At 36.0% G+C, this 144179-nt stretch overlaps 10 protein-coding genes and 4 non-coding genes across 17 annotated transcripts; 8 read left to right on the top strand and 6 right to left on the bottom strand.

Moving 5' to 3' along the window:
* Positions 1-50335: 50335 nt before the first annotated feature.
* On the top strand, positions 50336-53538 carry LOC110628110 (14-3-3-like protein GF14 kappa). 2 transcript variants are annotated; one of them, XM_021774610.2, is made up of 4 exons: positions 50336-50901; positions 51041-51163; positions 52861-52977; positions 53323-53538. In XM_021774610.2, the coding sequence occupies exons 1-4, from the start codon at positions 50404-50406 to the stop codon at positions 53335-53337; spliced, it is 753 nt and encodes a 250-aa protein (XP_021630302.1). In that variant the 5' UTR covers positions 50336-50403; the 3' UTR covers positions 53338-53538. The 2 variants fall into 2 exon arrangements, with proteins under 2 accessions (XP_021630302.1, XP_021630301.1); XM_021774609.2 differs by having other exon boundaries at positions 53317-53538.
* Positions 53539-54767: 1229 nt separating this feature from the next.
* Positions 54768-58102, top strand: LOC110628111 (protein CURVATURE THYLAKOID 1D, chloroplastic). Its single transcript, XM_021774611.2, has 5 exons — positions 54768-54994; positions 55319-55527; positions 57521-57619; positions 57724-57795; positions 57882-58102. Exons 1-5 carry the CDS (start codon positions 54853-54855, stop codon positions 57951-57953), a joined length of 594 nt encoding a protein of 197 aa, XP_021630303.1. The 5' UTR covers positions 54768-54852; the 3' UTR covers positions 57954-58102.
* On the top strand, positions 56063-56156 carry LOC122721444. Its single transcript, XR_006348123.1, has one exon. It is a non-coding gene; the product is annotated as a small nucleolar RNA snoR128 (small nucleolar RNA).
* LOC122721446 lies at positions 56631-56713 on the top strand. The gene has a single exon (XR_006348125.1). It is a non-coding gene; the product is annotated as a small nucleolar RNA snoR128 (small nucleolar RNA).
* LOC122721445 lies at positions 56918-57002 on the top strand. The gene has a single exon (XR_006348124.1). It is a non-coding gene; the product is annotated as a small nucleolar RNA snoR128 (small nucleolar RNA).
* Positions 58103-61149: 3047 nt separating the features above from the next.
* On the top strand, positions 61150-73392 carry LOC110628928. Its single transcript, XM_021775766.2, has 23 exons — positions 61150-61307; positions 61796-61880; positions 61962-62510; positions 63824-64074; positions 64155-64226; positions 64339-64476; positions 65011-65135; positions 65235-65540; positions 66515-66602; positions 66686-66791; positions 66873-66986; positions 68226-68389; positions 68498-68618; positions 69404-69628; positions 69706-69893; positions 70109-70276; positions 70385-70490; positions 71834-71971; positions 72072-72233; positions 72322-72522; positions 72634-72828; positions 72922-72993; positions 73103-73392. The coding sequence occupies exons 2-23, from the start codon at positions 61827-61829 to the stop codon at positions 73253-73255; spliced, it is 3696 nt and encodes a 1231-aa protein (XP_021631458.1). The 5' UTR covers positions 61150-61307; positions 61796-61826; the 3' UTR covers positions 73256-73392.
* A 998-nt stretch (positions 73393-74390) lies between these two features.
* LOC110628692 (mitochondrial uncoupling protein 5) lies at positions 74391-75790 on the bottom strand. Its single transcript, XM_021775486.2, has one exon. It carries the CDS (start codon positions 75464-75466, stop codon positions 74489-74491), a length of 978 nt encoding a protein of 325 aa, XP_021631178.1. The 5' UTR covers positions 75467-75790; the 3' UTR covers positions 74391-74488.
* A 3278-nt stretch (positions 75791-79068) lies between these two features.
* TRNAS-GCU lies at positions 79069-79150 on the bottom strand. Its single transcript has one exon. It is a non-coding gene; the product is annotated as a tRNA-Ser (tRNA).
* Positions 79151-79286: 136 nt separating this feature from the next.
* On the top strand, positions 79287-86264 carry LOC110628304 (ubiquitin carboxyl-terminal hydrolase 17). Of its 2 annotated transcripts, XM_021774911.2 has the most exons (12): positions 79287-79908; positions 82371-82375; positions 82456-83076; positions 83196-83281; positions 83586-83671; positions 83775-83937; positions 84048-84162; positions 84275-84432; positions 84794-84878; positions 84993-85205; positions 85318-85379; positions 85456-86264. In XM_021774911.2, exons 1-12 carry the CDS (start codon positions 79731-79733, stop codon positions 85913-85915), a joined length of 2232 nt encoding a protein of 743 aa, XP_021630603.1. In that variant the 5' UTR covers positions 79287-79730; the 3' UTR covers positions 85916-86264. The 2 variants fall into 2 exon arrangements, with proteins under 2 accessions (XP_021630603.1, XP_021630602.1); XM_021774910.2 differs by having other exon boundaries at positions 79288-79908; positions 82371-83076.
* Positions 86265-87814: 1550 nt separating this feature from the next.
* Positions 87815-90152, top strand: LOC110628540 (IMPACT family member in pol 5'region). Of its 2 annotated transcripts, none has more exons than XM_043949062.1 (6): positions 87815-88117; positions 88202-88243; positions 88374-88489; positions 88594-88699; positions 88810-88863; positions 90028-90152. In XM_043949062.1, exons 1-6 carry the CDS (start codon positions 87869-87871, stop codon positions 90100-90102), a joined length of 642 nt encoding a protein of 213 aa, XP_043804997.1. In that variant the 5' UTR covers positions 87815-87868; the 3' UTR covers positions 90103-90152. The 2 variants fall into 2 exon arrangements, with proteins under 2 accessions (XP_043804997.1, XP_021630951.1); XM_021775259.2 differs by lacking the exon at positions 90028-90152 and adding an exon at positions 89461-89841 and having other exon boundaries at positions 87817-88117.
* Positions 90153-90313: 161 nt separating this feature from the next.
* Positions 90314-91504, bottom strand: LOC110628539 (probable long-chain-alcohol O-fatty-acyltransferase 5). Its single transcript, XM_021775257.2, has one exon. The coding sequence runs from the start codon at positions 91373-91375 to the stop codon at positions 90314-90316; it is 1062 nt and encodes a 353-aa protein (XP_021630949.1). The 5' UTR covers positions 91376-91504.
* A 1194-nt stretch (positions 91505-92698) lies between these two features.
* Positions 92699-93726, bottom strand: LOC110628812 (transcription factor bHLH131). Its single transcript, XM_021775622.2, has 3 exons — positions 93644-93726; positions 93325-93570; positions 92699-93213 (listed from the first exon to the last, which is right to left on the bottom strand). The coding sequence occupies exons 1-3, from the start codon at positions 93659-93661 to the stop codon at positions 92815-92817; spliced, it is 663 nt and encodes a 220-aa protein (XP_021631314.1). The 5' UTR covers positions 93662-93726; the 3' UTR covers positions 92699-92814.
* Positions 93727-93920: 194 nt separating this feature from the next.
* On the bottom strand, positions 93921-96128 carry LOC110628811. The gene has a single exon (XM_021775620.2). The coding sequence runs from the start codon at positions 95970-95972 to the stop codon at positions 95088-95090; it is 885 nt and encodes a 294-aa protein (XP_021631312.1). The 5' UTR covers positions 95973-96128; the 3' UTR covers positions 93921-95087.
* Positions 96129-100088: 3960 nt separating this feature from the next.
* LOC110627419 (kinesin-like protein KIN-14A) lies at positions 100089-119325 on the bottom strand. The gene is made up of 23 exons (XM_021773719.2): positions 118933-119325; positions 114583-114706; positions 114153-114239; positions 113837-114007; positions 113551-113657; positions 112139-112270; positions 111802-111980; positions 111044-111205; positions 110645-110736; positions 109616-109767; positions 108399-108572; positions 107950-108096; positions 107333-107521; positions 106954-107025; positions 105897-105952; positions 105599-105818; positions 104817-105008; positions 104492-104683; positions 103775-104125; positions 103200-103298; positions 101834-101974; positions 101596-101754; positions 100089-100820 (listed from the first exon to the last, which is right to left on the bottom strand). The coding sequence occupies exons 1-23, from the start codon at positions 119143-119145 to the stop codon at positions 100365-100367; spliced, it is 3867 nt and encodes a 1288-aa protein (XP_021629411.1). The 5' UTR covers positions 119146-119325; the 3' UTR covers positions 100089-100364.
* Between the last annotated feature and the right edge of the window lie 24854 nt (positions 119326-144179).

Below are 144179 nucleotides of genomic sequence, written 5' to 3'. Positions count from 1 at the left end.
ACACAGCACACATAAGCATCACATCACATCATGTGGTCCATGACAAACACATGAACTCACAACACATAGCATAGCATCATAACGTATAGCATGCATCATATCATATGGTCCACGTGATGAACACATGACCCCTCAAGCAACATATATCATGGATGAACCTGTCACCTACAGCCTACAACATAGCAGAACATGCCATGACCAACTGTGCCAAGGGACACTCTTGGTCGCTCAGCTCATCTCATATCAGTACATATCATGCCATCTCGCAGCTAAGGGACTAACAACATCCATAATACAACATAAATGCACATGCATCACACATGGCATTACACATCATCATACAAGACAGGACTCCTCATCCTATCCTAGTGGACATGATCTTACTCTTAATCTCTCTTAATGTGCTTGCCCTCCTACCATCTAGCACAACCTCTTTCCGATGTCTGAGCATCTTCGCATCAAAACACCGTACTCGCGAGGAACCTATGCTCTGATACCAACTGTAACAGCCCGGAAACCGGTACCCCTCTTGTAACGGCCCCAACTGCTCGGCACTAGGATCCAGATCGGCTTAAGGCCGCCGGGACCCATAGTAAGCCTCTATACATCCTGAACTTTAGGTATAATCCCGTGCATGATCAAACTTTTCATAAAACTTAAAGCTTTCCATATCCCAGGCTTACCCTGAGTATGGCCTAAAACTGAAAACTGTTCTTATAACTTTACCAAGCTTAACTTTGTGCATGCTCCTGCTCATACCTTATCCCCACTCTGGAGTCCATAAAGGCTGCTCCAATGGAGAATCATTAAGCTTGGCCAACATGAAAACGTTTCGTAAAACCATGCCTGCTTTGGGTCAAGGGATTGGAAACCCTTTCTTCCCTCACGGGCCATTCAAAACTCATAACATTAAAACATTTTCTAAGATCATGCAAAACAAAAAGGGATTAACCAACACTAGGCAAAGCACAATTCTATACATCTCATGCTACAACACATGGCATATCTATACTTTTCTTACTTGGCTCTATCTCTTTAATAAGCTCATTACTCTTTCTATTCATTCATACCCCTTACATCCATAAGGACCATACATCAACTCCATCTATCATGTCCATATATCATCATGTCCATAACTAAACTATACAAGCATACAAGCATTCATAGCATTACATAACATATCATCTCTTTAGCAACTTTCTTACATAACTATCACTATCTCCATGAACATATACATACAAGCATCTCTTATACATAAACAAAACAAGCTAAGCTATGCTATTACAACCAAACATGGCAACCCATGCTTGAACCTCTTCTATCCCATAGCTTACTCTGACTGGACTCTGGCTTGCCATACTCTGGCCCTGCAAAACTGGGTTAAGGGAATGGGGGTGAGCTACAAGAGCCCAGTGAGTAGAAACAGAGAAAAACATTTGATTTAGTTCCTCCATTTTTAGGTATATTATTATTTATTTTATTATAAAGACATTTTATTCTTCTTATTCATGCATTCATGAAATGCGTCATAACACAGAGAAATCACATCATCTTGTCCGTCTCGGGGCTCATGCAATAACTATTCCCCACGGACCCTGGTTTCTGAGAGTCTGTCTATTTGCATGCATCTTTCCTCTCAGAGGATGGACATGACATCAAAAATACCCTCTGTCGGTGCCCGGCTCCCCCATAGGAGCTCACAAAGGCCTGAAACATACATGGCATGGTGTTTGGTCCACAGAGAGCTCACAAGGACTTTCCTACATGTACTTGTCCGGCTCCCAAAGGACTAAACAAGACTCGTGACAGATATGGGCTATTGAAGTCGCCTCGGTCCACCCTACCTCAGCATCAACATCAAATAATGCAATGCATCACCTTCGTGAAACTAGTGCAAACATCCTATTACATATAAACATGATGCATGCATATGCTTTAGGCATTGAATTCTTTAAAATAAAAGATGCATTAAACATTGGATTTTCTTAAAGTAAAAGATTGAGTTAGTTCTACTCACCTGAAGCCTCTGCTCAACAAACTCAGGGTCAACTAGCACTGAAGCTAGACACCTCTCCTCAGGTCCACTCCTACACAGATGGACTCACATGAGGTACTAAACACATGCTAACAACTCATAAGCAACTCCCCAAAAACCCCTCTAAACATCACTGAAACATGCATAGAAAACAGCCATGAAAAGGCTGGACAGGCACTTTCGGCGGCACCTTCGGCGGCCGAAAGTCTCCTCCAGAGACGAAACTCGGGTAGGTTCGGCGGCACCTTCGGCGGCCGAACCCTCTCTCCAGAGACGAAAGTTAGGCACTTTCGGCGGCCGAACATTTCCTTCGGCGGCCGAAAGTCTGCTTTCAAGCCACAACTCAACTTTCGGGGGCAAGGTTAGGCGGCCAAACCATGCATCCAAAGGCACGTTCGGCGGCCGAAACCACCTTCGGCGGCCGAACCTGAGTTCATCAGAACTCAGCCTTCGTGCACACCAGCCTCCTAAACCTCACAAAACAACCCCAAACCTCACATACTCTCTCCCAAGCATGCATACACACTCCCACAAGCAAAGAGAGCAAAGAAACTAACTTAAACTCCTCAACACATCATCACATAACATACATTGGGCATAAAACCCACATAAACCTTAAACATGCATATCTACCCATTCTAACATAAAACCTTCATAAAACTTACTTAAAACTTCATGAAAACTCAAGGGAAACCAAGATCTACACTTACCTCTTGAAGATCGAGGGTTGGTGCTGTAACGACCCGGAAATCCGACCCGTTACCGGCGCTAGGATCCAGATCGGCTTAAGGCCGCCGGGACCCGTAGCAAGCCAAACATACATCCTGTAACCTGTAATATCCCATACATGATCAACAACATACATAAAACTGTAAACTTTTTCTTTCTTTTTCCAAGCTTAACCTGAACATGTGCACATCTAATATCATAACCACCACTGGAGTCCTCATCAAATGCTCCAATGGGGTATTTCATCATTCGATAAGCTTGGACTATCAAATACTTCATAAAAACATTTCTATAGATCATGTGTCAAGGGGATAACCATAAACATAGGGTCAAGCACATACTAGTCCTCAATCATCCTCATCATTACATAACTATACATTACTCTTTCATTACATTAACATAGTCATAAATACTCATTACATTATATTCATGTCCACTACTATCTATTACATCATACATGACTTTACTTCACTCTAGCCGACTTCCCGATCTATCCTGTACCTGCAACTCTGGGGATAAAGGGAGTGGGATGAGCTACTAGAGCCCAGTGAGCAGAATCATAAAACATCAATTTAAATCATGCTTTCATGTATGCGCCATAACACAAACATTTCACATCAAGGATGAACTTGTCACCATTTAGCCCCTATCTTTCTTACTTACACCTGCCGGGGGCGTAGAGCCGTAGCAGGCACACCCGGACTACCATAATCAATCATAGTGCCAGGGGCGTAGAGCCGTAGCAGGCACACCTGGACTCACATAGGCTATCATAACGTGAAAGGGCTAATGGATCATTCAACATTCATCCACATCAACAACAAGGTATGCAATGCAACATATTCGTGAATTCTAATGCAATCAACCTGATATATCTCATGGCATTCATGATGCGTGAATCATGCTAAAACATTTCATTAATTTGCTTTAAAACTTAAAGTTTGTTCCACTCACCTCTGGCTAGCTCTGAAGAGACTCTGAAGCAGCTGGCTCACTGCTGGGGGTCTCGGTTCCTCAGGTCCGAACCTACAAAGGTGGACTCAAATGAGGGACCAAACATACATGAACATGACTCTATAATACTCCCCAAAAACCCCCTAAAACATCCTGAAAACATCACATGAAAACATGCAAGAAATGGCTGAACAGGGCACTTTCGGCGGCAGGTTCGGCGGCCGAAAGTCCCTGTGCAGCCGAAAGTCATGCAGGTTCGGCGGCACTTTCGGCGGCCGAACCTCCCAGACAGAGACGAACCTTGAGTTTCGGGGGCAGGCTTCGGCAGCCGAAACTGCCTCCACAAGGGGGTTCGGCGGCCGAAAGTCACTTCGGCGGCCGAACCTGAGTTTCTGCCGAAGGGCAGAAACTCGGCTCCCTTGTGTCCACAGCCTCCAAAATGCCTCAAAACATGCATAAACTTGTTTCTAAACATGCATACACATCATACAACACACCTAGGGGTCTCAAACTATGATATACCCCAACTACAACACTTCAAACACACAAACATCAACATACATTGTTCATCAAAGCATCAAAACCCATAAACTCATCAATAAGCTTAAACATGCATTCTACCCCATCAACTTGCATAAAACTTTCATAAAGCATAAGAGAAGCATAGATCGAAGCTTACCTCTTGAAGAAACGAGAGGAAAGGCGATCCTAGCTTGGAGATGGAGAGATTGAGCTCTTTGAACCTCCAAGTACCCAAAACTTGCTCTTAGCTCACAGATCTTCAAAAAGGAAGTTAAAACTCGTGAAAACCATGAAAGATCTAGGGAAAACATTCAAGATTGAGGGAGGAGCGGCGGAGACTCACCTTGGCCGACAATGGGAGAGAAAAAGCTCACCCGTGCGGACCAAAGGGACCCTTTTATATGTGGCTGGCCAGGCCACGTTCGGGGGCCGAATGTGCCTCCGTATCCATGCAATGTTCGGCGGCCGAACATAAGGTTCGGCGGCCGAACCTGCACTTCCCTCACTCATGCTTTCGGGGGCCTAACGTGCCTCCTAATCACATGCATGTTCGGCGGCCGAATGTCAAGTTCGGCGGCCGAACCTGGGTTTTCCTTCAAGCTACATTCATGCACAAACTCATTTAAAATCATACTTAAAACCATGAAATACATGAAATCATTTCATAAAATTATAGTTTTACCCTTCTAGAGGCTTCCGACATCCGAGGTCCCACCGGACGGTAGGGATTCCGATACCGGAGTCTAGCCGGGTATTACATTCTCCCCCCCTTAAGAACATTCGTCCCCGAATGTTCCTCAACTAACATACAAAGCATGGCATCAATCATAACATACAATATATCATACATGCAACACATAGCATAACTGACACTCACCTCAAAACAGATGGGGGTATTGCTGGAGCATAGACTCCCGTGTCTCCCAGGTGCATTCTTCAATATTGTGGTGGTTCCAAAGGACTTTCACCATCGGGATTTCCTTGTTCCTCAGCTTTCTGATCTGAGTGTCTAGGATCCGCACTGGCTGCTCTACATAGGTGAGATCCTCTTGGATCTCTACATCAGGCTCACTAAGAACCTTTCCAGGATCCGACACGTACTTCCGTAACAGAGAAACATGGAAAACCGGATGGATTCTCTCCATCGAAGTAGGCAAGTCTAGCTTGTACGACACATTACCGACCCTCTGAAGCACCTCAAAAGGACCGATGTACCGTGGAGCTAACTTACCCTTCTTCCCGAACCGAACCACTCCTTTCATAGGAGACACCTTGAGCAAAACCAAATCCCCCTCCTGAAACTCTAGCTGTCTTCTACGGATATCTGCATAACTCTTTTGCCGACTAGCAGCAGTCTTGATCCTTTCTCTGATTATGGGTACTACCCTGCTGGTAAGCTCTACTAACTCCGGACCCGCAAGAGTCCTCTCTCCTACTTCCTCCCAGCAGATAGGTGATCTGCACTTCCTCCCATACAAAGTGTAATACCCGGCTAGACTCCGGTATCGGAATTCCTACCGTCCGGTGGAATTTGGGTGTCGGATACCTCTAGAAGGGTAAAAGCATGTTTTTATAAAATGTTTTCATGTATTTTAATGTTTTAAGTATGATTTTAAATAAATTTTTGCATGAAAATTCTTTAAGGAAAAACTCAGGTTCGGCCGCCGAAACTCACTTTCGGCCGCCGAACATGCATGGACTTTGGGAGGCACGTTAGGCCCCCGAAAGTCTAAGTGAGGGAAGTGCAGGTTCGGCCGCCGAACCTTATGTTCGGCCGCCGAACATTGCATGGATGCGGAGGCACATTCGGCCCCCGAACGTGGCCTGGCCAGCCACTATAAAAGGGTCCCCTTGGTCCGCACGGGCGAGCTTTTTCTCTCCCATTGTCGGCCAAGGTGAGTCTCCACCGTTCCTCCCTCGATCTTGAGTGTTTCCTCTAGATCTTTCATGGTTTTAACAAGTTTATAACTTTGTTTTGAAGATTTGTGAGCTTTGAGCAAGTTTTGAGTGCTTGGAGGTTCAAAGAGCTTAATCTCTCCATCTCCAAGCTAGGATCGCTTTCCTCTCGTTTCTTCAAGAGGTAAGGGTCGATCTTGAACCCTTTTTATGTTTTAAACAAGTTTTAAGTAAGATCTATGGGTAGAAATGCATGTTAGGACATATGTTGAGTTTATGGGGTTTTGATGATGTTTGAGCAATGTAGCTTGTTTGTGGGTGAATGAAGTGTTGTAGATGGGGTATATGCATGTTTGAGACCCCTAGGAACTTGTATGCGTGTTTTGGTTGAGAAATATGCATGATCTATGGTTTTGGGAGGCAGGAGGTTCATTTGAACCAAGTTTCTGCCGTTTGGCAGAAACCAGGTTCGGCAGCCGAAGGGAGTTTCGGCCGCCGAACCCCTCTTGTGAAGGCAGCTTTCGGCTGCCGAAGGTGCCCCCGAAAAGAGACTTTCGTCTCTGTCTGGCACTTTCGGCCGCCGAAGGTGCCGCCGAACCTAGCTGAGTTTCGTCTCTGTCCAGGACTTTCGGCCGCCGAAAGTGCCGCCGAAGGTGCCCTGTTCAGCCGTTTCATGCATATTTTCTGTGATGTTTTCATGATGTTTTAGGGGGTTTTTGGGGGATATATTAGAGTTGTGTTTATATATGTTTGGTCCCTCATTGGAGTCCACCTGTGTAGGTTCGGACCCGAGGAACCGAGGACCCCAGCAGTGAGTGAGCTGCTTCAGTGTCTGGACAGAGCTAGCCAGAGGTGAGTGGAAACAAGCTTAATGTTTTAAATCAAATAACTGAATGGTTTGGGCATGCTTCACGCATCATGATGATATGTAATAGGCTGATTGCATTAGTACACGAATATGTCGCATTGCATTTTATTTTGTGGTTGTGGGTGAATGCTGTATGATCCAATTAGTCCACGAGACTTTATGTATGTTATGACAGGAAGACCAGGACCCCATGCTACGGCCTGGCACGAGACTTTATGTATGTATGACAGGAAGACCAGGACCCCATGCTACGGCCTGGCACGAGACTTTATATATGATATGACAGGAAGACCAGGACCCCATGCTACGGCCTGGCACGAGGCTTTATATATGATATGACAGGAAGACCAGGACCCCATGCTACGGCCTGGCACGAGACTTTATGTATGTTATGACAGGAAGACCAGGACCCCATGCTACGGCCTGGCACGAGACTATGTTGGGACTAATTGGTGACAGGTTCACCCTTGATGTGGATTGTCTGTGATATGATGCATTTCATGAAAGCATGAACTTTAATATAATGTTTTCAGTTTCTGCTCACTGGGCTTTTAGCTCACCCCTCTCCCCTAACCCCAGGTTTGCAGGTACGGGATTGATAGAGAAGAAAAGAAGAGAAAAGTCATATGTATGTAATAGCTAGAGTTTGTGGACATGACAAATGATAAGAATGTAATTATGTTATTGAGGATAGAGTTGTGCTTGACCATAGTATATGTTAATCCCTTGGTATGTACATGATCTTATTTTATGATGTATATGTGAACCAACTCAACACAGGATAAATATTGCCCATTGAGGCTTTGATGAAATCCCACAGAGGGATTAATGTTTATGTATATGATGAATATAGTGCATGCACAGGTTGAGTTTGGTAAATGAAGAAAAGAAAAGTTTTTAATTCTTATGTATGTTTGTTGATCATGTATGGGATTAAACAGATAAACAGGATGTATGTTAGGCTTGCTACGGGTCCCGGCGGCCTTACGCCGATCTGGATCCTAGCGCCGGTAACGGTCCGGATTTCCGGGGCGTTACAGAGTGGTATCAGAGCCCTAGGTTCATATGGTCGGACCTAGAGTGTCGGGCTCATAGATGTTATAGAAGGTCAAGCACAATAGGCAAAAATCATGTCCACTAGGATAGGATGTAGAGTCCTGTCTTGCTATGATTGTATGATATGCCATGATGATATGCTATGTGTGTAATGTAGCTGTGAGGTTCATGCTTGCCGACATGAACCATTTAATGCTAATGTTTATGTGATGTTTACTGTTTCTCAGAAAACAGGATGAGAGGAACCCGTCGATCTGCACGATTGACTGGAATACCACCTCAGGACGAGGGCATTGATGCCCGTCCTTCAACATTGCCTAGGGCAATGTCGAGTAGGTCCAACAGGGACCGAGCAGTGAGAGACCCTAGAAGGTCTTTAGATCTGGGAAGAAGCAGATCAGTCAGAGGAACAGTGCAGGGAGGTATGTCAGAGGATATGGGGGATCAGATGGATGTTGATCAAAGGAGGGATGGCAGTTTGGGCGTCAGTATGTCAGAAGAGGGTATGGGAGAATCCCAAGGAGGCACTCAGGCCTCGGGATTTGTTCAGCCACCTCACTATCCGCCCTACAACCAAAATCCCGGGTATTCGATGGGAGGTACATCGGATTACCCTAGTTTTAACCCTTACCCCACACAGATGCCATACCCACCATACTACCCACCATATCCACAGTACCCAGTGTACCCACCTCCACCATACTATCCAAATCCAGCAAACCCTACCTCAGGGGATGCTGTACCTCCACCACCACCAGCACCTACATGCCCAGATACCCAGATACCTCAGCCTAGCTCATCTGGGAGAAGTAAGGCTAAAATGACAGATTACATGAAGTTGGGTGCTCCCCAGTTTGAGTCAGGTGATGACCCGTTTGTGTATTTGGAGAAGGTCAAGATGATCACAGAGGAGATCGGAGCTGATGATAGTAGAGCCATTCAGATGGCTGGTTTCACCTTGAAATGCAAAAAGGCCCGTGAGTGGTTCAAAAACTATGTGAAGCCGAGGGTGGATAGCCTATCGTGGGAGGAGTTCGCTAATGAATTTGCAGGATGGGCTTTCCCTGATAGTTCAAGGGAATTGAAGATGATAGAATTCGAGCAGTTGAGGCAAACCGATGACATGAGTGTAGACGAGTATACTGACAGGTTTATGGAGTTGCTGCCTTTTGCTGGGCAAGACCTTAGCACAGACCAGAAGAAGTCGAGGAGGTATATCATGAAGCTCCATCCTAGGTATTCCTCCTTGGTACAGTCAGCAGATAGAGAGAGTTTTCACGCCATAGTAGACATGGCTAGGAGAATGGAGGCTAGTGCCATCGTTCAGGGGACAGTCAAACAGACAGTGGCACAAGCTTCTGGTTCTAAAACTCCGGGAGGGGGAAGGTTAGATCCCTCTACCTTGAGTGCAGCAGCTTCAGGCAGTAAGAGATGGGGTAAGCCCAAGGGTAAGAAGAATAAGTTCTGGAACAAGGTCAAGTCTAGTCTGGGGTTTGGCAGTGGTTCTAGTTCTGGGGCAGATAATGCAGCTTGTGCGAAGTGTGGTAGGCCACACAGGGGTTTATGCCGGTATGGGACGACGACCTGCTACAGATGTGGGCAAGAGGGGCATATGTCATGGCAATGTCCTAAAGCAGTTCCTATGGCACAGACACAGCAGACAGCTTCAGGAAGTGTGGCACAGCCAGTAGCTCCAGCTGCTACACAGGCCAGTGGCAGAGGCAGAGGGAGAGGGTCAGCTTCTTCCTCAGCAGGATTCAGAGGTGAAGGTCCATCAGCTCCAGCCAGGATCTTCACCATGACACAGCAGGAGGCTAACACATCCAACACCGTGGTGTCAGGTAATCTCATCATTGGGTGTTCTGATGTGTATGCATTAATGGACCCGGGTGCATCTCACTCTTTTATTGCACCGAGAGCCGTTCAGAGGTTAGGATTGATGGTCTCTGGGTTAGAGTGTCCCCTATGGGTTAGTGGACCCAAGTGTGACCCGTCAGTTGCAGAGTCAGTCTGCCAGTGTAGTCCAGTTTTTATAGAGGGAAGATGCTTGTCCGCCGACCTTGTGGTTCTAGATTTGACAGACTTTGACGTCATTCTAGGGATGGATTGGCTATCTACCCATGGTGCTACCTTGGACTGCAGGGACAAAGTAGTTAAGTTCAGATGTCAGGATGGGTCAGAGGTCGTCTTCAGAGGAGACAAGAGGGGTACACCTAGAGGTCTAATTTCAGCTCTTCAGGCTCGTAGGTTGCTTAGGAGGGGATGTCAGGGGTTTCTAGCTCATGTGAGGGAGTTGGATAGTCATGTTAGAGAGCCCGCCTCAGTGCCTGTGGTGAGTGAGTTCTTAGATGTTTTCCCAGACGAGCTGCCAGGGTTACCACCTGCTAGGGAGATAGAGTTCGAAATTGAGTTAATGCCTGGAACTAGGCCTATCTCTATCCCTCCCTACAGGATGGCACCAGCTGAGATGAAAGAGTTGAAGGAACAGTTGCAAGAACTGGTGGACAAGGGTTTCATCCGACCGAGTACCTCACCTTGGGGTGCTCCAGTACTCTTTGTGAAGAAAAAGGATGGATCCCTTAGGCTTTGTATCGACTACAGGCAGTTGAACAAAGTCACCATCAAGAATAAGTACCCATTGCCAAGGATCGACGATCTATTCGACCAGCTAGCAGGAGCGGGTTGTTTCTCCAAAATAGATCTGAGATCCGGGTACCATCAGTTGAGAATCAGAGAGGAGGACGTGCCAAAGACGGCCTTCAGGACCAGATATGGGCACTATGAGTTCCTTGTAATGCCGTTTGGGTTAACCAACGCCCCTGCAGCATTCATGGACCTCATGAACAGAATATTCAGACCATACCTGGATCACTTCGTTATTGTCTTCATAGATGATATCCTAGTGTATTCCAGGAATGCAGAGGAGCATGCCCATCATCTGAGGATAGTTTTGCAGACCTTGAGGGAACATGGCTTGTATGCCAAGTTCTCCAAGTGTGAGTTCTGGTTAAGGAGCATATCATTCTTGGGGCATATAGTGTCAGAGAATGGAATAGAGGTAGACCCCAAGAAAGTAGAGGCTGTAACTAACTGGCCCAGACCCACCTCAGTGACAGAGATCAGAAGTTTCTTGGGTTTGGCTGGTTATTACAGGAGGTTCGTACAGGACTTCTCCAAAATTGCAGCTCCTTTAACCAGATTGACCAGAAAGAATCAGAGGTTCGAGTGGACCGATCGATGTGAAGAAAGCTTTGAGGAGCTCAAGAAAAGGTTGACTTCAGCACCAGTGTTAGCTCTGCCAACCAGCAATGAGGACTTCACAGTATTCTGTGATGCATCCAGAGTAGGCTTGGGTTGTGTGTTGATGCAGAATGGTAGGGTGATCGCTTATGCTTCTAGACAGCTAAAGAGGCATGAGATGAATTACCCCACACACGATCTGGAGATGGCAGCGGTTATCTTTGCCCTCAAGATGTGGAGGCATTACCTCTATGGGGTAAAATGTGAGATCTTCACAGATCATAAGAGCCTGCAGCACATCTTGAGTCAGAGAGATTTGAACTTGAGGCAGAGGAGATGGGTAGAACTGTTCAGTGACTATGATTGTGAGATACAGTACCATCCGGGTAAGGCTAATGTAGTAGCTGATGCCTTAAGCCGGAAATCACTTGGCAGTCTATCCCACATCACGGCAGAGAGGAGACCGGTGGTGAAGGAATTTTATAAGCTCATTGAGGAGGGTCTACAGATGGAGTTGTCTGGTACAGGTGCTTTGATTGCACAGATGAAAGTAACCCCCGTGTTTCTGGAGCAGGTGGCTCAGAAACAGCACGAGGACCCAGAGTTAGTGAAGATTGCCAGGACTGTTCAGTCAGGCAAAGATAGTGAGTTCAGATTCGATGATAAGGGGATCCTCCGCTATGGGAACAGACTATGTGTACCAGATGACATCGGGCTTAAAGGAGACATTATGAGAGAGGCTCATAATGCAAGATACAGTGTTCACCCTGGAGCCACCAAGATGTACCAAGATCTGAAGAGGGTGTATTGGTGGCCAGCTATGAAGAGGGAAGTGGCACAATTCGTGTCAGCCTGCGAAATATGTCAGAGGGTGAAGCTGGAACATCAGAAGCCGGCTGGAATGCTTAACCCGCTACCTATTCCAGAATGGAAATGGGAGAACATAGCTATGGACTTTGTAGTGGGGTTACCGGCAACATCCAACAGACTAGACTCCATATGGGTGATTGTGGACAGACTCACCAAATCTGCTCACTTCATTCCAGTTAGGAGCAACTACTCTGTGGATAAGTTAGCGCAGGTTTATGTGGATGAAGTCGTCAGACTACATGGGGTCCCGGTATCTATAGTGTCAGATAGAGGGCCCCAGTTCACCTCCAGGTTTTGGCGGAGTCTGCAGAGTGCTATGGGTACCAGGTTAGATTTCAGTACTGCCTTCCACCCCCATACTGATGGACAGTCAGAGAGGACAATCCAGACCATAGAAGATATGCTCAGAATGTGTGTGCTAGATTTTGGCGGTTCTTGGAAGCAACATCTACCTTTGGTGGAGTTTGCCTACAATAACAGCTATCATGCTAGCATAGGGATGGCTCCCTATGAAGCTTTATATGGGAGGATGTGCAGGTCACCCGTTTGTTGGGAAGAGGTAGGAGAGAGGTCCTTAGCAGGGCCTGAGCTTGTTGAGATCACCAGCAGGGTGGTGCCCATTATCAGAGAAAGGATAAAGACTGCCACCAGCAGGCAGAAAAGTTATGCAGACATCCGCAGGAAACAGGTAGAGTTTCAGGAGGGGGATCTAGTATTGCTCAAGGTGTCTCCGATGAAAGGGGTGGTTCGATTTGGTAAAAAGGGTAAGCTAGCTCCGCGGTACATTGGACCCTTTGAAGTCCTGCAAAGGATTGGGAATGTATCATACAAGCTGGACTTGCCTGCTTCTATGGAAAGAATCCATCCGGTTTTCCATGTTTCCATGTTGAGGAAGTTCGTGTCAGATCCGGGCAAGGTTCTTAGCGAGCCTGATGTGGAGATCCAAGAGGATCTCACGTATGTTGAACAGCCAGTGCGGATTCTTGACACTCAGATCAGAAAGTTGAGGAACAAGGAAATCCCGATGGTGAAAGTCCTTTGGAACCACCACAATTTGGAAGAATGCACTTGGGAGACCCGGGAGTCCATGCTCCAGCAGTATCCCCACCTCTTCTAAGGTTAGTTGAGATGTGTTCCATGTGCTATATGTGTGTATGTTATGTTTGTTTCGCTATGCATGTACTAGTTGAGGAACATTCGGGGACGAATGTTCTTAAGGGGGGGAGAATGTAATACCCGGCTAGACTCCGGTATCGGAATTCCTACCGTCCGGTGGAATTTGGGTGTCGGATACCTCTAGAAGGGTAAAAGCATGTTTTTATAAAATGTTTTCATGTATTTTAATGTTTTAAGTATGATTTTAAATAAATTTTTGCATGAAAATTCTTTAAGGAAAAACTCAGGTTCGGCCGCCGAAACTCACTTTCGGCCGCCGAACATGCATGGACTTTGGGAGGCACGTTAGGCCCCCGAAAGTCTAAGTGAGGGAAGTGCAGGTTCGGCCGCCGAACCTTATGTTCGGCCGCCGAACATTGCATGGATGCGGAGGCACATTCGGCCCCCGAACGTGGCCTGGCCAGCCACTATAAAAGGGTCCCCTTGGTCCGCACGGGCGAGCTTTTTCTCTCCCATTGTCGGCCAAGGTGAGTCTCCACCGTTCCTCCCTCGATCTTGAGTGTTTCCTCTAGATCTTTCATGGTTTTAACAAGTTTATAACTTTGTTTTGAAGATTTGTGAGCTTTGAGCAAGTTTTGAGTGCTTGGAGGTTCAAAGAGCTTAATCTCTCCATCTCCAAGCTAGGATCGCTTTCCTCTCGTTTCTTCAAGAGGTAAGGGTCGATCTTGAACCCTTTTTATGTTTTAAACAAGTTTTAAGTAAGATCTATGGGTAGAAATGCATGTTAGGACATATGTTGAGTTTATGGGGTTTTGATGATGTTTGAGCAATGTAGCTTGTTTGTGGGTGAATGAAGTGTTGTAGATGGGGTATATGCATGTTTGAGACCCCTAGGAACTTGTATGCGTGTTTTGGTTGAGAAATATGCATGATCTATGGTTTTGGGAGGCAGGAGGTTCATTTGAACCAAGTTTCTGCCGTTTGGCAGAAACCAGGTTCGGCAGCCGAAGGGAGTTTCGGCCGCCGAACCCCTCTTGTGAAGGCAGCTTTCGGCTGCCGAAGGTGCCCCCGAAAAGAGACTTTCGTCTCTGTCTGGCACTTTCGGCCGCCGAAGGTGCCGCCGAACCTAGCTGAGTTTCGTCTCTGTCCAGGACTTTCGGCCGCCGAAAGTGCCGCCGAAGGTGCCCTGTTCAGCCGTTTCATGCATATTTTCTGTGATGTTTTCATGATGTTTTAGGGGGTTTTTGGGGGATATATTAGAGTTGTGTTTATATATGTTTGGTCCCTCATTGGAGTCCACCTGTGTAGGTTCGGACCCGAGGAACCGAGGACCCCAGCAGTGAGTGAGCTGCTTCAGTGTCTGGACAGAGCTAGCCAGAGGTGAGTGGAAACAAGCTTAATGTTTTAAATCAAATAACTGAATGGTTTGGGCATGCTTCACGCATCATGATGATATGTAATAGGCTGATTGCATTAGTACACGAATATGTCGCATTGCATTTTATTTTGTGGTTGTGGGTGAATGCTGTATGATCCAATTAGTCCACGAGACTTTATGTATGTTATGACAGGAAGACCAGGACCCCATGCTACGGCCTGGCACGAGACTTTATGTATGTATGACAGGAAGACCAGGACCCCATGCTACGGCCTGGCACGAGACTTTATATATGATATGACAGGAAGACCAGGACCCCATGCTACGGCCTGGCACGAGGCTTTATATATGATATGACAGGAAGACCAGGACCCCATGCTACGGCCTGGCACGAGACTTTATGTATGTTATGACAGGAAGACCAGGACCCCATGCTACGGCCTGGCACGAGACTATGTTGGGACTAATTGGTGACAGGTTCACCCTTGATGTGGATTGTCTGTGATATGATGCATTTCATGAAAGCATGAACTTTAATATAATGTTTTCAGTTTCTGCTCACTGGGCTTTTAGCTCACCCCTCTCCCCTAACCCCAGGTTTGCAGGTACGGGATTGATAGAGAAGAAAAGAAGAGAAAAGTCATATGTATGTAATAGCTAGAGTTTGTGGACATGACAAATGATAAGAATGTAATTATGTTATTGAGGATAGAGTTGTGCTTGACCATAGTATATGTTAATCCCTTGGTATGTACATGATCTTATTTTATGATGTATATGTGAACCAACTCAACACAGGATAAATATTGCCCATTGAGGCTTTGATGAAATCCCACAGAGGGATTAATGTTTATGTATATGATGAATATAGTGCATGCACAGGTTGAGTTTGGTAAATGAAGAAAAGAAAAGTTTTTAATTCTTATGTATGTTTGTTGATCATGTATGGGATTAAACAGATAAACAGGATGTATGTTAGGCTTGCTACGGGTCCCGGCGGCCTTACGCCGATCTGGATCCTAGCGCCGGTAACGGTCCGGATTTCCGGGGCGTTACACAAAGCTTCATATGGAGCCATCCCTATGCTAGCATGATAGCTGTTATTGTAGGCAAACTCCACCAAAGGTAGATGCTGCCTCCAAGAACCGCCAAAATCTAGCACACACATTCTGAGCATATCCTCTATTGTCTGGATGGTCCTCTCTGACTGTCCGTCAGTCTGTGGGTGGAAGGCAGTACTGAAGTCTAATCTGGTACCCATAGCGTTCTGCAGACTCCGCCAAAACCTGGAGGTGAACTGGGGCCCTCTATCTGACACTATAGATACCGGGACCCCATGCAGTCTGACAATCTCATCTACATACACTTGCGCCAACTTATCCACAGAGTAGCCACTCCTGACAGGGATGAAGTGAGCAGATTTGGTGAGTCTGTCCACAATCACCCATATGGAGTCTAATCTGTTGGACGTCGCCGGTAACCCCACTACAAAGTCCATAGCTATGTTCTCCCATTTCCATTCTGGAATCGGTAGTGGATTCAACATTCCAGCCGGCTTCTGATGCTCTAGTTTCACCCTCTGACACACATCGCAGGCTGACACGAACAGTGCCACGTCCTTCTTCATAGCTGGCCACCAATACACTCTCTTCAGATCCTGATACATCTTGGTGGCTCCAGGGTGAACACTATACCTGGTATTATGGGCCTCCCCCATAATATCTCCCTTCAGACCAATGTCATCTGGCACACATAATCTGTTCCCGTAGCGGAGGATCCCCTTATCATCAAATCTGAACTCATTACTCTGGCCTGACTGAACCGTTCTGGCTATCCTGACCAACTCTGGGTCCTCATGCTGTTTCTGAGCTACCTGCTCCAGAAACACGGGTGTCACTCTCATCTGAGCCACTAAGGCACCTGTGCCAGACAACTCCAACTGTAATCCCTCACTCATAAGTCTGTGAAACTCCTTCACCACCGGCCTCCTCTCCGCTGAAATGTGGGATAGACTGCCGAGTGATTTCCGGCTTAAGGCGTCTGCCACAACATTCGCCTTACCCGGATGGTACTGAATCTTGCAATCATAGTCACTCAACAACTCTACCCACCTCCTCTGCCTCATGTTCAGTTCTCTCTGACTCAGGATGTACTGCAGGCTCTTATGATCTGTGAAGATCTCACATTTTACCCCATAGAGGTAGTGCCTCCACATCTTGAGTGCAAAGATTACTGCTGCCATCTCTAGGTCATGTGTGGGGTAATTCAGCTCATGCTTCTTCAGTTGCCTAGAAGCATAGGCGATCACCCTCTCATTTTGCATTAGCACACAACCCAGTCCCACACGGGACGCATCACAATATACTGAGAAGTCATCATCACTTTTTGGCAGAGCTAACACCGGTGCTGAAGTCAACCTCCTCTTAAGCTCCTCAAAGCTTTCCTCGCACTGATCGGTCCATATGAACTTCTGATTCTTCTTTGTCAATTTGGTCATAGGAGCCGCAATCTTTGAGAAGTCCTGAACGAACCTCCTGTAGTAACCTGCTAAACCCAGAAAACTCTTGATCTCGGTCACTGTGGTGGGTCTAGGCCAGTTAGCTACAGCCTCTACCTTCTTGGGGTCTACTTCAATACCCTGTTCTGACACAATGTGCCCCAAGAATGATATGCTCCTAAGCCAAAACTCACACTTGGAGAACTTGGCATACAAGCCATGCTCTCTCAAGGTCTGCAAAACTGTCCTCAGGTGATGGGCATGCTCCTCTGCATTTCTGGAATACACTAAGATATCATCTATGAAGACAATAACGAAGTGATCCAGATACTGACTGAATACTCTATTCATGAGGTCCATGAATGCTGCAGGGGCGTTGGTCAACCCAAACGGCATCACAAGGAACTCATAGTGCCCATACCTGGTCCTGAAAGCTGTCTTTGGTACATCTTCATTCCTTATCCTCAACTGATGGTACCCTGATCTCAGATCTATTTTGGAGAAACAACCTGCTCCTGCTAGCTGGTCGAATAGATCGTCGATCCTCGGCAAAGGGTACTTGTTCTTGGTAGTGACCTTGTTCAACTGTCTATAGTCGATACAAAGTCTGAGGGATCCATCCTTCTTCCTCACAAACAAAACCGGAGCACCCCAAGGTGAAGTACTCGGTCGGATGAAACCCTTATCTACCAGCTCTTGCAACTGTTCCTTCAGTTCTTTCAATTCAGCTGGTGCCATCCTGTAGGGAGGGATAGAGATCGGTCTGGTACCAGGCATTAACTCAATCTCGAACTCTATCTCCCTAGCAGGTGGTAACCCTGGCAGCTCGTCTGGGAAAACATCTAAGAACTCACTCACCACAGGCACTGAGGCGGGCTCTCTGACATGACTATCTAACTCCCTCACATGAGCTAGAAACCCCTGACATCCCCTCCTAAGCAACCTACGAGCCTGAAGAGCTGAGATCAGACCTCTAGGTGTACCCCTCTTGTCTCCTCTGAAGACGACCTCTGACCCATCCTGATCTCTGAATCTGACTACCTTGTCTCTACAGTCCAAGGTAGCACCATGGGTCGATAACCAATCCATCCCTAGAATGACGTCAAAATCTGTCAAGTCTAGAACCACAAGGTCGGCGGAAAGGCATCTTCCCTCTATGAAAACTGGACTACATTGGCAGACTGCCTCTGCCACTGACGGGTCACACTTGGGTCCACTGACCCATAGGGGACACTCTAACCCAGAGACCATCAATCCTACCCTCTCCACGACTCTCGGAGCAACAAAAGAATGAGATGCACCCGGGTCCATTAAGGCATACACATCAGAACAACCAATGATGAGATTACCTGCCATCACGGTGTTGGATGTGTTGGCCTCCTGCTGAGTCATAGTGAAGATCCGTGCCGGAGCTGATGGACCTTCACCTCTGTATCCTGCTGATGAAGAGGCTGACCCTCTCCCTCTGCCTCTGCCACTGGCCTGTGTTGCGGCTGGAGCTACTGGCTGCACCACACTGCCGGAGGCTGTCTGCTGAGACGGCGCTGCAAAGGCTGCTCTAGGACAGTCTCGAGCCAAATGACCCGCCTGTCCACATCTGAAACATGTGTTTGTCCCCGCCAGACATACTCCTTTGTGTGGTCTCCCACATCTCATACATGCTGTAACCTCTGCGCCAGAGCTTGAGCCACTGCCTAAACCCAGACCTGACTTGATCTTGTTCCAGAACTTATTCTTCTTAGATTTTCTGTGGCCTCTGTCCCACTTCTTACTGCTTGCAACTGCTGCACTCAGAGAAGAAGAGTCTAACCTTTCCCCACCTGGGGTCTTGGAACCAGAAGACTGTGCCACTGACTGTTTTACCTTCCCCTGAACGATGGCACAAGCCTCCATTCTCCTAGCCATATCCACTATGGCATGGAAACTCTCCCTCTCTGCTGACTGTATCAAAGAGGAATACCTGGAGTGCAGCCTCATGATATATCTACTTGACTTCTTTTGATCCGTGTCCAAATTCTGCCCAGCATATGGCAACAACTCCAGGAACCTGTCTGTGTACTCCTCCACACTCATTTGATCAGTCTGCCTCAACTGCTCGAATTCTATTATCTTCTGCTCTCTGGAGCTCTCAGGGAAAGCCCATCCTGCAAACTCATTTGCGAACTCCTCCCAGGACATACTGTCCGCTCTCGGGTTCACATAGTTCTTAAACCAACCACGTGCCTTCTTGCACTCCAGTGTGAACCCAGCCATCTGAATGGCTCTACTGTCATCAGCCCCTATCTCATCTGTAATAGTCTTGACCCTGCTCAGATACTCAAATGGGTCATCACCTGTTCTGTACTGAGGAGCACCCAACTTCATGTAATCGGTCATCTTGACCTTGCTCCCTCCAGATGAGGTAGGTTTGGGTACTTGTGTTTCCGGGACAGTAGGTACTGGTGGTGGTGGAGGTGCAACATCCCCTGGGGTAGGGTTTGCTGTACCGGTATAGGGAGGTGGAGGTGGGTACATGGGGTACTGAGAGTATGGTGGGTAGTAAGGTGGGTATGGCATATGTGGAGGATAAGGGCTAAAACTGGGGTTATCCGATGTACCTCCCATCGAATACCCTGGATGGTGTGAATAGGGTGGGTAGTGATGTGGCTGGACATAACTCGAGGCCTGAGCGCCTCCTTCTGATTCTCCCATGCCCTCTTCCGGCATACTCACACCAAGATTGCCATCCCTTCTCTGATCTACCTCCATATCCTCAGACATTCCTCCCTGCACTGTTCCCCTTACTGATCTGCTTCTACCCAGATCTAAAGACCTTCTAGGGTCTCTAGCTACTCTGTCTCTATTGGACCTACTGGACATTGCCCTTGGCAAAGCTGAAGGACGGGCATCAGCGCCCTCGTCCTGAGGTGGCACTCCAGTCAATCGTGCAGATCGACGAGTTCCTCTCATTCTATTTTCTGAAAAACAGCACATAGCATAAACAATTATCAGCATCATATGGTTCATGTGGAAACACATGAACCCTCATCATATACATAGCATCACATCATAGCATTTATGCACATGCATATCATCATGGCATATCATATCATCATATAGACAGGACTCTACATCCTATCCTAGTGGACATGATTTTCCTAGTGTGCTTGACCTTCTAGAACATCTATGAGCCCGACACTCTAGGTCCGACCATATGAACCTAGGGCTCTGATACCACTCTGTAACGACCCGGAAATCCGACCCGTTACCGGCGCTAGGATCCAGATCGGCTTAAGGCCGCCGGGACCCGTAGCAAGCCAAACATACATCCTGTAACCTGTAATATCCCATACATGATCAACAACATACATAAAACTGTAAACTTTTTCTTTCTTTTTCCAAGCTTAACCTGAACATGTGCACATCTAATATCATAACCACCACTGGAGTCCTCATCAAATGCTCCAATGGGGTATTTCATCATTCGATAAGCTTGGACTATCAAATACTTCATAAAAACATTTCTATAGATCATGTGTCAAGGGGATAACCATAAACATAGGGTCAAGCACATACTAGTCCTCAATCATCCTCATCATTACATAACTATACATTACTCTTTCATTACATTAACATAGTCATAAATACTCATTACATTATATTCATGTCCACTACTATCTATTACATCATACATGACTTTACTTCACTCTAGCCGACTTCCCGATCTATCCTGTACCTGCAACTCTGGGGATAAAGGGAGTGGGATGAGCTACTAGAGCCCAGTGAGCAGAATCATAAAACATCAATTTAAATCATGCTTTCATGTATGCGCCATAACACAAACATTTCACATCAAGGATGAACTTGTCACCATTTAGCCCCTATCTTTCTTACTTACACCTGCCGGGGGCGTAGAGCCGTAGCAGGCACACCCGGACTACCATAATCAATCATAGTGCCAGGGGCGTAGAGCCGTAGCAGGCACACCTGGACTCACATAGGCTATCATAACGTGAAAGGGCTAATGGATCATTCAACATTCATCCACATCAACAACAAGGTATGCAATGCAACATATTCGTGAATTCTAATGCAATCAACCTGATATATCTCATGGCATTCATAATGCGTGAATCATGCTAAAACATTTCATTAATTTGCTTTAAAACTTAAAGTTTGTTCCACTCACCTCTGGCTAGCTCTGAAGAGACTCTGAAGCAGCTGGCTCACTGCTGGGGGTCTCGGTTCCTCAGGTCCGAACCTACAAAGGTGGACTCAAATGAGGGACCAAACATACATGAACATGACTCTATAATACTCCCCAAAAACCCCCTAAAACATCCTGAAAACATCACATGAAAACATGCAAGAAATGGCTGAACAGGGCACTTTCGGCGGCAGGTTCGGCGGCCGAAAGTCCCTGTGCAGCCGAAAGTCATGCAGGTTCGGCGGCACTTTCGGCGGCCGAACCTCCCAGACAGAGACGAACCTTGAGTTTCGGGGGCAGGCTTCGGCAGCCGAAACTGCCTCCACAAGGGGGTTCGGCGGCCGAAAGTCACTTCGGCGGCCGAACCTGAGTTTCTGCCGAAGGGAAGAAACTCGGCTCCCTTGTGTCCACAGCCTCCAAAATGCCTCAAAACATGCATAAACTTGTTTCTAAACATGCATACACATCATACAACACACCTAGGGGTCTCAAACTATGATATACCCCAACTACAACACTTCAAACACACAAACATCAACATACATTGTTCATCAAAGCATCAAAACCCATAAACTCATCAATAAGCTTAAACATGCATTCTACCCCATCAACTTGCATAAAACTTTCATAAAGCATAAGAGAAGCATAGATCGAAGCTTACCTCTTGAAGAAACGAGAGGAAAGGCGATCCTAGCTTGGAGATGGAGAGATTGAGCTCTTTGAACCTCCAAGTACCCAAAACTTGCTCTTAGCTCACAGATCTTCAAAAAGGAAGTTAAAACTCGTGAAAACCATGAAAGATCTAGGGAAAACATTCAAGATTGAGGGAGGAGCGGCGGAGACTCACCTTGGCCGACAATGGGAGAGAAAAAGCTCACCCGTGCGGACCAAAGGGACCCTTTTATATGTGGCTGGCCAGGCCACGTTCGGGGGCCGAATGTGCCTCCGTATCCATGCAATGTTCGGCGGCCGAACATAAGGTTCGGCGGCCGAACCTGCACTTCCCTCACTCATGCTTTCGGGGGCCTAACGTGCCTCCTAATCACATGCATGTTCGGCGGCCGAATGTCAAGTTCGGCGGCCGAACCTGGGTTTTCCTTCAAGCTACATTCATGCACAAACTCATTTAAAATCATACTTAAAACCATGAAATACATGAAATCATTTCATAAAATTATAGTTTTACCCTTCTAGAGGCTTCCGACATCCGAGGTCCCACCGGACGGTAGGGATTCCGATACCGGAGTCTAGCCGGGTATTACAGGTGCGATCCCTAACTCGGAGGTGTGGAGAGTCCAAGCTCCAAAAGCTCCAAGCTCCCAAAACTTCTATTTTAGCTTCAAAACTTCAAACCAATGGTAGATCTTATGAAAACTTGAAGGATTTTGAAGAGAAGACACACAAACAACCAAGGGAGGGCAGAAACTCACCTGAGTTCGAGAATGGGGAGAAAACTCGCCCATTTCCGATCTGAGGGCCTTATATAGGTGGCCTGGTCATCAACCTTCGGCAGCCTAACGTGCCCCCTAAACTCATGCATGTTCGGCGGCCGAACCTCACTTTCGGCGGCCGAACCTTGGCTTGCTCCCACAAGACTTTCGGAGGCCAAAGGCGCTCCCGAAGCCTTCACATGTTCGGCGGCCGAACTTCACTTTCGGCGGCCGAACCTGGCAAACGCCTCCTTGGTCTTTTCTCTTCAAAAACTCAACTCTTTTCTATTTAAAACCATAAAACACTTAAAAACATTTTAGAAAACCTTTTCCTTTACCCTTGCTCTACCCCCCAAAGAGGATCCGACACCCGAGATTCCACCGGACGGTAGGAATTCCGATGTCTGAACGAGCGGGGTCTTACATCATTGATGAAGGTCTACAGTTGGAGTTGTCTGGTACAGGTGCCTTGGTTGCTCAGATGAAAGTGACACCCGTGTTTCTGGAGCAGGTGGCTCAGAAACAGCATGAGGACCCAGAGTTAGTGAAGATTGCCAGGACTGTTCAGTCAGGCAAGGACAGTGAGTTCAGATTCGACAATAAGGGGATCCTCCGCTATGGGAGTCGTTTATGTGTACCAGATGACATAGGGCTAAAAGGAGACATTATGAGAGAGGCTCATAATGCAAGATACAGCGTTCACCCCGGAGCCACCAAGATGTATCAAGATCTGAAGAAAGTTTATTGGTGGCCAGCTATGAAGAGAGAAGTGGCACAGTTTGTGTCAGCCTGCGAAGTGTGTCAGAGGGTGAAGCTGGAACATCAGAAGCCGGCTGGAATGCTTAACCCGCTACCCATTCCAGAGTGGAAATGGGAGAATATAGCTATGGACTTCGTAGTGGGGTTACCGGCGACGTCCAACAGATTGGACTCCATATGGGTGATTGTGGACAGACTCACCAAATCTGCTCACTTTATCCCTGTCAGGAGTGGCTACTCTGTGGACAAGTTGGCGCAGGTGTACGTTGATGAGATCGTCAGTTCCTGTTTCTATAGTGTCGGATAGAGGACCCCAGTTTACCTCTAGGTTTTGGCGGAGTCTGCAGGATGCCATGGGTACCAGGTTGGATTTCAGTACTGCCTTCCATCCACAGACAGATGGACAGTCAGAGAGGACCATCCAGACCATAGAAGATATGCTGAGAATGTGTGTGCTGGACTTTGGCGGTTCTTGGAGACAGCATCTACCTTTGGTGGAGTTTGCCTACAATAACAGCCATCATGCTAGCATCGGGATGGCTCCATATGAAGCTTTATATGGGAGGAAGTGCAGGTCACCTGTTTGTTGGGAGGAAGTTGGAGAAAAGGCCTTGGCAGGGCCTGAGCTAGTAGAGATCACCAGCAGGGTGGTACCCTTAATCAGAGAAAGAATCAAGACTGCTGCAAGCAGATAGAAGAGTTATGCAGACATCCGCAGAAGGCAAGTAGAGTTTCAGGAGGGGGATCTGGTATTGCTTAAGGTGTCTCCAATGAAGGGAGTGGTTCGCTTCGGGAAGAAAGGTAAACTAGCCCCACGATACATCGGACCCTTTGAAATCTTGCAGAAGATTGGGAATGTGTCGTATAAGCTAGATTTGCCTGCTTCTATGGCAAGAATCCATCCGGTTTTCCATGTTTCAATGTTGAGGAAATTTGTGTCAGATCCGGGCAAGGTTCTTAGTGAGCCTGATGTGGAGATCCAAGAGGATCTCACCTATGTTGAGCAGCCGGTACAGATTCTGGACACTCAAATCAGGAAGCTGAGAAACAAGGAAATCCCGATGGTGAAAGTCCTTTGGAACCACCACAATATGGAAGAATGCACTTGGGAGACACGGGAGTCTATGCTCCGGCAATATCCTCATCTCTTTTAAGGTTAGTCTCTATGTGTTTTATGTGTATGATGTGATGATTCTATGCATGTGCTAGTTGAGGAACATTCGGGGACGAATGTTCTTAAGGGGGGGAGAATGTAATACCCGGCTAGACTCCGGTATCGGAATTCCTACCGTCCGGTGGAATCTCAGATGTCGGAAGCCTCTAGTAGGGTAGAAACATGTTTTCAAAAAATGTTTTAATGATTTTCATGGTTTTAATTGAAAGAAAATGAGTTTTTTTGCATGAGAATAGCATTGGAGGAAAACTCAGGTTCGGCCGCCGAACATGCATGCATTTCGGGTGTGCCTTAGGCCCCCGAAAGCATAAGTGAGGGAATTCCAGGTTCGGCCGCCGAACCTCAAGTTCGGCCGCCGAACATGGCATGCATGCGGAGGCACATTCGGCCCCCGAACGTGGTCTGGCCAGCCACTATAAAAGGGTCCCTTAGCCGAAAACGGGCGAGCTTTTTCCCCATTTTCGGCCAAGGTGAGTTTCCGCCGCCCCTCACCCATCTTTGACGTCTTTCCTCTAAATCTTTCAAGATTTTCACTTGTTTTAACTTTGGTTTGAAGATTAAAGCTTTTGAGCAAAGTTTTGGAGCTTGGAGGTTCAAGAACCCAATCTCTCCCAACTTCGAGTTTAGGTCGTCTCTCTCTCGATCTTCAAGAGGTAAGGGCCGATCTTAAGCTCATTGCATGTTTTAAGTAAGTTTTAAGTAGATCTATAGGTTAGAATGCATGTTTAGGTTATGGTTATGTTTATGGGTATAAATGTATGTTCATGAACAATGTGAGTTACTTGATGTGTTGTAGATGGGGTTTATGTTGGTTTGAGGCCCCTAGGAACATGTATGCTTGTGTTTGTGTGTTGTAGAATAGGTTTGATGCATGTTTGATAAGTTTGGAGGCGAAATGTGCAAAGGGAGCCAAGTTTCTGCCCTTTGGCAGAAACCAGGTTCGGCAGCCGAAGGATTTTCGGCCGCCGAACATGGCTGGGGAGGCAGCCTTTCGGCTGCCGAAGCTTGCCCCCGAAAGGAGACTTTCGTCTCTGTCTGGCAGTTTCGGCCACCGAAGGTGCCGCCGAACATGCATGAGTTTCGTCTCTGTCTGGGAGTTTCGGCCGCCGAAGGTGCCGCCGAACCTGCCTGACTTTCGGCTCTAGAGGGACTTTCGGCCGCCGAACCTGCCGCCGAAAGTGCCCTGTCCAGGCCTCCTTTGCATGTTTTTGTATGGTTGTTTCATGATGTTTTAGGGGGTTTTGGGGAGTAGTTTAGAGATATGTTCTAGTATGTTTGGTCCCTCATTTGAGTCCACCTGTGTAGGTTCGGACCCGAGGAACCGAGGACCCCAGCAGTGAGTTCAGCTGCTTCGGTGTTGTCAGAGTAAGCCAGAGGTGAGTGGAACTAAACTTAATCTTTTAAATTAAATGTTTTATCATGTTTCATGCATCATGATTATGCAATAGGATGATTGCATTAGTTTCATGAATATGCCGCATTGCATCGATTGTTGTTGATGTGGGTGAATGTTGGATGACCCAATTAGTCCATGACAGGAAGACCAGGACCCCATTCTACGGCCTGGCACAGAGTAAGGAAAGACCAGGACCCCATTCTACGGCCTGGCACGGTTATGGGACTCGAAGACCAGGAGCCCAGAGGAGGCCCTGGGGCAATGGTAAGTAATGTATGTATGACAGGAAGACCAGGACCCCATGCTACGGCCTGACACAGAGTTAGCTTGGACTAATTGGTGACAAGTTCACCCAACCCTTATGTGAACTGTCTGTGTTATGATGCATTTCATTGGAGCATAGTGTTAATATGTTTTATAGTTCTACTCACTGGGCTTTTAGCTTATCCCTCTCCCTTTTACTCCCAGGCTTGCAGGTACAGGATAGAAGAGGAGGTTGGTTAGAGTAAAGATTGTTTATGTAATAGATAGAATGTGGACATGACAAATCATAGAACGATGTAATGTAAAAGTACAGTATAGTTATGTAATAAGATGATGTTTATGGATGCTAGAGATGTGCTTGACCATAGATTGTTGTATCCCTTTCTATACATGATCTTAGAGATTTTTATGATGTTTATGTAAACCAACTCAGCATATGATATGTCACCCATTTGGGGGCACTGATGAGATCCCACAGAGGGATCAATGTTTATGAGTTATATCAATGTTTATGAGTTATGTTATATACAGTGCATGCACAGGTTGAGTATGGTTGATGTATATGGAAAGAAAAGTTTTAATTTTTATGTATGTTGTTGATCATGTATGGGATTATACAGGTTTACAGGTTATATGTCAGGCTTGCTATGGGTCCCGGCGGCTTTAAGCCGAACTGGATCCTAGCGCCGGTAGCGGTCCGATTTTCGGGTCGTTACAACCAAGCTCCTCAATCCATTCCAACCCTCTAAACATGCATAACACAACTCCTCAACACACATATACTCAAGTATATGCACAAAGGGGTCCAAAACTAACTTACAACCCCAACAAAAACAACAAACATAACACATACACATACTTTCATCATCAAAACACCAAAAACATACTTAAAACCCTAAACATGCATTTCTACCCATAACCTCCATAAAACCTCTATAAATCCTCAAAAGAAACTTCAGAATCTTCACTTACCTCTTGATAACAAGAAGCTGAACGATCTGAACTGACAGATATGAACTTCAACTTCTCCAAACTTCACAACTTCTCTTTTTGCCTCTAAACCTTCAAAACCACAAAACAACTCTTTAAATCTTTACAAACTTTGATAAAACCAAGCAAGTGACTCATGGAGACGTGGCCTAACCTCAGGAAGTGAAAGGAAAGTGAAATCTATCCATATCACCGACTGGAGGCGCTGATATAGAGGGCTGACCGACTCACCTTCGGCAGCCAAACCTGCATGCAAAACCATGCAATGTTCGGCGGCCGAACATGAACTTCGGAAGCCGAATCTAGAGCACTTTCGGCGGCCGAACATTACCTTCGGCGGCCGAACCTGGCAATTGTCCCCATAGTCTTGTCCCTTCAACCCTCAATCTTATTTCATTCAAAACGTGTCAAATACTTACAACCATTTTAGAAACCCTTTCTCTTACCCTTCTAGACAACTCTGACATCTATGAATTCCATCTGGACGGTAAGAATTCCGATGCCTGATCTAGCCGGGTATTACAATCTTCCCCCCTTTAAAAACATTCGTCCTCGAATGTTAAAAACAAACAATGAAAACAATCAAGACCTCAACCTATTCTGAAATCCACAGCTTTCGCTGCGCACTCTGATCCTTATCCTATTCTAGTCATCTTTTCTCTACTGATCTCTCTTCTATCTTTCACATTCTAACTCTCAACAGATCATACTCAAATCTAGGATCTACCTAGGAAAACCACAATCAGCTCCCCACTACCTGTTCTACTAAATCAATCCTAACTAGGAATATCTGGTAACCACTTAAACTTACTACAAGAACTCAGGGATTCATCCAACTTTGGAACAGTCCAAGGTAAGGTACTAAGTCGGATACAATCCTTACCTCCCTACCTGTTCGATACTACTCTCGTAAGACTCTCTCTTCCTGCAGGTGCCATCCTGTTAGGGTAGAAGGAAAGAAATGGTTCCGCGTCCAGAATACCACTCCTAGTCCAAACTCTAACTCCCTGACAGATGGTAAACCTGACAGCTCGCCTAGGACATAACTAGGACTTTCTAGTAATGGGTACTGAGGCTGATTCCCTAACCTGACTGCTAAATTTGCTCCCAAGAGCTAGAACCTTCTAACAACCTTTCCTGAAAACACTATGAGCCTGCGGGGCTGACATCAACTTCGAGGCACCTATACTTTGTCCTCTCTAAGGACTAACTTTGATCCATCCTAGCCTCTAAACTCTAAACTCTCCTACCTTGTCTCTGCAGACACAGGTAGTACCATGAGTAGCTAGCCAATCCGCCCTAGATTGACATCACACAGTCAACTCTAGAACCATAAGGTCAGCTGGATTGCATCCACTACTCGCAACACACTCTGAACTGAACCGACAGACTGACTCTGCCGCAGATGGATCGCACTTAGGTCCACTGACCCAAGCAAAACACACTAAGCCCAGAAGTCATCAAATCCACTCTACCAACGGCTCACAATAACAAGGAAAGCGAAGTACTAGGGTTGAAAACAAACAGTATACACATCCGACCACTTCCCAGTGAACGTACCTGATGTCACTGTGTTTGATGTGTTAGCCTCCTATGAACTCAGGGTGAAGATCCAAGCTAAAGCTAACGGAACTTCCCTCGGGAACCTTATGAAGAAAAGGCTACCCCTTTTCTCTGCCTCAACTATTCCTCTTATTCTGTTCTATCTCACTTATTTTTACTTTTTTTGTTTCTTGAGGCTATACTACGAGATGAGAAATCACTCTCACTGTACCTGGAATTATACAACTCAAGGCCACAACATCTCATAGCAACTCTCTCTCTAGCTTTTCTATGAATCTCTATTTCTTACTTTCTTTACTATTCTCACACTAACTAACATCCTCCTAATGTCCACAAAAACATACACATCAGAACATTCAAAAGTGAGCATACCTGGCATCCCTGTGTCTGATGTGTCGGCCTCTTTCCCTTGTCTATTGGCCTGAGCCATTCTACCTGCAAAAGTCCGCTGGGACTGAACCATCCAAGGCATCGTACGACACTCACGAATCACATGCCCCTCCTGACCACACCTATAACATCCTGTTGTTCCTGCAAGACAACCTCCCTTATGCAATCTGCCACACCGCAAACATTTTGGTCTACCTACACTAGAACTCGAACCAACACCACTATCCCAACTAGGTTTTACCCTATACCAGAACTCCTTTTTCTTTGACCCTTTAAGGCCTCTAATTTTGTTTTTACTGGTTCGCCCCCACTGCACTCCTTTCGAGGTAGCTGTACTCCAAGTGGAGGGATCATTTTCTCCTATACCTGACATTTTGGTATTCTTGGTCTGAGCCTCATCTAAAGATTCGTCATCCATAGTTACCTGTAACCCTACATCCCTTCGTTGCACCTCTACTCCTATCTCTCTCCTGTTTCCTGATCCTAGATGCATTCCTCCTCTATTATCATCAAAAGACCCTTCAGACGGATCTGATTCCACAAAGTAACTAGCACCACTCATCTTAGCTCTCCTGAAGAACAACACACAAAGAAACACACATGAGCAAACAACAAGTTCATATGAAAGACACATGAACGTACACAATAGACATGCAAGCATACAGCGCATAACATTACTGTACATGCATCTAGTCATGGCATTTCACATTATCATGCAAAACAAAACTCATTATCCTATCCTTGTGGACATGATTTTACTTATTGTGCTTGCCTTGCTATAACTCTAAACCAACCTCTTTCCGATGTGGGATCTCTCTAATCCTTGAACAAACATGCTCACACACCGTACTTAAGAGGCCCTATGCTCTGATACCAATCTGTAACAGCCCGGAAACCGGTACCCCTCTGTAACGGTCTGAACCATCACTGGCACTAGGATCCAGATCGGCTTAAGGCCGCCGGGACCCGTAGTCAGCCAACTATACTCTCTGTGTACCTGATAAATCCCATACATGATACAAAGATACTCAACAATCCTGTAAAACTCTGTAGGCTTAACTACTGCGACTCAGATATGTCAATCTGAAATGGCCCTCAGGGCCTATAACAGGGACTACTATCTGCTGTGGGTCAAGGGATTGAAACCCTTTTAATATGTAATACATTCCACTGGTATCTCATCGAAGCCATACATTAAGCCTAACTCACACATTTCTCATCAAGAAACGTAAAACATGATTCATGTACAAGGGATTAATCATACATCACAAGTAAAGACACTAGGGAAAGCACAAGTCTAACTATACATTACATTACAACTAATCTTTTAGTTACATCATGTCCACTACGCTATTACAAACATATATTCATGCAGAACTGTACTCTTTACTCTTGTTGACTCTGACTTCCCATAGCTATCTTGAAACCTGCAAAACTGGGGTTAAGGGAGTGGGATGAGCTCTATAGCCCAGTGAGTAGGAACAATAAAACAATTTATAACAGATGCTCTCATGAAATGCATCACATCACAAACAAATCATACCACAGACGAACTGACCCACAAAATCCCTCAGCTCATTGCCCGGCCCTAAAAAGGGCACCACAGGACTTTGTATATGCCCGGCCTGAAAAAAGGCACCACAGGACTTCGTAAATGCTCAAGGGCTAATGAGTCCTACTCAATGTTCGTCCCACCTTCAGATAATAATGCAATGCAACATCGTCGTGTTACTAGTGCAATGCCTAACATCCTATCATAAACATGGCATTTATGATGTATGATACATGCGTAAAAACATTTAAGTTTAAACATTAAGTTAGTTCCACTCACCTCTGCTCCTCCAGCAGAAAACTGAACTGACTCTGCAACACCTAACACAACACCTATCACTGGTGACCTCCTCGATCTCTCGGGTCCAATCCTACATAAATGGACTCGAATAAGGTGTCAAACATACTCTAAACAACTCATAAACAACTCTTAAACATCTTCCCAAAACCCCTCAAAAAGCTCTGAAAACAATCACATAAAGCATGCAAAAGAAAGCTAGACAGAACACTTTCGGCGGCAGGTTCGGCGGCCGAATGTCCTTTCCAGAGCCGCAACTCAAGTACCTTCGGCGGCCGAATCTCTACTTTCGGCTGCCGAACCCTTTCGGGGGCAAGGTTCGGGGGCTGAAAGACACTCCAGAGACGAAAGTCTCTAACCTTCGGCGGCACCTTCGGCGACCGAATCCCCCTTCCAGAGCCGAACCTCAAAACTCTTAGGGGTGAGCTGTGGCAGCCAAAGCCACTTCTCAAGGGGTTCGGCGGCCAAATGCACCTTCGGCTGCCGAACCTGAGTTCATCCAGAACTCAGCTTCGTGCACAACCAAGCTCCTCAATCCATTCCAACCCTCTAAACATGCATAACACAACTCCTCAACACACATATACTCAAGTATATGCACAAAGGGGTCCAAAACTAACTTACAACCCCAACAAAAACAACAAACATAACACATACACATACTTTCATCATCAAAACACTAAAAACATACTTAAAACCCTAAACATGCATTTCTACATAACCTCCATAAAACCTCTATAAATCCTCAAAAGAAACTTCAGAATCTTCACTTACCTCTTGATAACAAGAAGCTGAACGATCTGAACTGACAGATATGAACTTCAACTTCTCCAAACTTCACAACTTCTCTTTTTGCCTCTAAACCTTCAAAACCACAAAACAACTCTTTAAATCTTTACAAACTTTGATAAAACCAAGCAAGTGACTCATGGAGACGTGGCCTAACCTCAGGAAGTGAAAGGAAAGTGAAATCTATCCATATCACCGACTGGAGGCGCTGATATAGAGGGCTGACCGACTCACCTTCGGCAGCCAAACCTGCATGCAAAACCATGCAATGTTCGGCGGCCGAACATGAACTTCGGAAGCCGAATCTAGAGCACTTTCGGCGGCCGAACATTACCTTCGGCGGCCGAACCTGGCAATTGTCCCCATAGTCTTGTCCCTTCAACCCTCAATCTTATTTCATTCAAAACGTGTCAAATACTTACAACCATTTTAGAAACCCTTTCTCTTACCCTTCTAGACAACTCTGACATCTATGAATTCCATCTGGACGGTAAGAATTCCGATGCCTGATCTAGCCGGGTATTACAGTAAATTGGAGCGCTGCTTGGGAGGCAACCCAAGGCGACATGCTTGCCCAAGCTTGTTCGGATACCATGAGGTTTTTCTTTTAATTTTTAATTTTTTTATATTTCTCTGTTATCTTCAACCTCATAGCAGATTATATCTTCTGGGCAAGTCTGAACTTTATAAGAGCATATATGGCCTTTAATGGTTATTTGAGTGGTAAATTATTTGAGTAAGTTTTATAACTGCTCTAAAAAGAGGTAATTTTATTTTTACTATTTTTATTATTTATTGTTTACCTTTATTTTAAAACTCAAAACCCTTATTCACTTTTCCTTTCTTTTCTCTTTTTCCTCGTGCCATCAAAACCCTATATATCTTTCTTCCCTCTCTTGCAGGAACGGTGATGGCGAAGCACCAAAGCACCAATGCTTTGCTAGACGCGACGACAGCCACCGCGACTTCCTTCACATGCTGTCGCCAAGCTTCGTGGTATCCAGCGGTGACTTCATTAATGGAAATGCAGCCCGCTGGAAGAGTGATAGAAATTTTGGTGGTTCCATCGCAAACAGTAGTCGCGATGCCAGCATTGGTTTTTTCTCCGTCGGTCGTAATAAGAAGGGCCACCCGTTCGCAGATGAAGGGCAAAAATTCCATCCATGAAGTGCACACTAATGAAGATGATGAATCGAAGGTCAAGCCTGAAATTTTGAAACAGCTACAGGACCGGAAAGCACAATCTAAGACCACCACATTAGTCTTAAAAGCCTCAACAGAAAGGAGTAGTGAGGACATAGCCTCTAGCCACAATGAGAAAGAGACCACGGGCCAAGCATAGGAGGCAGAGGAGACCACCAGTGAGGAGGTTCAGCATGTTTCTCCTTTGAAAAAAAATACAGAAGAAAAGAATGCCCAAAATAGCTAGTGGCAAGGTTAGGTACTTGTTGGAGGAATATGACTTACACAGTAACTTCGATTTTGAGGGCGATGATAAGGCCAGATATCAAATTTTTCTCCATTCTGATATTTATTCTTGCAAGAGCATAAGTGATGCTGCCTTCACTCAGTTGCAATTACTTGATGAATTTTATGCTTTAATTGATAATATTGGATGGAGAAAATTTATTGCAATAAATCGCCTCTCCTATGTTGAGCTGTGCCGTGAATTTTATGTTACCTTTAAGTTCTCTTTTGATGTACAGAATTTTAATGTAAATATACCTATTGTTCATTTGAGGCTGCAGAATAAACTGGTACATTGTTCAATTACAAGTTTTAATCTACATTTCAGTGTTTATGATAGCATTTATGTTAAAACTACTGAATACTTGGACTCCTTGTGTGATTATCCAGCTGGTTGGGATCCAAATTTGGTATATAAAGAATTAATAGGGAACCCTGCACTTGAGTTTAAGGGGGGAAATCTAAAGAAAATGATATCCAGAGCCCCGCCCTTAGGTACATTCACAGGTTCCTTTGTTATATATTTTCTAAAAAAAAATAAAAACCCCACCAAGGTGACAAAATATGAACTCTTCTTTTTATGGTGCATGTTGAATAAGCATAAAGTTATTTTTGATTTCTGGTTAGCCTTTCATTTTAAGACTATATCTGATACTAGACGTAGTATCTATCTAGGTTCTGTAATTTCTATGCTAGCTGTAGGACTGGATTTACTTGACACAGAGCATACTCTTTTGCATATTGCTGAGCATATTCTTCCTCTTGATATACATGCACTTAACTTTATGGGCTTACTTTGCCTCAATGGGAGGAAAGAAATTGTGTTTTGTCCTCTAGGTCCTATAATTCCACCACAATTGTGCTTATTTCGGATAGAGGACAAGTCAACCCCAACCACCTCAGCAGCACCTCCAGAACCTAATGGTCAAGCCTGCCTAGCCAGAATTGAGGCAAAAATACACCACATTGATGCTAAATTGGATGCTGTCATCTCCCACTTAGGGTTGCCAATACCCTAGCCACCACCAGCCTGAAGTTCTAGAGGCAACTAACTCCTCAGGGCAGTTTCTTTTTACTCATTTAGCTAATTTGTTTATGAGTTTCTCCCGTTGCTTGAAATTTTTTCCACATTAAGGACAATGTGAGGAGTAAGTGTTCGGATGGGGGGAGAAGTGATTGGAATAGAAGTGTTTTTATTGTGTTTTTACTGTGTTGGCTGATATTCATATTTTTCTCCTATGTTTTCTCTTATATTCTGCTGTTCTGCACAAATTTTTCTGCTTGCTGTCAGAGGCTTGCCCAAGCTTGTACTTTTGCTCTGTTTTTTCTATTTCTCAACAGTTTTTCAGTACTTACACTTGCTGATTTATCATTTTTTTTTAATTTCTGATTTTAATTTTTATATTTTTTAGTATTAGGTTTTTAAAAAAATTATTTTTACGATTCCTACTTGCCATCATAAGTTTGATATGTCCTTATCAGAGAATTTAAGTTTTTATGCCATTTGTATGCTAGTCTAAATAGAGTAAACTCATCATTGTTCATTTTGTTAGTTTTGTTTATAAGACTTATTTTAAGAGTTCATAAAGTATGATCCTTATTTTAATAATTGGATAATAAATGTCAAGTGGCCTCCCAAGCTCAACCCTGAGAGAGCCAAAAGGCGAGACAAAACCAAGTATTGCCGCTTTCACGAAGACCACAATCATACAATGGAGGAGTGCTGGCAGCTGAAAGAGGTTAAGAAGGGATGACATACTTTGAAAGTTTGCCAGAAAGAGTAGGAAAAAGAGGAGACCTGAACCCTAGGCAACAACTCATGAAACCACTCCTGACAGTGAACTTGTAGGGGTTATTCATATAATTGTAGAAGGACCCAATGATGGTAAGGGAAAAAATAAACGAGTCGTAAAAGATATCATGAATGTTCAACAGAAGAGTGAGGTCACATGTCTTTCGTGTAAGAGACTTAGTCCTCAAAGGAACAGATGCAATAGGTGTTAATGTTGAGTCTGGTAAGTTGGGCGAGAATTGGAAATGACCATTTAGGGTCTCGAAAGTTATTCATTTAGGGTCTTATAAGCTGTCCAAGTTAGATGACCGAGTCATTCCTCACTCCTAGAATAATTGAGGAAATTTTATCAATAACACTTAACGATGTATTTTTTCATGTATTGTTTTATTCAGTGACAAGGAACGATGGGATTGTCTTCTTCAAAAAGATTAAAGAGCATTCAAAAAAATGCCACAAAGCGGGTTCCGCCAGACCATAATCTGGGTGCCAGTCTTGCTGAATAAGGCATCTTATACTAGGCTACAAGGCGGACTCTGCCAGGCAATAATTCGTGTGTTAGTCCCGTAAACAAGGCATCTTATGCCAGGCCACAAGACGGGTTCTGCCGGGCCACAATCCAGATGTCAATCCTGCTAAATAAGGCATCTTATGCCAGGACGCAAGGCGGGTTCCGCTAGGCTATAATTCGTATGTCAGTCCTACTAAACAAGACATCTTATACCAGGCCAGAAGACGGATTCCGCAGGGACCATAATCGGAGTGTCAGTCCCAATAAATAAGGCATCTTATGCCAAGCCACAAGGTAGGTTCTGTCAGGCTATAATTCGGTTGTTAGTCCCACTAAATAAGTCATCTTATACCAGACCACAAGACGGGTTCCGCCAGGATATAATCTAAGTGTTAGTCCCGCTAAACAAGATATTTTATGCCAAGGCTACAAGGCGGATATCCGCCAGACCACGTGACTGGGTGTTAATCCAGCTTCACAAAAATTTTCTAAGGTATTTTATGCCCAAGCCATAAGGCGAGTGTTAGCCAAGTCATGTAATCGGGTGTTAGTCCCATTTCACAAAAAGTTTAAAAGGCATTTTATGCCCAGGTCACAAGGCGAGTATTTGCTAGGCTATGCGACCGAGCGTTAGTCTCATTTTGCAAAAAGTTTCTAAGGTATTTTATGCCCAGACCACAAGATGGGTATTCGCCAGATCACGTGACCGGGTGTTAGTCCCGCTTCACAAAAAGCTTCTAAGGCATTTTATGCCAAGCCCACAAAGCGAGTATCTGCCAGGCCATATGACCAGGTGTTAGTTACAAAAAGTTTCTAAGACATTTTATGCCCAGGCCATAAGGCAAGTGTTAGCCAAGCACGCGATTAGGCGTTAGTTCCGTTTTGTAAAAAATTTATAAGGTATTTTATGCACGACCACAAGGCGGGTATTGGCCATACCACGTAACCCGGTATTAGTCCAGTTACACAAAGTTTCTAAGGTATTTTATGCCCAGGTCACAAGGCGGGTAACCGCTAGGTGAGTTTTCAGATGATAATCTCCAAAGACAGAAGCAAGTATCTACCAGAAATTACCACGAGATGGGTATCTGTCAGGCCACATGAATAGGTGATTAGTCTTCTTAACAAAGGCAAGTTTTCTACCAAAAGCCGCCACAAGGTGGATAACCGCTAGGCGGGTCTTTGGACGTCAGTTCCAAAAGACAAAGGCAAGTTTTTTGCTGAAAATCGCCACAAGGCGGATAACTTCTAGGCGAGTTTTTAGGCATCAGTACCAAAAGACAAAGGCAAGTTTTGTATCAAAAAGTGCCACAAGGCGGATAACCGCTAGGCGAGTCTTTGGACATTACTTCCCAAAGACAGAAGCAAGTTCCTGCCCAAATCGCTCCAAGGCGGGTATCCGCTAGGCCACATGACCGGGTGTTAGTCCCATCTCGTAAAAATGTTTCTAAGGTATTTTATACCCGACCACAAGGTGGGTATTAACCAAGTCACACAACTGGGTGTTAGTCCCGTTCCATAAAAAGTCTAAAGCATTTCATGCCCAGACCATAAGGTGAATATCTGCTAAGCCACATGTCCTGGTGTCGATCCCATTTTTCTATTTTCACAAGTTATTTTATTTTGTGGCCACTAGTTAGGCCAGTGACCGAGTGATATGTCCGGTTAGCAAGCCTGTTTTAGCCACTTTCTGGCAAAATCAATGGTTATCAAGTTCTCTTTCTGGCAAAATTATTATTTGGCTATGGTCTAACGAACATTATAGCTGAGTACTAAGTATATAAGCACTTAGCGAAAATAATGATAAAGAATATAGAAGGTAAGATTTCTCATTAAAAATAAAAATTACAAAACAAGACAATTATCATTTATGATCAGGGACAGACAGCGCGACGCGAGTGTGGAAAGCCAATCTAGATATGCTATGTGCCTAAGATCGTGAGACAACTGTTACTTTCGAATCAAAAGAATTAAAAACTAGCGAGTGGACCTCTGATGTAACACAATAATCGCCCAAAGTAAGCCATGTGTTGTCACTATAAGATAGGATCACATGGAAAGGGTCTGATAAGCTGATATGCGGTCCCACCCATGAAAAGGAAGACCCGGATAACATGGTACTTGGTTCTTCATCAAGGCTCGCCTCCTGAATAGGTCGATTCTTCACATAAAATCATCATTAGCAAGAACAATCCAACAGATCCCATTACACATACAATTACGGGATCCATAATCAATTAGGAGATGAGATCTCATATCCATTAGTTGGTGATCTCATCGGATTTCCAGAAAATATTATAATTAACTCTATTTTCTTACCGTATAAAAACTAATGATCGTAGAGACTAAAGTACACAATTCTTACACAACTACTGTTAAATTCAAAACATTATATTACATTCGCCCTTTTATTCAGTTTACTAATTTAAACGTCGAAATAGCTGTCGTAAGTGTTAACCACCTCACATTCTTTTTTGTAAATTGACTAATTGTGATATAGGTTCATTTCGGCCGCATCAATATGTCCTTTCGTTTATATATTATGTAATTTAAAAATAATATAAATAGTTTATTAACTAAATTAAGTGATTTATATTCTTTTTATTAAAATAAAAGTAATATATAAAATAGTAAATTATATTTTATAAATTATTCTGATTAAATATTAGTTTAGTATTTAAAAAATGAAAATGAATTTCAAAACAAATATATCTAAATACATCTTTTTGTTAATGATATTTTAAGTGTGTTTATTCTTTTATTGGTGCATATTATATAATTTAAAAATAATTTAAAATGGTTTATTAAATAAATTAAATCATTTATATATATTTTTTATCCTTTATCAAATATAAAACTACATTAATTGTTTTTAAAAGAAACAGCATATTAACCCTCAAAAATAAAATTATAATTGATTAGATATTTTATTATTCAAAAAATTTATAATATAATTTTGAAAATATCAAATATAAATAATATGTACAGCGTGTGAGCAAAATGACTATTTTTTTTGTTTGGATTTTTTATTACTAAAATTGAAAGTTGAAATATTTGTATCCAAATTATTATAATTTTATTTAAAATTTAATATTTGATCAAAGTAAATAAAGTAAAATATCATTTTTTATTTTATTTGTTATTTTTATTTCATAGAAAATCAACATATTGATAGAATAATATATGAAATAAAAATATTATTATAAATTTAAAAATTATTATTACTATTATCATCATGTTTTCAGATTATTACAAAATAAATTTTAAATAATAATAATAAATAAATAATAAAATTTCTAAAAAAATAATTTTATCAGAAAATAAATAAAAATAAAAATTATATTTATTTATGAAAAATAACTTATATTTAGAAAATATTTTAAAAAATATATTTTACATAAAAGATATTTTTCAACAAAATAATTTATTTTTTATTATTTAATTTTAATTTAAAAAATAAAATTTATCAATATATATATATATACTGTTAATAAGAATTAAAATGTATGAAAATTGATTTATTTTTTTAAAAGAAAAAGTTATTTTCTTTAAAATGACTTAATTTTTTTTTTATTAATTAAATTTTTTTAGTGTCTCAAATGCTAATGATCTATAAACTTACTGCATTAATTTGTTGAATTCAATTAAAGGCAATGCCTTTCTTTTTATTAAAAATCAGAACTTCAAAGAAGTCATCATTGATGATTTGTTTTATTTTATTGATTTGTTGTTCAGCTTTGTGTTTATTTGCTTTGTTTTCTCAAGCTATTCGCTTTTCCATGAGAATTAGTATCTCAAGGTCCTACAGCCAGCTTGATTCGATGGCCGCTGATCCTGTAATGGCAATGTTATCGCCGTCGTTTGAGCTCTGCCGGTTAAAATTTCTTGACGGTTTGTTTTTACAGACAATTTAAAAAAAAAAGTAATCATGTCGATCACCCTAACATATATATAGAAATGAAATTGATGATCAACATAGGATCCTTGCTCTTGTCTTGCATTCTAAAACACTCAAACTTGATATCTTATATTTATATATATAAACACACGCATGCTGTATAGCTGTAGTTCCCTTTCCCTTTTTCAAGAACTTAGCCACACAAATTTCTTTGTTTCTTTCTTTTTCTCCTTAAAAAAGAAAATCTGAATCAACATGGGAAGTAGAAAGCTCATAGCAGGTTCATTTGTGGTCCAAAACAAAAGCTAGCTTTTGGGTCTTGTATGGAGTAATAACTTAATTAAGGCTTGTATATCTATAGTGTTTGAGATTCGAGCTCTCGAGACTGATTCCTCCGCTTGTCGCTCCATCTCTTAAATCACTCCCAAATTAACTACAGACCGTATAATATACTCTTTCAAACAGTAACGGATCGTTGTATTTACACTTAAAACATAACGTGACTGATATATTTATGGAATTAAAATATTTACTGTGGTAATATTTATATTTGGTAATATATAAAAATTATAATATTATTTTATTTTAAAAATAATTCCACTTTAGAATATACTAAAAAATATTTTTGTTATCTATTTAAAAAAATACTTGATAAAACAAGAAAGATTTTTTTTTTTAAGAGGGATAGACCTCGAAAAATGGATCTTTACGCTTTTCTCTTCTGGCTCCCTTTTCCACTCTGTTCCTTTGATATTGAGGAGGGGGTTTTGGATCCATCTTCTTCTCCCCTCTCTTTCCTCCTATTCTTTTCTTAGCAACTTTTATAAAATAAGCTCTGATTCTATAATTCCTTAAGATCTAACGTGAATGTGGGAGGGTCTCCATTGAAAACATTCCCGATAAATCTCTAATCATTTTTTCTCTGTTCTGCATACTTCCTTCTCAAAATTGAGTGTTGAAGGACCCATACGAGAGAGTAAGAGGAAAATATCTCATCAATACTTAATAGAAGTAAAATATTCGTTTAACATATTTAAATAAAATAAAATTATGTTGAACTAATTATAATTTAATTAACAGTAAAAATACAATTCTAATTAAATTTTTATTTATCTAGACCGATGCTTAGAACTAATTATAATTTAACCTTACGGCAGTTATTCTGACGTTCAAGTCAGTAAACTAGAGAGAAAGGTAAATGTAATGTAATTGCTTAGAACTCAAGAGTAGTTGTGTAGGAATTGTGTACCTTTATCTCTATAATTATTAACTTTTATACTGTAAAAAGGTGGGATTAATTATAGTATTTTCTGAAAATCCGGCAATGATGTGGCCGACTCGTTGATAAGGGATTTCACCGGCTAATTGGTCAGAGATTTCATGATTACAGGCGTAAAGGGGATCTACTGGATCATAGCCGCTAACGGTAACTTTCTGTGAAGACCCGACCTCTCCAGGGAATGGTGAGTCTTGACAAAGAGTCAAGATTTAAAGCGTCTGGGTCTTTTTTTCTCTTGATGGGATCGAGTATCACCTGATCAAACCCTTGTCACATGATCCTGTCTTCGAGTGCCAGCACATGGCCTTCTTTGGGTTATTATTATATAATATAAGAAGTCCCTCTGCTAGTTTTTGATTCTTTATATTCGAAGGTGACAACTGCTTTTACGATTTGCGGCATATGACTTGTTTGGATTGGCCTTTCATACTCGCTTCGCTTTGCCTGCTCCTACCCATAAATGACAATTGTCTTGTGACTATGAAATAAAATAAAAATAACAAACTGAACTTAACACTCGGTCACGATAATGACTTGAGAATTTTATTAACTAGGATTGACACCCGGTCGTTAGCATTGCGAATACCCTCCTAGTGGCCTAGTCATGGAATATGTCACGATCTAGACTGTAAATCATACCAACTGTCCCAATTGAAATCGTGCGGCCTTAGTCTGTCAAACTAATTCAGCTTTTATCTAGGCTGAGTGTGTGTTGTCCTCGTTTTCTTTTTACTTGCCTTGCCGACCAACCCAACCTAAGATCTTGTCCATCTTCTAGCCAAAATTGATCCGAGCGATATGGTAATGCTTTAGTAAGTTTTCAAGCTTTCTCTTGTCTCAACTAGTCCTGATGAGCTTTCGGCCATTTTTCGGTCCTGGCTAGCTTCTGGTCATTTTCTAGCCCTGACAAGCTTCCGAGTTTTTTCTTGTTCTGGCCAGCCCTGATGATCTTCTGGCCATTTTTTCCTTATGGACTTCATTTGTTTGCTTAGGAGCCCTTTATAAGAGCAGTGATAAACGCCTTGTAGCCTGGACATCAAATGTATTAAACACTTTTTTTGAAGTGGGACTAATACTCGAGTCAGCTTGAAGAATTTTCACCTTATGGCTTGAGCATGAAATACCTTAGAAACTTCTCGTGAAGCGAAACTGACACCTGGTTGGTCAGCCTAGCTCATACTCGCCTTGTTTAGTGGGACTAAAATTCAGAGTATGACTTGACAGATTCTCGCCTCATGACCTGGCATGAGATGCCTTGCTATGCGGGATTGACACTTGGATGGCCTTATGGCTTTTTAGTGGAACTAACACCCGGATGGCCTGGTGGATTCTCGCGTTGTGGCCTGACAACAAAAGCCTTAGGATCTTCTTGTAAAGTGGGACTGACACCTGGTTGGTCAGCCTAGCATATACTCGCCTTATGGCCTAGACATGAAATGCCTTAGAATTTTTTTATGAAACGAGACCGATGCTCGGATTGTGGCATGGCAGAATTCGCCTTATGGCCTAGCGTAAGATGCATTGTGATACGGGACTGACACTTGGATGGCCTGGCGGAACTTGTCTTATGGCTTGGCAATAGTTGCCTTGATTAGTGGAACCAACGCTCGGATGGCCTAGCAAAACTTGTCTTATGACCTGACATAAGTTGCCCTGTTATGTGGGACCAATGCCCAGACGGCCTTATAGCCTTTTAGTGGGATCGACATCCAGATGGCTTGGTAGATTTCTGCTTTGTGGCCGGACATGAGATGCCTTATTATGCGAGATCGACGTCTGGATGGCCTTGTGGCCTTTTTCTATCTCTATGCTTTCCTCCGACATTCCTGATAAAAATAGTTTGAAGAACACATCATAATTTTGTTTGTTATATTCTTGTAAATGCCAAACATCCTTTTAAGAATAATTAAAAGACTCGGTTATCTAACTCGATCAATTTTCAAACTTTGAAATTTGACTCGAGAGTTGAATATCTTGTAATATTATACTTTTATAGGCCCTTATTGCCACATGAATAACCGCTTCAGGTTCCTTGTTAAGGGAGGTTTCGTGAGTTGTTGTCTTGAGTTCAGGTCTCCTCTCATTTCTATTCTTTCAAGCGAACTTTTGAAGTATATCGTCTATTATTAACCTCTCGATTTTGTCTTTCAGTTGCCGGTACTCCTTCGTTGTATGTCCATAGTCTTCATGAAAGTGGCAGTGCCTAGTCCTGTCTCGCCTTCTGGCTTTCTTAGGGTGTAGCTTGGGAGGCCATCTAATCTTTTTATTATTTTTCCTAATCCACATTATAATATGTGTTCGTGAGGCATCCAATGGGTTATAATACTTATACTTACCTCATTCATTCCCTCCTTGAGAGATTGGGTAACTTTTGTAGTCTCCTTCATATCCTAACTTCTCCGGCTTTTGGCTCGTCCTTTTGTCCTCTTCCTTTCCCTCTCGATACCTTTAAGCAACCCGTACCAGCTTCTTGTCGACGTCCTTCGGAGCATCACCCGATGACTCCTTTCCTCGAACTTATCCTCCCTTTGGACCGTGTCTAGATTGCCCCTGTCCGAGTCCTTGAGATATCAATGGAGGCTTCCTCTCTTCTCCTAGGAGCCATGAGTGACACCTCTTCTTGAGCTTTGCATTGCTCGAAAGTAATATGCAACCTTCTAATATACTAGAGCACTTGCTCAATGCTCAGGTTGTTAGGATCTGCTTTGTTGATCATAGAGAGTGTTTTGTCTATTGCCCGAAGTGGAAGAAATTATAGTGTTCTTATTGGTAAAAATTTTAGCAGCAGCTTGTAAAACACCGGTCATATCAAGAGAGAAAAGAGAGATTTCTTTTTAAGAGAAAAAGGGATAAGAGACTGGTTTTAATCCAAATGAACAGAGAGAATTCAATGGATCCTCCCAAAAATGGAAGTAAATGATGCGGCTAGAATGAAACTGTATTGTAATTGGCCAACGAGAAAGAGGACGTGAAGTGGTTGCCACCTAGTCAAAACAAAGCTATTGTGATTGGGCAACTTGCGAAAAAAAGAACGTGAGGTGGTTTACGCCTACGGTAGTCACTCCGACACTCAAATTAGTAAACTGGAGAGAAGGGCGAATGTAATGTAATTGCTTAGAACTCAAGAGTAGTTGTGTAGAAATTGCGTGTTTTTTCACTATATGATCATTAATTTTTATATTATAAGAAGGTGAAGTTAATTATAACATTTTCTAAAAATTCGGCAATGATGCAGTCGGCTCATTGATAAGGGATCTCGCTGACTAATTGGTCTGAGATCTTGTGATTACAGGTGTAAAAGGGATCTGCTGGATTGTAACCATTAACGGTAACTTCCTGTCAAACCTGACCTTTTTAGGGAAGGGCAAGTCTTGATAAAAAGTCGAGACCTGAAGCATCCAGGTCTTCTGTTCTCTTGATAGGACTAAATATCATCTGATTAGACTCATGCCATGTGGTCTTATTTTCAAGTGCCATGGCCTTTTTTTAGGTTATTGTTATATAATATCACTAATTATTATATATATCATTATATTATATAATAAAATAAATATAAAAATATTAATTTATTATACAACATATATAATAATTAAAATAAAATTTAAAACATAATTATTTTCTGTGCATGTAATATAATTTTTATCATATAATCATAAATATAACTAGTTTAATTATTATTTATAATATTTTAAATTTGTATTTTATGTATTGTAATTCTAAATAATATATTAATATAAAAATTTTAATTTAAAAAATATAATTAATAAATTATAAAAGAGTAATATATATAGTTTAAATAAAAATAAAAACCTGTGATCGTGATGGTCTTATCTGGAATTGATAATGCTGAAGCTGGATTTTTCTCGACAATGGGTTTTATTAGTGGTTATGAATTATGTACATATTGTCTCTTATTCGATTTTGGTTAATGGATATCTGGTTGGTCCTTTTGCTCCTTAGAGGACTTCGTCAGGGATCCTTCGTTACTTTATCTCTTCTTGTTTTGCAAAGAAGGTTTGACAGTTCTTTTAACTTAAGAGATACACAATGGTTCGCTCTATAGTATTCATATTTGTGGAGATGCTCCGATAATTTCTCATCTTTTGTATTCATATTTGTAGAGATGCTCCTATAATTTCTCATCTTTTGTGTAGGCAACTTCCTTTGCAGTTTCCCATTTACATCTGTTATAAAGCGGTATGAATTTTTATAAGGTCAGAAGGTCAATAAACACAAGTCAATGATTGTCTTCAGTTCCAATATTTCGAAAGCTTTATAGGAGTATCTATTGCCTATTTTGGGGATGCAGGTTGTGGAATATCATCGGCTATACTTAAGTTTTGCCTACGGTGGTTAGCCGATCTAAGAAGCTAATGTTTTCTCAAGTTAAGGATCGATTATATCGAAGGAGCGTTTTCTATCTACTGCGGGATGTGACTTGTTAATCAAAATGGTTACACAAGCCATCCCTTCCTATGCTATGCAGTGCTTTCGGTTACCAGTATCTTTGTATAATGAGTTTAAATTTATGATTTCACATTTCTTGTAGAGTCAACGATCTTCAGTGAAGAAATTGCATCTTTGCTCTTGGTCTCAACTGTTCCAAAGCTGATGGGGTTTAGGGTTTTAAGACTTTGAACATTTTAGTCGTACATTATTAGCGAAGCAGGGCTGGGGATTGTCGCAAACGCCCACTTCCCTTCTTGCTCGCTTGCTCAAGGCACGTTATTTCCCCCGAGTGAGTTTTATGGATGCTCAGGTGGGTTCCCTTCCTAGCTACTCTAGGCATAGTATCTTGTTTGGTCGTGATTTGCTTTGTAAGGGTGTGAGATGGCAGATAGGAGACGATACTACATTCTGCGTATGGCATGATCCCTGGGTTTGCTGAACCAATGAGTTTTCCAATCATTACGCTGCCAGGACAACTTTCTATAGATGCTTATGTGTCAGATTTAATTGATAGTACTATGGAGACTTGGAAGTGGGAGCTCATTTCTGAAGCGTTTCTGGATGTTGACGTCGTGTGTATCAAGCACATTCCTTTGAGTTTATTTAGTAGGCGAAGATAGGTTGTGAAAGAAACTATATATTCGATGGGTTTTGTCAAGTTCAACACGGATGCTAGTCTATATACTGAAGGAGTGTTTAGCTTAGGGATGATTATTCGGAATGATAAGGGTCTGTTGATGGCGTCAGGCAATCACGTTATGACTGGGTTGGGGGTCTTCCGAGATAGTAGAGGCATTGGCTCTGCGTTTTGGGGTTGAGATGGCTGCGAATATGCATTTCACAAAGATTATAACTGAACCGGATAATCTTGGAGTGGTTGATTACTTCGTCGTTAGTCTATTTCTCTTTCTGAGTCGGGTGTAATTCTCCAAGACTGTTCGGAGCTAGCTAGCAGGTTCCAGGCATGCTTTTGGTCTCATGTTTCTCATGAGGGCAATCAAATTACCCATGCAGTGGCAAAGCTGAACGTAGCTTGGGAAACGCCGTCGATTTGAATTGAGGAAGTATCTGAAGTTGTTCTACCTTTTGTTGCTTGTGATTTTGCTTCTATTGCTGTAAACTTTTCTTGATGAGTTAATATTAGTACTTTTTTTTTTTTTTAAATTCAAACCAGTTTCAAACTAATAAGAAATGGCTACTTCATATATGCTATTTTTAATTTTTTAAAGAGCAATTAATTTAAAAATACTTATTTACATTTTAATCTAATTTTTTAATTTTAATTTAATTATTTCAACTTTTACATTTTAATACAATTTTAATCCATCTATAAATTTTTAAATTTGATAATTTATGTGGCAATTTAATAATTTAGCTGTAAGGTGAGTTATTACTAATATTTTTTAATTAGCTAATTGATTGAAAAATGCTTAACATTTATGTTATTTTGTATTTTAATATAAATATTTAAATTTTAAATAAATTAACTCAATATTTATATTTAAATGTAATTTTAATTAATTTTTAAAATTAAAATTAAAAATAAATAATTTAATTATTAAATATATAATTCACATTTTTAATAATGATAAATTTTATTTTACAGTAATAATGATAAATATTTAATTCAAAATAATAATATATACAAAATAATTAAAAATAATATTTTTATTATAAAATCTTTATAATTATTAACACAAAATAAAATTTATTTATGGATAAAAGTTTTTAATGGCATATTTAACGGTTATATTATTATTGTATTTAAAATTAAATATATTATTTAATTATAATTAAATATAAATTAATATTATTTTTATATATGAAATTATTTATATTTAAAAACTAATAAAATATTATATTTAATATTCTATCTTAATTTTTATATTTTAATTTTTAAAAAATTAATTAAAATTATACTTAAATATAAATGTTAGGTTAAATTTATTTAAAATTTAAATATTTAAATTAAAAAATAGAATAATGTAAATGTTGAATTTTTTTCAGTTATTTAATTATTAATTTATATAAAATAATAATAATATATATGGTATGACAGTTAAATTATCAAATTATTAATAAATTATTAAATTTAAAAATTTTGAAACTATCTAAAATTATATTAAAATATAATTAAATTAAAATTAAAAAAATTAAATTAAAATACAAATATGCTCAAACATTACGCTTATTTTCATGAGTTTTTAATGGATGGAAGTTTCCTGAATTATTAAGTGGGCCGTAGTCTTATAGGGTAGGTCATTAGAATTAGGTATTTAAGGGATGTGGATCCCCATGACTACGAGCCCAGCTTCTTCCTAGCTTTTGATTGGTTTGCACTTTCCATGTATACAATACCCTATCAAAACCATTAATCATTAATAAAATAAAATACGAGTGCATTTAACATATTTCCATAGATTAAAAATCACATAAAATTGTTAAGATAAATATAATAAATACAAAAATTATTTTTTTATAATTATTTAAATATAAAATTTAAATTTAAAATTTCAGTCTCAAATGCGACTAAATGTCATTTGAGCTATAACTAATTATTTAATTTAAGCTTATAATAGTTATATTCAAAATTGTTTTGGCTTTAATTAGTTATAATTGAGAGTTAAAAAAAAAATCTAATTGAGAGAGTTAATTTTATCTATTATTTTTTTTAAATACAAAAATTGTAAAAGCATAAAGGAGCTTAGCGAATGTAAGATACTTCTGATAAATATGATAAGAAATTCGTACATTCGGTTGATTTGATTTTGAATCGAATCGAATGGAATAAATAAAAATTTTAAATTTTAATATTTATAAAAAATAAATTAAATTAATTTTAAATAAAAATTAATTTAAATTAAATTACTTCAATTCTAGACTTATTATTTTTACATTTTATTTTTATATTTTAAACTTTAAATAAAATATAAAAATTTTATTTATACTCTAATTTTCATATATTATTAAAAATAATATTTATTGCTTATTTTCTTGATAAAAATCGAATTGAATTAATTGAAATTTTTAAAATAAAAATTAAATTAAATAAAAAAATTGAATTAAAATTTTAAATTATTTTAATTTAATCAATTTTTTAATTTTATCTATTATTTTTTTTTAAATACAAAAATTGTAAAAGCATAAAGGAGCCGAACGAATGTAAGATACTCCTAAAAAAAATTATAAGAAATTTGTGCAGTAGGGTGATTTGGTTTTGAATCGAATCGAATAAATAAAAATTTTAAATTTTAATATTTATAAAAATTAAATTAAATTAATTTTAAATAAAAATTAATTTAAATTAAATTACTCTAATTCAAATTAATTCAACTTAATTGATTAGATTTTTGAATGCACGTATTATTTTTACATTTTATTTTTATATTTTAAACTTTAATTAAAATATTTTAATTTTATTTATACATTAATTTTCATATATTATTAAAAATAATATCTATTGCTTATTAATCGTTTTTTTTTTTATAAAAATTAAATTGAATCAATTGAAATTTTTAAAATAAAAATTAAATTAAATAAAAAAATTAAATCAAATTTTTAAATTATTTTAATTTAATTAATTTTTTAATTTATACCAATATTGCTCGCCCAATACTAATATCCTTAATAAATTGAAAATAAATTCTAGTGGCGGAGCTGTTAAGGATCGAGTTAAAATAAATAATTAAATATTTTAGCAAGGTATAAATTCAAATTTCAACCTGAGATCATTTTATTTGGTTCAAGTCATTAATTAAATAATATATTTCATAAATTTAAATTAAATAAAAAAATATAAATTAGATTAAAAAAATTAAACATTATCAAGTGGCCAACTAGATTAAAAATTTTAAATTCAAGACTGCACAGTGAATAAAGTTCATTCTCAATTAAAAAGTTCGTTTTTTTTTTCAGAATTTATTACAGATAGAAATTAAATAATCAAATTTGAACTTTAAAATTTTGTTTTAAAAGAATACACTAAAGTATTGGTTTAAAAATTTTCAAATTTAAATTTCAAAAAAAAAATTAGGAATTAAAATATTTCTTCTCTATATTTTTAAAATAATTTTACTATTTAATTTTAAGTTATAAATTTTTTTAATTAATTAATTTATTTTAAAAAATATATTAAAATATTTTTAAAAGATTGAGAAAGGTCAGCGACAATCCCTTAAAAAATAGTTGTTTAACACTCTATATTTTATTAGTTAAAATGTGTAATAATTAATTATTAATTAAAAAAATAAAAAATAATAATTAATATAATAAATATATTTCAACCAATAAAATAAAAAATATTTAACTATCATCTTTTTAAGTAATGTTGCTAGTATTCTTTAAAAAAAATTATTAATTAATATTAAAATTTATAATATTATTAATATAAAATAAGTAATTAATAATTTTTTTATAAAAATGAATTAATAATTAATAAATTTTATATAAAAATTAAATAGTTAAATATTTAATAATTAAAATTTATAGTGAAATTAATTAATAAATTTTTTAAATATTATCAATATTTTAGTATAATTTTTAAAGTGAAAAATTAATTAATAAATTTTATTGTTATATAAAAATTAAATAGTAAATTTAAAAAGAAATTAAATTTTTTTTATTAAATAGAATTTTAAAAAATTTGGCATATTTCCTTATGGGGTTTACGAAACTTCCAGTTTGACTTGATAAGCCCAAGCCGATATTTGGCTCTGATCTGTTTCGTGACAGTGACGTGTTGTCGAATTAATCTGACTGTAATCCACCTCACTCACTTCTCCACCAATCATACTCCATTGTCCTCTTTCTCACGCGCTCAATCCCGTTACAGAAAATTACTCGCGCATTCATTTTATAGTAACGACACCGTTGATCATGCTTCCTCTCCTCAGAGCGAGTACTTGGCTCCTACAGCTTACTCGCGAGTAGCGTAACCTCTCCACCTCTCCCCATTAAGCCAGCCATATCCCTTCTGCTCCTTCCAAATTCTGAAAATTCACAAAAAAAAAAAAAAAAGAAGCACGCTTCTCTCTCTCTCTCTCTCTCTGATTCTTCAATGGCGATTGTGATACCGGACAACCTGACCAGAGAGCAGTGCGTGTACATGGCGAAGCTCGCCGAGCAAGCCGAGCGCTACGAGGAGATGGTGCAATTCATGGAGAAGCTTGTCACGTCTTCAACTCCTGGCTCCGAGCTTACCGTGGAGGAAAGGAATCTGCTATCCGTGGCTTATAAGAACGTCATAGGCTCCCTTCGTGCCGCTTGGAGGATCGTTTCCTCGATCGAGCAGAAGGAGGAGAGCCGCAAGAATGAGGAGCACGTGGCGCTCGTAGAGGCCTATAGGTCGAAGGTTGAGACTGAGTTATCGGCTGTTTGCTCTGGGATTTTAAGGATTCTGGAATCCAATTTGATTCCTTCGGCAGTAGCCTTTGAATCGAAGGTGTTTTACTTTAAGATGAAAGGAGATTATCATAGGTACTTAGCAGAGTTTAAAGTTGGGGATGAGAGGAAAGCTGCTGCTGAGGATACAATGCTCGCTTACAAGGCTGCTCAGGTATTGAATATTGATTATGCCGTGGATTTATGTGAATAGTTTCATTTGGAGTTCCGAAGGGGATAATTTGAAAAATCAATTTTGCTTTTTACCAATAGCTTCTCTCACTTGTTTGGTATCGTTCTTTTTGGGTCTGAAGGATATTGCTCTTGCTGATCTGGCACCAACACACCCTATAAGGTTGGGGTTGGCACTCAACTTCTCAGTGTTTTACTATGAGATTCTCAATTCATCGGAGAAAGCTTGTAGCATGGCGAAACAGGTTCCCTCCAGCCCTATTACTGTTACTAGAATGTAGCTAATATCGTTCCTTGTTCCTTTATATTTAAGGTGGATAATATTTTCCATTAGCCAGGATCCATTTTATTCTTCATTAAAAACCATCTCTGTTTCTTGCTTACTGTAAATAAACACATTAAATGGACTTTTACTATTACTTGTTTATCAATATCTTTTACAAATACGCATCATTTTTTTAATTCCAAAATTTTGTTTCATTTTCTTCAAATTTATGAACCTAAATAGTTTACGCGTGTCCTCCTATTTTTGCTATGTGGTGTGGGATGTAGTCTGCACATGGCATGTTAAATGAGCATGTTCAGTTCACTGTTGAATTCTCGATCCGAATCTTCAATTTCCCAACAAATTGATTTGAATCTTTAGGGTAAATCTTAAATGTACCTGAAACTTACTATTCTTTGATTTGAATTTTACGATTATTAATTTGATTCTACTTTCTAGCTATTCCAGTATATAGCATAAGTCACAAGTGTGCTTGAATTGTGACTAAATTGAAATAGTCTATTATAAAGAATATTTCTAATTATATAGATGATAAATATATTTATCAAAACATGTCATTATTATATATTTTTTACTAATTTTTAGAACATATATTATTTTTCTCGATTCCTAAAATGAAAAGTTCGATTCTGGATTGGAATATTGATTTGACAACTATGGTTCAGTTATTTAAATTTGGTGCGGCAACGCAAATATAAGAGCCACTGGAATGGGGTTGTAGTTCTTGATTTGCATTAATTCACATACTTGGCGACCAAAGAAATTGTTGAATCCATAAAAGTACAAAATTAAGGAGCAATTGGGAAAGACTTTTATTTATACCATGTCTGACTTAGTAAATAAATTTGATAACGGAGATAAGAAAAAGAATATGTTTCAAGTTACTGGAGGTAAATAAGTTGGCAATTGTTTGCATATTTCCTTATCTAATTTTAATAGGTCATTGGTTTTAGATGCTTAACCTTTTTCAGATGTTTTAAATATGGTCTAGAATTTGAGTCTTTCAAATATGGGAGGGAACTTAATAGATTGCTTATGCTTGCCTCTCAGATGTCCGGTTTAGTGATGTGGGTATAGTGTTGTAGGCCCAAAGTTGGCAAGGAGCTCAAATAAGGTTGGAGAAATCTCTAGGATCACAGAATATCATCAATTGGGGGATGACTCTTTGAACTTCCCAAGTCCCTGGAAAGTCTAGCCTTCCAGTTCCCAATCCCATGTCTCTGGTAAGGTGTGTCAAGGACAAATTAATAGCATATAAAAGGATACATTTGTCCTGGTTTCAGTTTCTATATTCAATTTAGCCAGCAGCTAGCTTTTGGTTTTTATGGGAGACCTCTGATCTTTAGCTGTCTACAGAAGCTAAAAGGAGAGCATGGTTGTTGCTGATGTCCAGCAGAATGCAGAACCAGAATAGATGAGAAATGCATGAGCTTGGGAGGGATGTCTATAAATAACCATGCATTATCTGTCCATGTCCACGTGTCTATATGTCAGCTTGTTTGTGTCTAGACTCTAGATTCTAACTGAACAACTTATGTTAGCATGAATCCGTTGTTACTAATGCGTCCTCTTTTTCCTCTTATGTATGCTTTGATTGTGGAACATTATCAATGTGGTGCATATGAAATCTTAAATTTGATTACTTTAAATTTTCAGGCCTTTGAGGAAGCCATTGCTGAGCTGGACACATTGGGTGAGGAGTCCTACAAAGACAGTACTCTCATCATGCAACTACTGAGAGATAACCTTACTCTCTGGACTTCAGATATGCAGGTTAGTGCAACTAAAATAATAGGTATTTAAACATTTTTGTTTTTAGCACAGTAAAGCAGAAGTCTAATCATCAGATGCATCCTTGAAACAAAGAAATACAAAAAGAAATGAATGTAGCGTCACCCAAACATATGAAAGTATCTCATCTTTCTATCATGAATATGAATTCAATGACATGGAATACTAAGCTCTATACACAATTTAGAAAAAGAGACTATACTTATGGTGCGTGCATTCTTGGAGGGAACAGTAGACACTTAAGTCAATTGTGTTCTTGTTCATTTTCCCATCCCTTTTTAATATGGAAATAACTAAAGCAGTACATCTGGATTTATGCAGGAGCAGATAGATGAGGCATGATGGATGGGATTGTTTTGGCTCTTCCAAGGGGGTGGGCTAGAATTCACGACTGTAACTAAGTACGACAAAGCTGTGTAAAATATGATCTGGTTTTAGCTTCCTGACTTTTTTTTCCAAATATTTTATGTAGTTACAACTTTATGGTTGGAAACAACTTTAAGAAATGAATTTCAATTCCCAGTTGAGTGATTGACCAGTGCATCTTGAGTTGCATTTTTGGTAAGTGTGCTTATACAGGTTCTATTTTCTTCAATTTTTTGCTTCTGTTGTCCATGACCTCCTTATGACTCAATTGTTGTCTTGCTCGATATTTCCTACGTGTTTGCTCATTTTACTGAAAAAGGTTGGGCAGATCACATGTTTCCAGGTTGATGCCAATTGCCACTTTCAAAGGATGTAAATCCAATTTCACAGCTACGCATGTCTGTGTATAATACAAGAATACAGCTGCCATGGTTTCATTTGACTGTTGCAATTTCTGTTTTTCTAATAAACTCTCTACAATTAAGCTTTATGCCATACAAACAATTGAATAGTTCTCTAAAGAACAGTATCACGTCCTACCAAAAATATCATATTGCAAATGTTCAACATGTAAGTTTGGATGTGGCTTTTGGAAGTGAGTAACTGAAGAGATCAATCATTTCCACCTTTTACTACAAATGTTGATCTGCAGCAACCCCCCTTCATGACCAGTTGCTGGCTTTTGCTGGTTCTTTGCCCATCCATTTGTAAAGGCTTGGGAGTTCTGAAGTATAAAGGCTACAGTGGTCTTTTTCCTCCTAAAGTTGATGGCAGACGAGCCTGCGGCTTTGCTTTCATTTCTAGTCGATTGTGGCTTGCTATGGCGGTACTAGACAATTAGGCTTCCCCACTGGTAGTGCTTGTGGATATACTCAGACGTGTGTTTTTAAGTATTCTGGAGATGCTAATGGGCGTCTGGAGTCGGGTTTCATAACATGTAAAGTGAGCGACAGTGTTATTCTCCTTATCTTATGTCGAGAATACTAATCTGTTTCTTTTCTCTGTCTAGCAACAATGGCAACAGGAAGCTAGGCTTAGCCTTGGGCTTGATTAGCTTTGTGTTATAACGTTTGTGAAGGTTATTTGGGTCTTAGGCATAGTTCTATTGTTGCTTAATACAAAGTGCTTTGCAGTTCAAGAATAAATTACCTATGGTGGAAAAGTTAGTACGTTGTAACATAATTATAAGGATTTTTTTTTGTTTTTTTATCAGCATATAAGGACCAACTTCTTGATAATAAGGAAAAAAAAATCCATACCATATTTTCTTAAAAAATCTAGAGAGTAAAATTTACCCATGGTAAACAACGGGGTAGCAAGGAAAAACAAAATTAATAAGGGTTAAAAGTGTAAATTGAACCCGAATCCTTGGAAACTGGGAGGGATAGAAAACCCTAGCAACACCTCTATTTTTCTATCGGGCTTGCATTTAAGCCCCAGACACTCCTCAGCTGCATTTGCCTGAAATATCTCTCTCCCCGCCTCCTCAAAATGGAGCTCTGCACTGCTCAATCCCTCTCTAATCTTCCCAAAATTTTCACCTCCCGCCCCATTCTCATACTCTCCAAAACCGCCCTCAATCTCCAGCAAGCGCACATCCCTTCCTCTGGCCGCCGTTGCAGTCCCCACTCCCGTACGAAACAACACCCTAGGTTTCCCTTGTTATTTTCATATTTCGGTCGAAATTTGCTGTATTTAACTACTGTTTTATGCTTTATTCATCACTCTTTTATTATCAGTGCTTTTAGCTTCTTCTTTTTTCCCATAAAAAATTCCCTGCAGTTGCAGACCTTCGTCTAGATTTGTTTACTTTTGTTTGATTTGTATTTTGAATATTTGGATGCAATCTCAGTTTTTTTTTTTCCTTTTTTGTTGGAGGCAATTGCAAAGAAGTAACGAGTTGCTAGGGAGAGAAATTTGATATTTGTGTATTGAGCATTGGCTTTTGCGTTCTCAGGATTTCTCTCAGTTCCAAGATCAATAACACCCGAGGAATCTTCGAGCGGAGCAAGTCTGTATGTCACCGAAGAACGAGACAATGAAGTGACAGTAGAAGTCGATCCTCCAAGTGAAAAGAAAGTGTACAATGAGAGCAGCGAAACTGAAGCGCCCCTGGATGATTCTCCTGTTGATGAGCAACTAAGTGATTTTTGGGCTAACCTGAAGGTTTGTTGGGAATCATAAGCTTTTCATTTTTTGGTACTTGGAGACTTCAGTTCTTTTAATGTTTCCTTTTGCGCTTGAAATTTCTGTCCTAATCTGATTAACGCAATTTTGATAGAAAAATTAAAATACGAATTCCTCAACCTTGAGCATTTTTTACGGTTTGATTGTTATGCGGATTTGGTTATTGGGAGATTAACAGCATCTTAGAGCTATGTATGATCATTATGAAATGTTCATTAAATTCTCCAAGTCTCTGATTTTTTTTCTTTTAGCATAACTTTGACATCCTATAATGTGCTTCTGTTCCCTTATATTTTATATTCTGGGCAGAAGTGTGAGTTGGATCTCATGGCTGAAAATATGGTGCCTTTGAGTTCACTTTATTTGGCATTTCCGTCTTTCATTTGTTTTTTATTCTGTTTGGCATACCCTATTTGATATTGCTATTTTTTATTATCTTGCTTTCATTTTTTTAACACGAATTGAAGTCATTATCTTCCATGAGATAATTATCAGGATGGAATTTAAAAGTTGGTTGCAATGATGATCTTATATTTAGTAGAAAGCATTAATCCAATGCTTGATGAAACTTCGACATTCAAGTCGAAGCTGAGCGGTTACCTGAGCAACATTGTACGTTTAACTATTCAAATGTTTTTATTTTCATTGGCTCTTTTGATATTTGTTTTCTTACAATTATATTTTCTGTTATTCTTTTTAATTATTTTTTGGAACCAGAAATTTGCTTATTAGATTATTTGAATTCTTTTTCTTTTTCCATTTAAGAATTAATCAATAGAGGATGGCAGAACCATCAAAATGGTGTATGGTTTTTGCTATTCATCGTGAAGACATGAACTAGTTTTGGGGCTTTATTTAATCAATAGTAAATAAATGACAATGAAGATGAATGATTATAAGGTTCGCTCGTCAGAATGGCCGACTGGCCTTGTTGATGCATCATTAATCTGAGTCATTTTGACGTTTTCCTTGTCATCCTCTTCCTTTTTTTTCCCTGCTTATCCAATTTTGATCTTTTTTATAATAAGCTATTAACATTTTGATGATTTTTTGAATGTGCATGACTATTTAATGCAAACTGGTTGCTATGATGATATTAACAACTGCTGAAAGTTTATACAGAAATTGCTTGGTGAAATTCATTCCTGAGCGGTTACCTGAGCACCATGTATTCATATGACTACAGTTTTCTGAGTTCACTTTGATGTATTCCTTTTTTTTTATATAAAAAAAAAAAAAATTATTCTTCTATTTTCCCTGTCCTTTTTCTGTATGTTTCTCTTGCTCTTTGTTCCTCTCCCCCCTCCCCTGCATTTTTCTTTTAAAAATGAGTTACTGAGTAGCCACAATACCTTTGAATGCAAAATAGTTGCCATGATGAGTGTACCAGAATCTTGTGAAAGTTGATCTTTAATTGCTTGATGAAATCTCATCCTGAGCGGTTACCTGAGCAACATATGGTTGCTTTGTTTTTTTTTTTTTTTAATTTCTATTTTCATTCTTTCATTTAATTTTTCCCTCCCCTTCATTTTTGTTTATGCACTCTCTAATCCTAGACCTTGCTTGTCTTATTATTTGTGTTGTAGTAAGAATGTCTTCTATGTGTTTCTAGTTTCTGTTATATTGCTGCTTTGAGATGTGAACTGCACTCCAATTCAGATCCCTTAGTGACGTCTTCAAGGGTGTTTGATAAATGGTAATAAGTCATATAAACACACCGCATTGGTAAGATAATAATTATCAGATTGAGCTGTTTCAGACTTGATCAACTCCATTCCTAATAATGTTAAGGGTGTTTGTCTGGGTCTTCATGCATGGAGAAGACTTAAAAATGCATATGACTCAAATTCCTTCTCATTTGGCTCTAATTGCAGTTATTTGCATTGAAAACATTAGTTCTTGTTCCACATGCTCAACTTTTAAGATTGTTGCTGTATATTATATTGATGATGTACTTTTAAAAAATTTGCAGTTTGAAGATACCTATTCTATTCTGTTGTATGGTGGTGGTACCCTGGTTGCCCTGTGGTTAGCATCAGCTGTTGTTAGTGCTATTGATTCTATTCCATTGGTATGTTTATTTCCTCCCCCCGTGACCGAGTATTTGACTATAATTGTGAACAGTCTTCTACAATCATCTTGTTGAAACATGAACCTTTTTCCCTTTGAAATCAGTTTCCTAAGTTGCTGGAAGTTGTGGGTCTTGGTTACAGCATCTGGTTCACTACCCGCTATTTGCTATTTAAGGTGAGTCATCTGCTGCTAATTGGATTTGACAAAACATTGTACTAGAAGGAAATGCTGATTGGTTATTGGTAAATGTGTTTCTGCAGAAAAGTAGGGATGAGTTGGCTGCTAAAGTTGAAGAGCTTAAGCAACAGGTCCTTGGATCCAGTGACAATTGATGTGCAGGATATATAAATTTTTTTGGCACATTTTGCATTTATTCTGCAATTCTAATACTTGAATGTGAGTTAGATAAGCTTTCTTGTCAATATTTAGGTTTCTGGACAATTAATATCTCAATAAATAGAGCGGAACATGTTTTTCATTATTGAAATGCATATAGTTTTAAAATATTATAACATCTGTTCCCTTTTTGACTAGCTAATATAACCTTGTTGTCGCTGCTTCTTCCTTGCCATGATGTGCCGCATGCGGTAGGACGCACGATATTTTCATGGCCTTGGAAATAAAGCAGTGCAAATAGGGATTGAATTTGGATCTGATGGGAAGAAACGAACTTGGACAGCCTAATAAATGTTCCTTTGATTATGGCTGTATCGATTTATTTAGTAGTTTATTTTTGAGGCTTACCCATGTTTCATGCTAAGTTTGCTTTGGTGGTCGACGTCAATGGATTTGCTTTGTCTTTTTGGCTCTCAATTCTCCTAAAGTATTGCGAGAAAAGGGTTTTGCTTGTTTTTTCTTTTTGGATTTGACTGGATTGAAAATTTTAGAAGAAAAGAGGGGAATTCTGACTTTTCTGCAATGACAATTCATAGTGGTGATTCATCGTTAGGCACCATTACTGTTATTAGAATGATGGTCCAATTACTTTTTCTATGTCCAATTGAATTTTCTTTTGGATGATATCAACTGTATCTAATTCTGATTTATAAAATTAAAATGTCCTTAACTATATAAATTTTTAGATATATATATATATATATATATATATATATATATATATATATATATATATATATATATTTTGTTTTTTTAAATACGGATCAGAGAATAGAATTTGAGATTTCTCATGTTTATTCAGATGTATTTTTTGTTAGATTAAGTGTGTGAGTGTTTCATAGTATTATATATATATATATATATATATATATTTTATATTTGTATATGTACATATATAATTAATTCAACGTTAACACCCTGTTTGTGAAAGATTTAGTAAAAAAATTTCCTTCATTATACATGGAATGGGAATGAAAATGGAAAATTTTTATTATTTAAAAAGAAAAGAGAAAAAAAAAAAAAAGGTACGATACTGAGGATGGATTTATAATTTTATCTGATAAGGACTTTAAAAGTAATTGTTCTCTGAAAAAATTATTTATTTTTTATCGAAACTGAAAGAAAATGAACATGAAAGTTAATTTTCATTTTTTTTATTATTCTTCCTTTTCACATAAGGACAAAATATAAATTATTCTCTCGTCTATTTTGCGGAAAATTTTGAAATTTCTCACTTCTCATGATTATTATTTTTTTTAGTACACAGAATTATAAAAATATATGAATAATAAATCTCAATAATTGAGTAACACATTAATTATGTGATCAATTTTAGGAGTCAGAATGTTTTAAAGCTTAAATTTATTTATTATATAATTTATTACTTCTGTAATAAAAATAAAAAATAATTTTAAAAAATATTTTAATTATAATGGACCTCTATTAAATAAACAAAAAAACTCACAAAAATATTTTAGCCAGTACAAATACAATCAAATATATTTTTCCAGAAATATCAATTACATTTAGACTTTCCAGGAGTTCGGTGGGATTGCAATTTTCAACCGTTTTCTGTGTTTTTTTTTTTTAAGAAGAGACAAGGATTTGTTTGGCAGTAGCGAATCAAACCAAGAGTGGAATAATGAGCGACTCCAAAATAGAGAAATTTGTTTAGGAGAAGGAATAGTCTTATTATCTCTTTCTTACTGTCTAAGCATCCGTCAAAAAGCTCTACATTTTTTAATTCCTTATTATTGTTTATTGATTTATTCCAACTTTTAAATTCTGGATACAGCACAGCACCTCACTGGACTGCATGCACCGTCATCCTCTTTAACTTTCATCCATGTGGGCCTCCACATCTTCCTATTTGCCCTTTCATATATACATAAATATATAAAAAAAATTTAATCTTAATTATTAAAATATTAAAAATATTAAAAAATTTAAATTTTATTTTTTAGAGATTGAAGATTGATTTATTTAACTAAAAACCTTCCGCATTTAATTAAATATATTCATTGCTGAACTAAATCTATGTATTATTAGTAAATGCCAAATTGATAATAGTATTGATGTATTATAACATTTCATGACAAAAATCTTTTATTCATAATATTTCTCCATGAATACATTAAAATTTTTAGTCTCTCAAATAATTTACTAACATTTTATTGAATAATTTTTAGTTAATTTTAAAGTAAATAATATCATTCCATTTCAAAAAAGTAAATAATATTAATTGATAAGTTTTATTTAATTAAGTGAAATTAAATATACAAATTTAAAATAGTACACTCACAAAATTAATTTGATGATAAGTATATCTGAATAAATTTAAGAGATTTTAAATTTTAATCTAATTTTCATCTCAATTTTTTTAAAAAAAATCAAAAATAATTTTAATATTATTGAAATTAAAATTCATTTGTGATAAAATTATTTTTGAAATTAAAAAAATTACTGATAAAAAAATTATTAATTAATTTTTTAATTTTAAAAAATATATTAAATTTATTTATTTATTTATTAAGTATTAAAAAATTTAAAACTCTTTTAATATAAATGAATTAATTAATAAATTTTTTAAATATTTAAGAGATTAATTAATAAAATTTTTACGAAATTAAATAATAAAATATTTATTAATTAAAATTTAGTAGAAAATTAATACATATTTTTTAAAAAAATATTAAAAATATTTAATATATTTTTTAAAATTAAAAAATTTTTAATATTATAGAATGAAATAATAATTTTTTTTTTAGTGTAGAGCAGACATTGTATTTGCATGTTCAACCGACCAAACACTGTAGAAAGAAACAGCCATAACATACGACCGTTATAAATGGCGCGTTTCCATTTGCCACGTCAGCTTTACACGTTAAATCACACGTCTTCTGTTTCTCCGTTAGTTCCCTTAAACCCCTCCTTGCGAAGCAGAGGGGATTGGCGAAGATCTCATCCTTCGTCCCTGGTGAGATTTTTTTTTTTTTGGAATTAATTTATATAATTAAGAAATTAATTATTATTTCTTTTTTTAAAAAAATAATTTTTATTTTTAAATAATATATTAAAATTCTAAATTAAAAAAAAAAAAAGAAATGTTATAATAATATAAAAGCAGAGGGAACATAGAATAGTGGAAAAAAGGGAAAGAAAAGGACTTCAATCAGAGACAGAGACTCTCAGTCACAGAGACTCTCAGTCACAGAGCAAAACCCATTAAACTTGCAGTCTCTTCTTCTTCTTCTTCTTCTTCTTCCTCAAGTGATTCTCGTTCTCTTACTGTAAGTAACTATTTTCTAACTCTATTTGACTGCAATTATTAAGTTTCCATTATAGTGTGCGTTCTTTTTGTATATGGTAAGTGATCCATATGATACATTTACGATCTTATTGATATTCTCTTTTGGGTGCCTTCATTTTGATTGAGATTTTCTCCTTTTTATGTATTATTAAAATGGAAGTGAAAGTTAGATCTTTGGAACATTTTTTTTCTTTCTTGTATGGCGATGATCAATTAAAACAAGTCGTAGAATTGTGGTTTTGAGTGTTGGGTATTTGCAATTTTCTCTCTTCACATTGTGGATTTGGTAAGCTTTGGTTTTGTGTTTAAAAGTTTCTAACTTGGCCTTAGTTTGGATGTTAGGAAAGTGAAAGTAAATAGGGAGAAAGTAAATATCTAGAATAAACCAATCAAAAGGAGTGTTTTGTTTTCTTGAACTGTAGTACTTTGAGTCTTTGATTAGATTTTCTGTGTGAATTGTTGCTGTAGGTGAAAGAAGAAAGACAATGCTCACTAATAGATGGGTTCGAGAGGTGAGCCAACATGGAGCCCTTCATTTTCTGCTTTATGTCTGGTGATTGATTTTTACATTTTCCTTCATATTGTATGGATTGCTATATGAGTTAATCTTTTAAGTTTTCAGAATTTGTATCAGGAAGGTGCTGGCAATAGAAAAGATTCCCCCGGTGCAATTTTACATGAGAACCCTTTTGGTAATATGAAAAAGGGTGGACATGGATTTGTATTGCCTTCTCCAGCCAAATTTCGAAGTGGGCATTTGGCGTTTGATGCAATTCATGGGTCACGAAGCAGAACATTGAGTGGGAAAGGCAATGGGTCTGGTTCAGACATGGACATATCTTCGGACTCTGAGGATGAGGATTATGCAAGACGGTACTCACTGGAGTCATCTCCCCAAGATGACAAGATTCGCAATGTTGTGGCTAAGAATTATGACCCCAAAAAAACTCATTCCAATTTAAGTCTGTCTAGGGAGCCAGCTTGGCAGAAACAAGGAAATCCTGCTAAGAGAGTTGAAATTAGTTATGCTGAAGATGAACTTTTGGATTCTGCCACTAGCACTGAAAACTCATTCTTGAAACAAAAGAGCACTAGTGATGCTCGATCCCGTACAACATATGCGGCAGATGGTTTTTCTTCCAGTGTTACTTCAGGGGCAAAATATGATGCAACAGTTAAACAGGTTATCTCTTCATATTGCACCTTTTTCTTGATATAAAACGTTACTAGTTTAGTTATTATGGTGGATGGATTGTGTAACAGAGAAACACGTTTTGTTATGTACCTTATTTTATTTTCACGATGAAGTAAATATTATCATGCATGTGATGTGTGATTTTTGGAACTTTTATTCTGTTGGTTCAGCCTTCTTGAGCACTGTCATGTAAAAATGAAATTAGCTGGAATTAATGCAATCTTGCTCATACATAGTGTGGGATCCCAAGCTTGTGTGTGATTTGGGGTCAAGTCCCTATACATAAATAAGTCAGAGTGATAACTAGTCTTGACTTCATTTAGTCAATACTACAAAGCCGACTCATTTAGTCAATACTACAGAGGCGGCACAATAGAGATGGAATTACTTTTATATTTCACTTTTTTCATTCAGAATTGGTCTTCCAGTAACACACAAGATTTTGCACAAATTCTAAAGTCCTTGCTTTTTAGACGTAAGAATGTCTTATCATTATAGTGTATCTAATATAGAAAAACTGGTAATTTTTAAACCTATTAAACACCTTGCATTTAGTATACAAACTGAGGTGAGTTGGCAACATAGCCTTCAGGTGGTTTCAAATTTGCAACCTTAGAAATTAGCAACCTTTGTGATGTGATGATCTGTAGTTACCTTACATTCCCTTTACGTTGCTGCATTTTATCTTTAGTGGCTTGTAATGCCCATAGTTACCAAGTAATATTTATTAAGTCAGTAAGTAATTAAAAAGAAAACTAATAAATTTAGGTTTAATAATTACAGAATTTAAAAGCTATACTTAAAGCTGTAATCATTACCATTTCTTGGTAAAAGGATATCAGCAAAATTGGTCTATAGGAAACCATCTAATAATATGTAAATCAACCAGAAACATATCTTTGGGAGGCTTAACATGCTGATAGCAGGCAACAAGAAATTACTAATATGTGTGCAATTATTTATTTACCTTTTTTTTTTTACAATTTCCTTCCATCTTTGAATTGAATTTACATGCATCTAACCTAGTCCCTGTGGATTGGCTTGATGGCAACCTATAACTAAATTATCTGTCAAATTTGGTTATTTCTAAAGAAATGCAATGATGATAATATTAGAACATTTTTTGGTATAGACCCCATAAATATTAGCTGGATTGTGAAATAGTATGTTGCTTCTAAATTCATTCTCCAAGTCCTGTAAACATGATTATAAGACCGTATAATCTTCTGCTTTAGCCAGTGTTCTATTGATAATTTGTGTACTGTGCTACCAGCAGTTCTAAGTTGGATAAATGCTTGCAGGACTTCCGTGAACCAGCAATGGACAAAAAGCTTCTTTGTAAAGATATGCCCAGTGCACCTCCTATCAGTTCTACTGTAAACCTTGAAAACATGGTTGAGAAAATTTCATATTTTAGAGCTAATAGTGTACCTGATGTTGCAAATTTGAGTAGTAATGTAGCTACAGATAATCCAAAATCATCAATTTTTATTTATTCTAGCAATATTGCACTGAATGGAACTGAAAATGGGATTCCTGACCCATCTGAAAGGTTTGTTTGGACATTTTGCTTTCACGTATTGAGTTCATGTATCCTGGCAAGAACTTAAAAATATCTCTTCTGCATTACAGGACTGCAGCTGGCAAAGAAGTTAATGTGCCTATAAGCTCTTTACCTGCTCGCCTCCCCACATTTCATGCAAGGTAGTGGATATGCTATTTCTAGTCAGCAAAAGTTTGCCCCTCCCTAATGCAGGGAGTTCATTATTATTATTATTTCAGTTTGTTTTATATATTGATGTGTGATTGGAATCAGTGCACAAGGTCCTTGGTGTGCTGTGATTTCCTATGATGCTTGTGTTCGATTATGTCTTCACTCATGGGCCAAAGGTTGTGCTGAAGATGCTCCCTACTTTTTGAGGGATGAATGTGCTTCATTACGTAATTCATTTGGGTGAGTCTCTTTTTTTTCTCCTATGGTTTTTTTCTCTTTCTATACTGATTTTGTGATTTTAATTTGGTGGTTTTTGCTCTATTGTCGAATTCCTTTTTTTTTTCTTTTTTCTTTTTAACTTTTATGGTTGGCATATGAAGGTTTTGCAAGGTAACTGAAGAAACAAACTAAGAGTTAGAAAATGAGGCTTGAAAATAGTTGAGCTTATATTGGCTATACTCTTTGCTGATGTCACCCTTGAAATATTACATGTAATATTTTCACAGTCTCACTTCTTCACTCCTTAGACAATATTCCTATCATCAAAAGTGGAAGTTATGAATAGTTTTAACAAAGCTGCATAATGTAATTATATATTATTATTGAAATCTGCAAACTGCAGGTGTAGTTAATGGTAAAGAATTGGAAGTATTTTTATCTCATACAAATTTAAGCATAAAGTTATGGAAACTGTTTCATGAGAATTTCTACTTTGCATTTTATTTCAAATCCTGTTTTCTCATTGTCTGTTATTCCTCCTTAATAATATTATAGTTTACAGCAAGTATTGTTGCAATCAGAAGAGGAACTTATGTCAAAACGATCTCCAGAGTTGATAAGTGAGGGAGCTGCAGCTGCTCCAAAATCTAAGAGAACTTTTGGCAAAATGAGAGTGCAAGGTAATATCATGTTTTTCTTATAAATATATTTATTACTTTTTATTTTGTTTACATTTTGAAGGGCTTTGTGTTCTATTTGAACTTTTGCTCTTTGTGCAGTACGTAAAGTGAAAATGGGTTTAGACCCACCTGTTGGCTGCAGCTTTTCATCTCTAAATCCATCTACGATAAAACTTGAACCACTTCGGCGGCAGTTGTCAATTTTAAATTCAACTTTACATACTGGATGGTCAGCTGTGAGGAAAGTTCGTGTGACTCCTCAGATCCCTCCAAATGGTTCTATTTCACAACAAAGTTTGGCATATGTGCGTGCAAGCACTCAGTATATCAAACAGGTCTCTAGGCTTTTGAGACATGGGGTGACTACTTTGCGCAACAGCCCCTCTCCAGATGGAGTGGTGCAAGGTATGCAAGTCTTAGAATTATTTAGACCTTTGTACCAATTTATTGGGCTACTGGTAGTTATATAGTTTTCTTATATATCCTGCTTCATGCGGATTTTGATGAGTCAGTGAATTGTTGAATCCCACATCAGTATTGGTTTGGGAAAAAGGTAATATGCCCCTTATAAGGGCATTAGACATTTCTCCCCTTGAGCTAGCCAAATTTAATACGGTATTAAAGCCTCCCACCGATATTGGGCCTCTCATAAATATTTCATCTCCAATGTAATTGAATCTCACTTTAGTTTAGAACGGGGTAATGTGTCCTTATAAGAGTTTTAGACATTTTCCTTGAGTTAGCTTTTGAGTTAGGTCTGACCCAAATTTAATATGAATAAGGAACAGGCTTGAAACCTCAAAATTATGCATTAAAGGATAATTTAGAACCATGTTTCTGAATTGTCTTGCAGTGCTGATCTAGCGACATCCATAATATTGACGTTTTTAACATCTTTTAACTTTATTCACGTCTTTTATATATGTGTTTGTGTGTATGTATGTGTTCTATATATATATATATATAGGTTCTCCTGCAGAGTACTGATGCACATTTTAGTTATGGCAACTTTTGGTTAAACTATCCAATTGACAAAAGATGGAAATCTGAAATGTTAGCTGCAAATGAGGAGTTGAAATGTGTGATGGTGCAAAAAAATAAAACACTTGGGAATTTAAATAAATAATATTAATTCTAGGTTATTTATTGTGCCTTGGCTGGCAGGCATTTGACATATTTTGATTCTTGGTCACTATTCTCTCTGCCAGTTGTTGAGGCTCATTAAAGAAAAGGAAACAAAGGACCTATGAACTAATTGAACTTACGGTTTATTAATGAGTTGAACATGGCTTGTTGTCATCTTGTTTCTTTCAGACCTGTGGTTCACCCATTTTCATTTTGCTTTATGTAATTGTATTTGATGATTGTGGTGTTATCAGAGACGTATACTTGCATGTTAAGGTTGAAAAGCTCTTCTGAAGAGGATTCAGTTCGTGTCCAACCAGGATCTGGTGAAACTCATATGTTGTATGTCACGTCCTTTTCATATTCAAGTTGTTTATTCTCCTTGTTATTTCTTTGCCCATGAAAATTGTGTTATTGCAATGCAGCTTTCCAGATAATCATAATGATGATTTGATCATTGAAGTTCGAGATTCCAAAGGACAGCATTGTGGCCGTGTTCTTGCCCAAGTGGCTGCTATTGCTGATGACCCTGTAAGACAGCTAGATTATCAGTTTCTAAGTGTTAAAAAGTGAGATAGTGTGCTATAAGTTTTAAATAGTGATTCAATGCAGTGTGACAAGCTTCGTTGGTGGCCTATATACCAAGAGCCGGAGCATGAACTAACTGGCAGAATACAGTTGTACATTAACTATTCAACTACTCCAGATGAAAGTAATCATCCCAAGGTATATGTTCAATTTTGTTCTCTAATAATGATCAGGGTATTTAGCCTACTCTTATTAGTTTCTCTTCCAGTAGAAAGTGCACATGAAGTACTATTAAGAAAAGGTATATTACAATATAGTCCCAAAGATTAGACACAACCAACAACTTAGTTCCTGTATTTTCAAAATAAACAAATTAGTCCCTCGCTTTTTTTTTTCCATTAACAAAATATTCCAATTGACCATTAGTTAACAAATTAGTCCCCGTATTATCAAAATCAAACAAGTTGGTCCTTCAACTTTTTCAAATTTTATATTTAAATAGTTAATATATTTTATATTTTAAATAATTGTATGTATTATATTTATATTTAAAATATAATATATACATATGTCAGTTTAAAATAAATAAATTTTTTATTAAAATGTCTTTTGTGCGTATGTAATAAATTTTTAGGAATAATTGTGCTAAAATAGTATTCACATTTATAATTTATAGACCCATTATATATATGTGATGTGATAAAAACACATTTAGCTTTAGAATGGTCAACATATTATTTTTGTATCTTTCGTTATTTGTAGTTAAATTTTACAAATAAATACTAGATTGGCTATATTAATAAAATTTATACTATGATAATATTTTTATCATATTATGAAATTTATTATGTTTGGTTAAAGTTGAGCAATATGAGTAAATAAAATTTATTATATTATGTTATTTATTAATTTGATTAATTTTATCCATAAACTTTAATTATAAATTGGTAAAAAAGATACAAATTATTTAATCATTGTAATTTATATGTGGTTTATCATACTACACATATTTAATGGAGCTCCTAATTTAAATATGGATACATATAGTTTATCATAATTATTCATAATGATTTAGGAAACAGTGCACAGCGGACATTTTAATAAAAATTATATTTGTTGTATTCTTGAAATAATATGTGTATGTTAAAATATAATATATATAATTGTTTAAATGTAAAATTTGAAAAGTGAGGACTAGATTGTTGATTTCTTTAAAATGTCAACCATTAGGGACTTAATGGCTTCAATTGATAGCAGTAAACAAATAACAGAGGTTGTTTTGTTAACAGGATAAAAAGTGAAGGATTAACTTGTTTGATTTTGAAAAATATTAGGCCTCAGCTGTTGGTTGCGTCAAACTTCAAGGATTGTATTGTAATTTATCCATAAGAAAAGATGATCTATTTTATATCAATAATAATTTCTCCTTGTTTCCAGTGTGGTTGTGTTGCAGAAACTGTGGCATATGACTTTGTCCTGGAAGTTGCAATGAAAGTTCAACATTTCCGGCCAAGAAATTTATTGCTACATGGCCCATGGAAGTGGTTAGTGACTGAATTTGCAACTTACTATGGTGTATCAGATACATACACCAAACTAAGGTATTGGGATGAGGCATAATCTGTTGTTTCATAATGCATAATTTTGCCATAAAATTCCGGGTTTGAAACTCCTAATTTATCATTTGATTTTCTTATTGGTGCTTGGAGATACCTTTCCTATATCATGGATGTGGCTACTCCAACAAAAGACTGTCTTGACTTGGTATATGATCTGCTAGAACCTGTGATCATGAAGGGTAACAGAAAGAATGTTTTGAGCCATCAAGAGGTATGATTTAAGTGTAAGTTAGTTTCATTATCTATTTTCTTCATATACTGCACATTGTATTTGTTTGGTAATATCATCTTTTTATGCATCTGTACAAGGGATGAGAAATTTCTCAGAATGGGAGTTGTTAAAACACAGTAGTCAAGGTGTTTCACTTTCAACCTTTCTTCTTTAGCTATGAAAGGGGAGCAATTAGCTTAAACCTAATCCCCCACCCCAATCCACCCATCCTTGAGTGTCTTTTTTTAAACCAGTGTTTGTAAAACTGGAATGGTTATTGAATCAATCTGCTGGCTGCTTTACCAATCCAACTGATTCAACTATTTTTACTTGGTCAAAATAAGTTTAAAAATCAATTCTTTACTATGTTTTTTTTTTCTTTTTTTTTTTTTTGGGGGGGGGGGTTGGGTGGGGAGAGCCCCAAACCATTGAATGGTCCAGTTTTCAGTTTTGTTGGTCCAATAATCCTTCAACGATCTCAGCTTTGTGTTAGTTGGATAATCTGTTATCCATATATATGTATATACACACACTTAGCTCTATGACTTAGTTTCCATTGTGATTCTGTTTTTCTAATTCAACTGTTCCCTGTTTCGCAAATTTAACATTTGTATATGCTTTATTGTTACTTATGTTTCTTTCAAGTAAGAATGCCTAATTAAAGAATGATATTGTAATATGGAGGGTGGAAGTCGCATCCTTCAATGATCAGCATTTTTGTGGGAGAGAACTGTATTAATTTAGCAAAAGAAAAGAAACTAATGTCAGATTTGCTAATAAACCAGAATCGCATCCTTGGAGAGGTTGAAGATCAAATTCAAGAGATACTTGTTCTGGTTTTTGAAAACTACAAGTCACTGGATGAAAAAGCACCATCTGGTATGATGGATATTTTTGGTGCTGCCACTGGATTGGCAGCTCCTGCATTGGCACCTACTGTGAAACTATACGCTCTCTTACATGATGTATTAAGTTCTGAAGCACAGTTGAAGTTTTGCAGATATTTTCAGGTACTAAAAATTGACTTCATTTACTCTTACTATTTTCTTTGCCCCTTGTACTTCATATAGTGCTAATGACTCTGCAGGCTGCTGCCAAAAAAAGGTCAAGAAGACATATGGCCGAGACAGATGAATTTATAAGCAGCAATGAGGGCACACTGATGGATCCTTTGATGCTTTCAACTTCTTATCAAAAGATGAAACATCTTATTTTAAGTATGAGAAATGAAATATGGACCGACATTCAGATCCACAATCAGCATGTGCTCCCAAGGTAACCTGATATCAACAGACTGTTCTTTACTTGGATGTTGTAGGAAAAACAACAGATTTTTTTTTACATTTTCTTTCACGTGATAGTGAAATCAAGTAATTTAGTCAGCATATAAATCTAACTAAAATTCTGTTGTTACTAAACATGTTTTTCATCACTCATTGTTTACCATCCCAGTAATAACCACTTCTTTTCTTTAAAAAAAAAATCTGCAGTTTCATAGACCTTCCAAATGTGTGCGCATCCATATACAGTGTGGACCTTTCCAGTAGATTGCGCACATTTCTTGTTGCATGTCCTCCTCCTGGGCCCTCACCCCCTGTTGCTGAACTTGTTATTGCAACAGCAGACTTTCAAAAGGACCTTGCCTCTTGGAACATTAGGTATTATATTTATGGAACCATTCGTTTTTCATATAATTACTGTTAATATTTTAAACTTGATAGTGTTTATTGTTCCTTGTAATCCCATTCATCTATTTCCATTTACAGTCTTGTGAAAGGTGGAGTTGATGCAAAAGAGTTGTTCCATTCATATATAACCCTCTGGATTCAAGACAAACGTCTTACCTTGCTTGAGTTGTGCAAACTAGACAAGGTATAAATTTTTCAGCATGACCTTGTTACCATTCTTTATTAAGCCGATTAACAATACTGTTTTTAGATGTTATGCTATATGATATATTTTATGGATTTGTTAGCATTGTAATGATCACTATCATAGTTCTGTTTTTGGTGGACATTGATGCCTGTTGTCTTTTTGCTTTATTACGGGCAGGATCCAAATGGCTGAAAGCATATTTTAACACCTAATCTTTAATGGCACCCTGACTTCTGAAAGCCTCTCACACCTTAACATTTATAATGTAGAGTTAATTGAACCTTGCTATCCTAGTCAAGATCAAAGTTGATGGACAGATTGGATTGTTTGAGGGTGCGATTAGGCCTTTTTGGTAAGGGGCAAAGATTAATTTATGTACTCGGCCTTCTTAAATGTATTAAATTATAAATGTTCAGCATAAGCTTATGATTATTTAATGTTGAGGGTGCCATTAGATTGTTTTATTAAAGGTTAGGGGTTAATATACATTCAACCATAACCAAATGATTGAGTTCCTGCTTACAAATTCAAAATTGTGTGCTTATATAGGTCTTTTGGTGTATCCAGTCTTTGCATGTTAGCAATCTAGCAGATTCTTTTCTTTACATAGACATGATTTTTTTTTTCTTTTTCACCATGGAAATAGTAGGAGTCTTATGCATCTTTGCAGCATCAGAGATTGACCTGCTTTCCTCCTCTATTTTTAAATCCAAGTTAGACGTTATTTACGTCTTTCTAGTAAATATACTTAAAGATGTGCAAAATAATAAATCTAGTGACAATTTGCAACTCTTGATGAATTTAAAATTTTTTCTTTATTTTTCAAAATGTTATCTGCTCTCCCTATTGCAGTTGACTGAAATTTCCAAACAAAATATTAAGTTCACTGGTGATTGATCTTGTAACCTTCATTTGAAGAGAAACTTAAAATGAGATATATAGAAAGATATTTAATGTCCTTCAAATGCACATTGTACCACCGCCATTGATGACTGAGGTAGTCTCAGTGGTGATAACTGTTGCTATGACATGTGGAGAACAATTCTTGACGGGGAATGAAGAACAGAGAAGGAAAAATGAAGAAGAGAATGATTTCTGATCAATGATATACCCTGCATAATGAGAAAGCAATTGTCAAGGGATTTTTTTTTTCTTTTCAATTATGTGGAAGGATTACTAACTTAACATGTCCATAGATTGAGTATGTTTGGTGGACTCATGCATACATAGGTATATGTTCAGTGATATTATATCATGAAGGTTCCATTTTATGAGTTGAATGGATTTCCTTTTCTTTCTTTTTTTAATTGAACATTCTATTGCAAATTGATTTCCTTCAGGTAAAGTGCTCTGGTGTCAAAACACAACATTCAACCAATCCTTTTGTGGACGAGATGTATGAGCGACTGAAGGACACACTCAATGAATATGAAGTAATAATTTCCCGTTGGCCAGAGTATATTGTCATCTTGGAGAAAGTATGTCCCTTTTTTCCTTGATCCAGTAATGTTTTATTAATTTTTTATTATGGCTTATTTATTAATTACTGACTGAATAACATCTGTTCCCATCAAAAAGGCCATTGCAGATGTTGAGAAGGCAATTATTGAATCTTTAGATAAGCAGTATGCTGATTTCTTATCACCATTGAAGGATAGCCTGGCACCAAAGATCTTTGGCCTCAAATATGTTCAGAAGTTTGCTAAACGGACAGGGGAACTTTATATTGTCCCTGATGAGGTAAGCATCTATTCTCAATCACAGGTTGTCTGAGAAGAGTTGTATGTTTGCTATTCTAATCATTAAAAATTCTTTAATTATACTTCAGTTGGGTGTTCTTCTAAATTCCATGAAAAGAATGCTGGATGTGCTGCGGCCCAAGATAGAAAACCAGATGAAGTCATGGAGTTCTTACACTCCTGATGGTGTAGATACAGTCACAGGAGAATGTCTTAGTGAAATTACAGTGTCGCTCAGATCCAAGTTCAGAAGTTACCTTCAAGCAATTTTGGAAAAACTTATAGAGAATGTGGGTATTATACATTAATGTTTGTGTTTTTTTTTTTTTCTGCGCGTTAAATTGTGCCTGAGATAGTGTTCATTCAGTTTTAATAATGTTCTGTTTCATAATTTTATACAGACAAAGATGCAAAGTGCAACCAAACTGAAGATCATAATCCAGGATTCGAAGGAAACTATGGCAGAGTCAGATCTGAGAAATAGAATGCAGCCTTTGAAAGATCTTGTCATAAAGACAATAAATCATCTACATTCTGTTGTTGAACCTCATGTGTTCATAGCCATTTGCCGAGGTTTTTGGGATCGCATGGGACAGGTACTAGGATTATGAATATTTTGATTATTTAAAAAAACAAAAGAGTTCCTCCGCCTTACTGTTTTCATTGTTAACTATCATTATTTCAACCAGGAGATACTGCGGTTTCTGCAAAATAGGGGTGAGAACAATTCCTGGTACAAAGGCTCGCGAATCGCTGTTTCTGTAAGTCATGCTGCAGCTATTGTTCTTACAAAAAATTGCTTCCTATAATCTATGTTTCATTTTAAAGACAGTGAAAAGTTTACCTGTGTTAATGCCATTGAAATTCCAGATCTTGGATGACATATTTGCATCAGAAATGCAGCAATTGCTTGGAAATTCACTGCAAGAAAAAGACTTGGAGCCACCAAGATCTATAATGGAAGCTCGTTCAGTGCTTTGTAAAGATGCTGTAAACCACTCGGACAACAACTATTATTATTAAGATTTTTGTCTTGCTCCCCTGTACATACACCAGATCACATCATTGTTTTGGCTCAACAATTTTGCGCTGAGCAAGGAAAAGTTGAAAAGACATCACCTTCCCACAGCAATACACAATACAGTATTGGATTCTCATCATCTGGTAAATTTTCATTTGCCCCAATGAATGCAAAATTTTTGGAGCTCCATTTCTGAATTACAATTCAGATTATATGTGAAATATCTTTTTTTTTTTTATCGAATCCGAAATTGGACCTGCCATCGTTAATATTAATAATATCTGAATTTATTTTAAACACGATTAAATTTTATTTTTAAATTCAATTTAATTTTATATATTTTAATTAATAATTTGTATAAACACATTTTTATCAATAATTGTCATTTTAAAAATTAATATTTTTAAATTAAATAAAAAATAAAAAATTATAAATATTATTATAAAATATATCTTTTGTTAGATAATTAGTACTCTAACTAATATATTTAAAAATATTATTTTTCTCAACTTATGATTGGTTTGGCTATGATATTTTTGAAAAAAAAATGCATAATTATTAATATGGTAAAGTATAGAATAAGATTCTAAAAGAGATTAGCAATTCATTCATGTACCTAGACAAATCAAATCATCAACATCTCATCTGACAGTCCAAAAATTTGTGCTTACATTTCCATCATATGTACCATCAATAAAATGCTGGTATATATCAATTCAATTCTCTTTCCCACGGCCACAAGAAATCAACTACTTGACACAATAAGCTAGAATTTAAAAGGTTTTGATAATTTTATTTGAATTTAAATTTCAAATGAGTGTGTTCTAATAGTTGACGTGGCATGTCATGTGTATTCAATAAAAATACACGTCATATAATAAAAATAATTAAAAATAGTGTATAATTAATTGGTTCAATTTCAATCAAATCAAACTGAAAAAATACTTATTTTGAGATCACATTACAACTTAATTTCTACTTACAATCAAAGCATCAATGAATTTGAAAAATAATGCAAGCATCAATGAATTTATTTAAATGAATTGTACTATCTTTTCCGATAAAATACTACATGATAATTCAGTTGGGTATCTTAATTCCTTCTCTATAATTTATTTTTTTGGCTGAAAATAACAAATTATTTTTTTTTAAAAAAAAAAACCCAATTTGAGAATTTCCAAAACCCAACCTTCAAAAAACTCGATCCGATATAAAAAGTTCAATTTTCGTCGACATCAGAAATCTTTGAGCAGCTTCCTGACCTGCTCCAATGTCACAAACAGCACGATCGTGAAAGGGCCTTGTCTTGAAATCGTTGGTATAAATCCCTTGTAAAGCGCCATCGGCCCCTCCGCCTTCACCGTCTTTATCGCGCAATCCAACGCCCCTGCATACGGTGGCGCTTCCCCTGCTTCCACCTTCATGTTCATCACCCTTGTCTTTATCACGTCCACTGGGTTCGATGCTACCGCTGCCACAAACCCAGCAGCGAAACTCGCTGTCACGTGGGTTCCAAGCCCATCGCTCATCAATCTTTTTTCCAGGATTGTTTCCTTGAATTGATCGTATGATGCTAGCTGCGATGCTGTCACCAGCATGGCCCGGTTCACCGTCAGCGATGACCCACGCCAAAGGCTTGTAATGCCTTCTTGCTTTGCCATGCGCGTGATTGCATCGACAACGCTCTTGTAGTTCCGGCGCTGAGCTGGTGGAAGACGCCCGTCCGCCTGCATGCGGACCATCGCTACATCTGCTGGATTTCCAACGGCTGCACCGATACCACCTGCTATAAGCCCGGCAACAATCTTGCTGGTTAAAGGCATGGTTTTGGTGTTAGGATCAGTCCATTTCTGTTTCAAGATATCGTAGAGCCCCATCCGGGTAGTGGAGTAGAGGGTCTGCCGGAGGACGGTGGCGGAAACACCTGAAAAAAGCGCAGCCACACCTTCTTGCTGGACGATACGGACACCTACAGTGATGGGACCAACACGAGGTACTGGAGTGGGGAATGGTTGTTGAGGCACATGAAGGGTGGTTCCAGGAGTGGTGGTGTGGAAGGCAAGAGCCGGCCGGAGACTCTGTGCGGCGGCAGGATTTGGTGCGTGTGTTTCCCCTTGGAGTTGCATACGCACCTTAATAAGGTCCAGAGGGTGGGTGGAGCACCCAGCAATAATTGAAGCTATGCCTCCTTCAACAAAACCTTTCAAACCCATTTTTCAAAAGCTTAACAAGAATCAAAACAACAATCTCAGTTGGTTAATAAACTAAAGAATTGGCAAAAATCAGGGCTTTTGTTATCTTTTCCGGGAAAAGAAAGGAAGAAAGAAAAGAAAAGATGAGAGAAAGAAAGATGGGATTGTTTAAAGAGAAAAGGAGGACCAGTTGGAGTTGGGGTTCATCTCACTGGAAACCAGGAGATGGGAATGGAGACCGAAGGCTACAGAGGAGAAGTGAGGAATGTTAGGTCTCTGAGACATATGCTATAGGAAACAAGAAAGAGAAATGAATGATTGTTGGGTTGAAGAAGGAATGCGGAGAAGGGAATTTATAGTAGGCGGTGCGCGTTGAAGGGAAAGGTGGTGGAAAGCAGACTCTTGCGCTTACGCGCAAATCGTGAAAAATTGGGATTTTTTTGCCATTCGCCAATTGCCAACCATTTTCTTATGTTTCTTTTCTTTTAATTTGGTAATTTCTAATATAAGCTTGACATGTGAACGAAGTTAATATCTCCTCCGATTTAACTTTTCAATGGTAAATTGGCGAATTGGAGAAAAAAACTTCCACTTTTCACATGAAAATTTGACATAAAATATTTTTTATAAAAAATTTTCAAAAATATTTTTTATATTTTCTATATATATATATATATATTATATTTTTTAAAACTTGGTCTAGAGAGATAGATGGTTCTTTAGACTTTTGAAGTCCTTTTGTGCTGCGGTGGCTTATGGCTGGCACATGCCAAAACGGGCCAACCCGAAGTCGTCCTTTCTTTCCTAGTCTAATCCTCTTTCCCTGTTGTTGATTTGGATTACAGATCCTAACCGTCTCTTTTAATTTATTTTACTTGTCTCCCATTTATTTGTAGAAAATATTACTTTTCACAATATTTTCTAACGGAATATCTTATTATTTATTGTTTTATTATAATTTAAAAATAAAAATATTAATAAATTTATACACAATTACTTTTTTTACTAGGAAAATTTTTTCTACTTATCAATTTTTTTAAATACTCAAACATAAAAAAATTCAGAAACAAATGGAATTTTAGTATGTTAATATAATTATTTTTTTTATCAAAGACAAAAGATAGAAATTGAAGTGTTAAATCCGTGATCTCCTAAAAGTTAATTATATCCACATATTGTGGAGTAAACATGTGAGTGTATAATTGATAGGTTATTTAATATTATGTAATCAATTTTTAAAGTAAATTCTTAATAAAATATGCACGGATAGAAAATATAAAATTATTGATAATTTGATATTTTGAAAGAGGTGAAATTTTTCATATGAATGAGTGAATTTTAATATGAATATTTTACGTTATCTTCTTTTATTTCCTTTTATTCCCTATTGACGCATAACCATAACTCTATATTATAGTGTTATCTGTCGTTATCATATAAAGGTGTATAAATGGGTGTACCTATCTTTTCATCATCGCCAGTCGGCTATTTAATTTTGTTTCGGTATTTGTACTAATAAGATCGAGGCATAATTGAATCTGCTCTCCTACTCTCCATCACGTTATATAAATTGAGTCCCTCTTTGATGAGTCTGTTCAGCTCGATCGGCCCGATTATAAACTGGATTGCGCGCTAATTGATCAGTTTACATAATGGCCTCTGATGGATTTCAGTTATGACTCTCCTCTAACGACTTGACTACGACTTGAACGTTATCGACTCAGCGGCCATTAATTATAAAAAAGATATATATATATTTTTTAAAAAAATTATAAAATATTTAATTTAGCTTCATTTTATATTTTAATCAAAAATTTATAATTTCAAAAATGATGTCATGACCATTGGGTTAATTTCTTTTTAATTAACTACGATAGAGTTTTATTTTGAGTGCAAGAAATGAAAACGTTTATTGATCCAAAATGAAAAGAAAACGTTGAATATATTATTTGGCTTTTAATTTAAAATTTTATTTATATTTTGATTTTTCATAATTAATATTTCCTGCCTGAATTTTATAGAAATTGCTGACTTTTTTTCTGATTTTTTATTATTTTGATCACTTTAATTATTATATTTAATAGTTAACTAATTATAATTTTTAAATAGAAATATGGGATCGAATTTAAATTTTTTAAGTGAGTAATATAATTTTATTTATTAAATTAAATTAAATAATTATAGTTTTAATAAAGATTCACGTGTTAAATATTATTTATGTAAATGTCAATCAATTTTTATATAAAAATAAAATTAACTAATATATATTTAATTAAAAGAAAAATATAGTCAATAGCAATCAACAATCCAACACGGAAGAGGTTAAAGGGTTGTAAAGGTTTTATTTAATAATATTATAATTAGTGAATAACTATTTAAATAATAATTAATTAAAAATTATAAAAAATATTTTTTTATAAAATATTTCATCAATCGCTTGTTTAAATTAAAAATATTAAATATTATTTTAAAAATAATTATCGTACAGAATTTAAATTTTAAAATTAAAAATTCTTCTAGAAGCTAAAAAAACCGAAATAGTCAAAACGGGAGGGAATAGCCTTCTTGCGTCCTGAATTTTTTTTAATAATTTAGCCTTCTTATTAAAAAATACGAATTATTATAAAAAGAAATTAAATCCATTGATTTAATTTTATAAATTAAAATTATTATTTATGTCTGCTTTAGCATCTTCCTTTTTCTTGTTCAATGTGACCAATGCTTTGCATCATCCACAACCCAAGAATATATTCAATTTTTATCAAATTGACCCAATTCAAATTTCTAAAAGAAAAAAAATTAAATCATTTTTATATTATTCCGTCTTGCATAAATATTAGTAATTTCTCTTTAATATAGCTAAAGAGGAAAATTCATATGAGAATATTCTAAACATTATTGCAAATTTATTATTTATTATTATTATTAGAAGCCCAGATGATCTTCTAGTCAATAATTTCAACGGTCAACACCACCAAATTTTCAGAACTTTTTTCCTCAAATTTTATTACAATTTTTTATATTGTTCACATTACAGTTTTTTTAAAGTAAACGCACAATAAATTTAAATTGATTAACGGTAAATTTAATAAAATAATTATTTTATTAATAAAATAAAATTTTAATTAAATTATTCAGTATTAAAAAAAATTAAATTGTCAATTTTATTAAATTTTATGGAGTATATTGGAAATTATTTTAAAAAATAAACTAAAGTGATGTGATAATTACATATTGAAAGAGGTAATTTAGTAAATTAAAAAATAATGAGTTGATGCGGAATGAGTAAAGGGTCACCATTAATTAGCTTTTTGAGGAAGCCATTGGGCGTAAAGGTTGGTGGAGAAAAAACAGCCAATTCCAATTAAAAGGGGAACCGTCCATTCGTTGGAGCCAAATGCTAGTGTTGACTGACTCCGATTCCCACATTCACTTGCAGTTTCTGCCGTCCACGTGTCATGGAATGTAACGTCGTGCCGCCAATTCCGTTGAGCGACTGAGTCACGGTGGACCGAGTTAAGGTCAATCGTGTGTTGTTTCATGGGCCCACTCACCGCTGGTGGAAAATTCTAAATTGGACCCATAGAGCAAATAAGCACAAATATAAAAAATCAAAAAGATTTCGTCGCCTGAGAGATTCGAACTCTCGCGGGGAAACCCCATGTACTTAGCAGGCACACGCCTTAACCACTCGGCCAAAGCGACTGGATGTAACAGGATTAAAGAAATTAATATATAAATAAAATCAAAATTAAATCCAAATACGAGAATTATTGAAAAAAAATGGAAAGGCATCATGATGATAATAATAATTTAAGAATAATTACTTTTAACCATAATGGGAGGAAGGATGTCTATCATCACATGCCTAGTGCTTCGATTCCAAATTCTCTCACGACGTCCTACACGACAAAAACAACTGTCGTTTACCACCCCCAACCCAAAACTGGAAACTCGCCGAGCCAATCAAACCTTCGTCCTCTCTTTCAGCGTATTCCACACACTCTTCTTCCTCCTGATGCTCCAATCAGCTGCAATCGTTACATAGTGTGAAATTACCCTTTTACCCCGTCATTTGAGACCCACGCCCTACGCCGCCGCCACTACTGCTGCTGCCGTTTGAATTCATGTATAACAAATTCAGAATTCTAGGGTTTCTCTGCTCTGGTCTTATTCTTGGTACTGGATAGTGGATAAATGCTAATCCCTGGAATCATAGGGTTCCAAACCCTTTTCGCTGTCTTTCTGTCGGTTATTTTCTTTTGGATACACCATAAGTGGCGCAATGCGGTGGCCAGGAAGGAGGAGATCAAGAGGCTTGTTGATATTGTATCCAAGGAGTCTACAATGGTTGAGTTTGATGCTATTTATGAATACAAGTCGTTGCCCAGGCTGCATCAATGCGCTGTGTGCTTCTGCCCCACCACTACCCGCTGCTCCCGATGTAAATCTGTCCGCTACTGGTGTGTTCTTTGCAAATTCTCACCCAACGATTTCAATTTCTTCTTCATATATATATTTTTTTCGAATTAAAAAGTTCTGTTGGTTAGTTTTAATGCCCAGCAACTAGAATCGTTAAATAATAAAGTTGAAATGGTAATGGGGATAGGCTTTGTAGATCTTATGAGAGGAATTTTTGCTATTGTACGTAGTTATTTTGTGGTTGTGATGGTCTCTTATTTTTAGTTGCCAATGTGATTTGTCTGACTTTAGCGTTTTATTTCTGATTGAGCCATTGGGAAAAGAAAAAATAATAACAATAATGATAAATGGGTGTGATAAACGTGAAGAGGAATACTTTGTTTTCAGTAGCAAGTTGCAGGGGGATATGTAAATGATGAATAGCGAATATAGCTGCTTGACAATATTAACAATTGGTGTGGGATATGTTGTAAATTTGAGCAGAAATGGTAATATTCCTTTTAGGATATTTCATTTCAATTGGTGGCAGTGTTGCTCAGTAAAGGTTGCTTAGAAGTAATTTTTGATTTGGCCCATCTTTGTCCAATGACTGTACCCTCTGTTGGTTTACAGTGGTTGCCAGTTTCCTATCTAAGATAAACGGATTGAACCTAATTGGGATTTTTAAATCCTTTTAACCAATTCAGTAATCCACTTTGCCCCCTTGTGCTCAGTTGGCTCTGTTCTTCTAACATTGTTCCACTAGTAGGCGTTATTCAAAGACCAAACTACCACTAATGTTCTCTAAGAACCATTTGGGTCTGGACTTTACTGGATTCTCTTCGAAGGTCTACATATAACCACAGTGATGATTGTGTGAATTTAGATGCTTATTTAGAATCTTGATTGCTAGTTTTTCAAAGGAACATGAGATTGGTGGTTGATTATACCTTTATGCTGTTGATAGTTAATAAATGTTAACCATGTTTCTTCAGTCAAGTTTGAATAACTTTTTCATATACACTTCCTTGAATATTTTTGCGGTTTGGCATTAACAAAGTATAGTACAAATTAACATTCTCACAGCAAAATTAAAAAAGAAAAAAAGATTTTTCAATTGAGTAGCTTAAAAAACAAATTTTGCCCCCAAACAGTAAAATACTTGCCTCTAGCAATAAGCATAGTGCACCTACTCTTCAATTACTTATTGGATTAAACCTTCATAATTTTATCAAGATTAAACAAATCAATGTATTTTCAATTTCAACAAGGATCCAGTTTATATACGGAAAATCAAATCTTTGTGATTGATTTATTACAATCTTCAAATATAAAAAACAAATCCATTGATTTGAGTGTAGGTTTATTATTTGGTGGAGAAGAATGAACATACATTAGACTTAAGTTTTTCTAATTAAAATAGATCTGAACCTTTTTCTTTTGGTGGGTTCTAGAATCTGTATAACCTTAGCCTTTTCTCCTTCTCTTCCTTCCCTCACCCCCACAAAAAATAAAAATATCTTTCTCTATGTTGCATTCACTATAATTGGTGGTGAGTCAAAAAAGTGGGCAGACTTTAGATGTGTCAGCCTGGAATGCATGCTAATCATGTCAAATGCATGTTATTCATGTGTTGATGAAAAACAATTTAGATCTGTATGATTATAACTTGTTTCTCACCACCACATGAATAACATAAATCACTCTTAAAATTTTGCTCGTCAATCTCTTGATCTTCTCATAATTATGAGATTCTTCAGTGAGACATATCTCACGCACTAAGGAAAAAGTCTCATTAATTCCAAGAAAGCTCATCTAAATTTGATTAATGTTCGATGCCAGTTTTAATCTACTTTAATATCCTTTAATCTAGATATCGGCTGTGATCATGAAGTTAAGGCATTGATGATATGTAGACCTTGGGAATTTTCTTTATTTGAAAAGGACATGTTTCAGACCCTTTTGGTTAATTATATCTACAAAAGTGATATGGAAATTTGTCCTTTTCCTTTCCATCTTTGTCGTTTGATGGGTGGATTCAGATTTCTAGTTATTTTACAGAGGGCAATACAAACATGACACCCATGTTGGTCGCCTTGGAACACATGAGACTATGTTTAAACAACTTAACCCACATATGTTATTCTTCTTTTTTTTTTCTTCTCCTCCAAATTTGGTTGGGTAGGCTAGGGTAGACTAATTCACGGGTTTACAGAAGGCATCTTGGTCTATCTCAAGATTTTCTTTCTCTATATTTAGGCCTCTACACATCTTTTGCTTAATGTTTCCAATTAGTCCTGTTAAGTGGAGCATGAACCTGGTTGTCCTTGTTTTACTTGTATGTCTGGAGTTACTTTTGGATTGTGTGAACTGCAGCATTTGAGATGAACGCCTCAGAGAGTATGGCTGCATTTTAGACTTCTGATTTTTCCTTAACTGATATGTTGAATTTTCCTTGGAGAAGCATAATTTGTCACTTTTCCTGTTGTATTGATCATTGATCAGCAATTTTTTCCCCTTGTAGTTCTGGTAAGTGTCAAATAATTCACTGGAGACAAGGTCACAAGGACGAATGTCAACCCTTAACTGCCGCCTTGCATTTGAAACAGGAAAGCGAATTTTGTGAGGGAGCTTCTTCAGAAAAACAATCTGAAATGCATGTTGCAGAAAGGGAATTATTAGCTAATGTTTCTACCAATAAAGAACTTGTTTATAGTAGCAGTACCACTGGCAGATCAGAGAGATCTTCTGATATGCCTGACACTAGGGTTAGTTCTAAGGAAATTCAAGAACCTAAATTGCCTCCTCCAAAGTCTACCAAATCCATCACTTGTGTAAATGGTGTTTCTCATCCAAGTAAATTAAATAAGATGAAACCCAGCTATAATGATGAAGTGGTTGGTAAGTCTCAGGTTCTTAATGGTAATGCCATGATTGATGAAATCTGGCCAGCAAAATTGGGCCACAAGAAGTCCAACAGAAGAGCTGCATTATCAGAAACGTTAGTTGCAGATTCTTCTAACTGTAAGAGTTCAACATCTTTAAATTCAAAATTGGATTCTGTAAGTGATGATGGGGAAGATGATTCACCAATGTGCAAGGGTAAAGATGCAAGATCTTTGTCATTTAACGCGTCAGGTGATCATTCACAAGATGCTTCTAATGGCTTGAGAAATTCTGTATGGAGAAAAGTTCAGCAGTTGAGAGCGAAGCAATCCCACAATTATGAGGTTCTTATGTATACATATGAATATGATGTACTTCAGGTTATGTATTATGATGTGCTTGTCCTGAGTGCATCAAATATTCTGTTAAGATTATTTACAATAATTATTTTCATTTTTGACAGATAATCTTTTCGTATGAACTTTTTGTGAAACTTTACTCTTGCAGTGAAGAACTAAGCCCATTTGGGCTCACGAATTGTGGGAATAGGTAAGAAGTGTAGAGTCAGATATTTATTGCTTTGAACTGGTGCTTGCCTTTCATTTTATAATGCTGGCTAAAGCCATTTAAGTCAGAGTATGATTTGATGTATCAAATAGTTATTTTAGAACCTTCAAGTTGGAGTAGTGATGCCATGATTTTTTTTCCCTTTTTGAAATTGGGTGCTGTTATTTTCTCATTTGTTTTGTAAGACAAGCTTCTCTTTGCCCTTTCACTGGTAAGAAGTGTCTTTTATCTATTGACATATTGTAAGTTTAGTAGTAACATATAACATTCTTTAAAATTTCTGCAGTTGTTATGCTAACACAGTGCTCCAATGCTTGGCATTTACTCGGCCTCTCACTTCCTACTTTATTCTCCAGCTCCACTCCAATGCGTGTAAGTTTGCCTTCTTGATTCATTTGAGAATTAATTACTGCTTTAGTACTGGGATTGTGGATTGAAAGATTCCTTGTTTTATGAGACTTGCCTTCTTTGCCAGGTCGAAAGAAGGAATGGTGTTTCGTTTGTGAATTTGAATTTTTAATACTGAAGGCAAGGGAAGGGGAGTCCCCCTTGTCACCAATTAGGATTTTATCCAAAATACAAAAAATTGGAAGTCATCTTGGTCATGGGAGAGAAGAAGATGCTCATGAATTCCTAAGGTGAAATGATCATTAACTCATTATTGCAGTCCTGGTCCATATATTCACATTAGGTATTGAACATTAAAATTCTATATTCTGTTTGACAGTTTTAGTTGCTGATGTGTCAGGTATGCTGTTGATACAATGCAGTCTATATGCCTCAAGGAAGCTGGAGCTATGGGCACATTGGCAGAAGAAACGACTGTAGTAGGACTGACATTTGGGGGTTATCTTCGATCTAAGGTTGTTTGTTTTTTATGGTAATCCAGTGTGCGCAATTACATGCTTATTTAACTGATATCCACCAACCTGATGATAATTCTACTGCTTGTAATATCATGGTTGGTATTCTCAGATAACTTGCATGAGGTGCCTTGGGAAATCTGAGAGATATGAACGGATAATGGATTTAACTGTGGAGATAGACGGTGACATTGAGACTCTTGAAGAAGCTCTTGCACAATTTACAGCAGATGAAGTGTTGGACGGAGAGAACAAGTACAATTGCAGCAGGTTGGTTCATTAGGTTTGAGTATTTGTTGCTTGAGAACTATGGAAGTGTTTGAAGGCCAATTTCATTATATCTTGTTAGCCATTAGGCTGCGTTTGATTTGGTTTGACTTTTTGTTAATTCTTTTAATCTTTCATTAATACTTTCAACAAATTTTGACTTTGCTTGAAAGCAAATGTAAGAAAGTAAAATTGGCACATAGAGAATTCCCATTCATATGAGAAAAGAAAGAAGTGATATATATACATAAAGCAAGTGAACCATAGGAAATCTTAGACAAATTGAGGTTGTAGTCACACAAATTGATTCTCCATCTTATTGTTGTTATTCTTATTATTGTTGCTATTGTTATTATCTACTCAGGTGTAGATCCTATGTGAAAGCTAAAAAGAAATTGACAGTATTAGAGGCACCCAATATCCTTACAATTGTGTTAAAGCGATTCCAGGTAATTCTTTGATGCCAATTCATCTGCATGACTGATAATTCCTTGAGAGAAGGTTACACTTATTTTCTTCATATGATTTTAAAATAGTACATGTTCTATATTCTTCGTGTACAGTCTGGTAACTTTGGGAAGCTGAACAAGTCAGTTCGGTTTCCTGAGGTCCTTAACCTGGCTCCATACATGCGTGGAAAAAGCGATAAATCTCCTCAGTACAGTCTTTATGCAGTGGTTGTTCACAGGGATAGGATGAATGATACATCTACTGGTCATTATGTCTGTTACATAAAGACTTCCCATGGTGAATGGTTTGGGATTAATGACAGTGAGGTATGCGACTTATGTATCTATCTTGTGTGCATAAAATTGCTATTTGAATTGGAGCATCTGCTTTTCCTCCAAATTATCATATATCTGATTGGTCGAACCTGAAATTCTGTAGGTAATGCCTGTAGAATTGGAGAGAGTCTTATTGGAAGAGGCATATATGCTCCTTTATGCTAGGTAAAATGTCTGGAATCTGGATTTGATCCATATGTGATATATGTGTCTGGTTTCATTTTGATTCTCTTCTTTTTAGGCACTTTCCTAGAGGCCCGGCTGTACTGACTTTAGAGACTCATGGTTTGAAGTCTAAGAAAAGGAACTTGGAAGCTGTTCCTTCCCGCCTCAGTACTTCAAAGGTGAGGTCTAACTCCCAGTGTGCAAGCACTGATCCATCAAAGGCACAACAGAAGCATGGCAAATACCCATACTGGACAACTCCAGATGATTTCACCGGCTATAGGTTGCGTGATCTAGATGATTGGAGATTCCAGCCTGTGGATTCGTCTAGTGAGAGTTCTTCACTTTTCAGCTGGTCTGACGCGAGTTCTTGCAGCACTGCGAGTACCAAGGACTCGGTGAAGAGTGAAGACTTCTCTGATTTCCTATTTGGGGAAGTGGGACCTGGTTGGTACGGCCGCCCTGGGATTGCAGGGGATACAGTTGCTCCTTCCTTGTACAGGAATGTTGATGCAGACTTGCATGGGAGAAGTTAGAGTTGAAGACGAGCACACAAAGATGACTGGGAATGGGATGTGGGAGGGCGTTCTAATCCTGCATTCTTGTACACTGATACAAGTTAAAAAGTAAGAAAAAGATTGTTGGAAGTTGACAGTTGATACTTCAGTTTTGGTAGTTTGTAACAGTAGGTAAGCTGACTTGGAACAATAGTGTAGGCCGCTAACCCCTCTCCATATGAGATATGGTGGTGTAGAATTAGGAGGAGCATTGTGGGAATATATCAACTCAAACATTTTGTTGAGGTTTGGGTTGAGATGAATTTAAGCTTCTAGATTGTTTATCTATGTGGAATATATAAAATAATTCTTTTTTCTGTCTTTTCCATTCTACTTTTCAAAGGAAAAAAATATTGGGAAAAAATGGTTATAAATTTCTTATTTAATTTTATAAATTATTTATTCTAAATTAACTCAAAATATATAATATTCTAACTCATTAGATAATTTTAGCATTTAATACTTACACGAGTTAATTACCTGCTTTAAACTTAAAACACAATATTGCATTACGTGAGCTCAATAACGAATTATTTTCAAATATCAATTTATATCTTTTTTAAAATTAGATTTTTTTTTATATGGTCTTTGAGAAAAAAAAAAAAAAAAAGGAAGTTAGTGTCAATGATGACAAAAATTATTGTACTGAGCTAGTTTACATTTACTAAAATATTTATTATAATAAAATATAAAATATTTTGCAAAAAACTCTCGATATTGTACTTTTTCTTAATATTTTTTGTTAGTATGTATTGAAAATTTTATTAAATAAATATTTTTTAATTCAAATTAAATTTGTCCATAAATTATATTAAAACAATAAGTTCAGAAATTATGTAGGCCATGTAGAAAAAATATGTATAAAATCTACTTTAGTTTATTAAAAATGTTGATATAAATTTATAGTATTGAAATTATGAAGTTTATGAGAATTTACTAATAATAGTTTTATTAAAATAAAATAAGCAATTTTGTTGAATTTTAGTGAATGTGTAAAAATAAGAGTAAATTGTAACTTTTTAGTTTAATGAAATATTTATTTAATTTTTATATTTTTAAAAATTTATAATTTAATTTTTAATTATTAAAAAAATATAATTTAATCCCTACAATTAAAATTAAAGTTAACTTGCAATTAAATTTTATAAAATAGATCACAATATTTTTAAAGAGGAAACAATTCAATAAGCTTTCTTACTGTGGACCATTCCTTCGTCATAGTCGAATTGTTGCCAATCTAAATATCGACAGAGCGCCCCCGTCGGTAGCTCATTCCTCGATATTCCTTTCATCATAGTCGCATTGCCGCCAATCCAAACACCCGAGGGAGATGCAGCACTTGCGTCCCATCAGTGACTCATTTCAATTTATGCGATCGTCAGAATTATGAAAAAGTAAATAGAAATTCATTTCGATTAGTTCTGCTGATGAGAATAATTATTTTAGTGTTTATCTTGCACCGATGTTTGATTAGGCCATGTCGTCGATTATCATGCTATGACGACGCATATCGATGTGATTTACTATCAGAATTGGACATTAATTGAATCACACTATCGGTGTTTATTATGAAATTAATTTTATAATATTTCTCTGATTTTTTCTATGCAGATGGTAGGACTATAAATATTTTAGTTCTATGAAAAATTAATAGCAAGTTAATTTTAATTTTAATTATAAAAATTAAATTATAATTTTTTTAAATGGAAAGAATTAAATTATATATTTTTAAAAATATTAAAACTAAAATATATATTTTATTAAATTAGAGAGATTAAATTATAATTTACTCAAATTATGCCAGCTAGACGGGATGATGCGGCTCATAATGAAACGATGTCGTTATAGAGACCAAGCGCTAATAGCAAGGCCTGTTTTCGCTTCGAAAATGGTGGGCTAACGCCTAACAGGAAGAAACTAATCAAAATCCAAATGCCTGTGGCAATAACAATTTCTAGTCACCACCTCCACTGCCACAAGCTAACCCATCATCTCTCTGCCTCACTGGTCGCTATCAAGAGAACCATGGTCACCGCCACCAGCAGCAGCAGCAGTAATTCAGGTGCCTACACCGCAATCAAAGAGACTGTCACTTTCGAAAGAGAAATCAAAAAGAGCAAATTCATCGCCATTGCTGGCCCCATTTCCGACGAACAATCCGCTTTCTCCTTCCTTTCTCAGGTATTTCATCCTCATATTCAATTCTAAACGGCGGCTTTCTATGAAAAAAAAGAGACCTGACTATTTATTAATTTGTTTTTGTAGGTTAGGGATCCGCGCGCCACCCATAATTGCTGGGCTTATAAGGTGTTTGAATTTTTTCCCCAACTCCAAGAGTTGATCTCTCTCTCTCTCTAAAATTTAATTTCAAATGGCAGCGTCGTCCTCCATTTTCTGGTTTTGTAGGCATTTTGATGATATTGTATTTGTCTGATAGGTTGGAGATCAATTTCGGTCTAATGATGATGGGGAACCATCAGGCACGGCGGGAAAACCAATTCAATCTGCTATTGATTCTTCTGGAATTGATAGAGTGATGGTCGTGGTGATCAGGTAATACCTCTTGTATCATTTTAGGATTTATTTGTGAGATTTGGTATGGAAAGCTTGCATTTTGTAGTAATTCCTATTGTTTTTCTGGAATTGAATTTTTGCAGGTATTTTGGAGGTATTAAATTAGGCACCGGAGGACTGGTCAGGGCTTATGGAGGAGTTGCATCAGAATGCTTGAGAAATGCCTCAACTTGTCTTGTAAAATCCAAGGTAATTTCATACTTGAACACTATCTTGAAGATTCACTTTGTTTGAAAGTTGGTCGAGATGATCTCATAATCTTTATATTGGAAGTTATTGTATTGGATATTATTTTGCAGGTCCCAATGGGCGTGGAAGTTCCCTTCAGTCTTATAGGAGTTTTGCATCATCAGGTAGCATGATATGATAGTTATAATGTCATTTTATTTTATTTTATTTTTGTACACAGCAGAACTGATGCTACCAGTTAGAAAAAGAAAGCAGGAATTCGTTTGAAGTGATGCATAACTAGTGGTTTTATCAGCGTGTCAATGGTACTGTTACACCTCCAGTAAGCAGATCACTTGGTCTGCTCCAACTTTGCTAAAAGAAACTTTTTCAGTCTATAAACTATTATTGGCTGACATTTTGCTTCTTGCTGTTTTCTATCACGTCACCAACCTGGTCTAAATTGACAACTGAAGGAAGCAGTGTGGTTTTTTAAAAAATTCAATAGTTGAATTTATCAGTGGAAACTTCTTATGCCAGCAGGTTCATCGGAGGCTTTACAACTTTTTGTAAAATTAGAACCTGAGAATAAGTTGCATCATTTCTTCATCTCTGAATACCAGTTTTTTGCACATTGTTGTTGTTGGACTTATTCTCTTCCCCCTTTTCTTTGCTTTTCGTTTTTCATTTTTCCGAATGAAAAGGGTACCTTTGATGTTCGGCAAAGTGAATTTATTTTTGCCACTGTACCTGTGTTCTTATCTACTGCTTGGTTGATACAGTTACAATCCTTTCAAGTTGAGAACATCAGGCAAGATTATGAGACTGGTAAAGATGGCATCGCCATGATTTCTTTCAAAGTTGATTTTGACCAGGTTGAGAAATTGGAGGATGCTATCAAAGCTAATTGTAGTCGAGAACTAGTATTTTATAAGAGGTGATATCTTCACACGGTACAACTTTGATGAATGTATGATGCCATCATGCATTCAACTGTATCAGGAGTGCCTTGTGTATTCTTCTTATCCTTCTCTGTAATCAGTCATGTGCAATGTATAGGACAAGTTTAGATACAAGTCCACAATAGATATCTGTTCCGGGTAATTTTTTTGTACACTTACTCACAGTTAACCTAATATTCAAGGGCATATATTTCAGTTTAAGTTATTTATGCCATTACTTATTTGGTGAACTTTGTTATTAGTTGGGTTATAAGACTCACTAAACCACAAGTTTTTAGTTTGCTTTTAGAATCTCTTTGAACTGGACCATGCACAACCCTATTTACAAGCATAACTGGGTTGCAATTCTTTTAGTTGTGAATATATGTGTGTGAATCCATTTTGCAGTATTGGATAGAAAATGAAAGGTGGAAACTCTTCCGGGCTTGCTTATTCCCAGACTGTCGGGCTAAAGCAAACTAGTGCCCTCCAAGTATACACATCTTAACCCTGAGATAGATATTCGAAATCTTTCCAGAAGAGATTCCAGGTGGAGAAACCCTTGCTTTTCATATATGCTTACAGATAGATGGCAAGTATTACTGAAACTCTAATTCATTTTGGGATTCACGATTTTGATGGAAAATTATGTTAATCCCTACTCCTTTTTTATTAGTATTTTGCATTTAACGATTCACACGAGTGCCAATGTGGGTATCACAAAATTCTGGATGTCCTGACTGGCATTCTTCAGGAACTCAACTGCAGCAGCATACTCTATGGATGATCTTTCGAAAGCCTTACAACGTTGCAGTGATGGCAAGAACAGCCAAAAACCGGTAACTATCACGAATCCTATAGTCAAAGGTCCTGAGATTTGCCGTGGCAACTGCCAACTTCGTGCAAATGCCTTCTTCAAAGCAACCTCAATCGCCAGGCACACTCCATGAAGGAGAAAGAAGCATGTAAGCTCCCATGTGGGCTTCTCACGCCCAAGGTAGTAGAATATGAGCTCATGCATGAGACCTGACACAATAAATGTCCCCAAGACTGCCGGAATTGGGGCCCAGTATCTGCCCATAAGACACGTGGCAATATTGCGGGTGGGTTCATAGATGGTGGGTCGAAGAATACCGCAAACAGTAAGGTTCCATCTTCTGCCCCAGAAGTCTTGCAAGGAGGATGAGAAGTATGGCTCATTGAACTGTGGCTCCAGCTCTAGCCCTAGTAAGACTAGAGCCAGAGTTCCCATTATGGCTAGAAGCAGTTCAAGGGATAAGTACACTTGGAGACAATATAAAAAAGGTACAGTCTTTGGGTTGATGTGGTCTTCATATCTATAAACATGGATCAAAAGAGCCAGAAGAAGAGATTTTATGGTGTAATTTAGAGAAGATTTTTCACCATCTTGAAACATCTTAGCTGATTTTGGAAATGAAATTTGCTGGAGCTTGATAGGTAGGCAAGCTACAGCAACAAAGTGTGCAAGAGACAATGATGAAGACAAAGGGCCCTTGCCAAAAGCAAAGAGCAATAGCTTGAAATTAGCGAGCCATGCAATGAAAAAAGCTGTTGGACCTCCAAGATGCATAGTGGAAAGATGGAGAGGAAGATAAAGAAAGAGGGAGATTACTGGGAGTAAACAAAAGAATCTGCTAGTCCCTTTTGGAATTCTCTGACCCAGACCATAACAATAATACAGAGAGATTAAAACTGTAAGCCAAGTCTTGATGAAGTTGCTAATCTCATTCTCCATTTTTTCTTTCTCTGATATATCTTAATTTGTTTTCTCTTGGCTTTTGATGAGATATATATAATGCACCCTTTGAAGAGTTGCAAATAGAGTTCGACAAATTCAAGAAAATAATCTTGGATTCTTTATATGTCGATGAAAATGAGTAATTGGTTAAACAAATTAAAGAACCCGCCGAATGGTAGCACAACTTTTTTTTCTTCAGCAGAAGAAATCCTCACCATAAATCATACAAATAGGATGAAAAAACTCATTTGATTCTCGGATATGTGGCGACAGTTATGAACCTTGATGTAAATCGTAAAACAAAATTAGAAAAATACCTCGGTAAATTTAAAAAAAAGAATTAATAATTCTTTTTTTTTACAAAAATATGTGGGCTATAAAGCGGGTCTCTCACTATCAGTCTCTCGTTTTCTTATTTGTACATGTAGGTCGAAAGCTGTAGAAAACAATGTATGTGGATTAAAATAATTTAATAACTATGTCTAATCTGCACTGGAAATTCAGAAACAGGATCCTGGGATAGTTGTTTGTTTAAAAAAATTACAAGGAATCTGTGCCTTCTATATAGTTTTGTCCTAGATTACTTTAGTTGAGGTGGACAACTCTGGATTTTGTCTAATTATCCCGAAATTGGAACCTTGAGTTTTGGTGTGATGGTGACTTCCACTTCAATTTCATCCCACAAGCGTCTTATAGGATCTCCATACTTTCAAACTCTTTTGCTATTGAGATTCTGAATTTTGGTTGGATAAGATTGAGTCCAAGTTTTTTCTTTTCAAAAGAAAAAAATTATTAAGCCCTATTTTACGAGATTAACGGCATTTGAGTCATGAATATTCAATTATATTTATTAGACTTGTGATTCTGGTGGGATATCCAGCTAGGATAAATACGTTATTATCGTGTTATTCTAAAATTAACTTGAGTTCTTAATTAGATTAAAATTAAAAGATTTAACACCATAAATTAAAAATATTATGAAAATATTATTTATCTTTGCCAATTATGAAAAGGATTTCTTGATATTAAAAAAAAAAATCGATACCAAGTTGAAGTTGTAATAGAAGTAATTAATCAGTTAAGAAAATCTCAAGATTGACCCATAAGTCACTTGTTCATATTTTACTTTTATAAGGATGTTAAGAAATTTTAGGAGAATAACTCAATATCTAAAACATGATAAAATCTAGATTTAATTTATTAGATATAGTTGTTAAGATTTATATTTTATTAAGATTTTCTATTATGTTTTCTTTATTTATATTCATCCTTCAATGAACAACATAAAAAAATTATAAACAGGCATTGGCAATGGCGGTCTTAAGTAGTGCAGGCGTTGATGGCAGTGGAGGGAATGTGAGCCGTTGAACTGTAGGCCATGTACAGCAACAGTTGCACATACAACAGTTATATTATAAATGTTTTTTTTCTTTTTATTAATGGGGCTTGTTATTTAGCATTCTAGGCTCTATAACAGCATCCAAAGCCGTCCTTAGTATCTCCATTTGTTGATTGCCATTGAGTCCTTGCACCCACAGAACACACTCAGCCCACCCGCACATTGTAGCTATCTCTGCTCTCACCAGCTTCCCTTTCACTGACCTCACAGCTCTTGCAATCTCTGACATTAGCTTCTTTTTATCCTCGCAGCTGAACATTACCTTCACAAGCTTTTCTCCTTGCCACTTGCTTTGCTCTACTCTCAACATGTCTGCTCCATCAGAAAATACACAATCCAAACTGCCAATACCATATATTTTTTTCAATTCTGATACAGTGTTCTCCAGCTCTTTCACTCGCTGGATTGTCTCTGCAAGCACCGATGCTTTGTTCCTCTGTGATTTAGAACAATTGTGTTACCATAACAGCAGGCATTCATGCTAACCAAATCTAGAAAAAAAATGGATTGTTTGTTGATTATCCTCCAAGTGAAGTGCTTTACGTACTTTTATTAAATTTGGAAGGACAGTTCGCAGATTGGCATACTGATCATTGATTCGAATTCGTCGTTTCCTCTCAGCTTCCTTGTGTTTCTGAGCAGATATTACTTTGGTATCTTCCTTGGACTTGGATGTGGCTAATAACTTTTTATAGCTTAGTACATCCATGAAGTTTGCTGCTGAATGAAAGTTATATTTCTTTGAACATGTTCCAGAATCATAGAGTCTTGACATCGGTTGCATATCATGCATCTGTGGAACAAAGAAGCAAACTATTTTAAGCAGAGTAAAGATATCATTTGCAGAAACATAGAAAGACAGATACCTCTTGCCAAAAAACCATGGAGATAATGCAAATTTGACCCCCTGAGAATGCTGTTCCAATAGAAAGATGTGATGAAATGGTACCTGTTGCTGTAAATTATAGGGGAAACACAACTCTGCCACTCACAGGAAGTTTTCTCTTCATTAAAAAGATAGAGGTGATTAAATGGTAATTAATGTGGAATAATTACAAGGCTTAAGCAAATTAAAGTGAGGAGGATTACAAATCAAATTTAGTAAATAACACAATCTCCAAATCAGATCCTGCATAAATAATATCTTCACCAAGATCTTGTTATCTGAATGAATTATCAACGTTTTCTTGTATCCCCTTTATGTAGCATCCTATGTCTGTGAAGGTCTAAGGCTTATTTCTAACAAGTATCATCAACAAAATTTCATTCTGAAAAATATGTCAGGAAAATATTCTTTACAATGCGTTCAGCTTTATATCACAAAGCACAGAACAATTGGCCAGTAGATGAAAAATACACAGAAAACATTCCCACATTTGACAGTAAGCTTAAGTTAACAGGAGGCTTTAGTGTATGGAACAAGCACTCGAGCACTCTTGGATCAAAGCCTGGCCTAGTCAATCACCATTTCTCATACAAGACAAAGAACACTACATGGAAATAAATAGTTGAGAGCTTAGCATGTTCATTCCAACGGCTGCAAATTTTCAATTGCGCTCTAGAGCTTTCTGGCCAACATTACTTCTAAATAAGATACATGAGTGAAACAGAGAATTCTGCAACCTAAAGAATTGAAAAACATACAGCTTCTACTAGCATCTCGCGCCTTTGCTACTTGATTAAATTGCAGTCACCTATGGTTGTCATAATTTATAATATACATCTTTAAGATCATAATTCTAGAAAAGCAAGTGCCAAAAAAGAAATATCCACTTCATCATCATTGCCATTCATAATAGAAACAAATCATAACACTAGAGATGCAGACATTATCATTGGAAAAGAAGCAGATATCATACATCTATGGCGAACTGAATTATCCAACTACTTTTCATATAAAACTTTCAGGATATGAACTTAATCGAGAACCCAAATAGTTATACTCAATCATCCAATTCCATAGATCTTTTTCTTTTTCTCTTGAGATGTCAATGACTGAAAATTTTAGTCAAAGAACAAAAGTAAGAATTTTCCTCTACTTCTTTGTTATGTATAAAAGTTAAAAAGCAGAAAGGTCAATAACTATTGCATAACTTGTCTCTTTCCGACCAAATCACGTTATGGAGAAATAAAGATAGCCCTGATTTTATAATTGATTTCTCTTTCCAACTATGAAAATATTCAGCCAATTTTTCCAAACTTCATAGCTCCATTGTTGTTTCATACATATGCTGTAACTGTATAGACAAAAGTTGATTTTCCTAACAACTCCACAGAGATTATCTTTGCTGTTTCCGCCATCAAGATGCATTAATCACAACCAACAAAGAAATCCTTCTCTCCCAGAAACAACTCCAAGTCATCGAAGGAATCAAAATATCCCTCCCCAAATATATTTTTGTCTCCACTTTCTGTCCGATTTTCTCCGGCCCCTTCTCCAAATTCAGCGCCCCTATCCTCTCGTCGTGTTTCCAGATTCCCTTTTGATTTCAGATTCATATTTTTCTTCCCCGTTCCCAAGAGCTTCTTCGTGTTCCTTGCCACCGTCTTCACTCTCATCACCCTCATCCCATCTTTCTTTATCTCAGTTCTCCTACTCCCCCGCATCACAGATCCTGCTTCACCAGCTCTCACACTCCCATGGACGCTCTCAAGCCCGTTCTTCACCATCTCTCCTAAGCCCACACCTTTAGTTTCCCCATTCTTCACCATCTCTCCTGCTCCCACCTCTTGATTGTCAAAATCACCATCACTATCGTCAGAAATTTCCACCACATCCTCTGTAACTTTTTTTAATCCCTCACCATCTTCTTTCTTCTCACCCAAGCAAGATTCACCGTCACCACTTTCCCCTTTCTTGCCACCCAAGCAACTTTCAAAATCGTACCTTAACGGGAAACAGCCAACCCCACAATAATATTGCTCCTTCCCTTCCACCACCATACCCACCGGTGGCGGTGGCACTGCGACCCCATGAAAGGGTCTCCTACAGTTTTGACACCTCAAACAACACTCCTCATAAACCCCATCATACTCATACAAGTAGTAACAGTACGGACACACAGTCCAAAAACTCTTTTTCCCATTCATCTGTGGTTTATCTCTAGTGTTTTTCAGCCCGTTGTGATCATGGGTTTTCTCATGTGAGTCCAAAAACACAGATGTTGATGAAAACAACTTCGCTTTCGCATACATCTTGCAGTAAAGGAGCTGCCTTTATGGCGTTTCCTGAACGGAAACACAATGGGGGATCTGGAAATTGTATATGGGCCGGATTCTAGCAGAGAGAACTCAACAGGCGAAGACCGTTACTGTTGTGAGGTTTTGAGCAGGGTGGAATAAGAAAAGTTGATAAAACCAGGCAGTACTCAAATACAAGAAGAGAATTTATTTTTTAGGGTTTTGTTTTTTCTTTTTTTTTTTCTAATAAAAATTTCCTATTTTAAAACATATTAAAAATAAACCACTAAAAATTTTAAACACATAAAGCAAATACAGCTAAAATAATTCATAATATAACTCTTTCCAAAAATTTTACAAAAGAAAAATACTCCAGCATTTACCTATAAAAAAAGTTAAAATATTTATCAATATATTTATATTTGGGAAGAGAAAATACATATTTAATAAATTTAAATTTAATAAAGCTATATTAAGCAAATAATAATTTAACTAAGTTGTATTTTGAAAAAATATATATATAAAAATTTAATTTACTATATTTAAATATATTAAATTTTTATTTAATTAAATTAATAATAAAATCATTTTATATACTTAACTGATGGTAAGTTTATTTAAATAAATTTAAGAGGTATTAAGTTATACCATTTTAATTTTTAATCTCTATTTTTTAAAAAAAATCAATTTTTAATCTATATGTACATATATTAAGGAGAGTCTTTCTTATATGAGCTCTCTTAATTTAGTATTAGATTTTTTTTATTTTTTCTAAATTTTTAAATTTCATATTTTTTTCATTTTAATAAAAATATAATATATACATACTCTTCAATTTTTTAAGAAAATATATTGGATTCTTTAATTTTTGTTTTAATTTTACAAATTTTGAATTTTGACATTATTTTTCTTCATTTTGATTGAATCAATAGAAATTTTTATGTCTAAAAAATTAATTTTGTTTTAAATTTCAGCTACTCAAATCTTATCTCACAATCTATATTCTTCCTACTGCATTTATTACAAATTTTGAAATTTACAATTTTATGAATTATGATTCTCTCCTTATCAATTATCTTATGTATTGTATATTTCTAACATTAATCTTTTTTTTTTTAATTTCTGTTGCACAAAAGAAAATTGTTAATTGCTCTAAGATCTCTATTTTTTTATTATTTATAATAAATTTAAGTATAGTTTATGCTTTAAAAGTTATATTAATATGTCATTTTTAAATAATTGTAGATTAAAAAATATTTATAAAATTTAAATATTTAATTTAATTTTTTTCTAATATTTAAAATGAAGAATTATAATATAATGGTATTTATAAAAAAAAAAACTTTTTCTTTCCAATTTTATTTATCCTTTTCATTGGCATATGTAATAAATTTGGAAAATATATAAATTTATTAATAAATTATTTTAAAATTTATGGTTTAGTATGAATATGATTTGATTAAACTTTTTCCAGTGTTTGATTAATAAAAGAATGTTTCATTAAAAAAAAATTTTAAATCTAAAAATTATTAATTTACATATTAACAGAAAAAATAAAGTTTTACAAGGGTCGAGTGAACTTAATCCTAAAGGAGAGGAGAATGTTTTTCTCATTTTATTCTTTTCCATTATCTTCTAGTGACGTGTAAAGGCCTTATTGCCATTGGGCTACCTGTCTCTATCATACAAATATTGACGTACGAGAATATCAGATCTCTGCTCCATGCGTAACAGTTATTTAATTTCTCCCTGGCACGCATGCGGATGGATCCATTGGGCGAATGGGCCGGCTACCTTTTCTCCTTCAGGCTGGACCAGTTGGTGAGATTAGGACTGAAACCCAGGAAAAGTCTGATCTTAGGGCCGAAATGACTAAACCAACCCGATTGAAAGGTTTTAGGGGGATTCCGATCTTAGAGATGAATAAGTTGAATCTGGTTCATTTGAAAGGTTTAAGGGGCCTTCAAATAAAGGGTTTTAATCATAGAACAGACCTCAAATAGGGTGGTAAAATCCAGCTTTGAACACATAATAATAATAATAATAATAATAATAATAATAATAATAATGAAAATATCTTAATATTTTTTTATAAAATATATTAATTTATCTTACTCGTTTACCTTTCTTCTCTCTATTCTTTGAATCTCAAACCATTTCTCTCCTTAATCCTCTTTTAATTATTAAAAAATTATTAATTTTTTGTTTATCGTACCGTTTATACATTTTATAAATTAAATTATGAATTAATTTAAAATTTAAATTATTTTATGCTGTCTCTAACTATAATAGAATATCAAATTAATCAATTTAATAGTATAAATAGTTAGAAATTTTATCTTAATACTAAAATTTAATAGATATAAAATTGTTGGATGCAAAATTTTAATTTAAAAAATGTATAGAATGAAAAAAGAAATTGAGAAAAATTTATCTAAATTGATTAAAAATTTATCATATTAATCTTAAATATTTTTTTTAAAATTTTTTAAGGTAGAAGTAATATATACATGTCAATAAATGAACTTAATATAAATATAATTTCATATGGAAATGAATTTTAATTACGAAATTAAATATTTTATATTGATTTGGATATAATTAATTAAAATATATTATATGAATAATAATTTATATAAATATTTAATATGATGAGTATAAAATAATTAACTCAATTTAAAAAAAAAAAAACTCAGCATGTATTTATTTTTGTTATTACTTGTTCTTTTTTATTATCTTTATATATATATATATATATATATATATAATTCTTAAAGTTTCGCGAATCTTTATGCCATAAATCACACGGAGAATACGTGCGGCATATCTGTATGTACATGATTTTTCTTTTTTTTTTTTTTAAATGAGATTTGGAAATTAAATACTTTAAAATTAGAATTGAGATTTTTCAGATTTATTTAGCGATATTTACTATCAGATTAAGCTTGTGAATGCATATATAAAAAATTTTATTCAGCCTTTTCTAAATCAACATTATTATGAGTATTAAAATGAAATTAAATAAATTTTATATTACAAATTAAATTTCAAAGTATTGCATTGCACCGGTGATTTACTTTTTATTAAGTAGAATAATTTCATTTTAATTTGTTAAATTAAATAAATCTACAATTTTATATTTAAATTCAAATACATATTAAAATATTAAGTTTTAATAATAAATTATTATTTTTGTAATTTTGAAATGGTAAAAAAACTTATTATTATTTTCCTTCAAAGGGAAATAATGGTTAAAAAAGAAAAATGCGTTGTAAATTTAATATGATTGTTTTTTTAAATAAAAAACTGCTGAAAACTAAAAGTAATTAATTAGCTTACATATATGTGACGAAAACGAATAATGAAAAAATAAATGATTGAAAAATCGTGGCATGTAAATCTTGTGATAAAGAAATCTCTCCAAAAAGGTGAATTTAGTTAATGTGTTATGTGAGGAATGGAAATATTATTATTAGCTTTCCAATCAATCTTTCAAAAACTCGCCGGGGAGGCAGTTATTGATTTCTTTTTAAAATGTTGTAAGTAAACACTTGGGACATTTTACTTATAATCCAAAAAAAAAATTATGTTATTATTTCACTTATATTTTCACAATTAAAAATAAGATATTACACAATTTATTTTATTTTTAAAATCTTTTATTAGGTATTATTTTTATTTATTTTATAATAATATAATTAATTTTACTATTGCAAAAAAATATTTTGCTTATAGTTTTTCAATTTTGGGTATGGAAAGAATAATGTAATTTTGATTATAAACAAGTAGTTTTCATTTCAAAAACAAGATATTTATTATGAAAGAAAACAGTAAAAAAATAACCTAATTATTAAATTTTAAAAAACTTAAAATTTAAATTTTCAATTCTTCAGTTAAAATATCAGGTATACACTTTAAAACATTTTCAGAAAACTGCTACAAGTGAATATTCCTTTTTAAGTTCTATAATTGGAGGGTAGCGTCAAAATTGGCTGAATGGCTACGTTTGCCGGAGAATCTCAGGCAACGTTTCTACGCATATAAAAGTGAATTTCAAGAAATACACTGAAGCAGTGGTAAGGCCAGTAACTAGGGTTTCTTTTACTTTCCACCGGAAAAAAAAAAGTGTAATTAAATAAATTAAATAACACAAAATTGCTAAATTATATCAACAACAATTTCGAAGCATACGTGTGATACAATACATTGCATATGCACTACAAGTATCAAAATACAAAGATTTCCTTCTCCCATAATTAACTACAAAACAATTTCTTTCAACAGACAGCCCTTCTTCCTCTAAACCCCCTTCCCACCAAAAACAAACAAATTTTATGAATTCGGCCAACCACAATAAATCACACCAGAACTAGAAGGCACACAGTGACTCCTGAAAACACTATGGATTCATGATTTCACATCTTTCAATACTCCCCCCTTCTCAAGCTCACCAACTAGGTCCCTCAATGATGGAACTTTCATGGCCAAGGTTCTGTACAGTCTAGAATACCGAGCTCGAGTACCGTCTGCGGTCCTTGCTAAGGCGAGCAAGCTTAGTGCCTCAGGAAGTTGGGAGAATACTTGTTTCATTTCCTCCAAGCTCTTATTTTCTAATACAGGTGGCCTTGGAACAACTCTTACAATTTCACCTCCTTTAGGTTCTTGAACCCGGGCATCGGCTTTGATAACCAATTCAGAATCTGAGTTTGCTCCACACTTGATGATAAATGGTGTTGTGGAGCCCGTGTTGAATTGCAGAACATTCCACTGTGCCACATCAGTTTCATTACCAGTCCCCAAATCTAAAGAAGATTTTCTATTATGTACCGACTCATGAAGGTGGTCATCTTCTTCAGGAATCAACTGCAGCAACATACAAAAAACCAAAAATTAGGCAAGGAAAATAAATTACTTGCAATCAATTGCTAACACAGAGAGAAAGAGAGGGGGAATCAAACTTAAATTCGAAAGTGCATTTTGGAATCCCGATGCTGAAAATTATTTTTCTTCAATCTTGAATTTGGAAAATTAAGCATTAAATCAAAAATTGCCACTACAAGATAAGTTTGTTCTGTCAAAGTAAATGAATTAGTTTCCTTTTTTTTCCCGACCTTACCTTGTTGTGTGCAGCATAAGCCTATTCCACTATACAAAGTGCATGAGTAATTTTAGTTTAATATTATATTTTCCCAGCACTTGCAGTTACTTCAGACATAAATTTACTAATCTGAGATTTCTGAAAAATAAAACTCGGTTCACTTTCATCTTATTCTCTGTGTTTGACAATTACTTGTCACAGCAATTTTGTAAGGAAAATTATAATTCAACACGCATATGGTCTTGTAGGTTGCTCAATGAAGTTCGATTTGAATTCTGAAACAAAGGGTGGAATTGAAATGATTAGGATCTAAAATTGAAATGAAAATGTGATTTATATCAAACTGCAAGTATCCTTGCACATTTTATCGCCATCAATTCATTGTAAATAAGTTTCTCAATTTAAGTTTACCCCAAACATGGCTAAGTCTACCAAAGACAAAATTGCCACATTCCCCCTGTCTGAGGCCCAAAAAAGGGAATCATGTATTAAGAAAAACTTGCATCCGTAAAAGAATAACCATAATGTATATATTTATACCTCAACCACATGACGAGCATCTGCAATTTGCCTCTGTGCACATGGATGATCAATTTCAAGAAGGGAAGGCATCCGTTCCGCAAGTTCATCTAGAGAACTAAGCAGAGCTTTCTTTTTAGTTTTACTCAAGGCGTTTACAGAGGATTGTCTCAATATATCCTGTTCAAACAGTAATAACATCATCGTCTGTCTTCAACCAGATGATCATATATAAAAAGACAGGATAATAGAGGAAAACCTTGACTTGCTTCAATATGCCATCAAGAGAAATGAGAGATGCTAGTCGTGCATCCTCAACAGCAGTAGAAGGATTATGAATAGGTGAACCACCATCATCCAATGTTAACAAGGCTACATCACTTCTCATTTGCTGCAAAAGCTAGAAAAATAATAAAAAAAGAAATAAAACAAAATGAGACAAGATGAAAATCTTTATATCTAAGGACAAAATACAGCAGAGCAACATAGGCCAAAACAAGGTTACAGCAAAAAATATACTTCATGCAAATATTCTTTACTATGTGGAAAAAAAAGGGGAAAAGATAGAATTCATTGCCTCTATATCCATAGTCTATAGCTGGCTTAGCAACCTTCTGTGAATTTATTCTCAATTCTTACTTCAAATAATATAATTTTAATACCCAGGATTCCAGAAACAGGCAATTGAGAGGAACAGTGCATCCATAATCCAGGTCCAGAGAGAGAGAGATTTTTTTATCCCAAATGCCAACATTATTTCTTCAGGGAAAAAATATATCTTAATACCAATTTCTAAAAATAAAATTATAAAGCTTGAAACAAAAAAAAAAAAAAAAACATGACAAATTTCTGGGAAAATAGTCTCCCAAGACAGAAATGAGAATTCAGACTTCATAATAAAACATTCAATTCCAAATTGCCATCAGTGTTCACTGTTGCCAATTCTTTGACTTTGGTAAAGATAGTGGGGACAACAGCTGCTTCTAATACAAACCTTACCATGCACCAGAAAGAAATTCTAGAGAGGGGGGAAGCAAGAGAAGACATGTATTCGCTTGAAATTATTCCAATACATGTGAACCTCTCACTCTCCTTAATAACCATCACCATCAAAGATAGACCAACTAACTATTCCCAGCTGGGACCCAGAGTTATAGCCCCTTCTTCTCCAACACCTCCTACCCCTTCCCCTTCTATTAAGGTTTCATTATAATCATCTTCATTCATTTGCCTCCCTCCCCCAACCCCCACTCCCCCAAAAAAAAAACATCTCGCAATCTGATTTTTCTCTTTGCATTTCAAATTGCACAGAGAAGCAAGTATTCGATTAGAAATTTATGGTGAGTTAGCCTAGTTAAATGTCAGTTAGAAAAATGAACTTCTGTGTTTTGGCTATTGAATTCGTAGTCAATGTTTCATATACAGACTTTCTAGTTACTCCAGAAATACATAAAGAAACATCCAAAACTATATCAACAGTTGAATTAATAACAAATATCAAAAGGTATGCCTCTTAATGTGTACAAGTATTATCCTTGATTATGAAACACAGTCTAGTAATTGTTTAAAGTTTTATGAAGAAAGCTAACTCTAAGATATTAATGTAAGCAGGCAACGAATTTTACCTTTCTTCTTTTGTGATCAACAGACTCAAGAGCCGAACGAAGTTTCGCCACTTGTGTAGCATCTTCTGCTACCTCAGTTGATAAGGTGCCAGCAATGTCCTGATTAAAAATGAAACATTAGAAATACCTAATGAAGCTTACAGTTGATAAACTGGCATCAGTAAATTCCTCTTGGAAAAAACAAATCTCTGAACTAAGTACTTCCTTATAAGATAATCATATAAAAAAATGTACTTTGCAAAGTTTATCCAGCGACAGGCATTCTCACACTTTAATCAGAATTTCCAATGCTTTTCACCAAGAGCCTCTATAGAAGGACGATGCTTTAAAAAAAGGTATTTGGTTGATGAAACAAAAAGTAACCAGAATTGCACCGGTGGAACATTAACTAGAAATGACCCCACATAGAAGGTTATCAAATATGACAAAATCTATACAAAAGGGAAGGAACTGCTATCTAAATTTATTCAGATGCGAGTGAAAGCTGACAACAACCAACAGAAGGTTATTACCAAGTTCAGTTCTCACACATCCATAGTCCATATTTAGCCACAATAGCATGCTCATATGCATACCTTTAAGTGTTGCAATTGGGAACTGTAGACCCGCTTTGCATACTCAGACAAAAGTTGCCCAAGGGCATCTGTGTTGGGGGGCAGTGCAGCCCCAAGTCCAGCCATCCAGCCATCCATAATTGCAGTTGAAAGAAGTTCTAACTGGCCAGTGCTCCCCCCTGATGCATCATCTCCTGTAACAGAAAGAAATTCAAAACTTTCTGCAAGCCAGGACCTAATTTGCCGCTGCAGCTCACCAGCTGGAGTATGAACAAAAAGAGCAGCAAGAGATTTATTTCCAATTGCAAAGCTTTTTGCCTCCTCTTGTATTTCCCGTAGTTTCCCACCAGTAACCTGTTGCCTCCATGTATCCTGGAAATATGATAATAGGATTCTGAGAGTCGGAGCATTTTCAAAATAAAGAAATGCCATACAAAGGTTTTTTCCTCTCTATAATATGAAACGAGAATTTACAAGACCATGAGAAACATCAAGTGGCTCCAAAACAAAGTTTTCATTACATCATGAGACAGAAAAGTGGACATGTCTAAAGTAAACTCCCTCCTGCCCATTCAAAACCAAAAACTGCACCTTTTTCATATGTCTTTATTCTGTTAAGTCGGATTGTCCTGTACATTTTAGCAAATACATTTGACTGTTCATTAGAGGTGGCAGGAGCTATCTATAGAGCTCTTGGAACAACATAAAATAGCAAATAGTCAAAATGATGATCGCTACCTGATCTATTCCTCGCATTCTCATGACAACTGATGATAACTTAGACTTCTTTTCTGGTTTTATGTTCACTTTAAACCCATGGATCTGTTCATCTGCATAACGTACAGGGGATCTTCCAGGACTGTTACCTCGGCTGGAACTTCTACTTCGTCCAGTATTGGCTTTTTCTAAAAAGCACTCAACAGGAGAAACCTGCAAAGTGAAGCAGTAAAATGCATATCCATATAGTGGTCATGAAGATAAAAATGACAGCATTACGGTATAGCCATATAAGCTGCACAAAAAAAAAAAAAAAAACATAAGGCCAACATCCAATGTTTTTTACCTTGATGGACTGCAATTCTGGGGACCTAGCAAGTAAAGATCGTATATACAAAATTCTGACCCGGGAAACAAGCATGGTATCCATCACCCTTTTGGGTTCCATTTTCCGGATAAAAGAGAATACAGCATCCCTAATTTCAGCAAGAATTTCATGCTCTCTAGAAGCACCTGCTTTAATGACTGCTGCCAGAACCTGCAATATTAGCAATTACCATCCGAAGAAGACACGGGAGGAGTTTGGGATAAACACAAAGTTGTTACTTTATCAAGAGGAAAACAAAAGATTATCCAATGGAAAATTTTCAGCCAGAGCACTAAAAAGATTTAATTGCAAGTGCATTTTAAAAATGTTCATGCACAGCCCAATCGGCCAGCTCAACTGGACAGATATAAAGCAATGATTTACCCTGAGCAACCAGTTGTAGCATAGAATAGACATAAAGCATCAATGTAACTCACCAGAAAAAAGAAAACAGGGGAAGGGGTGGGGGTGGGGGGGAAGGCACCAATAAATCATAAGCTTCGAGTATTTGGAATTTCCAATAATTGTTTTTGAAATAAAAGATTAACAAAGATAAGGAAAATTGAAAATGTTAACTTTTTTGGTGATAGTAACACTACTATAAATCTAGATTTCTCTATCCTTGTCCATAACTTAGTAAAAAATTGGATATTTTAAAATTATTAACATTATATAACCACTACAAACCTTTGCAAAACAGCATAAAAACCAGAGTAAGACTGCAAAGTTTTTGTCCTAATAGAGCAACAAAAAATGTGTACCAGCATTAAGAGCTTGTTTGCTCCATCTGAAATGGCTGCAAGGCCGTCATATTGTTCAGGATCAAAGTCATTTAGAGCAGCCGTAAGATATTCTCCGGCTGGTGTTGATTTAACTTTTTCAGATCCTGATTTTACCAAAGCAACTGTGCCATCACTTCTATCTGATACCAGTGGTGAAGCAATAGCATCCATAGACCGCCCTTTATTGTTGCTATCATTCCTGTACAATATAGATACAAAGATATGAAGAACACAAAACATAAATAATGACTGTACTTGTGTATAAAAGGAAAAGTACCTTCCCATGTCCCGAGACTGAGAATTTATTGTTCCTATGGAGAATGGACTTGACATCTGTCAAAGAACATAACAACATTAGAAATGCAGAACTACACAATGGACATTAGAAGAACCTCACCTCAAGTAAACTGATACTAACCCACCAGGCACAGTAGCCCCACAGGATGAAAATAATTCACATAATAAAGGTTGGGAAGCACCAAAGTGTACATATAGAAGCTGCCATCAGCAGAGCCATAACACCTACCTTTGACAACCTGACCCTAAAATATATTGGGCTGAATGCACTATTTGCCCTCTTAACTTTTTCACTTAAAAAAAAGTCATTTTACTCCCTCAACTTATCTCCATCCTATTTACACCTTCAATTTCAAATTGTGAATAACTAAAGCCTTGCAATGTGAGAGTGAGTGCATGTCACCCTTTCAACTTCCAATTGTGGAATAACTGGGAATGAGAGCGCAAGGATTAAGTTATTCTAAAATTTAAAAGTTGAAGAGGTAAATGGGATAAATATAAAATTGAAGAGGCAAAGTGACTTGGAGCGATAAGGTGAGAAAGTAAATTATGAATTTGGTCAATACATTTGCATAAATGTCTATCTGCCTACAAGCATAATAAACATAAAAAAAATTGAAAACTCTTTATTCTAGCACCAGAAAAGAGAATGCAACATTTTGCACGAAATTTCATTTCAGCTAATTAGAATTAGCAAACTATCATGTTTACCCTTTACATGGATGATAAGTGGTTGGTGTGAAGTTCTTTAAACCTGCCCTATAAGTATATATCATGACATGACCAGTAAAATAAAATATCTTTAACCCCAGGGCCTTCAAAAATCAATCGATTCACTATCAATAATTCTTTAGAAATCCAGGAACATGATGGATTCAACAAACAAACACATGAGAATGTCACAGCTAGGCAGAGTATCGAGTTGAGAAAACAAAATTATATATATACCTATGACATGTAAATGATTGGATATGGTACCCACAAAAATAAAATGCCGTTAAAATATTTTTATTGATATCATGTAAGGAAGAAAATACCTGAGGAGATCCACCTAAAGATGCTTTCTCCGTTAATCTATCAAACAATTTCTCATTTTCTTCATGCAATCTCTGCACAAAACATGGTAATGATCCAGTAAGAAGTAAGCTATATCAAGGAAACAAGTATATAAAGGTAGGAGCCGGATTGAGAAAATTGGGTTCAGGATGACCAAAATACCAGGTCTTTGTTTTATTAGAGGGACACAAGCCCCTCAATATTTTCTTTACTCCCCTTCATGCAAGGATGCCTATGAATATGCACTGCCTATAACTTCCCACTATCATTCAGGTCAATGTTTATGTATGATTTCCAGTTTTCAATATGTTTTAATCAATCATCATAACCCTGCAAGCAGTTTTGAAAAGTGTAGCAGACCTCAATAAGCGCATCACGTTTCTTCAGTTCTTCTTCAAGTTTCTTGGTTACTGATGAAGAATCCATGCCATCTGTGGTTGCTTTGGAAATTGATGAAACTCCAGGCCCAGACTCTGAGCCAAACTTTGAACTAGCTTCATTAGAATGAAGTGCTTTGCTGAGTTGTGACTCCATGCTTTTAATTTTAGCCTACATCAGAAGTAAAAGCTTATACCATCGCATAAAACTGTAGAACAGAATTTGACTAGAAGAACAGAAACAATTATTATACATTTTTTTCATAAGCTTGAATGAGCTCTATTGTCACTAAGAATTGGAAATAGAGCACAAACGCAAAGAACTTTATCAAGAGGACTGCATCTGGAGGACAAGGAATCCTCCAATTCCAATAAAACTCAAAAGACAACTAGAAACATGTATATGAAAAACAAGCTAAGGTTGCTCTTCAAACAAGGGAAACAACACATAAACCTCACATATCAATCACTGTGCAAGTAGCATGATGCAGTAACTTAAACAATTATTCCAAATGCGTACAGAAAACTTTCATAATGAAACATGTTAATTCTAGCAATATGCACCTGTGGATATAAAAGAAAAATTGGAACAACACCAACCTCCAATGTCTCAATTGTGGAATCTCGTTGCATCATCTGCATTTTCTGCTCCTGTTCCATCTGTAACAGTTGAGCTACCTGATTTCTGAGCTGAGCATTTTGTTCCTTTTCTATCTTATGTTTGTCCACAAGCATGATATTCTCAGACTGCATCCATCAAAAAATAGAAATGGAAGAGCTCAGTGACATGCTTAACTAAACTGGCAACTCCACTAACTATAAGATAGAGTTTGAGAGTGGTGAAGGGAGCATGGGACCTAAAAATGAGCAACACCTCTCCCCCCAACCCGAAAATAATAGAACCAAGTTTTTCAGCAAAAACAGAAATAGAGAAATAACCTAAAATAGCATTTTGCAATATGAAAATCAAAGCCAAAATGCCAAGCAGCAATGTAGCATATCCACATTATAGAATTGGAAAATATACCAAAATCATCTAGTTACAAAACCTTTAAATCCGATTGCAATGTGAATGAAACTTTCCACGCCTTCTGAACTTCATTGTATAGTAGCACGCATTGATCATTTGCCTCTTTAAGTGCTTGCTTTAGTCCCAAAACCTCTTGTCTCAGATCCTGGATTTCCTTCTCCTTTTCATATAACTCCTTCCTTGCATCATTTGCCTACATAACCATCACAAATTACAGAATTGGTATGTTTCACAATAATGCTACATCCATCAAGTGCTAATATATAACTTTCAAATTATGCCCTTTATGCAGCACTTCTTTCATGGTTAAGCACTTTTTTCAATGATGGCATACTGAAGTATTATGCAGACTCAACATGTATATTTCCAACCAAAAGGTCAAAATAATATTCAAAAAAACAAATAAAGGAAAAGCCCAGATTATAGAATGGGTATGAAAGGGTGAGAGGAAATGTTGTTGTTACCAGTGACCCATGGACAATCATATCTCGGGTGTCTTTATTTTTCTTTCCTCATGTTAAACACACAATTGGCTGTATTTGTTTATCACAAGATGCCTTTTGTGGTCAAGCATATTTTTCTCATCTTTTAGCTCATCTTTATAGACCTTTGGCTTTGCATGATGCTCCAGTTACCAAATATTTTTCCCTGACAATAACATCTTCTCCTAGAACTTTCATTTTCATTTACAGGAAAATTAATAGCAGGAAATGACAAAGTAATTTTCAGTGGGCTTATTGAGGTGAACTCTATTTTTTTTTTCCATTTTCTTCCTATGAAGGATAGATGGATATGGCCTCTGGATGCTTTTGGAAAATTCCCTAGCAACTAGCAAGTCCTTTTATGCCTCTCATGCCACTCTTTTCAATTAAGTGAAGCTCAAGTTAAAGGCTTTAGTTTGCTTTATAGTTCTCCAAAAGGTGCACATCAATGATGAAATGCATTGGAAAAGAAATAAGAGAAAAAAAAAAAACGAGCGGCTTTCTTTTTTTCTTTTCATCTATCCAATGACCCTGACAATCAATATAGTCCCAAATATACTAGTAATTCAAGATTATTATTCTCATTACAAAATCCAGGTAGCCCCCTTTGACACCCATGAATTTTTTTTCCCTAGACTTGCATTGCAGCAGAAGGCACATGCTAATGAAAGCAAAAACATGTAACAGAAAGGAAAAGTTAGTAAGCAAACCATAAGGATAACCTCTGTATCTGAAAGCAACAGGAAGAACTTACCACATCTCTCCATTTCTTAATTGTATCACGATTTCCAAGGCTTAGCATAGCATTTCGAGCTCTAGCACAGAAATTGAGGGACGATAATGTCTCAGACAAATTTGCAGCATTTGGACACACATTAAGTATCATCAAAGTCTTTGAGCTTCCACCTACAGAAATAAAAATACTTTAAGCAATAAGTATTGACAAATCTCAGTTAGCAAAGAAAATTAATAGAAGTTAAAAATAAAAACAAAAGAAGACGAAGAAGAAAAGGAAGAACAAACAATTACAAGCTGTAAACTTATTTCGTTATTGAAAAACCATTATCAGAACAATGTCTTCTGACAAATCAATGGCAAAAATACTCAAGATTGATCACCAGATAAAACACAAAAGAGAAGTGAACCCAGTCAGATCATGCAAATGCAACATCATAATGGAGAGTGACGCTGGCGTGAAGTGACTCCTTGGGAAAACAGAGATTTAGGCTGGAAAATTGATTCGGGTCAAACCAACCCAAATGGGTCGCAAATGTTGGGCTCTATTTCACAGTGAAATTAACACTGTGGAGGTCCCTGAGATTTGGACAATCAATGTGTGTCATTAATAGGGTGGCCTGGTGGTATGGTGCCTTTCCTTTGCGATACCCAGAGGAAAAAAAAAAAAAAAAGGCAGCAAAGCGGGAAGAAATGGACCAAGGTCAGGAATCAAACATTATGGCTTGGATACCATGTAAAAGAAGATGAAAGGGAGAGAATAAAGAGAAAACTGGAAGAAAGAAGAGCTTGATTTTTCCCTCAAACCATTGGATATTTACACTGTTGGTGGTATAGAAAATCTACAAAAATACAAGTATAATTGGAGGCAGTTAGGTACTATCATACGCACACTTTCACAGCACATTCACACAACACTCGAACTTAACTCATTTATTAAATGTAACACGAAAAAGTACAATCAGAAAGCTACTATTTATTATATTCTCCAAAAAATTTTGACCAACAAAATGCACAAAAACTTAATTCAAATATGAAAAGATCATACCTAGGGAGTCTGCAAGTAATGTTGTAAGCATTGAATTTTCATAAGGAATAACATCCTTCCTTGAAGTCAAAGAAGACAAAACATCTCCCAACCTACATACACAATATAAATTGTAACAAGACCATGGAATGGAAAGACCATAGTCCCGGAATAAATCAGAAAACAGTCCTACATGTTGAATTACAGCTACTATGATTTGAAAGATAAACGGATAATATAAACCCCATCAGGCCCACCAACCATCTCAAACTTCACAACAATGAAAGAAGTCCTATATAACAAGTTGGAGCTTAAATTATAGGATTATGTAAAATTCTATTTCCAGATCATAAGTTCAATAACTACTGAGAAGTTCATCAAGAAAGTATTTAATGAAGAAAAAGTGCTAATAAGACATACGCTGAAAGTGCTTTCATCACATGCAGCAAATCTGTCACACGCTCCCCACTTTCATCTTCTGTAATTAAACCTTCAGTTCCAGCCAAATCAACAAGGGAAAGCTTGCTATACAAGTTCTCTCCACTGATCAAATTGTTATAATATATGTGTACTGTTATGATCCTGACAAGGGAACAAAGTAAGTTCACATAAATTAGTTAGAGATCAGTACTTGAGGACAAAACCACAACACACATGGAACCTACTTCAATATATCACAAATAGTCACAAATAAATCTAAATTTGTTGCAGCAAATTATAGTGTCTTAATAATATAAATAGGCTTGTAAATTGTAATTGGCTCCCTCTTACTGGAGATGCATGAACATAATTTAAGGTTGCAACTTTGATGTTTCATTCACAATTGAGAACAGCAAGTGCTCAGACACAAGAGGCTACTAAAAATAATTATAAAAAAGCCTTAAATACAAACACGTTCAATTTTAGATAAATTTAGGCCCACATGCGACCATCAGCTGTCTTGTCACAGTTACAAATTATGACTTAATTTCTTTTGATTCTACACTGCTAATTGGAGGAATTAAAATTTACTGTTTTGTGTCCCGTTCTACTTATAACGGCAATTACTAAGAATCAATATATAGGTGCCATTAGTCATATACTTCTCATAGAGGGCAATTAGTTAAAAAGATAAGTGCCTATAACAGATTATCATATGAGAATGAGAGAATCTTTGCAAGTAAAAGTTTAGGCCATACAAATGAGAAACGTTGAACTTTGATGTGTCATTTCCCCGGCTCTGAAATGCAGCTTTCAAGACTCTAGAGAAGTCTAAAGGGTTATCAACTTTTTCTTGCACAAGCTCTATAAAAGATTCTGCTGATCCCATGCAGATCTTTTGCAGACTGCTCTCTGATTCAGACAGTAAATCCCGTGTCTATGAAAACATGAAAAGTTCAACGTTAGCACATTTAAAGATGTTTATGCTCAATCATAGTTTTCTACTTTATTCACACCCTATTTCAAAACAAAATACTGGAAAACTCAACTACGAAACGAAAGAAGTCTGATGACAGTAAGAGATCAACATATAACCTGTTCATTGTACAACTCAAAAACAGTAACAGAGAAATTGAATCGAGATGTAGAAGTCGAATCAGAGTTAGCTAAATCAAACAACTCCTCAAAACAACGAGCATATAGACCACGATCATGGCTGGATCCTTCCTGCGAAAGTGAAATCATGTCAAAGAATCAACAGTAAATATATACTGTAATCCTATAAAGCCAAGCACATAATTAAAGGGCATAAGAGTGCCATGCCCACAGTAAGGCCACAGAACTGGAAGGAATCAATACGAACATGTTATCCAGGTCATCAAGTTTCTTGAGAAATCAATCCCCTCATTTTTAGAGAAAAAAATGCTGAGAAAATGTAGCACGCGAAGAAAAGTCAGATTTGAACATTCTGCCACAAATCATTCTAGCTTAATCATTCCCTATTCTATTTTTTTCGAGATTATCTTTACATTACAGGTAACAACAAAAGAGTTTCAGCCAAGAGATATCATGGCAGGCCCTCCAAACTTTGAGTTCAAGAACCTTTAAGACTAAAGTAACACAGGAACATATTCTTATGCATGTACATGCATGAAGAAAATAAATAATCCTCACAACTATGGGTGTAAGTTGCAGAACCTTCTTCCGGCAAACCTAAAGGAAGGGAGAAAAGGCATTGGTGCTGTATTCTGGAAGAAGTAATAAGGCTATAGAAGAATTGAAAGTTACTGGCTAGCTCAAACCAATTTTGGTGGAAGCATTGTTGTCAAAGGTGAAAAAAAGCGAGAGGCGAGGCGAGGCACCCTGCACAGAGGCACCGCCTCAGATCACCAAGGCACCAGGCAAGAGGCGCCAGAGGCAACTCCTCACTGAAGCAAGGTTCTTTTTAGATGCTTTTAAACAACAAAAGAGAAACTCTAGCCTCTTTCCATCTTTCAAACAACAGATAACACTCCCACAGCAACCAAACACAAATTTTTTACTCTTTCTTGCTCCTAAACCTTCTTCAACCGAACCTAAAGGGAGAATAGAAATTGGGTCGTTATTCTAGAATAAGCAAGAAGGTTGTAGAAGAATAGAAGTTGTTGCTCCACTCAACCCAATTCTGTTGGCAAGTAATCGGGGAAACATGTGACTATAGCAAATTAGCAACTTCAAAAAGCTGTATAAAAGAAGAGAGTAAAAGTATGAGGCATGACTTGAATATGTATTTTCTTCCAGCTTGAGTAGCTTAGGGGCAGTGAGTATACTGTTGGGGCGTGAGGAAGATATTTTGTATCTTACTCGATTACTCCACTTTTTGAATAAAATCCTCTTCATCCTGCTATATCTTATTCCTTTTATCATTTCTCTATTGGTTATGTGATTCTATACTCTATCAACGTCTAAGTGTGCGTGTGGTATGTTGGGGGGGGGGGGGGGGTTTAGGGGTAGAGAGAGAGAACAACCATAGTGTGTGTCTTTCCAGAGCGAGTTTGTCCATAAGCAAATACTGAAACATTGTAACCATCCAATGCCGATTGCACAAATGGTTGAACGTCACTAAACAGTTCAGCTGCATAAGAAGCATCAGAGCCAAGATATTTAATCAAGAAGCTAAGCCACTATAATGGCACAAGTAAATAAATGAAAGTCAAGCACCACAATGTTCCCAAAATTTTGTGGAACTTGTAGTAGTAAGAAATAAATGAATTAAAACTTTATTTAGACTGAACAAAGAATTTCTAAACAAACCTTGTCCAATATGAGGTCCATATACTTTATCAAATTCAAAATCCTTTTTGGGGTTGGCAATGCTATCATCGCCGGTATTGACACGGATAGTGCAATCATCAGGAAATTCAACAATGGAAGGACCCTCATCTTCAAATAATGGTCTAGCACGACAAAAAACCTTGATGTTTCCTGAAATTGGAAATACGGTTTGACCAAATGACTACTACAAGAATTGCTTTAAGACCAAAGAAGTATATTTCACAATGGGTAATGTTGTGTGCATGTGGATGTTTATGCATGAGAAAGAGAGAGTGGCAAAATAATAGAATAGTACCTTTGGCTGTCAATAAGTCATTAAACAGCCTTTTCTTCTCATTAATCAATGGAGATATTCTAGCATCAGTTTCAAGGACAACTTGATCTGGCATTTACATTTAGATAAAGTCCATCAGCAGAACCCACCAACAACAAAATCTTGAGGAAAAAAAAAAAGAAGCAAAGATAGTGCCACAAAGTGAAGCACAAAAAACTTTAGTATTTGAATGCTTTTCATAAATTAACTATTTTCAAAGATAAGAACACCCACAGCATGTGATATCAACTCTCCTAGTGATCAAATATATTCCCCATAAGCATGGGAAATTAATCTCAGATAATCACCATGCAATTCATTAAATCAATTCGCAAATAGAAAACTAATATTATCCAGAAGAGGACACCTTAATATAGGCCATACCACTATACAGAAGAACTCAATTCCTTACCTAGCTTGCGAGTTTTTTCAGCAAGCACACCTAAATAACGTGTTACTCGATCAAGTTTTGCATTGGAATACTCCTGCAGATCACTTGCTTCTTGCCTCAACTCCAAGTAATCTTCTTTTGCAACCTGTTCAAGGTGAATATAATTTTCTTTGTTAACAATATAAATAATCATAAACATTTTACATACCTGCTTAATCCCATTTCAGGTAACTATTTCTTATTTTTTTTGTTTGTTTATCATCCTCCTTCCTCTTTTTCTTCTTTCTCTTTTTCTTCGTTCTCATCGCATGTTCCTCTTTTTGTTCTCATTTTTTCTCCCTATGGTTGTAATTCTACCGGCATGCTGCCCAATTTTTTTTTTCTAATGTTGCTGTCGACCAGATCTATTGCTGCATCTGTTCTGTTTCTTTTTTTTTCAGCTTTATGTTACTTGTGCATTTGTGTTATCATGCTAATTAATCAGATGAGAATTGTGCTTTAGGTATTTGATGTATTGTGAATTGTGCCATTGTGATTGTAGAGAGAGACCAAGTAATGTATTCTGTGAATAGTGAAACTGCGATTATGAATGTGCATTGTGATTGTGGTTATAGAATTGTGAATGTGAACTGTGATTATAGAATTGTGAGTGTCAGCATTTGATGTTTGGTACTTAACTTTATTACATTTTGGTTCATGTTACTTGAATATTAATGAATTTTTAGATTTTTATTTATTTTTCCTTTTTGCGCCTCAAGTTGCTTAGACGCATGCCTGCGCCTTGCGCCTTGCGCCTAGGCTCCAAATCATGGCTTTAAATAACAGCCATAACGTAACGTAACGGCCGTTATTTATAGGTTTTAGAGAAGGCCGTGGCTATTAAGGCGCAGTAATAAAATTTTATTAGAGTAACGGCCGTTACAGGCTGCAACTCAATGGCCGTTACTTTCTTTTCTTTGCAGGAATTTACAGAGAATGTTGTCTTCTTGTTGGGACAGCCTTCTTCCCGTGATGTTTGAATAATTGAAGGTTTGAAGACTCTCTTTTCAGCCTTATCACTTCATTTTTCCAAACCAAATTGCCAAAACTAAAAAAAAAAAGAGATTTCCCTCAATTCTCAAGCTCTCTTCTCAACTTTCTTCTAAATTTTTGTAAGCTTGACTATTAAGGATTGCAGATTCCTCTATTCACTTCTTCAAGAATCAAGAACTCTATATCTTAGAGTGGTTTCAAAATCTATTGTGCAAAAAAGTTAGTTTAGAATGTATAAGTAAAAATGGTTAGAAGTTATAATGTTCGATAACTTTTATTAGAAGATCAAAATGGATCTACTCAAGGACTTGATAAACATTCATTCTGATAGTAATTGAGGTTAATTATCAAGCATGATATTTAAAAATTGTAAATTTTGAATTTATTTGATATATTTATATTTATTATTAAGTTGTATAACTTAGTTTTGATCGCACCTTTAAATATTTGTTAATTTCATTAACTTTGCAAATTTTTCAAAAAAATTTGCATAGCAGAAGGCCGTTACCATTACGTTATGACCATTATAAGCCTATTTCCATTACCCGCGAATGCGGTTGCGACCGCGATTTAAAACCATGCTCCAAACCCCCTTTGCGCCTTGAGCTTTTCACAACTATGGTTCCAAGGGCTACCCATAATTACAAAAATAAATTTCTCTCAAAGATTTCAAACCAATCACGACGAAAGTCCTCATTTATATTAGTATATAACTAAACTGGCAATGTCTAGACCTAAATTCTATGAAATTTCTAAGATGCTCTTAACTTTTATGACATTGGTATTGGTGTTAGGCTTCATTTGTTTCATAGGAAATATCTTCTACGATTTACATTTTCTGGTTCCCAATGCTTACAAGGAAAGTGGCAACAAATAATGCTTTCAAAGATAAAAGAAAATCAAAGCCATCTTGAAGGAAATGGTTTCCCACACTTCTGAAACATCATAAAAGGAGGAAATGAAAAACTCACAAGAAACCACATAAAAATACAATGACAGTTCACCATCCACAGCTAATTTTTTGATGGGCATTACTAGTCATCATCACCTACTATGGGACTCTAATATGCATATATCAATGCATAGGAGGCTATGAATGAACACCTACATATACTTGTGTTCTAAAGAGCACTTTTGGTCATTCAAAACATTCCTAGTGGCAATAGGTTGGGATTGTAGTCATTACAAAATATATTGGATGAACAGCATACCTTTATGTTTTACATATCAACTCTAAAAATCCATTATTTATCAGCCATAATGATTACGGGAGGCTAATTTTCCTTTAAATAGCCACCATCACGCAACCTCCTTTGCATAAAGGCCATTATTCTTGTAAGGCATCACTAGGAGGCCTTTTTTTTCTTTTGCTTTTCTTTTTTTCTTTTTCTTTTTGCAGAAGACTGTTGGCTTTACTCATTCAGCTTCTCTACGATTTCTCTTTAGGAACTTCGCCATTTTCTCTCAAATTTCTCCATAATCAAGTGAAATCCTTCATTTCTTTGCAAAATTAATAAGGTGATTTTGACTGAAGGGGAGCAAATCAACAATTCTACATTCAAAATTTTGCAAAGAGTGAGTTGTTGGTATTTCTTACTGGTGCTTTTGGCTCAATTGATTAAAAATTATGATTTAAATTAGGTTGTTTATGAAATTTATGGTATGAAGTTTTATTTTGCCAAGTCTAAAGGTTATTTTTATTTTTTTTCTAACTATTAGCTATGTTACGGAATCATTTTTAGGCATCCATAAATAATTAGAAAATAATATGAAAGAAAGATTTAAGACTTCAGTAACGTTCGTTAGGTATATATTTTGACTTGGTAAGATAAAATTTAAGAAAAATAAATAATCATGAAATTAAGTTACATAGATTAATGTTTTTACTTGATGTACTTATAGTTATTATTTAATTGTTTGTTTTAGTTTTAGTTATATATTTAAATATCTATTCAGTTCTGAACTTTGTAAACCTTCTTTAAAAAAATTGCATAGCAGCAGGCTGTTACTGTTAATCATGGCTATAATAAGCCTGTTTCTGTTATCCACAACCATGATTTAAAACCATATCTTGATTTTACCGAATAATTGAATCATGTATAAGAGCAAAGAAAGGCAGTCTTCTGTCTCAAAAGCTCTCCTATCATGTTTTTTCTTGCGTCTCAAAAGCTCTCCTATCAAGTTCAGCTTATGCTGTCAAAAGCAGTGAGATAGAATCAATTATTCCCTCTTTTTGTACCATAAAGATACCTTTCCATGACTATAATTTATATGTGTAACCCACATTTTTCTGATCCAGCCAAAAAATGTGAATGCAAGTTAAATACATTAAACAGCCAACACACAATTCACCAAACTAGTAGTAAATTACGAACTTTCAAAATTCAGAGAATGATTCTCCAAGCAGCTTCCTATGGCCAAAAATTCTTAGGAGTTAAAATCTTGTATCAGAAGTCAATTTCAACTTCTGGACCATTTTCCATGCATTGACATGCAATACAAGATATATTATTCAGATTCCATAGCTTGCTCTTATAAGAGTGAACACATAAGCCATCTTTTTTCACAGAAGATCAGAATATAATTTTATGTTTGAAGGGAAGATAAAAGGCTCTGAAACTGTATATGCCTTTTGAAAAAGTAGAGTAGCAGACTATTTATAAGTGAAGCGTCATTAGCCCTCCCCAACTCCCATTCCACTTCCCTATGTTCCATCCGCAAAATCTTTTAGAGGATGTCTGGAGAGGGAGAAAGAACTATTTTAGAGCACGCTGCATTCAAACTGACTAGAGATGTAAAGAAAAAATTGAAAACAAAGGGGAAAAAATGATACTTCCATCACATTTGTATCTTTGCCCTCTATTGCATCAAGCATGCACCCGTATAGACAGCTAAACTTGCCTCAAAATTTGCAACCTATTTATTAACAGCATTAATTCTAAAAACACTAAAAATATATTTCTAAGGGTCTCTAAAACAATTTCATTTTGTTGTTTGCTGGTAACTCTAGCAACAGATGAGCAAGGTTCACAAAACAGTATGTTGCGTGCCTTTATATATCAGGATACCGACCTTAGAGCAGAAAGCGAATAATGAGCAAAGACCGTATTAATGTTAGTGTTAGTAGAAATGTTAATGTATTCATTATTGGTAGACTACAGTCAGATAACAACTCAGTGCCCCTTAATTTTACATCAGTCCATTGTAACTCAAATTCTGAGCAAAACTTACCACATTGCCACTATGACCATCATTGAACAGCTAATTACTCAACTAAAAACTAATGAGCTCGAAAAAATTCAAATGCATTCACTGTAAAACAAACAAAAACCAAATTACCTTAACTTTATCCTTCAACCGCTGGACTTTAGAGGCTAAAGCCTGCTTCGACAACTCCGAATTCTCTCGCGGCAAAACCGAAGCCGCAGAGATCGAGTACCTTCGCACAAGCGGTGCAGCCACTCTATGCTCCTCCGGCTCCACAGAAGCCGATGACTTCCTAGGCTCAAATCCACTCACCTCCCAGTTCCATCTGTTCCTCTGCTCCGCCATTAAACCCTAGCTTTCTTCTAGATTCTCTCCAAAAATCAACCAGAAAAGGACGAGGAAAAGATAGCCCTCAATGTCTAAGCTCTGTATAGATCATCGTCTAATTGAAGCTCTTTTTCTCTTTCCTTTTCGGCATTGCTGGGTGTGGCCATTGTTTTCCCTCTAAAGAGATTTAACGGTGGAGAAATGGACCGTAGGGACGAAACGGTAGCGTTTCAGAAAATGGTACACCCTCTGCGCTTTTGGGACACTAGTTTATGTGCGCTTGGTATTTGCTTACGTTTCGCTCTCAGGCATCAGGATTTGGTAATTGCACACCGTGGCGCACGTGAGAACTGTTCTTTGTTTTGTTTTGTTTTATGCTTAGCTGGCAAACGTGTAGTTTTGGCATGGCAGGTTCTGGTTGGATGATGAAGGGAGGGAAAATGTAAGAGTTCAAGTGTTTTAAGATTTTTTTTTATTGTTATTACCAAACAAAATAATTATATTATTATGGAATTTTTTTTATTTTAGCTTAAAGGCAAAGGTAATGATAATGACTTTAATATCAATTGCAATGGCATGATTCAATATTTTTTGTAAGATATCAAAATTAGGATTTCGTCTTCATAGAGTTTATGATGAATTAGAATTGCCCATTATGAGTTAGAATTCTAGGGAACATTATGGAGATAATGATATCTTCTTTTTATGGTGAATTAACTTTTTTATATGAAAAGAGTAAAAAGAGGTAAATTTCTTTTTTATTAGTGTTTGCTTGGTATTACTCCCTCTATTTATTTTTTTTTTTGTTATTTCTCATATTATGATTACTTTTTTATTTGTTTAAATAAGTTGAATATTTTTAAAATATTAATTAAATTAATCGTATTTGTATATGAATTTTAATTGAAATATAGTATATTTTTCTTATTTATATTTTTGTTAAATTTTAATATATTTGTTACTCTTTTAATATTTTGATCTCCATTTATTTCATAAAATATTTCTGATATTGAGGACACTCAACAATTACAATAAATTATATTTTTATAATTAAAAAGAAAATTAAATTATTTTTTAAAAATAACTTTTGTTAATAAAAAAAGTCATTTCCACATTTTGATAAATTTATTAATTGTGAGATATATAGATTTATTAATATTTAAAAAAAAATAAAACAAAGCAATAAAAACAATTTATTTTATTAAAAAAATATTTTTCTAAAAAAATATGTCTTATAAAAAGTATATTTCACAAAAATATTCTTTATATAAATTATTTTCCTCAAATAAATGAGGAAAATAATGTCAACGATAAACATCAAAAAAAAAAAAATCTCATTCTTGAACAATTTTATCTCATGGATTATTACAATATTAATGTCTTAAATAAAATGTGAGGTGGTGGGAAATATCAAAACACTTTTTTCCAACGACTAGAGTCGAGCCAATATTAATATTTTAAATAAATTATTTTATCTGTTTCTTAATTTTTATTTATTTATATATATTAAAAATAATTTTTTATTAAGTTTTTAATTATATTATTTTTAAAAACATTATATTTAAAGAAATTTAAAAATATAATAAAATTAAATTGAATTATAATAATCAATTTATATTATTATATTGTAAAAAATAAAAGTGAACAATAATTTTTTAAATTTAAAAAAATTATTTATATATTACAAAAATATTATTTTATATTATCATGTTAATAAATTAACATGTTAAAACAAATAGACTTAAGTGCTAATGATGACTATCACAAGACATCAATTTAACATAATTTAAACCATAAATTATGGATGATATGAATATAATATTCATGAATAATTTTGTAAGAATAAAATTTAAATAAATTTTTATAATAATTTTTATCTATATATAATGATAGTAGTTTATTTGTTAAAAAAAAATAGAGATAGAAGATTGAGAGAGTAGAATCTGAAACCTCTAAATTTATTTAGATCTATTTATTATTAGAGTAAATTTAAATCTGTAAGTGTATAGTAGTTTGTTATTTATTTATTTAAAACGAATGAGAGAAGGGATTGGTATCTCAATTTGAAATTAAAAGTAAAAATTGAAGGAAATAGTTTAGTGAGAGTGGGGCATTTTAAATTTTGCTTCAAAGGCAAATCATTAATACTAATTTTGCAAATTGAAGTGGCTGTACTCATGACCCAACATGTGCAATTCACAGCTTGTCCCAACCAGACAGCTCACTCAAAATTACCCAACTCCTTTAAAGTCATTTCACAGATTCATGCAGTTTCTTCTTGTCTATTCAATGCTGCACAAGTGGATCTGTCAATTCCAAAAGTTAAAACTTCTCACAAGTTTCACTTGACTTCATCACCATGTACAAAGCTTCTTTTTTTTTTTTTTCCTTAATTGGATATTCGTTTTATTAGTTACATAAAAACTATCGTTTTCTTTTAAATTATTCCAAATTATTTGTGATTTTAAAATTTTAAAAATAATATTAATTATTTTTTTCATACATATCCTTATTAGTGTTTAAGTTATTTAATATTAATATCTTGGTGGGTAATATTCAATTTAAATAGAAAAAAATTAAATTGAATTAATTTGAAATTTTAATTTAATTTTTTATTTTTTTATTTTAATTATTTTTTATTTTAAAAATTCAATTATTTTACTTCGATTTAATTTTAATTAAAAATAATAATAAAATCAAACTAAATCGATTACTAATAATAATATATTATTTTTTATACTATAAAAATATTAGACTATAACTAATATTATAATATTTTAATTAAATTTTAAAATATTAAAAAATAAGATTAAAATATAAAAGCACATTAAAAAATCTAATCGATTCAATTTAATTTGAAAAAAATAATAAAATCAAATCAAATTAATTACTAATAATAGTATATTATTTTTTATAATATAAAAATATTAGATCATAATCGATATTAAAATATTTTAATTATATTTTACAATACTAAAAATAAGGTTAAAACATAAAAGTCCATTAAAAATTTTAATCGATTAAATCGAATCGAATCAAATCAAATCAAATCATAACAATTCAATTTAAATCGGTTTATATCTAAAATTGATTTGAATCGATTTTTATACATATTTAATTTTAATTTTTAATTTATTTAATTCAATTTAATTTTAAACTGAATCGATCGAATACTCATTTTATATAAAAAGAAAATGACCATTTAAATGATATTTTTAAAAAATTATTATTATTAAAATCATTAATTAGACTTATTGATATAAGTGTATATATTTTAAATAATAAATATTATAAGAGGGAAAAAATATTTATTTTATGATTCATAAAATATTAATTTTTTTAAGTTGAGCTACATGGCTAAAAAATATTGTCTTCAATAATTGAATCAAAGATAATTTTTTATTATAATGTCTTTATTTTTTTTTAGTGTGCAAGAGCAATAAAATACATCACAATCATGCATAATAATTACAAGTAGACTTAACTCAATTCAAGATGTATTTGCAAAGCAAATAACACACATTTAAATAATCGGCAAATACAATTAACCCAATATTCATAAAAGTAACGAAAAATTATTATTTAAGTGTGAATAATCTCATTAATTGATTTTTTTTTATTTTAAAAAATGATGTGACAGGAATAGAGTTGTGTAATTTATCAATTTTATAAGAAAGAAAGTGTGAGGTGATTGACGTTTACGGCAGCCATTCCGACTGGTGATGGCTAATGGAGTGAGTATAAAAAATTATTTAGAACTCAAAAGTAGTTGTGTAATAATTGCGTACTTTTATTGTTGTGGTCTTTAGTTTTTATACTGTAATAAAATATAGTTAATTATAGTATTTCCTAAAAATTCGGCTGGTGATGGCTAATTAATGAGAGATCTCACCGGTTAATTGATCGGTGATTCCGTGATTATAGGTGTAGCGCGAATCTACTCGATCATACCTGCTAATGGTAACATTATATGAAGACTCGACCTCTGCAAGAGATGGTGAGTTTTGATGAAGAACTAGGTGTTATGGAGTTTGAGTCTTCCTTTCCACGGGTGGAACCCCTTAAAAATCTGGCTGGTGACGACTAATTGATGGGAGATCCCATCGGTTAATTGATCGGTGATTTCATGATTATAAGCATAGTGGAAATCTACTGGATTATATCTGCTAACGGTGACATTATGTGAAGACTCGACTTCTATAGGAGAGGGTAAGTCTTGATGAAGAACCGGGTATTATGGTATCTGAGTCTTTCTTTTCCCAGGTATGACTATATATCAACTTATCAGACTCTTGCCACGTGACCTTACCTTATGATGACAACTTATGCTCATTTTGAGTGATTGTTGTGTTACATCAGAGGTCCCCTCGTTGGTCTTTGATTCTTCGGATTCGAATGTAACAATTATCTTCATATTCAAGTCACTTCACCTGCTTTTGCCCATCAATGATGACTGCAATGTTTCTCGACTCGCATTTAAAGCCTATCATCGAAACTGTCATATAAAAATCCTTCTTCTTCTCCAAGTATCACTTTTGCTCACACTTGTCATCTTTGCTTTAGAGAAGACTCGGTCACTCCCTTTTTCGTTCATACATCTTTGCTTTCACAGTAATTCATGTTTGCTTTTTCTTTTTTAAAATGAATAGGAATACTTCCTCTTTTTCTCTTACTCCCAGTGAAAGTTCTGCTACAAGCTCCTCCTCCTCCAATGGCTTCATCCACGCTTCAGCTCCTATCATTCCCTTGAGAGTGGCTCATGAAAGCAAAGGCAGCTTAATCAGTGATATTCCGTCATACTAACATAGCAAGATTTAGATCGTCTTTATGACAAATACTAAATTTCTTGAGAAACCTTCCGCGTCTTTGTTCCATCCTCGAGCGTTCACGCAGATGATAAGATCCTTGCAAAAGATACCACATAGTCTATGAAGAGCAGTTAAAGGCGAGTCTTCGATTCCCCATGGACCCGCTCATTGTTGAAGACCTTTATTTCCATAAGCTGGTAGTCGTCCAGCTGCAACCCAATAGTTGGAGGATCTTGGTGGCTTTCTGCTTCCTCTGCTTTAACAACAGTATCAAGCAGAGTGTTGCTCTATTCTCCAAGTTATACCAACTAGAAACTCGAAAGAACAAAGAGTTATGGTACTTCAGCGAGAGAAAACGTCAAACCCTTTTCGACCGGATACCCTCATCCCTCAAATGCTAGAAAAATAAGATTTTCATCCTATATCACCGAGTACCTACGGTTTTGGGCGATTCCAAACTAAATGGAACAAATATGTAGAACTTCGGAAGGATGAGGTCCAGTCATGGCGAGAGAATGAGGAGTCTTTAGACTTCCTCTAGAGGATGGCCTCAACACAGAGGATCGATATCACCGTCGCGATGAGGAATGCCCTTCTGTCCTGGCAAAGCCATACTCAGGCTGGCCAGGCTCAGGCTTCCCACTCGCCCAGCCTTCAGACCATTCAGAAAAGCACGTCACATGCTAGCGTGCAGGGTATTTTTCTTTATGTTTCATTTGTTTTTGAAACTGACTACCTTACTCAGTTTTTGGTTTATGTAGATATGGCTGGATCAAGGAACAAGTTTGCCGAGGAAGCATGCCCCACTTGAAAGGGCAAAGCAGTTGCTGAAACGACCGGTCCTCCTTCTAAACGATGGCTCATCATACCGAGGAGATAATCATGCTTTCTCCTCCTCCACCCCCTTCTATAATAGAAGAATCGGTCTCTATTCAGCCCGAATCTTCTATAAGGAGCGAGTCTGCAACAGTTCCAGTCTCTATTAAGCCATAAGCCGAGAATGCTAGTGTCAAATCCCAGTGGCCTCGTAGCATTCAACACCTAGTGTTGGTGCTGACTCAGATTACCTCTCTTCTTGAGGAGCCTCACCTATCGATCCTCATAACTAAGAATGCTTTGAGGCCTTAAGATCATCACTGCCTGAACGTGGTTGAGAGGACGACCTCTTCGACAACATCATGCACTCTGCTATGGAGAGTGTCCTCTGTGCATATATGGCCAAGGAGCGAAACAAGGCTCTGAGGCGGGAACTTAAGAGACGGATAAAGGTCTCCTGCAAGAAGAGTACTCAAGGCTAAAGGCTCGATTTGATGAAGTGGAGGGGACAATGAAATAAACTCTAGAGTCTGTGAATAAGCTCCAGGCAGATCTGGACTAGGCAAACACTTTAAAATTAGTCCTCGAGAATCAGGCATATATGGTCGAGGATCAAGTAGCCATACTTCAACACCAAGTCTAGGAGCTATAGTCTCAGGTTAAGGAGAATCGGGCTGCCTCTACTACGATCGCTAAACTAGAAGCAAAACTTCAAGAAACGGTGGCCCGGGAAGGGGAGATGTTCGTCGAGGGCCAAGACTTAGTAAAAAAGGAGATGGTGAAACGGCTTCCTTCTAAGGATTTTGCTTGGATAGATGATATCTTCCTAGAGGAGGGCGAGGACAAGCAAAAGGAGGAGAGGATTGAAGATACCGATCGAGTTTTTGCAGAAAATATAATAGGCGTAAAATATGAATTTAGCTGGGAATGTCTCTACCAAGATCTCTTCTGAAAAAGGTGAGACATTATTTAAGCTAAATTCCTCTTCCTACTCCTTCTGGTACCTTTGAACAACCCATACCAACTTCCAGTCAATGTTCTTTGAAGCATCATTTGATGACTCCTCTTCCTCGAATTCGGCCTTCCCTTTGGACTGCGTCTAGATCGCCTCTGTCCAAGTCCTTGGGGTATTAACGGACGCTTCCTCCCTTTCCCTAGGAGCCATGAAATATGCTTTTCCCCGAGTTTTGTATTGCTCAAGAGTAACCTGCAACTTTTTGATGTATTGGAGCATTTGCTCATTACTCAGATTGTTGAGATCCGCTTCGTTGACCATAGGGGTGTGTTTTGTCCACTTCCAAGAGTGGAAGAAATGATAACACCCTCATTAGTAGCAACAACCTTAGCAGCAGCTTGTGAATTGTTGGCCATTTCAAGAGAGAGAAAAAAGAGATTTTTTTTAAGAGAAAGGGGATAAAAAGCCAGTTTTAATCCAAATGAACAAAGAGAATTTAATGGATTTCCAGCAGCGAAACCAAATGATGTAGCCGAAATAAAGTTGTGTTGTGATTGATCAATTCTGCAAGAAAGAGAATGTGAGGTGGTTGGTGTAACGACCCGAAAATCGGACCGCTACCGGCGCTAGGATCCAGGTCGGCTTAAGGCCGCCAGGACCCATAGCAAGCCTAACATACCTCCTATACATCTGGTATAATCCCAAACATGATCAAACATAAACATAAAAACTGTAAAACATACAATTGTAAACTTTTTTCTTTCTTTCATACACCAAGCTTAACCCATGCATGCACAAACTCATAATCTCACTTGCTCTTTCCCAATCATACATACACTCTTTCACATGCATAAACTAGCTTAAACATTCAACATAACATCACATAACCAGGCATAAACATACATTGGGCATAAAACCCACATAAACCTAAACATGCATATCTACCCATAAAAACTCCCATAAACTCACTTAAAACTTCATTAAAACACTTAGGAAGGTAAGGATCTACACTTACCTCTTGAAGATTGAGGGGTGGTGCGATCCTAAAGCTTGAGATATGGAGGACCCAAGCTCTACAAGTCTCCAAGCTCTCAAAACCTTGATCAAAACTTCAAAACTTCAAAACAAATGGTAGATCTCATGAAAACTTGAAGGATGGGTAGAGGAAAACATGAAAACGACCAAAGGAGGACCAAAACTCACCTGAGCTCGAGAATGGGGAGAAAACTCGCCCATTTCTGATCTGAGGGCTCTTTATAGGTGGCCTGCTAAACCACCTTCGGCAGCCTAACGTGCCCCCTAAACTCATGCATGTTCGGCGGCCGAACTTGAGGTTCAACGGCCGAACCTTGGTTCATTCAAACAAGGCTTTTGGAGGCCAAAAGCACTCCCGAAACCTTTCCATGTTCGGCGGCCGAACTTCACTTTCGGCGGCCGAACCTGGCAAATGCCTCATTGGTCTTTTCTTTTCAAAACTCAAATCTTTTTCATTTAAAACCATGAAATCAGTAAAAACATTTTAGAAAATACTTTTTACCCTACAAGAAGACTCTGGCATCATCAAAATCCCAGATTCCAACGGAGATTCCGCTGGGAGGTAGGGATTCCGATGCCGGAATCTAGCCGGGTATTACATTCTTCCCCCCTTTAAGAACATTCGTCTCCGAATGTTCAAACAAACAGGCACATGCATATACATAACATAAGCACAATCATGACAACATATAAGCTCTAATCTATAAAGAAACACGATATCACTGGAGAACGAACTCTCGGTCTCCCTGGTGCACTTTTCATCTTAAGGTGATTCTAAGGGACTTTCACCATCGGGATTTCCTTGTTTCCACACTTTCTAACTTGTGTGTCTGCGGTCCGCACTAGTTGCTCAACATAGGTGAGATCCTCTACGATTCCCACCTCTGGTTCCTTTAAGAACCTCACTCGGATCCGACACGAACTCATATACCGTGGAAACATGGAAAAACGGATGGATCTCTCCCATTGGAGTGGGCAAATCTAACTCGTTAGATACATTCCCAATCCTTTGCAGGATTTCAAAGGGTCCAATGTATTTGAGAGCTAATTTACCTTCCTGCCCATTATGAATCACCCTCTCTTTAGGAGACACCTCCAGCAACCTCAACTTCTTCGAGAACCTCCTCATGCTTCCGCTGCGCACTCTGATAAAACTCTTCTCTCTTCTGAAACTCTACATACCTTTTGCGGGCAACTTCATAACTCTCCTGCTGACTCACAGTAGTTCTGATTCTTCTCATTCCTTGACTACTGACCTTCTTCTTACTATACTATGGGATGGGATAGCCGTCAAGTGGTTTCCGGTTGAGGGCATCTCTCAAAATATTTGCCTCACCGTAAAATGAACCTTGAAGTCATAACCACTACACAGTTTTTACCCATCTCCTCTGCCACCGGTTCTTCCCCCTTGACTCAAGATGTATTGCAAGCTCTTTCGACCCGTAAGGATCTACCATCATACCTTATACAGGCATCGCCTCCACATCTTGAGTGCAAAGATTATCATCGCCATCTCTAGATCATGTGTAAGATGATTCAACTCATGCTTCTTCAGCTACTTAGAAGCATAAGCAATCATCCAGCCACTTTACGTTAACACACAATCTAGTTCCACTCGGAACGCATCACAGGACACTGTGACATCTTCATTACTGGCGGACAGAGCCACCACTGGTACTGACATCAACATTTCCTTCGGCTCTTCAAAGCCTTCTTCACACTGAGTAGACCACACAATCCTCTGGTTCTTCTTGATCCATCTGGTCATAGGAGCGGCAACTCTAGAGAAGTTCTAGATGAACCTCCAGTAGGTAACTTGCCCAACCCAAAAAGCTCTTGATCTTTGTCACTACAATGGGTCTGGGCTAGTCAGCTACAACTTCAACTTTCTCGGGTCTACCTCACTTACTCTCTTTTTTTTTTTTTTTTTTGACATACCATGACCCAAGAAAGGTATGCTCCTCGACCGCAACTCACATTTGGAGAACTGGCATCCAAGCCATGTTCTCTCAGGATCTGCAAATCCTGATTTCAGATAATGGGCATACTCTTCTGCATTTCTGGAACTCACCGAGGTACCGTCAATGAAGACAGTAACGGGGTGGTCCAGAAACCGACTAAAACTCTGCTTATGAGATCCATGAATACTGTAGGGGCGTTCATTAACCCGAACGACATTCCTAGAAACTCATAGTGCCCATATCTGGCTCTAAACACCGATCTTTGTACATCCTCTTCCTTGATCTTAACTGATAGTACCTGGACTTCAGATCTATTTTGGAAGGGCAAACAGCTCCTGCTAGCTGGCTTAAATAGATCGTCGATCCAAGGCAACAAATACTTATTCTGGGTAGTGACTTTGTTCAACGACTTGTGTCGATACAAAGTCCTAGGGATCCATCCTTCAATCTCGTAACAACACTGGAACACCCCAAGGTGAGGTGCTTAGTTAGATGGGAACCCCTGTCTACCAACTCTTGCAACTGATCCTTACAACTTTTTTAACTCCGATGATACCATCCTGTGGGGAGGGATAGAGATTGGTCCAACTCCATGCATTACTTCTATTTGGAACTCTATCTCCCTGACAGGTGGTAGTCCTGGGAACTCGTCTGGGAAACATCTACGAACTTTTCTGATTACGGACACTGAGGCGGTTCCCTGACCTGACTGCTATACATTCTCACATAAACTAGAAACCCCTGACAACCTCTCCTGAGCAACATACGAGCATATAAGGCTGATAATCAAATCTCTAGGTATCCCTACTCAGTCCCTTCAAGGACTACCTCTAATCCATCATGACCTCTGGACTAGACTACCTTGTCTTTGCAGACTCAGGTAGCACCACTAGTAGAAGAACCAATCCAACCCTAGAATGACGTCAAACAGTCAAATCCAGAACCGCTAGGTCAGCTGGAAGGCATCTACTCACAACATACTCTGAACTATACCGGCAGACTAACTCTGCCACTGATGGATCACACTTGGGTTCACCGACCCAAAGGGGATACTCTAACCCATAAGCTATCAAGCCCAACACTATAATGGCTCACAAAGCAAACAAAGAAAGAGAAACATCAGGGTTCATAAAACATACACATCAGAACATACTAGAGTGAGATTACCTGATCCCATCGGGTTCGATGTGTTAGCCTCCTGCTGGGTCATAGTGAAGATGCGTGCTGGAGCTGATGGACCTTCACTTGGGAAACCTGCTGAAGAAGGAGCTATCCCTCTTCCTCTGCCTCTGCCCTGCGCCATGGCTGGAGCTACTGGGTGAGCTACACTGCCTGAAACTGTTTGCTGGGACTGTGCCAACAAGGTCGCAGTGGGACACTCACGTGCCATGTGCCCCTCCTGTCCGCACCTGAAGCATGCCGTCGTCCCAATCAAACAGACTCCCTTGTGCGGCCTACCGCACCTCGTACATCTGGAGTTACCTGAACCAGAGCTTGAACCATCACCTAATCCCAGACCAGACTTTAACCGGTCCCAGAACTTGCTCTTCTTCGATCTTCTGAGGCCTCTGCCTCCCTTTTTACTCTTTGTGACAGCCTTGCTCAGAGGGGAGAGATTAACATCACTTGTCCCCGGGACTTTGGACTCCGAAGACTGTGCCACATACTGTTTAACTATCCCTTGAATGATGGCACTAGCCTCCATTTTCCGTGCCATATCCACTATAGCATGGAAACTCTCCCTTTCTGCTGATTGAATCAACGAGGAATACCTGGAGTGAAGCTTCATAACATATCTCCTAGACTTCTTCAGGTCTGTGTCAAGACCTTGTCCTGCAAACGGCAACAGTTCCAGGAACCTGTCTGTAAACTCCTCTACACTCATCTCTTCCGTCTGCCTTAACTGCTCAAATTCAATCATCTTCAGTTCTCTGAAACTATCTGAAAAAGCCCATCCTGCAAACTCATTGGCAAACTGCTCCCAGGATAAGCTTTCCAACCTTGGGTCCACATAGTTTTTGAACCATTCCCTTGCCTTCTTGCATTTCAATGTGAACCCTGCCATCTGAATGGCTCTACTGTCACTTGCTCCCAACTCATCAGTTATCATCTTCACCGTTCTGAGGTACTCAAAAGGGTCATCACCTGATTCAAACTTGGGGGCATCCAACTTTAGGTAGTCTGTCATCTTTACTTTACCCCCAACTAATGAACTAGGTTTGGGTATCGGGACATTAGGGACTATCGGCTCTGCTGGTGGAGGAGGAGGTGCAGCATTCCCTGGATTAGGGTTTGCTGGACCTGGGTAGAAGGATGAGGGTGGAAACATGGGGTACTGTGGGTAAGGTGGGTAAAAGGGTGGATTGGGCATAAAGGCGGGATATGGGCTACAATGAAAGAAATCCGATGTACCTCCCATCGGATACCCTGGCCCTTGCGGGTAGGGTGGATACTGTGGTGGAACAAAGCCCGAGGCCTGAGTGCCTCCTTGGGACTCTCCCATATCCTCTTCTGACATACTCCTGCCCAAACTGCTATCTCTTCTTTGATTACCCTCCTCAGTTCCCATCACATCTGCTGACACACCACCCTGAACTAATCTCCTCCGATCTGCATCAAAAGACCTTCTAGGGTCCCTTGATGTACCTTCTCTGTTTGTTCTATAAGATCTTGCCCTCTGCAGAGTAGGGGAATGGGCATCCATGCCCTCATTCTCTGGCGGAGCTCCAGTCAACCTTACAGATCGACGAGTTCCTCTCATCTTGACTTCTGAAAGCACAACATAACGCATAAACATTAACATCAAATGGTTCATGCGCAAACACATGAACCTGCATCACATACATAGCATATCATTAATGCACATGCATAAAATCATGGCATTTCACATCATCATACAAGACAGGACTCCACATCCTATCCTAGTGGACATGATCTCTCCTACTGTGCTTGCCCTTCTATAACCTCTATGAGCCCGACACACTATAGGTCCGACCATGTGAACCTAGGGCTCTGATACCATTCTGTAACGACCCGAAAATCGGACCGCTACCGGCGCTAGGATCCAGGTCGGCTTAAGGCCGCCAGGACCCGTAGCAAGCCTAACATACCTCCTATACATCTGGTATAATCCCAAACATGATCAAACATAAACATAAAAACTGTAAAACATACAATTGTAAACTTTTTTCTTTCTTTCATACACCAAGCTTAACCCGTGCATGCACAAACTCATAATCTCACTTGCTCTTTCCCAATCATACATACACTCTCCCACATGCATAAACTAGCACTACAACATATTACATCTCTAGTTACGATACGTAGCTACAAAAAAAAATTATTGTGGCTAATATATTTATTTTATTACGGCTAAAAACCTATTGTGGCTAATTTAAACTATTTAGTAACAAAAATGCAACAATTATAACTAATATGTATTTTTTGTTTTATTTTATATATAATGTAACTATTTGTTGACTATTTGCCACAATTAATTTTAGCTACAAAGTAATATCATAGCTAATAGATATAATAGCTATAAATTTAATTTTTTTGTAACAATTACTACCATTGTAGTCACAACACATTAATATTATAGGTAATAATTTTAATAGCCACAAAGCTAATATGATTGTAGTAATAATTATTTTATTAGCTACAGTTTATTAGTAATTACAAAAAATTTGTGGTAGAAACATAAAAATATTAGTCATGTAATTATGTTTGTCATAACTATTACTAAATCATTAGCCACAATATCGTAGCTAAATGAATTGTATGAGTACTATGATATTTTAGTTATAATTATCAAAGAGTCATGGAATTAGCTATCAAATTAGCCACAATTATATAACTACGATAGAATACTATAACTAATAAAATAATTTGGAGAATTACTCTGAGGTCCTCTAGGTATTATATATTGATTTATCAAGTTCAAAAAATATGCTTAGAGGTTCTAAAAAATTTCATATAATATGTTTTTTTTTTTGGTCTCTCAATCAATTTTTCTTCTATTGTCCATTTGTTTAGATAGAAAGTTATTGAGAATTATTTTCTAACTTAAAAAGTTACATATTAATGAATCAATTTTAATTGAAGAATGCTTTTAAATTATGGTAATCTGTGTCAAAATATATCCTTGGACGAAGCAAGTGCACTTATAATTTAAGAACTGATAATTTATTTTTAATCAACATGGTTTGAGTAGCGACCACAAAATATACACAAAAATTGAGCACTTGCATTATCTTTTAATTTTTCATTCTCAAACTGATTGTTATTTTATAGAGTTAATTTTGCTATTTGGAAATCACAAGATACATATATTAAGAATTTTATGTATATATATTTTCAGCACATAAAACAATTAGATAATAGTGTTGGAAACTTTTTGTCGAATTATTTTTCAAGAATCAAATGATTAGTCTTAGCACATAAAAAATATTAAAATTTGGCACACTTAAAATAAAATAAAATTTTTGTGTAACAGTTAAAATAAAATAAAATAAAACTTTTGTGTAACAGTTAAAATAAAATAAAATAAAATTTTTGTGTAACAGTTAAAATAAAATAAAATAAAATAAAATTTGGCACACTTAAAATAAAATAAAATAAAATTTGGCACACTTAAAATAAAATAAAATTTTTGTGTAACAGTTAAAATAAAATAAAATAAAATTTTTGTGTAACAGTTAAAATAAAATAAAATAAAATAAAATAAAATTTGGCATACTTAAAATAAAATAAAATAAAATTTGGCACACTTTAAATTTTTCATTCTCAAACTAATTGTTATTTTATAGAGTTAATTTTGCTATTTGGAAATCACAAGATACATATATTAAGAATTTTATGTATATATATTTTCAGCACATAAAACAATTAGATAATAGTGTTGGAAACTTTTTGTTGAATCATTTTTCAAGAATCAAACGATTAGTCTTAGTACATAAAAAATATACTAAATTTGGCACCCTTAAATTTTTTTTTTTACATACTTGAATTTTTTTTACCTACATATTTGTATTTTACATATAAATTAATTTTGAAGTTTTTTTTTGAAAATAAATTTATTTTGATATTAAAAATACAGCTCTACAAAGGTGTGGTCATGATTTTTTAAAAAAAAAAAATTCATAGCGTTGATTTTGAATCTGCTTAAACAAATTAAAATTATTTTATTTTGCTTATTTAATTAAAAATATAAAATATTTTAATTACAAAAAGTAAAAATAAATAATATTATATTAATTAATAAAGAGAACCCTATCAATTAGTGGCGGCAATATAACGATAAGCTTGCTAATATATATATTTTTGGCTTGGGGGAATGAAAACCTTAAAATTAAAAATTCCCTCCCTACAGCCGCTACTGCTACCGCTACGAATTCTATATAAATTTTCATTCTCACTCATGATTCATTCAGTTTTCAATTTTTGTCCACTATCAAAAGGAGAAGCTCCCACTATCAAATCCAATCAGGTACGTTTAAAATTACAAAAGCCTTAAAATTAATGTTTCATTGTAATTGTTCTAGGTTAAACACGTGAAAGGCATCTGATATTTACTTTTCATTCATTTTTCATCTGTTAAAAAGCTTTGATTCACTATTTTTATATTAATTTATCCTCTATGTGTAATATTCAATTTTTTCCATGAAACAGAAGCAAACATCATGGCTCGACGATGCAAGTTGCGGAAAGGGAATTCCATCAGTATTAACTTGGAAAATGAGACTAAAAATAATGTTAGCCAGAACTTTCAAGAAACTCAAGAGTTACACCAAAATCAGGCTTCAAATTTTCAAGGTAAATAATATTTATGTGATTTATAAATTTTAAGTTGTTTTCGTAAATAATTAGATGGCTAACTTCAATTTTTTTTTTAGGGAATACTAGTCAGAAGACAATGAGGTATCATTATGAATGCCATTTTATATTTTCACCAAATAGAATATATGAAAATGGTAGGTTCATGGAGAAACCTAATTTTGATGTTGATTTCATCTCATTTTTTGATATATTGGATGCCTTGAAAAAGGATTGTGGATTTGATGTTATAAAAGGAGATAAATTTTATTACTTGAAGGCTGATAAAGCTCTTAGTGATCTTGATGCATTGATAGAGGTTAAAGATGATACAGATGTGAAAAATATGATGGATAGTTATAAGAAGTTCCCTTCGAAACCCATTGATATATACACTCTATTTCGAGATTATGATATTTTACCAAATGGACTTGGTGACGAGCTACCCGCAGTTACCGTTGATCACACTTCTAATCAACTTCAAAATCCAAATGCAACTGCAGCAACAGGTTGACTCATTTAATTTTATTTAAACAATTGATTATGTTTACTTATTCTATGTACAGAAATTCTTGTTATTATATGATTATTATTTTACTTTTGTTTTGAAATAGGTTCCAATCCAATTAAAAGAAAAACTAGAGGACCAACACGATGCTTGAAAATCACACAATTGGAGAATGGGCAAAAATTGCCAGTAGAATTTGATGAAGATGATCAAGCTATTGGTGATAATGCTACTACATTTGTTTGGTTTTTAGGACAAACTATTAGAAGTGTGTCGTGTTGTCATTGCAAGTGAAACAATGGAATAAGATTATTGATGATAAGCTCGACCACATGTGGTCTACCATATTGGTACGGAAATTTATATTAAATTACATCCATTATAAAATAATTATAATTTTTTTAGTTCTATTAAGTATCATAATCTTTGTTTCTTTGTTTCTTACTTCTTTGCTAAAAGGAAAAGTTCACTTTTGAGTATTCTGATGCAAGAAAAGGAGCAATTTTCGGTCATATGAATGCATTATATAGGTATTATAGGCATAAGTTGAAGAAGGAGTATTTTGATTCAAAGGCAACTTATTCACTTCGTCTCCGAAACAAGCCTAAGGATATGGATGTAAAAGATTGGAAGTATTTGGTTAATCTTTAGACAGAAAATGCATTTTAGGTATTAAAAATTTGTATAAAATTTAATAATTTATTTTATATGAATTCAGTTTTTGTTAGCTAACATAAATTTTGAAAATTTTTCATTGTTTTTCTTTAGGAGAGAAGCAACAAAAATAAGACAAATAGATGCAAGCGTTCTATGCTGCCATACACGGGGACAAAAAGCTTTGCTCGGCTGAGAGATCATATGGTATGAGTTTATTTTTATTTTATTAGTATTATAGTATTTTTTATTAATTAAATGATACATAAATAATCCCTTTTTACTGCTGTCGTTTTGTGGACTATGGCTAGAAATAAACAAAATAGTATTTGATAATTCTAGTTTAGAGCTTGAGAAAGTTTATGATTTGATCTTTTATGGATCTTCTGTTTGGTTTAAGATGTGCCTAGCTTTCCTTATTCCTTAATCCAAATTCTTTTTAGTAGCTCAACAATCAAGAACGGGTCAATCTGTAATGGTATAAGCTAGCTGCTTGTTGTTATTATTTGTATTCTGCTATAACTCTCAAAGTTCTAATAAAAACTATTTTTATCAAATAAAATTTTATACAGCCTATGGAGGATTCCCAAGATGATGAAATTGGAGGATGATTTGCAGTATATTTGAAGTTTTGGATTTTGAAGCAGCCAGCAGCCTTATAATACTACTTTTAGAAATTTTAGATATTAATATTAGTGTTAGTATAGTATTATAATTTCAAGTATTTTTAGTGTGATTGCTTTATGACTTAAATTAGTTTATTTTGGATATTAATTATTTTGGATTAAATTTATTGTTATTTTATAATTGTCATTCTGATTGAGTCTTAATATTAATATATAATTATTTTATAAATTTAAATTTTAGCTAAATTTTTTATATAAATTTTATATTCTATTATAAATTTTACCAAAATTATTAATAGATAAATAAGATATGTAATAGTAAATTATAATATAATCCCATTAAATAATAATAAATTAAATAAATATTATATTTTAGTTACAAATAATTAATAGTAGCCGTATGTATTATATTTAGAATAGCTTCTAATTTAATAATTTTATGGCTTTATTCAATAGTTATAAAATAAAATTAAGTGTAACAATTATACTAGAACTTGTTACTTTCTTATTTTTGTGGCTATAAATTTTATTCTTGCCTTATAATTATTTAAATGTGGCTAATAGTAAATATTTTTTGTCATACAATTAAGTTTATGGCTAAATTTAGATATGTTAGCCATAAAATTAAATTTGTAACTATACATAAGTTTAAATTGCCACATTATTATTTTTGTAACATAATCATAGCAAAATCACTTACAAAAAAAAGTTGTTGTGGCAAAAAGAAAATGTGATTACAAATATTCCATTCTCGTGGCTAATAACTAGCCACAATATTTATTTTTAATGACAATATTTTTGCTTCATTTAAATAAAAAGTGTGACTATAAATATTTATTTTAGCCACAACACAGGTAAATCCTGTAATTAAACTTTAGTTACGCCACTTCTAGCTACGGCATGTCACAAGAAAAATATGTTGTGGCAAAAGCATCTAGCCACCAAAATTCTATTTTTAGCTACAATTTATTTTGTGACAAGATATGGATAATGTTGTAGTGTAGCTTAAACATTCAACATAACATCACATAATCAGGCATAAACATACATTGGGCATAAAACCCACATAAATCTAAACATGCATATCTACCCATAAAAACTCTCATAAACTCACTTAACACTTCATTAAAACACTTAGGAAGGTAAGGATCTACACTTACCTCTTGAAGATTGAGGGGTGGTGCGATCCTAAAGCTTGAGATATGGAGGACCCAAGCTCTACAAGTCTCCAAGCTCTCAAAACCTTGATCAAAACTTCAAAACTTCAAAACAAATGGTAGATCTCATGAAAACTTGAAGGATGGGTAGAGGAAAACATGAAAACGACCAAAGGAGGACCAAAACTCACCTGAGCTCGAGAATGGAGAGAAAACTCGCCCATTTCCGATCTGAGGGCTCTTTATAGGTGGCCTGCTGAACCACCTTCGGCAGCCTAACGTGCCCCCTAAACTCATGCATGTTCGGCGGCCGAACTTGAGGTTCGGCGGCCGAACCTTGGTTCATTCAAACAAGGCTTTCGGAGGCCAAAGGCACTCCCAAAACCTTTCCATGTTCGGCGGCCGAACTTCACTTTCGGCGGCCGAACCTGGCAAATGCCTCATTGGTCTTTTCTTTTCAAAACTCAAATCTTTTTCATTTAAAACCATGAAATCAGTAAAAACATTTTAGAAAATACCTTTTACCCTACAAGAAGACTCTGGCATCATCAAAATCCCAGATTCCAACGGAGATTCCGCTGGGAGGTAGGGATTTCGATGCCGGAATCTAGCTGGGTATTACAGTTGGTACTTACAGTAGCCGCTCTGACGCTCAAGTTAGTAAACTGAAGAATGAGGCAAATATAAGGCATTACTTAGAACTCAATAGTAGTTGTGTAAAAATTGTGTACCTTTATCTCTGTGGTCCTTAATTTTTATACTATAAGAAAATAGAGTTAATTATAGCATTCCCTGAAAATTTGGCTAATTGATGGGAGATTTCACCGGCTAATTGATGGGAGATTTCACCGGCTAATTGATGGGAGATCCCACCGGCTAATTGATCTATGAGTATGTGATTATAAGCGTAACGAAAATCTGCTAGATTATATCTACTAACGGTAACATTATGTGAAGACTCGACCTTTGTAGGAGAGGACGAGTTTTGATAAAGAACCGAGTGTTATAGTGTCTGTATCTTTCTTTTCACGAGTGAGACCGCGTATCGGCTTATCAAATACTTGCCACGTCGCTCATAATTCATTTTGGGTGATTGTTGTATATTAAAAAAATATATTATTTTTTTAAAATATTAAAAAATTTACTAATTAATATTTTAATTATTTTTTATTTTTAAAAAAAATTAAAATGCATTCGATATGAGAATAATTAATATATTTTTAAAAATATTTTAATATATTTTTTAAAATCGATGAAATAACAACTAATAAAAAAGTTTTATATTATGAAGATTAAATCATAAATATTAATAATTAACATTAGTAGAATGATTAATTATTAAATTTTTATAGAAATTTAATAATATTTTTAATATATTTTTTAAAATTAAAAAGTAAAATGAATTTTTTAAATTATATATATATATATATACAGTAAGTTTCCTTAAAACCAGTAGAATGATTCATTTCACTAAAAATGAATTCTTATGAAGTTTTATTTTATTTAAAAAGAAAAAAATTATAAATTAAAAAAATAAATTCTTTTATTTTAAATAAAAAATTTAATATAAAATAAATAAATTAAATTTTTATGAAATTTTTATTTCGTACTAGGAAATAAGCAATTTTTTTAGATTATTTTGGGCCAACCACAGATTATTATTGGGCTTAAGAAACTTGAAATGCAATTCAATTAAGGGCAGTCAGAGGCATCAATTTTGCAGTCACGTTTATCATGGGCCCAGCCCAATTTCAATGGTCTACCGTGCTGTAGGAAATTATAATAGTAAAATGTGTTTATATATGCAAAAATTACTTTTACATTCTTAAAATATGTTAAAATCATACTTACGTTTTTTTATTTTTATTATTCAAGAATTTAATTTATATATTTTGACACCTTCAAATTGAAGGTCTGTCTGTTGAGAAAATATTTTCTTTAGTTTGTTAAAATTAAAATATAGAAATTAAACTATTTATTTTTTGAAATTTATGGATATACTTGTTGATTTTGATATAATTAAATGTATAAATAATACAAAATATTTAAGGGTAACCTATTAAATATTTAAATTTATAAGCATATTATAACAATACACACAAGTTAATTATATTATCACTAATTTATAAAAAAATAATATCTCTTCTTATAATTTACAGTTAATTTATATTTGAACTTTATTAATTAATAGTCCTCAAAATTTTCAAAATAACAAAGTTATTATCATTTTGTTGGGAGTAACTTTATAATTTACGATAATATTGAGCTATCTAATAAAATTTGGAGTATAATTAATAATATATTTAAAAATATCTAACTTCTTTTCATAAATAATTATTAATAGGTTATAATAACATATAAAAAATAGAGTTTGTTAATACCATGACACGTGTGTATGGGATTCGGAAGAGACATGTGAATCTTTTCATCTGCTTCGACCGGACAGTAGGAAGCTCGACCTATAAAATATAGAAATCTTCAGCACCCTAATTTTACTAATACTCAAAATAGGCAGATCGACCACTTTAAGGCACATACCATAAATGGAAATTAATTATGCATATCACTGACCTTAGTAAAAACCGAGCACGGTATAATACTATTTGGTGATAAATATAAACCTCCAACAAAATGGTTAATACCCTTGATCGCTAAAACCCAAATTAGATAGGCAAATCTCTTCGAAGCTCGCACTACCCTAGGGCATTGAATACAGGCACGATCGATTTTAGTGTCCGGAAGGAACTCACCTATATATAGGTCGGGTGAACCGAGAGCGACATGATAAAACTAGAATAAGGTGCCAACCTCTAACATGATGGTCGACTCCTCTAACCATAAGCAGTTTGACACACCTGTCACACGATGTCCCTATCCAATCTGACGTAAGTAAGAGAACACTATGATGATTGGGGGTATAAATACCCCTAAACCAACCATACTATAGACGAAAGAACTCCACTTGAATAGCTCTTTGGCCCAGACTCTCTCTCACCCCCCACTCAAGGGGATGGATCTCTCTCCCTCTCTCCTTCACACACTCACAGAAGAACTCTCGAACGCCTCCTTTCACAAGCACCATCAGGAACCTTTCTCTTCTCTTTTATTTCTTTTTACACTATTGAAAAGTCCTAGATCTAACTTGAGCATTAGAGAGTCTCCACTAAGGGCATCTCTGATAGATCCCTGATTGTACTCTCATATTTTGCAGGTCCTCTTCCTCAAAATCGAGTATGGAGAGATTTATACGAAATCTCTAAAACATCTATCTCTCATCAAACTAATTATGGATCAATGGTCAACCTACTGAATTGAGCCATTGGTGCTCGCATCTTGCCACCCGCCGATTCTCAGCTTGTTAGGTTAATTTTAATTTAATTGTGATTTTTATAGACGCATGTTTCAACATATTATATTTAATCAAGTATTTAATGGATAATTTAAAGAGATAATGACCAGCACTCCGAGACTTAACCTGGTGAAAAGTGCATCCTTGTAGTCTTGTGAGGTCAAAGGTTCGACTCCCCCACCCCCTATTTCAAAGAAAAAAAAAAGAGATAATGACCAAAAAATTCATCATTTTTTATTTTTGTAATTGCACCCTATTCTTTTATTGTTGGCTAATTAAATTCCACACTTTTATATTTGTTATAATTACACCCTACCGTTAAATTTTCTATTAGAAACTAACGGATTTACCACATCATTTGACACGCCAATTCAGAGTACAATTAATTACAACTTAAAAGTCAGGTTTTAATTAATAAATTTTTAAAGTTTAAGGTGTAACTAAAATTTTTTTTAAGGATTAGAGTTTTTTTTTATTTCTTTTAAAATTAAAATTTATAATATTAAAAAAAATAATTTAAATTATTATTATTATTATTATAAATTTCTTAGTTTTATCGAATGATTTAGTATATCAATTTATTTTAATTTAATTTAAATTAATCTATATCTTAATTTTTTAATCTATATTAATAATCATCATAGTTTAAAAAAATGATTAATAATATATATTAATTATATTTTATAATGTGTGATATGACAAAAAAAAAAAAAAAAAACTGTTGTGATTGATTAGATTTAATCATTCTGACATTTAAGTACCGTAAAAGAAAGCGAATGTAATTAATTACTTAATATTTAAGTGTGAAATATAAAATTGATTTAAAATTATATTTCGTATAATTTATTTTTAAGAATATAAAATAGTAAAATAGTTATAATTATTTTTAGAAAAAATTACTTTTTAGTTCCTGAGATTTAACGTAATTAACACTTCTATCCCTCTATTTTGGCGACCCAACACTTAAGTCCCTCACTTTATTTTATGTCCAAATTCGTAGTCCTTCCGTCCAAAATAGCCGTTTGGAACACGTGAATTGACAAAATTAACCCTCACTAAACCCAAACCCAAATGCCTCTTCTTCGTCCCTCACTTTATTTTCTGTCCAAATTCGTAGTCCTTCCGTTCAAAATAGCCGTTTGGGACACGTGAATTGACAAAATTAACCCTCACTAAACCCAAACCCAAATCCAAATGCCTCTTCTTCTTCTTATTCTTATTCTTCTTCTTATTCTTATTCTTCTTCTTCTTCTTCTTCTTCTTCTTCTTCTTCTTACCATTTCTGCAACTTCTTCTTCTTCTTCTTCTTCCTCCTACCCTTTCTGCAACTGGAGAAAACATGAAAGAGAAAAAAAATAAAGATTTCACATTGAGAGAAGGGTATTTTTGGAAAAAATTATCATCTCTCACCTTTGACTCTTTGACCAAACGGTTTAAATGGACGGAAGGACTACGAATTTGGACAAAAGAGAAAGTGAGGGACTTAAGTGTTGGGTCGCCAAAATAGAGGGACTTAAGTGTTGGGTCGCTAAAATAGAGGGACATAAGTGTTAATTACGTTAAACCTCAGGGACTAAAAAGTAATTTTTCCTTATCTTTAATATATTTTTTAAAATAATATTTTTTACTTTCAATTATATTATTAATTATACAATTTTTTTAAATTACAATAATAATAAGTATGGCTTAATTAAGAATTAAAATAAAATAAAATTAATATACTAAATCATTGGTAAAATTAAAAAAATTATAACAATAATAATAATAAAAATTATTTTTTTAATATTATACAGTAGAAATAATAAAAAAAACCTTGAAAAAGAAATTTTAATTTCACTCTTTAACTTTAAAAATTTATCAATTAAATTTTGATTTTTTAAGTTGTAATTGATTATATTCTAAATTTTGCTGACGTGATATAAATGTGTTATTTTTATTAATTTTTAATGAAAATTTTAATGACCAAGTGTAATTGAAATAAATATAAAAATGTGAAATTTAATGGATGAATTATAAAAGAATAAATTACAATTACAAAAATAAAATCTCTAACGATGAAATAGAACAGTGATAGAATGGAGAGAATTATTTGTTTTTATTCAAAATTTTAAATTTAAACTCTATTACTTTTAAAATTTAGGAAGGAGATTTATTTGGCGTGAATTTAAATTAATCGAATTAATAAATTTAAATTTTGAATGATTTATTAAATAATATAAAAGTTTGAGATATATAAACACAAACTATTATATTGATTATTAAATAAAAATAGCACATGAAATGCAATTAAATTATTGATTTTGAATATTAATAATTATAAATTATATATTAGTGAAGAGTTAAATAAGATTTATGAAGTTATGTACAAGAAGTACCAGGCAAGGGTTTTTTGTCATGAAAATTGACAACAAGAGGTCCTTGCTTTGTCTTTACCAAAACCCAGCTCATAGATTTTATCAAAAACGCATTGAAACATTACTGGATTCCACTCTCTTTCTTTCAACAACTACAAAAGAAATAAAAAGATTAGGAGGAGAGAGAATAGACAAATACAACAAAGACATAAAGTCTTGAAAAAAGAAAAATTACTATGAAAAAAATGAAAATTAGAGGTACCACAGGCTAGCCTTTGCATTTTATCGGTTGGATTTAAAATCGAATCGAATTGAATAAATTAAAATTTTAATATTTATATCGAATTAAATTGATTTTAGTTGAATTTGAATCGAATCGAATCAGTCTGATTTAATTTAATTCAATTCAATTTGATTAGTTTAAATTTTTAATAAATTTTTTATTTTTTACGCTTTATTTTTAATATTTTAAAATTTAATTAAAATATTTAAATGTTATTTAATCTTTCTATATTATTGAAAATAATATACAATTATTACTAAATCGGTTCTGTTTGATTTTATTATTTTTTTATTAAAATCAAACCAAATTAAAATAACTGAAATTTTTAAAATTAAAAACTAAACTGAACCGAACCGAAATAAATAAAAAATCAAACTGAATTTTTAAATTAATTCGGTTCGATCGATTTTTTCGATTTGAACCGAATACTGGTAGCCCTACTACAAACTAAAATAATTTAATTAGAATATTTAAACGTTAATATGATTTAATCTCTCAATATTATTGAAAATAATATACAATTATCACTAAATCGGTTCTGTTTGATTTTATTATTTTTTTATTAAAATCAAACCGAATTAAAATAACTGAAATTTTTAAAATTAAAAACTAAATTAAATCGAATCGAAATAAATAAAAAATCAAACTGAATTTTTAAATTAATTCGGTTCGATCAATTTTTTCTATTTAAATCGAATACTGGTTGCCCCTACTACAAACTAAAATAATTTA

The sequence above is a fragment of the Manihot esculenta genome, chromosome 12 (assembly GCF_001659605.2).
Source record: "Manihot esculenta cultivar AM560-2 chromosome 12, M.esculenta_v8, whole genome shotgun sequence".
NCBI classification, from domain to species: Eukaryota; Viridiplantae; Streptophyta; class Magnoliopsida; order Malpighiales; family Euphorbiaceae; genus Manihot; species Manihot esculenta.
This window is presented reverse-complemented; position numbering and strand designations above follow the sequence as displayed.

What these genes read in the sequence shown, in the direction of transcription:
- LOC110627419 (XM_021773719.2), bottom strand. Translation starts at nt 119,145, where the DNA reads ATGGCGGAGCAGAGGAACAGATGGAACTGGGAGGTGAGTGGATTTGAG. An exon ending in AAGTTCAACGTTTCTCATTT is followed by an intron (nt 111,206 to 111,801) that starts GTATGGCCTAAA and finishes TTCCCTTGTCAG; the next exon opens with GATCATAACAGTACACATAT. An exon ending in ATTACTTGCAGACTCCCTAG is followed by an intron (nt 109,768 to 110,644) that starts GTATGATCTTTT and finishes TTATTTCTGTAG; the next exon opens with GTGGAAGCTCAAAGACTTTG.
- LOC110628111 (XM_021774611.2), top strand. Translation starts at nt 54,853, where the DNA reads ATGGAGCTCTGCACTGCTCAATCCCTCTCTAATCTTCCCAAAATTTTC. An exon ending in CTATTGATTCTATTCCATTG is followed by an intron (nt 57,620 to 57,723) that starts GTATGTTTATTT and finishes CTTTGAAATCAG; the next exon opens with TTTCCTAAGTTGCTGGAAGT. An exon ending in CCCGCTATTTGCTATTTAAG is followed by an intron (nt 57,796 to 57,881) that starts GTGAGTCATCTG and finishes GTGTTTCTGCAG; the next exon opens with AAAAGTAGGGATGAGTTGGC.
- LOC110628928 (XM_021775766.2), top strand. Translation starts at nt 61,827, where the DNA reads ATGGGTTCGAGAGGTGAGCCAACATGGAGCCCTTCATTTTCTGCTTTA. An exon ending in TCATTACGTAATTCATTTGG is followed by an intron (nt 64,477 to 65,010) that starts GTGAGTCTCTTT and finishes ATAATATTATAG; the next exon opens with TTTACAGCAAGTATTGTTGC. An exon ending in CTGCTATTGCTGATGACCCT is followed by an intron (nt 66,792 to 66,872) that starts GTAAGACAGCTA and finishes GATTCAATGCAG; the next exon opens with TGTGACAAGCTTCGTTGGTG.
- LOC110628539 (XM_021775257.2), bottom strand. Translation starts at nt 91,375, where the DNA reads ATGGAGAATGAGATTAGCAACTTCATCAAGACTTGGCTTACAGTTTTA.
- LOC110628692 (XM_021775486.2), bottom strand. Translation starts at nt 75,466, where the DNA reads ATGGGTTTGAAAGGTTTTGTTGAAGGAGGCATAGCTTCAATTATTGCT.
- LOC110628540 (XM_021775259.2), top strand. Translation starts at nt 87,869, where the DNA reads ATGCCTGTGGCAATAACAATTTCTAGTCACCACCTCCACTGCCACAAG. An exon ending in GTGATGGTCGTGGTGATCAG is followed by an intron (nt 88,490 to 88,593) that starts GTAATACCTCTT and finishes GAATTTTTGCAG; the next exon opens with GTATTTTGGAGGTATTAAAT. An exon ending in CTTGTCTTGTAAAATCCAAG is followed by an intron (nt 88,700 to 88,809) that starts GTAATTTCATAC and finishes ATTATTTTGCAG; the next exon opens with GTCCCAATGGGCGTGGAAGT.
- LOC110628110 (XM_021774609.2), top strand. Translation starts at nt 50,404, where the DNA reads ATGGCGATTGTGATACCGGACAACCTGACCAGAGAGCAGTGCGTGTAC. An exon ending in TCGCTTACAAGGCTGCTCAG is followed by an intron (nt 50,902 to 51,040) that starts GTATTGAATATT and finishes TTGGGTCTGAAG; the next exon opens with GATATTGCTCTTGCTGATCT. An exon ending in CTTGTAGCATGGCGAAACAG is followed by an intron (nt 51,164 to 52,860) that starts GTTCCCTCCAGC and finishes TTAAATTTTCAG; the next exon opens with GCCTTTGAGGAAGCCATTGC.
- LOC110628304 (XM_021774910.2), top strand. Translation starts at nt 79,643, where the DNA reads ATGCTAATCCCTGGAATCATAGGGTTCCAAACCCTTTTCGCTGTCTTT. An exon ending in AGCAATCCCACAATTATGAG is followed by an intron (nt 83,077 to 83,195) that starts GTTCTTATGTAT and finishes CATTTTTGACAG; the next exon opens with ATAATCTTTTCGTATGAACT. An exon ending in AACAAGTACAATTGCAGCAG is followed by an intron (nt 84,433 to 84,793) that starts GTTGGTTCATTA and finishes TTATCTACTCAG; the next exon opens with GTGTAGATCCTATGTGAAAG.
- LOC110628812 (XM_021775622.2), bottom strand. An exon ending in TCCTTCCAAATTTAATAAAA is followed by an intron (nt 93,214 to 93,324) that starts GTACGTAAAGCA and finishes TCTAAATCACAG; the next exon opens with AGGAACAAAGCATCGGTGCT.
- LOC110628811 (XM_021775620.2), bottom strand. Translation starts at nt 95,972, where the DNA reads ATGTATGCGAAAGCGAAGTTGTTTTCATCAACATCTGTGTTTTTGGAC.